The 114,477-nt window shown below is 39.3% G+C and overlaps 1 protein-coding gene and 1 pseudogene across 2 annotated transcripts; both read right to left on the reverse strand.

The window, feature by feature from the left end:
- Nucleotides 1–22,238: 22,238 nt before the first annotated feature.
- Nucleotides 22,239–70,333, reverse strand: LOC114653611 (leukocyte elastase inhibitor-like). 2 transcript variants are annotated; one of them, XM_028804015.2, is made up of 8 exons: nt 70,240–70,333; nt 51,248–51,436; nt 36,127–36,210; nt 35,546–35,686; nt 32,308–32,425; nt 29,645–29,787; nt 26,053–26,220; nt 22,239–23,008 (listed from the first exon to the last, which is right to left on the reverse strand). In XM_028804015.2, the coding sequence occupies exons 2-8, from the start codon at nt 51,413–51,415 to the stop codon at nt 22,604–22,606; spliced, it is 1,227 nt and encodes a 408-aa protein (XP_028659848.1). In that variant the 5' UTR covers nt 51,416–51,436; nt 70,240–70,333; the 3' UTR covers nt 22,239–22,603. The 2 variants fall into 2 exon arrangements, with proteins under 2 accessions (XP_028659848.1, XP_028659849.1); XM_028804016.2 differs by lacking the exon at nt 36,127–36,210.
- Nucleotides 70,334–74,533: 4,200 nt separating this feature from the next.
- On the reverse strand, nt 74,534–75,717 carry LOC114653118 (uncharacterized protein K02A2.6-like; annotated as a pseudogene).
- Nucleotides 75,718–114,477: the final 38,760 nt, after the last annotated feature.

Raw genomic sequence — 114,477 nt, forward strand, 5'->3', positions numbered from 1 at the left:
TACAGAACTTGGCTGTAAAAAATAATGAAATGTATTGTTTAAGATATACAGGTAATTTTCAGTAGAACATAAGGTAACTTTCCTTTTTTCAGAAAAGGTCTTTTACTTTCACCATTTACAGTATTTTTACCGTTAAATTTACTGACATTTTTTACAGTGTGCGATTGCTGCACATCTGTCTAGCAGGTAGGGAGGGCGATGCGAAAAGGTCTTACAAGATGTTCAAATTAGGCATAATGGGGATTGTTTTAAACATAAGCAATAAAGTGTCAACAGTTAAACACTAATGTAATTGTTGTTTCCATTAAGAAGAATCAGAATGCCCTGGAAATTTACAGTTCGAATTTGAAACTTTGAAAGCCTGCAAACAGTTGCTGTTTCTATTACACACGTTCAGGTGGAGCCTGCAAGCATCCTAATGTGAGAGGAGCACTTGTAAATGGTGTTCGTAGGAACTCATCAGGCATGTTTTGCTACTTCTTCCCATGGCAGTTTTAATTCATGCTTAATATTTTATGTGTGGGTTAATATCTCTTGCTTTTGGAAAAGTAGCCTGAAAATATTTTTCACAGTATACGAGCAAGTTGATCAGAATATCTAAACACCATATTACCAAGAGCAGATTACATTTTACCACACCAGCATATAAACGACTTCATAAGGCCACTGGGGCCGCTGACTTCTATGTTTGTCAGGTAACGCCTAGAATTATGTACAGTGCTATGCATGCTTTAACCTAATGTTTCAAATCCAGGTCAGAGTCACACAGCGTCTACTGCTTGTCCTGGTAATACAGGGCACACTCATGCATGTAACCACACTCATTGAGCCAATTTTGAAACACCAGTTATTTAAACTTAAATTGTAAGTTCTTCACATTAAATTGATTTCTTCTCAATACTGCGGGAATGCTCAGAGATCAGGTTTACAACCTGAAAGGTCTAGGACTCTTTATGCAAAGTCTCAAATTATCATTCTTTTGTTGTATATAAAAGGAGTTTTAAAGTCACTTCTTGTTAAAAAAAAAGGACCTATTTTGAAAAATGTGACATTGTGGTGCAGTGATCAGCACTACTGCCTTACAGTTCCAGAAGATTGGAATTTAATGCTAACCAGGGTTATTGACTTTGTCAAGTAATGCTGCTATCTGGGTATTCCAGATTCTTCCCACGTCTCAAAAACATGGTTCAAGTCAATTGGTGACTCTAAATTGGTCTGTTGTGAGTGAGTGTTGGTGTATGTGAACATGTGTCATGTAGTCACACTGGACATCCAGTCTTCTGTTGGTTATCACTTTATTTCTATATATGAAAGCAGAAAAAATAGATAGTATAAAAAAAAAAAGTAAAGATCGCAGTAGCGCAAACAAACAAATTCGATAAAGGGAAAATACTCACCACGGACCAGGTGTCATTGAAAAAAAAGCAGGACAAAGCAAGGTCAGAAATAAAAGACAAAAAGTAGAAAACAAAGTAAAACGTCATAAAGAGGTTACAAAACAAAAGGGCCAAACACATGCAGAGCAGGTTAGAGATAATGAAAACAGTGGAATTCAAAGGACTCAAAAAAAACGTAAGCGTGAAACACATGCAGAGCAAGATACAGAATATGAAAGCAGAAAAAAACGAAAGTGTCAAAACAAACAAAATAAACATTGCATTAGCGCAAACAAAGAGAAATTATTACTCGGAGAAATAATGTAAAGGCGAATAGAGATCGAATATATGGACATAAGTAATATGTCAGAAGTATGTAAATATTGTAAGGCTTTGAAGTTTAAGTCAGAGAATTTCAAAAATGGGGTTTACCTCACATGCATTTATTGGTTACTTTGCAAAAAAAAATATTAACTGCTGATGATGTAGATCATTTTGTCTGTGCTGAAATTCCAAACAGAGAGAGCTATCCTGAATTATGGTACAAAGTCATTAAACACATGTCTCACTGACCTCATTTAAAAGATTCAGCATGTTGGGACTCGAAAGATTCCAAATATTGTTTTTACTGAAGTTCTGAAATAAAAGTGAAACCAAACACGGGGGTTGGCGAGCGAAGCAAGCAGCGGGCGAAACCCCCTAGTTGTTGTAATAATCGACTAATTCATTAACAGAAGAAAGGTGTGGAGCAATAGAGAAGTTGCAGCGTTGTGGTTTATAGTATAGTGAAAATGTGGGTAAATCCATTGAAACAATTTTGTGATTGGAAACACCCAGATCAAGTACTTGGAGGTCATCGATGAGGACTGAGTCAGTAATGACTAAATCGAGAGTATGGCTCTTGTTGTGAGTGGGGACCTCGACAAGTTGCCTCAGATTTAGACTGTCCAGGAGCTCTAAGAGCTGGGCAGCAGAATAATTAGAGTGTGTGTCCACATGAATGTTCAGATCTCCAAGAATCAGTTCATCTGATGATGTTGTACAGAAAGATGAGAGCAGCTCATTCATTTCCGTAATGAAATCAGGGTGTTGTTTTGGTGGTCGGTAAATAAGAAGTATTGTTAAAAAAGTGGATGCTGTCTTTAATGTGTTTAAAGTTCCTATGGCTCTGAACAGAATGAATGAATAGAATCTCTTTGAATTGAATTTTAATGAGGGTGCAATAGATTATTGAACTAAATACACTGACTTCTTGTTTCTGTATTTGAATTCAATTATCATTTACTTAGAATAGACACATATTAATATTTGAAAAGTGTATATTTTTGTCTTATACTGTATGTTACTTCTGTGAGGTCTAGAGCGCTGTGTGTGTCAGGTTGTGGTGACACTAAAATATAAAGGCCTCAAGTAAAACCACAGGCTGTTACGTTAACCTGGTTCAGTATGGACAAGAACTATTTTCCAAATTAATATTGTGTTTCATAGTTACAAGCATTGAAACACAATGAGCAACAAAGCATGGGTAGTGAAATCATTTGTAATCAAATTTGTAATTTGTAAAGGTAAAGCAACAAGCATTTGGAGTTTTATGACCACCAATTGTTATGTTTCAGCCAGGGGATGACACCCCCTGACCCAGCCGATGTTCATATTCCTGTTTTATGACTTTTTTGGGCATTTTGTTTCTTTTGTTTATGTTCATAATGTTGTTTAGCTTAGTTATTTGTATTATTCTTGTTTATTTATTAGTTTTGTGCATTTAATTTCTACATGCTATGTCTCTGTTTGTTCTATTATCCATGTGTTTTGTGGGTGGTTCCCCAAAAGACAGGACCACATGTCCATCTCCATCAGTCCAAGAAAGGCTGAGGAAACAAACACTCCCTTACGGCTCAATGAATGCACTTGGTGATGTTGTTGAGTTTTCTGCGTGTTATCAAATGTCAATCCAGGTTATTTTCCTCTGTAATTCCCAGTTGGTGGAATGGGCTACTGTTGTGGTAGAAACACACTGCTCAAAGAAGGCACTCAGAGACCTCAGGATGTGTAGGCAGAATCAAGTTTTATTGTGTGACTAGCAAAATACCCACGCTTCGCAGCAGAGAAGTAGTGTGTTAAAGAGGGTATGTAAACATATATATACATATTGTAGAAGAAGAATGTTCTCCTCAGCACCATGTATTTTGTGTGTTTAGTAAATTAGAATTTTTATAATAACTATTTTGTAACTTGCCAGTGAGAGACGCTTTGGCTTATGAACTAACAAAAATATGTTATTCCAGGGTTCAGGAGAAATAGTGTCCACATGAATAAAATCTAAGCTGTTTCTTGTTTTCCCTTTCTCAGAGTGAATGTTTCAGGGACAAGGTCACAAGGCTGCAGAAAATACATGTAGTTTATGCAAAGGCGTCTCTCCTGTGCTTAGCTTCCAAAACACAGATAATGCTTAGCTCAACAGACATATTGTTTAACTTTACTGTTTTGATAAGGTTGTTCTTTCTTTTCTTATTAATCATGAGATGCTGAAGTATAAAAAACCCCTCCTGGCTTTTGATCAGGGTTCAATTGAGCTTTGCGGCAATAAGTTATACTCTTTTGAATCTCTACTTACTGTGAACTCCAAATTAATAAACAGGAGGATTTAGAAACTATTATCTGTCTGCTTTTCAGTGTGCCTTTTTCGTCCACAGTTTTTGGCACCCAACGTGGGGCAGGAGACGGGCAGACGACTCCCTGGGCGGGTTCGTCCAAGTGGACTGATTTCCGCGGATCGAGGACCAGCTCCGGTAAAAGTTAGGACTGGCCTACCTTGGGCGTTTTCCTGCGTGGGGAGTCGCTGACCTCCTCCTGACCGAAACGAAAAGCAACTGGATGGGATTTTTCCAGGCAGGCAGAAGGAGTCGCGGTGAGTAGATTCGGGGGATTCCCGTTGGTTTGACTGGTGTGCTGGAAGAAATAGACGTATACGGGGAAAAGAAAAAAAAAAAAAAAAGCATGCTGAAAGAATAGAGAATCATACCGTATCGACATAGAAGGGTTTTAGGGATTCATAGAGAGTGACGGCACAGTGTGAATGTTAGTAAGTCGCCCCTTAGGAATTCGAGTAGAAAGGACCGAGTGGCACGTTCCTATATATTAAGAGGAATAGGGGTGAAAGGGGCAGTTAGAGTACGTGTGAAATTTTGGAAGAGGGGAGGTTGTGTTTTCCACTTGTCGACTGGTTGATTTCCGGGGATGACAAGTGGGACGAGAAATTATCGGGGTTGAGTTGCTCTCTGTTGAAGGCCTGCCGCTTACTATGGGAAATAAACAGCAAGCCAGTCAAACAGGTCCCCCAGGGTCCTCAAAACCTAATGTTAGAAGGATTATTTTCAGAGAATCACCAGGCTCCTAGTACACCGTCGGGATTGAAAGACGGGTCCCCTAAACAGTTAATAGAGAAGCAGACTGGGTTGGATTTTAAAAGGCATGTAAGAAGTGGAATAAGCAGAGGCGTAACAACCTGCTGGCTGCTGAAGTCAAAACACAAAAAAGACAAGGAAGAATTATTGCTAGCTTTGCAGAAAGTGAAGATAGAGACAGCGCCCAAGCCTGAAAGTAAAAGAAAGCAGACCGAAAAGAAAGACCCCCTATACCCCGTAATCTGTCCACCCCCTCCTTACCAAAACTCCCCCGCTTCCACCTCCTGCACCCTCTCCTCCAACTGCACCCCTGTTAACAGATGAACCGTCTGGAGCAGGTTTTTACGATGAACAATATCATTATGACCCATCCTCACATATTGACCCTGAGGAAGATAATTCAGATCATTCACAAGGTGCTACTGGGTTGCAATGGCAGAAACTAAAAGAGTCATCTGTCTCCCAGTGCACGAGCAGTCGGTGGACTGCAATTTGTGGAGCTGTTACAGCAGCTGGATAACATGTATGAAACAAATGCTGCAGAGTGGACACAGGTGCTCCGTCGACAGCTGAGCACCGCATGGGCAACTGTAAATCACGGTGATCATAACGGTGTCCCTTGGCGTTGGAATGAAGGTCCTTTCCTCGCCCAGTGAGAGCCTTTGAAAGGAGCCCTGGCAGAAAAAATATAAAAAAGGGCACAAACTGGTCACTACTTTCAGCCGGCTCACCGATTGCAAGATCTGATGGCTAATCACTCTGGGCTAGACAATACAAACGATAGAACTCGTGCTGCAGTGCCTCCTTTCATCTAGAGACTGAGAAGTGACATTCAAAGCAAAGTCTGCACGTCCTGCAAAAAGGCTGGAAGACCGCAACGTTCGATGAAGACAAGCGTCATGCAGAGCATGCTGACAGACAGACTAAATTAAAAGAGTCAGACACAGACCAAACTTTTGGCTACACAAATAAATTACTATACTGGAAGAACTGACCTGGCTAGGGGGAGAGGACGTGGAAAATTCTTTGGAGGTCGAGGGCGAGGGCACGGAAGAGGACGTGGGTTCCATTTATCAAACCCTAATAATCCTTTTGCTCAGATGCCTAACCCTTCGGAGCAGACGCCAGCGTCATATGCCTGTTACGGCTGCGGTGAACTTGGACATTTCAGACGCAACTGCCCACACAAGCGCCTCCGTCACCCCCTCTCCCTGAGCCTAATGACATTCCTTGGTCCTAAGAATTATCAGGGACCCCAGCCACTTTTTCCAGATTCCTTTGCTTACTCGTCATGCTGAAACTGATCTTTTATTGACTTTAATGGCAAAGAAACTGCCTTTGAAATGGACACAGGAGCCATGCGCTGAAGGAGGTTACTGTGCAATTACAGATCAGCATTAACAGTTTCATTATTGACTTGTTGCTTTCTGTTAAATCATTTGTGCCCTGTGAAACTGCTGGGATGGGATCTTATGACTTAAATTGTCAGTCTCAATTTTCTTTAACTGAACAAGGATTTTTGCTGCTCCATTCCTAAGCTCCTGTGCCACACTTCACACCCCAAGCCCTCTTTTACAGCCTGGACCCTGAACATCTCCCCGCACACCTTCCTCTTGAAAGCCCTTCATTCTTTCCCCTCATGCCTATTTTCCTCACTTACAAGTCCCGGACACCCTGCCTTGTACTGCCCAGTATTTCCCTACTAAAGTGGACACACCTTGGTTAGAATTTTTTCTTTCCTCCAGCACATGCCCTGAAACTTTGCACATTCCATGTATTTTTGTTGTCTAGTAAAGCAGTTGCTTCAGTGCACCTCACATATTCACAAAGCGTTTTCTATTTAGGAGATTCGGTTCCCCATGTTTCCTTAGCACTGTGGTCCCAAGGGAAAATTGATTATGGAAGGATAGCACACTGTGAGCCACTGGTGATTTTCTCAAAATCTTCCTTCCGCCCGTACTGTGTCCAGGATCCTCTGTCTCCAGAGGCAGAGGCTGGCATCGCCGCCGTACATTCTGATCTCGTGAGGCGAGGAGCGATTATTCCAATTACATACTCTCCAGTCAACTCCCCCATTTTACCTGTAAAAAGGCTGACGGGTCCTGGCATTTTGTTCCAGACCTATGACAAGTTAACTCTGCGGTTTTTCCTAGAACACCTATTGTTCCTAATCCTTCCACTATTCTTTCCATGATACCCCCGTCCGCCCGGTACTTCTCTGTTATTGACCTTGCTAACGCTTTCTTTTCCACTCCTGTGCACCCTGATTCTCAATTCTGGTTTGCTTTTACCTTTCAAAACCGCCGATGGACCTGGACCGTCATGCCTCAGGGATATACTGAAGCCCCTTGTGTTTATGGTTTTGGTCGGAAAAAGATAATAAATTAATACAGTATGTAGATAAGAAAAAAGAAAAGAAAAATAAATAAACAACAAGTGCACATGACACTCAGAAAATTGCTATTCTTTTTAGGTGAAAATGGCCATAAAAAGTGTCGAAAAAAAAAAACTGCAGTTACTTCAAGCTATCGTTAAATATTTAGGTCATGACATTTCTTGCGATACAAGAGCTCTCTCTAGCGGCCGTTTAACCATCATTCAAAACCTTCCAAGACCGGTCACAAAACAACAGCTTAAGTCACCATATTTCTCTGTGGATGCATAGCTTTTGGTGGGAATGTTTTCTTGTTGTGGAGTTGTGCTGTGTGTTTCCCGAAATGGATTATCTTTGTTTGCAGTTGGCACTTGGGTCGCCACGAAAATTAGTGTTTCCTTGTTGTCGCTGACCCGGTTCCGCCTCGGACTTTTCCATGATCTGGAGGCTAGCATGTATGGCACCACGGTAAGATGAATTCCTAATTTAAAAGTAGTACCAGCTTGCAGCCTGAGAAGTTGTTTGCTTGTAAGTTTTTCAGGAGGAGCACAGCCTTTACAAAATCTAGCTAACACTGCGATCTGGCTGCATGCAGTGATATAGCAGGCTGACAAGGCTCTATGTGATTAAAAAAAAAAAAAAAAAAAATGCATTACTCTCACTGACTATATTCTCGTCCATTCACTCTGTTCGTGGACGAAAAAGGGGGGATTAATGAATGCAGTTTTAACGCAACCACATACAGACAAACAAAGTGCTCGTGAGCCCCTAACAGTAAAGGTACCTCACGCTGTTCATTCTATTTTGGTACAGGCTAAAACCTCACATCTCACAACTGCAAGAGCAATACACTATCAAAATGTACTCTATACTTTGTCCAATGTCACTGTTGAAAGATGCTCTACCTTAAATCCAGCCACTCTTCTTCCAACTGAAGAAGACGGAGAGCCACATGACTGTCATGATGAAATAGCTAAAGTTGTAAAGCCTAGACCAGACCTACACGAAACACCGTTAGATATTGGAGAATTAATTTTTGTGGACGGATGTTCTTTGCGATTGGAAAATGGAACACCCTCGACCAGCTATGCAGTAGTGAAAGGTGGCCACCTGCTGGAAGCAAACCGAATTTTATCAAATTTAAGCGCGCAGGCAGCTGAATTGATAGCTATCACCCGAGCATGTCAGTTGTCCGAAGGGAAAATTATAACAATTTATACGGATTCCAGATATGCTTTTGGAGTCTGCCATGATCATGGAGCCTTATGGAAATTAAGAGGATTTAAGACCAGCGCTGGCGAACCGATCCAACATCAAAAACTGATTGAATCCCTCTTAGAAGCTATAACTAAACCATCAAAGTTAGCGATCGTTAAATGTCAAACTCACATAGGAAAACAAGATCCTGTCAGCAAAGGAAACGAATTAGCTGATCACTTTGCTAAACAGGCTGCATATAATAACACACAAATCTCTTTACTCCAACAGAGAAATAACCAGGACCCTGATAATCAACTTGTTTCTTTACAGAGTGCAGCCACGGACAGAGAAAAAAGAAAATGGTCCAAACAAGGGTCCCTCTCTGATGGAGTCTGGACCCATAGGCAAACTAACAGACCTTTCCTCCCAAAGGCTTTTCTACATATGCAGAGCAGTTCTGCAGGCGCTGTGCATTATGTCAAAAGTCTAATGTAGGAAAAGGGCACCCAGGTAAGTCCAGGTAAGTCCCGCCGTTACACCTAATCCAATGGGTCCGTTTGAACACCTCCAAATGGATTTCATTGAACTAACTCTGTCTAAAGCTTACCGTTATTGTCTAGTAATTGTTGATGTGTTCTCCCAATAGGTAGAATTTTTTTCCTTCTAAATACGCTGATGCTAAAACTGTAGCCAAAGCTTTAATCAAAGAAATTATTCCTAGGTGGGGCATACCACAGAAATTGCAAATTGATATAATCAAAGAAATTATTCCTAGGTGGGGCATACCACAGAAATTGCAAATTGATAATGGCACCCTAAAATCTAAATTAGCAAAAATCTGTGAGCAGACAAATTTATCCTGGCCGGACGCTTTGCCTCTGGCCTTAATGAGATTAAGGGCAAGAACACACCGGCAATTAGGACTGTCGCCGTTTGAAATTCTGACCGGACACCCATGCCTGTGGGCATGGTTATGCGAAATGTTAACCTGCATACTGTGGACAATGATCTTCTCTCTTGTCTTACAGGTCTCCGAGCTTCTCTGAAAGAAGTCCACGAGCAGGTTAACCAGGCCTGGAGGACTAGTCTTCCATCTAAAGACACGCCGATTCCCTTAGGCACTTGGATCCTTGTCTGTGACACTCGGAGGAAACATTGGCATCAGCCGAGGTGGAGAGGACTGTTCCAAGTTCTTCTGTCCACACCACATGCAGTGAAAATGGAAGGATTGCCCGCCTGGATTCACTCCTCACATTGCAAGAGATGGCACCCTTGATTGCTGTGCTACTATGCTTTCTTTTCCCTTGTCTACTGCCCTGGTCACCTTGACTTTCCCGTTAGGAATCACCACATCAGTGCAGGTTGATTTCTGCTCTATTATCAACTGTGGGACTGGTCGACAAGCCCAGTGGACCTGGTCTGACAAATACGTGTGTATGACTGTTTCGAAGTATTATTAGGGAAGTAACTGCGACACCTGGCAATGGGTTTTTGCTAACACTGGAACTGAGGACTGGGGTTCTCAACCTTTTGAGGCCCAAAAATACAGTTTGAAAAATCGATTTTCTATCATAAAAGGACATGCTTCTCATGAATGTGTTGACAACCATTGTAACCCCTTGATTTTCACTTTGAAGAACGCCTCATTACATGACTCAGGAACCTATATATTAGGGGCATATGTTTCTGGAACAGACCCTTTAGGGAGATTTCAAATTAAGATTGACAATCCTGTTACTAACACCTCTCATTCTCCTGTGTCACCTATATTTTTGTTGGTTCAAAAAGGGGGGAATGTAGAAGAAGAATGTTCTCCTCAGCACCATGTATTTTGTGTGTTTAGTAAATTAGAATTTTTATAATAACTATTTTGTAACTTGCCAGTGAGAGACGCTTTGGCTTATGAACTAACAAAAATATGTTATTCCAGGGTTCAGGAGAAATAGTGTCCACATGAATAAAATCTAAGCTGTTTCTTGTTTTCCCTTTCTCAGAGTGAATGTTTCAGGGACAAGGTCACAAGGCTGCAGAAAATACATGTAGTTTATGCAAAGGCATCTCTCCTGTGCTTAGCTTCCAAAACACAGATAATGCTTAGCTCAACAGACATATTGTTTAACTTTACTGTTTTGATAAGGATGTTCTTTCTTTTCTTATTAATCATGAGATGCTGAAGTATAAAAAAACCCCTCCTGGCTTTTCATCAGGGTTCAATTGAGCTTTGCGGCAATAAGTTATGCTCTTTTGAATCTCTACTTACTGTGACTCCAAATTAATAAACAGGAGGATTTAGAAACTATTATCTGTCTGCTTTTCAGTGTGCCTTTTTCGTCCACAATATACATATATATACATATCTACATATACATATATATATATATATATATATATATATATATATATATATACACATATATATATGTATATATATATATATAAACATATCAACATATATATACACATACATATACACACATACATACACACACACATATACATATATACATATACACATACATACATAGTGCATTGTAACACAGGCTGTGATTGTTACATGGGAGGGAGACGACAAATCACAGCTTCCCGCTTTCTAATCGGGCCTGTGATAGGTGCTTTGACTGATGCCCAGATCCCACAGTATCTCCCCTTAGGAGAGGCGTTAGGCAAGTGTAATTGAATAGCGGTGCTGCAAGTTTAGCTTTACACCTGTTTTTAAGGCTTATTGACTGAAAGGGGCTTTCATGAAAAAAGTTAGGGCTTTGCTACAGGATACACCCTCCACAAGTTAAGGAAGTAAAAATAAAGGTATATTTCTGTTTTATTTAAACCTTTTAAGTTTGTATGCATGCGGCATGGTGGCGCAGTGAAAGGTGCCAGTTAGGAGACCCGGGTTCGCTTCCCTGCGTGGAGTTTGAATGTTCTCCCCGTGTCTGTCTGGGTTTCCTCCGGGTACTCCGGTTTCCTCCCACAGTCCAAAGACATGCATGTTAGGTGCATTGGCGATTCTAAATTGTCCCTGGTGTGTGGGTGTGTGTGGGTGTGTGCGCCCTGCGGTGGGCTGGCACCTTGCCCGGGGTTTGTTTCCTGCCTTGTGCCCTGTGTTGGCAGGGATTGACTCCTGTATTTAGGATATAGCAGGTTGGATAATGGATGGATGGACATTTGTATGCATAGCCCCATTTGCCCGTTTTCATTTTTTTTCTTTCTTCAGTAATATTTCAGCAAACCCGGAGCTTGTCAGTTCAAATCCTGGTACTGACACCACTGTGTGACCCTGAGGAAGTCACTTCACCTGCAAAAAACAAAAGTAATGTAACAAATTGTACCTCAGATGTTGCAAGTTGCTGGAATAAAGGCATAAGTCAAATAGATAAATATGTATTATACACATAGGAAGTATTCTTTTATTTTCAGTTAAGTCATCTGCAGCAAACCTTGATAAATGAGGGTTTCTCCTTTTTAGATAGTGCAAACTGTTTCTTCTTCATTGAGGTTTCCTCTTGGAGAGCTTTTTTCATTTCATTGAAAATTAAAGCAGCAGCTGCCAAAATATGTAGCTTTCTTATTAATTTTTCAACATTGTGTAAAATAACTTTATAAAGTAACATAAAAGGTTTAAATACTGGTTATCCTTTTACACTAAAATATTACTAAAGAGATACAAAAAAAGTAAAATGCATATGTTGTTTTTCTTTAAGGAGATTAAATATTACTGAAGAAAGAAAAAAAAAACTAAAACAGCCAAATGGGGCTATGCATACGAACTTAAAATGTTTAAATAAAACAGAAATATATACCTTTATTTTTACTTCCTTAACTTCTTAAAAACAGGTGTAAAGATATTGACAATAAGCTACGCAAACCCACCAAGACATGGAATCGTTTAAATCAAGGCGCTGCGCTACCTTCTTCCAGATCGGCCCCAAGACGTTCATATTTTTCCAAAGCAGTTCTGGTCTCCATCGGCATCTGTAGCTGAGTCGAAAAACACCATCCCATAGTATTAGTTAACGATTAACACATTTCTGTATGTATTGTAAGCATAAAATACAACTGATAATATGTTGCGCTTATTTATCTGGTGTACCGACATTTTTGTGCGTTTAACAGCTGAAATCCAACGTGGTTTGTGCCCTTCAGAATGAAAACATTTTGCATTTACCTTTTTAATAACAGGCGAGCTTTTAAGCCTGAGAAATCACCCCGTAAATGCACACATTTAATTGCACATGTGTTAATATGTATGCTTACACAGTATTAAAAGACACTCAACAATTAATGTCATTTACCTTCGTTCCCGCGTTTGAGTTGTGCTGTAAATTCTTACTGTGAAATATAATTGACAAATAATTTGGTGAATGAACTTGTGAAGAAGGTGGAGCTGGAGTATTACGTCACTTCATTAACGAAAATGCTGTGATGTGCGGAAGGGCGGGGGGAGTGTGGGGGTTGACGGAGAATGTTTTCTTCAGCGCTCTTTGGGGCTCTTCCTTGTTTTCAGTTCACGTGATTACGTAGGAGGCGTGATGACGCGATATGCGACTCCGCCTCCTCCATTACAGTATATGGACAAAAAAGAGGTTCCAGTTATGACCATTACGCGTAGAATTTCGAAATGAAACCTGCCTAACTTTTGTAAGTAAGCTGTAAGGAATGAGCCTGCCAAATTTCAGCCTTCCACCTACACGGGAAGTTGGAGAATTAGTGATGAGTGAGTGAGTGAGTGAGTGAGTGAGTGAGTGAGTGAGTGAGTGAGTGAGTGAGTGAGTGAGGGCTTTGCCTTTTATTAGTATAGATGTACACATGATCTCAATTCAAATGAAATGAGCTCCCAGCAATGGGGCCGTCTTACTTTTACTTACAGTTCTTATCAAGAGTTAACACCTATCTGACTCCCAGCTTCCCATTACCTTGGTCCTGCCTCTAATTTTCCATCAATATTTCCCAGGAATAATGAATATAGCAGTCTATCTTATCCATCATGGCCACTTGACAGGCCCTCTCCCCACTTTGAACCCATCCAGTTCCTGCCACCATTATCTCTACTCCTCAGCTCACATTCACCACCTGGAAAAAAGAGGAGGCTTACCTGTCAGCCTCTTTCTACATACCTGGCCTTGACTCATGAAATATTGTTGGTTTCCAGCTGGCAAAGAAAATTAAAAATATACAGGAACAGGCCTTTTTGTGATTTAACCCTTGCTATACTAATGTGCACTAAGATATAATGCTTATTTTCATATATGCTCATGATTCTCTTTGAATATATACAAATTGTCAACTTTAAGAATATACTTTCTATACTACCCACCTCCATCCATACTGCTGACTCCCTCAATGTACTTAAGAAACAACTGAAGACCCATCTCTTCTTTGAGTACCTGTCTAATTGATTGAAGAAAAAAAATAACATACTGTATGCTCTGCTGTTGTCATTTATATTGTTGGTTAACTTGTTGTTTAAGTGTAATTGCTTTATCAATTATAATCTATGACTGTACATTATTAGTTATTACTTCTTTTCACTTGTGCAATCAGCTTTTGTTACCTATCCTATTACACTTGCTGAACAAACAGACCCTAGCCTAATGTCACTCAATTATGCTTACCTATGTTGTAAGTCGCTTTGGATAAAAGCATTTGCCAACTAAATAAATGTAAATGTAAAATGAGTTCTTGTAATTAGTACTGTGGACTTTTGTTGATTTATTTATTTTTGTACCTTTAAGGTCTGTTTTTGACTTTGCCTTCTCGATTTGTGTTTTGGGGACATGTTCTATTTGAATTGCCCTTTTGTTGTTTAAGACAACTCCTTCTGGGCCTTTTGAACTCTTTTGGGTCTCCTTGTTTCATTGCATTTTTGATAAATAAATATTTTTATTTATATGGATTCTTTGTTTGCCCCTTTTTGCTTCAAGTCAAATATTGATGGATCCTTTCACTTATGAAGCTGTTTGCTACGGTTGTTGGGACTTGACAAAAACGAGAGGTGAACAGCACTTATTCCATAGGGAAAAATTTTACGGGTAAGATAAATTTTACAAGATTAATATGAAATGCAATCATATCTTGCCTGAAGAAGGGGCATGAGTTGCCTCAAAAGCTTACATATTGTAATCTAGTTAGCCAATAAAAGGTGTCATTTTCCTTCTTACCACATCCATAATGGCTAACACGGTAAAACACCTTAGTACTACAGACAAGATTAATACCTAATTTTCCATCTTATTAGACAATTATTTGATTTCATCGAGAATCCTTTCATTTCCAGGTAGCATATTAGTTCAGCACCCAGTGAAAACATTTAGCTATAGTGGTTCTGTAAATGTTCAAATGTCTTTAGGAGTTATGTGTCTTTAGGAATATATGCCATTTCTGTGTGTTATTTGGCTTTGAGACTTTAGGCATAGCCTTGACTAAAAAAACCAAAAAAAAAACCAAAAACAATTAAAAACAATAGCTATAACCTTTGTTCCTGTTAGAAAACGTTTTTCTGTATCAATCCTGAATCCTAGGACCATGACACCTGACACATGGCATAAACATTTTTATTTTTTGTGCCAAACTGAATACCTGCAGATCACTGGAGTACACATCACAATTCAGTTACAAATTTATGGTGTCTGCTCCATTTAAAACAATATCTATATAATTAACTACTCCTTACAGGTCCAAATGCAGGTTATTTGTACATTTCTGAAAAATGATATGTGCAAATCAAAATTGCCTTCAGAAATAATTAGCTACAAATGTTCTTTTTTACGTATTAATCATTTGCATGTTGTCATAGGAAAGTGGGTAATGACATATATGACAACCAAAGAAGGACACTACTGGGCAGTTAGAGTGTCAGAAAGTAGTAATGATGGAAAAAACAACAGGTTCTGGCAATAGAATGATAAATTCACAGGCAAGAGCCCAGAATAAGTCACCAACAGAGTTCCCTATTACTGCAAAGAATTTTAAGGACCTCAAGGGAATAATTATCACAGGGGAATAAGGATAGTGGAATGGCAGTGGGAGATAACTGGCAGGTGTAACAAGATTTTAATAACTTCAATCATTTTTTTTTGTTATCTGTACATTGGTAAAATTATGGCAACATTATTTAAAACAGTTTATCATCTGAATTGATTTTTTATTAATGACCTTTGCTTGAGCTGTATTGTTATTTTCAAATTAAGCACATATTCTTCTCAGTCTATGCTAAGTTTGGCAGAGGAGAGATACATAAAACATGTGCACTCATTTGTATTTTGTTTAAATTTGTTACAAATGTACTCCAGTTCGTCAAACAATACAACTTATCTTAGATGACTATGTTGTTAAAAACTTTGTAGATTGTTACAAGGTATACATAAGCTGATATATTGTTTTTAATGATGTTCATTGGGTCTCCCTATTGTAATTCATCTTTCTTTTCATTTCAATGTTCTACACATGCATTGTGTGAGGGATGATGACAGGGAGGTCGGATGACACTGTCAGTTTATTAAGGTGGAGAGGAGAGGTTAGGAGTACACATTGCTGCACCCACCACATGACAAACCCACTCAAGATTCCAGATTAGGACCTGAGTGCAGCCATGCTGAGGTGTCACCACCACACTATTTCAGATGGAATGGAACCAATGTGAGTTTTTTTATGGTGGATGGAGTGCCAATTTTGCCACCAACCCCCAGGTTTTTCCCTACATGCAGGGATCCAGTTTAACATCATACCCAGGACGGATCTAGGGCCCAACGAAGTACAGTCATTTTTGGCGTTTATGGGATTCGAACTGGCAACCTTCCGATTGCCAGTGCAAATCCCTAGCCTCAGAGCCACCACTCCGCCCATAATAAGGTAGGCTTTTGTTAAAATAAATTTATTATTATTACATTTGAGACAACATACAGTATTTCCACTGAAGCTCTAGGAATTTGTCCCCAGGGCCTCTAAAAAGAACATATAACCCAGTAAGAGGTTTCTGGAGTTTACCAAAGGACTGTTCACAGGCTGTGGAATAAAGTAATCTTATTCTGAATAATCTGGTAAATTTGGAGTCAAAGAAAGAGACGTTTATGTACAAGAAGAGTGATTAATAGAAAGGTGGTAAGGAGATAGCCTTGTATTTGGATTGTGGGAAATGGTACTAGGCACCACGATATGATTAGGTAGGCCTTAAAGAAATCAAAGCTTCATTATTTCCTTTTTTCATTTGTACTTTGTATTATCAATTAAACCAACACTTTACGGTCTTCTTGTTCCATACTTGAGTTTGGGGGACCACTTGAGAACAACTTTTATGGTTCAGAATATGCTGTGATGCTGTTGTAGGTCTAATTTTACAGAAAAAAAAAATCACATTTGCTCAATTGGTAAGCATATAGTTAAAATCTACAATTTGATATGAATCCCCTATAACATCTTTTTTTGTGATCGTTTTTATTAAATAAATAAAAAAATGACAGGACATAAGCACACAATAAGAAAGATTTATCCTCTCCTGCCCAGCCTGAGCCGAGGGGTAACGTAAAAAAATATTTTGAGAAAATCCATGTGACATCGAAGAGAAAATTAGAAGTAAATAATTGTGCCACAACAGTAAAAAAAAAAAAAAAAAAAAAAAATAACTGACAGGAAAACAAAGTTCAGGAGTTACAAGCCAAGATTTACACGTTTGAGCAGCAGCAGACCAGGTTTCAATTACATTACTGGAATGAATTAAGTTATAGAAGGAGAACTGCCAGCTGTTAACAGTAATGTAGTCACGTGTCTTCCAGAGGGAAGCAATAAATAATTTGGTTGCCAGGGTACCCAAACAAAATAACTTGCATTCAGGGAATTTATGTGGAAGCATAGAAAAGTCTACTGTAAAACAAGAGAGATTTGGGGTACTGCAAGAAAGAAAAGAAGACAGTAGGTGACAAAAGTGTGTCCACAAGGAAAAACCAGAGGACAGTGTCAGAATATGTGAAGAAAAGTATCAGGTAAACTTAGGGAACATCATTGACAGAGACGGTCAGCTTTGAGGCCCATCAGAAACCACTTGCAGGGAGTAGGATAAACTCGGTGTAGAATCTGAACTGGGTGATTGGTAGTTTGAGTTTCTAAAACAAAACCTTACATTTGAGAGAATAGTGTACCATGAAAGAGGTAAAGAAAAAGGAGAAAGGTCTCTGGATCAAAGAGAAATTAAGGGCAGATTTTTATAAGATAAGTAAAGAGTAGAGGGTAGAGATTTTTTTTCTTGGGAGAGAAAGAAAAAAAACAAAGAGCACAAAGAGTGATTTGGTATGGTGCAGTCAGAGAAACCCCACGTATTCTAAGCACTGATCGGAGGCGTTGGTTAAAAAAAAAAAATAGAACAAAGTGAATTAAAATGCGCTTATAAAGACTGGAACATCTTAAGTCCTGAACAAAACCCCCAGCACACTGAATCTCGTACACTGCCAAGAACAAAATACACAGGGCTGGCCACCTATTGAGAAAGCAGGGTTATGAAACATAGGAGTGAGAGACTGCCATTTTAGAGGGTGAAGTAACTTTTCCACACAGAAAATCTTGTGGAGTCTTGTGGATTTGTATTCAGCACATTATTTAAGTATTTGCTTCTCATAATGAACCTATGCATCACATGTTACCACAAATGGAGCAATGTCCGGAGGGTCAAACCACTCTACTAAGTAAACATGCTAATTGTTCTTTAATAATAAGGCTCTAATTCACCTGAACTTTCTATGATGTACCTTGACACAGCATGCACTCAACACTTTAGTCTCATTTTATTATGGTCCATGTGCTGAACACCACAAGGTACGTCAGGAGGTGCATTCACTAATCAGAATATGTGATATGGCTGTTCTGATACTCTACATAAGATCAGATCATTATATGTGTTTTAAGATTTCTGCACAAGTTCCCAAACTGCTTACAGCAATAACCTTTGAACACTTACCTGGTTAACATCAGACAGCCTGCCTCTGTACATTGACATGCTGTATTTCTCAATGAGGTAGCCTTTCCTTTACTTGTCTGCCTTTCATGGAGTAGCCTTTCTGGAGGCACATTCTGTGTAGATCACTGTGAAGTTTACATTTACAGTGAACATCCTCTCAAAAATAACAAATGTCATGTTCATGACTTCCTCCATAGCTGTTACATCTTCTCCAGATGAAATCAATGGTATGTGGATTTTAGAGAATATTTATTTTATAGTTAATGGGTATTTAAAGTACACAATTTCATTGAGGATTCATGTATACCATTTGAATGCTTGTCTTTGTCGGTACTGCGTTTGTAGTGTCTCACCTCTGACACCGCATAAAAGTATGCACCTCAATAAAAGTGAAAACTGTCATTGAAATTTCAGTTTCTAGCAATCTTTACATTTCTGTAATGTAAGCTACCATTTTCTCCTTTGTTTTTCATTTTGATTGTTCAAATGGAAACACTACACTATCTTTGATATAGTGAGCAGAAAATGCTTTGGAACATCATACTGATTTCCTGATAGGACAGGGTTTAGCTGGTATGATGAAAGATAAGTAGCTGAAAAGCTTTAACTGGCTGTAAAACTGCAAGCATCAGTTTAATGTTTGTTTCTTCAACAGTTTACATGAGAATGCTCACCTATTCTGTGAATTAGCACTATGAAAACAGGTTAGCTATACTGTATTGACCTACTTAACATGGTTGGACTAAGATTTCTAGAGCCATGTAAATATATATATATATATCTCTATTATATAAAAAATCCTGGGACGAGATGTGACTTTTTCAGAGAGATACTTTCAAGCCCCACGAGACGAGACTTTATGCCAAGAGATTTGGAAATAAAAGACAAAGAGTAGATGACAATGTAGAACATCATAAAGTGGTTCCAAAAAGTTGCCACAATACACATTTTGAGCAGGCTAGAGATAATGAAAGTAAAAAATTTGAAAGTCTCAAAAAAATTATAGTAAAGATTGCATTAGCGCAAAGAAACGGAAATTATTACTCAGTGAAATAACAGAACAGCAAAAAGAAATCGAATATATTGTTCAGATTTAAACTTTAAGTTGGAGACTTGTAGATTGTCTAATTCGTATTGCCATCAGGAAAAAGTAGTGCGTCTTCCCAGTGAAGAGGCGTATCCGCGAGAATTAAAAGATTTGTTGTTTGGTGAAAGTGAAATCCACATATGCGAGTGGCAGAGACGCAAAGTGGCTGGCGCTTAGCGCAGATCGGGGGGTTGACGAGCGAAGCGAGCAGGGGGCAAAGCCCCCTAGTGTATATACAGATATATATATATATATATATATATATATATATATATATATATATATATATATTGTATATATATATATCCACTTACACGTTGATTTCCTTAATGCGCCAAATCCAGCTCTAGTGAGCTGGAGCCTGTCTTAGCGCCATCAGGTGCAGAATATCAGACTATCAGAGGGCATGCAACACTCACTCAGAGTAGGCCAGTTTCAGAAAACCCTTAAGTTTTTTGGGATATCAGAGAAAAAATCAGCAAAAATCCAAAGAAACATGCTGAAAGATAGGGCTTGAATCCAGTTTTCTAGTGGTATTAATGAGTGCCACCATGCTAACTTATTAGTTTTTGCCTTTCTGGGCTTTGAAACCGGTTTGCTTATAACCCAAGAGTTTAATGCTTCCTTTAGCAAAACACCTACCGTATGTTCACCTAGGTTTTTGGTGTTAAACCTTGCCTTCATTACTAAGTTAAGATTGTGGAGGTTTAAAAGGGCTGAGTCTTCTGAGCAGCTTCTATGCCAGCCCTATCAGAAGAATACCATGGTCCTGTATGTCCCCTTCTGGAACTGTGCGCCCTACTGCTGCCAGGAGGTTTTAATACCTCTAGGGTCTCCTCTCACTCTCTTGTCAGTCTGAGGCCCTAGCATTCCTCCATACTGTCCTCTAGCATCCTGTGGAAGCCTTTCAGAGTTTTAAATGTTTTAGATAGATAGATAGATAGATAGATAGATAGATAGATAGATAGATAGATAGATAGATAGATAGATAGATAGATAGATAGATAGATAGATAGATAGATAGATAGATAGATACCCACACTATGGTCTGAATACACACCAGAATGAATAAAAAGCAAGAAAATTAAAAAGTAAGAAAACTTCTGACTTGGCAGTTACAGACACAGTGAGGCATCATGGAGACATATTTCTGTTGGTAAAAAGGAGCCCCAGAGGAGTCTCTTGACACACATCTGCTGAATAATTCATTGGCTGAAAGTACTCAGTGTTAGTGTATCACAGAGAGGATGTACAGCATTGTTCATAATGGTGCTCAGTTTTGTCTTCATTCTCCTCTTTGCTATTACCGCCAGGAGGTCAAGAGTATGCCACATACAGTAACTGAATCAGCCCTTTTAATTAGCTTGTTGATTTGGTGGGCCTCTCCTGAAGAGATCATACCAGCCCAGCACACCACAGTGTAGAAGACTACACTGGCACAGATTTGTAAGAAAATATGAAGGATGTCACTTACGACATTAAAGGAATGTAGTCTCCTAAGGAAAAGCCTGCTCTGCCCTTTCTGATATAGCTTCTCTGTGTTCCGAGACCAATCCAATCCGTCATTAAAGTGAACCCCCAAGTACCTGTGGGAGTGAACCACATCTACATCCACTCCCTCAATACTGACCAAACAGAGGCTCTTTGGTGTGGCCAAGGTCAATAACCAGTTTCTTGAGTTGGCTGATGTTAAGATGCCAACAATTCTCTTTGCACCAAGAAACTAAGTTCTCCACCTGACTCCTATACTCTGTCTCATCCTCTTTATCAGTACACTCCATAAGTGCAGAATCATCTGAGAATTTCTGTAAGTGATATGACTCTGAGGTGTACAGAATGAAACAGAAGGAGACAGGACTGCTCCTTGTGGTGCTCCAGGATTGCCCATTTTCCTATCAGAGACACAATCCTTGAGTCTCTCAAACTTTGGTTGCTGAACAGAGGCACCATAGGCTCATCCACCTACAAATCTCTGAGTTCACCACTTAATAGGTATGGCTGGATGGTATTGAAGGCACTGGAGAAATCAAAAAACATAATCCTCGCAGTGCTGCCGGCTTTGTCCAGATAAGAATAAGCCTTGTGGAACATAGAGATCATTGCATCCTCCTCTCCAATGTTTGCCCAATAGGCAAACTGCAGTGGATCCAGGTGGTCTAATACAAGAGAACGCATAGTCTAGGACTTTCTGCACCAAGAAACAAAGTTTCCCACCTGACTTGTATACTCCGTCTCATCCCCTTTATCAATACACACCATAACTGCAGCATCATCTGAGAGTTTATGCAAGTGACATAACCTGGTTGTACAGAGTGAAGAGATAAGGAGACAGGACTGTTCCTTGCGGTGTTCCAGTGCTGCTCACATCCATATCAGAAAAACAGTCCTTTGAGTCTCATAAAACTATAGTGATGTAAAAATGTAAGTGATTTTGTAATTCAAAATTGTCAAATGGATTTTAAATATATTACACTTTAATTTGTCTCACTTTTCCTCTTCAATTATCCAAAATCTAAATAAAGAAAGTAGATATTACAAAGATAAGGCACATAAAGGTGATGATATTTTTTTCTTACATTAGTTACAAGTGGAATGGTTACTAGCATCTTAGAAACCTTAATATTGGTATGCCTAATAAAATGCATACACTCACTTTTTAAGTTCTATTTACTGCATCTGTTAAACTGCTTGATAGATTAGCCATACAATTTGTATTTTGCAAAGTTTTACCTCAATGTTTTCATGTTTTGCTCTTACCGAATACCGACAGAAAAGAAATTTAGCACCAGTATAAAATAAACATGCATTATTTGGTTAGAGATTTGAGTGACACAATAAGTCAGTAATGCCATCCATATTTTAAGGAAATGCACAAATCTTTATTGCTTACTTATATGGATCAAGCCAGTTACAAAATGTAAAGGTTTGTATACTATATATGCACAGTAGAATATAGGTAACATATTCAGTTTTGCAAAATATAATGTCTGCTTATTATAAGTTGAGTAAACATAAGTTGACCAAATGGGTGAAAGGAAGAAAGTATTTCTTATCATGTCTCAATGAATACAGTGTTTAGGAAGTTAAAAAAAAGGCACTGAACAATATATTGATATGCAACCGTCGTGGATAAAAATCTTGAACTTCACTCTCCCAGTACTATGCCTCCTATGATTAACAAAAACTTCTTACATAAATGCATCTAGGAAGCATTACCAAGATTTAAGGAGAGCAAAATCTGCCATAAAAGAGGATGCTCCGAGTTTTGTTGTGTCTTATAAAGAACAGGAATGGATGGTCTGCATTAAATGACGCAGGAATCATAGCACATCGCATCATCACCACCATGGCTGTTGCTGCAGCAGCTTCAGTGCCTTCCTCATTTACCTCGACAAATGATTTGTGCACTGCTTTTGACAGATACAGGTCATCTTTGGGAGACATGCCTGATAAATCGGCTCTACACATATCAAAGGCATCAACTACTCCCATGTTGATGAGCACCTCTTTCAGATCATATGATTGTTCAAGTTTAAACCTGGGCAGAGATACACTAATCTCTATCTTATCCATGTTGTCTGGGTTAGTCCACTCATGCAGTTTCTCCAAAGTGAGGCTTTGTTCTAGCTGCAATAAAAACAATTACAGTTATCGTTGATGCACTTTCCAGAGTTCATTGCATAACACTTTATTAACTAGAAAGTTGCAAGCAAATTTGGCAGGGGGTCATACACATTAACAAAACATGAATAACACTAGGGCGGCACGGTGGCGCAGTGGTAGCACTGCTGCCTCGCAGTTAGGAGACCCGGGTTCGCTTCCCGGGTCCACCCTGCGTGGAGTTTGCATGTTCTCCCCGTGTCTGCGTGGGTTTCCTCCGGGCGCTCCGGTTTCCTCCCACAGTCCAAAGACATGCAGGTTAGGTGGATTGGCAATCCTAAATTGGCCCTAGTGCGTGCTTGGTGTGTGGGTGTGTTTGTGTGTGTCCTGCGGTGGGTTGGCACCCTGCCCGGGATTGGTTCCCTGCCTTGTGCCCTGTGTTGGCTGGGATTGGCTCCAGCAGACCCCCGTGACCCTGTGTTCGGATTCAGCGGGTTGGAAAATGGATGGATGGATGAATAACACTAAGCCATGAACAACTGAAAAAAATCTGTCTTATTTGTATCCATGAGCGAACACCCTATCTATAACTGTATTCCAGACTCCAAGAAACAATTTGCAAAAGTCTGCATTAATGGACAGCAGTTATGTTAAAATAAACTTTTACAGAATATGCTTAATCGTGATTACATTTTTTTTGTAATTCCTATATATCTGTACTCTTCCAAAAATACTGTCAAGATGCACACCACAAAATTGCCCCAACGCTGGAACCATGTCACAACATAAGACCACAGCGTACATTCTGGGTTCTATGCCCAGAATGCACTGTCAAGCATTATGAATTAACTGGAATCGTCAAATGCTTGCAGAAAAATAACACAGAGCCCCCAAGATCCAAAAAAGGCAAATGGTACAATTATGAGAGGCTAACCTTCGACTTTCACAATCGAAGGACTGTTTTAATTTATTGTTCTGTTCAATTTTGTTTACAGATTTTCATTTTTAACAGAATGAAAGAAAAAAGTGTATTATTTATATAACTGGCACCAATACAACATTACAAATTACTGTACATTGTTCTAGTCATATATTTTGTAAAAGAAGCACAAATACTATTTATTTCTTTAAATGAATTAGTGTGTTTTAATTGCCCATCTTTAAGGTGGATGATACCCACCTATTTTCCACAACGGACTGTTTTTTCCCGTACCACCACTAAAGATCTCAAAATAAGAACCAGCCTTTAACTGGATAAGAGACCAACACAAACCATATGCATGCCAACAAGCCCACTTGAAACAGAAGCGTATTTCTATCCACTTATCAATTGCACATGATGATGATTACTGCATTATATTTGGAAAGTGTGATTTTTCCAAAATGGGGTGAAAAGCCAAGCAAAATGACACCTTTTATTGGCTAACTAAAAAGATTACAATATGCAAGCTTTCAAGGCAACTCAGGCCCCTTCTTCAGGCAAGATGTAATACAGAGACTGGAGTTCCCTGTGTTTATATACACACTCTAGGACAAGAAACAACATTGGTAAATCTTTAAATGAGAAATTTTAAATGTAAAAAAATTAATAGATTCATTCAGGCTAGGGTTAATTTAATAAAAGAGAGAACAATGTATGGTCAAGATCTCTGGATAAGATAACTGTCCAACAAAGTCTTTTGAAGTTTGTAATGAGTTTTTTCAAAACAATGTAGATCTGTAGAGAGGTTGTCTGTCATTCTGAGAGATGTAAATAATCCTCATATCTGGCCATAAAACTCTTGTCTCTATTCAATCCATGTTGTAATGTATTAAATTTTACCATGAGTTTAACTTCCCATTCTTTTCTCTCTTGCTGTGTTTTGAAGTTGCCCATAAGCACTGTGACTTTAAAGTCCCTCTCACAGTGTCCATGGCTGTTGAAGTGGGCCGCTACAGGAACATCTGTGTTGCCACGTTTAATGTGGAACCTGTGTAAATTCATTCTTTGGCGGAGTGTTTGTCCAGTTTCTCCCACATAGAGTGCAGTGTCAGGACATTTCATGCAGAAAATTAGGTAGACTACATTAGATGATCTGCAGGAAAATGATCCCTTTATGTGATGTTCAAGTCGGCAGTGGGGTATAACTATATGGTCTGTATCATAGATGTGGGATCATTTTCCTGCAGATCATCTAATGTCGTCTACCTAAATTTCTGCATGAAATGTCCTGACACTTCACTCTATGTGGGAGAAACTGGACAAACACTCCGCCAGAGAATGAATTTACACAGGTTCCACATTAAACATGGCAACACAGATGTTCCTGTAGCGGCCCACTTCAACAGCCATGGACACTGTGAGAGGGACTTTAAAGTCACAGTGCTTATGGGCAACTTCAAAACACAGCAAGAGAGAAAAGAATGGGAAGTTAAACTCATGCTAAAATTTAATACATTACAACCTGGATTGAATAGAGACAAGAGTTTTATGGTCAGATATGAGGATTGTTTACATCTTTCAGAATGACAGACAACCTGTCTACAGATCTACAGTACATTGTTTTGAAAAAACTCATTACAAACTTCAAAAGACTTTGTTGGACAGTTATCTTATCCAGAGATCTTGACCATACATTGTTCTGCTCTCTCTTGTTAAATTAACCTTAGCCTGAATGAATCTATTAATTTTTTTACATTTAAAATTTCTCATTTAAAGATTTACCAATGTTGTTTCTTGTCCTAGATTGTGTATATAAACATAGGGAACTCCAGTCTCTGTATTACATCTTGCTTGAAGAAGGGGCCTGAGTTGCCTCGAAAGCTTGCATATTGTAATCTTTTTAGTTAGCCAATAAAAGGTGTCATTTTGCTTGGCTTTTCTCTATATTCACAATGGCTAACACGGTACAACACCCTAGTACTACCAAAATGGGGTAAAAATTCAAATGGAAAATTTTCATTGCATGGATAAACATGAATGCCTATACAACGAGTGCTAACTTGCACAATGGTACCAAGGGATTCAAGAAGAAAAAACAGAAAATGGTAGTTTTGTGAATAAAACTGCAGTTCCTACTAAAGTGTCTCACCTTCTTTAGTCCAGTGGAGTTATCTTCAATGTCTTTTGGGAGTAAAATCAGCATACTCAGTTCATTCTCAACATATGGGAGTTCAAGGATTTGACACTGCATCTCAGGAATAAAGGCAAACTTAAACTTTGACTTCTGATGCATCATCTTAACCTCTTTAGTTTCATTCTGCAAAGGTTGTAAAGAACAAAAATAATTTATGAATTACATTGGACATACATAGAGAAAAAGAATTGAAAATACAAAATATGCAGTATATTTTAAACAACAGTGCATGTAGCACTATATTAAAGTGTACAAAAACAGTTTAGTTTGGGTCAGGGTGCTAAACACCACCCTCTGGGGGGCCACAGTGATGGCAGCATTTTTTTTTAGATCCAGTTTTTTAATTTCATGTCATTTTTGGTGTAAATTCAAATATCTTTATTTAATCAGATGGCTCACTACATAACTCTGCCTTCTGCATGACCAAATATTAATGTGAATTTTGTTTCTCTTTATTGCTGCCATGAATTTTTACTGCTCAGATTCCTAATTCACTTAGTTGTCAAGAATTTTAAATTAACTGTAGGTAATTAATCACAAATTGCAAGTAATCTGTTAAATTCAATCATCCTGTATATGTATGTCCATCATGTTGAAACTGCACCTAACAAAATCCTTTGAAAAAAGGAAAGAAAAAAAAAGCATAAGTATTGAATGGTTCTAATCCATAATACAGTACTACTTACTTTTGATTTTCCTAAAAAATTGAAATCTAGGTTGGATGGAATATTTACACCACAGAATGAGAACAGATAAGAGCATAAGAATAAATAATTAAACTTGTTCCCAGGGCCGGATTTATATGAAAAGAGGCCCAAGGCTATTCCACTTATGAGGCCCTTTCACCTTCCATTTTTAAGTTTGTAAATTACATGAGAGATAATAAAATACATCATTACTGTGATTAACCAATACATTTTTATGTTTGTTTATTAGTCATATGCGTAGAATTTCTCCTTATTTTCGGTTCAGTGTTTTAGTGTTCACTGTTTTTAGAATAGTGTAATTTTAATTTTGCTAACAATTTGAATGTAGGCCCCTCTTGATCTTGAGGCCCTAGGCTGAAGCCTAGTTAGCCTATAGGAAAATCCGGCCCTGCTTGTTCCATAAACCAAAAACCTGCCCTCTAATGAAGAATTTAGCTGGAACAAAATAGAACTGGTGGTGTGCACCACGCAGGTAAATTTAAAGGTAAACTTGAGTGTAAACGCATTACACAAAATTAGAGCACAGTTAACAATTAAAGAAAAACTTCTGTTGAAATGCTTATTTTGGTGGGACAGTGGATTGTGTTGATAAATTCATATTGCAGTTTTATCCTCTTTTATAGGAATCCAAGAATGAAAAGACCAGTGGCGTAGCGTGGGTGTCAGACGCCTGGGGCGGAGGAAAATTCCGCCACCCCCTTATTTAGGTATTTCAATTTAAAAGACTAAAATATACAGTAATTCTAAAGAATTTTTCGGCAAGAACAATCATCATTATTGTGTATTGTACAGGTTACAAATAAAAAAGTCATGTATATATGTTTTACAATATAATAATCACATTTATTACAAAAATTCTTACACATATGCCACTTACATTGATATAATAGGTATAAAACACTTATGATTATACCTTGACGATTGACAAGATGAAGTTATTAGCGAATTGAATATAAAACACAAATCGACTTCCAATTAAAACTAGAACGATAATGTTACTATTTATATTTTTATTGAAAAATAATATAATTGTTAGAATTAAAAACAAAACGTCTGTCTTTAACTAAAACTTTATTTGTCTACTTTTTTTAAGAGCAAAGTCTTTTATTGCACTATCAATGTCTATAGCATCACATACCTCTTGCTCAATAGACAAGATAGCCAGATTGGTTAGCCTTAAAGTACTCATTGTTGATCTTAAATAATTTTTGATCAATTTCAATTTTGAAAAACTCCTCTCACAGCTGGCATTGCTTATGGCAATTGTGAGGAATATTCGGAGCATTATTATAATATTGGGCAGAGTATCTTCCAGCTTGGATTTCACAATAAATTTTAATAATTCAAGTGGGTCCGCATTAATTAATTTATTTTCGTTGCCTGTGGCAGTAATAAAAGTCCGCAGTCGAAGTCGTTCCAGTTTGAAGTCCTGCTCATCAATTTCATTTAAAGAAAGGGGATTCCCCAGTTTCGTCACAGAATAAGTAATGAAAAATTCCGTGCTCATTTCAATCGGTACGAATCGTAGGAGCGACAAAAATCTGAAACGAAATGGTTCAAATTTTTACAAGATATTATTATTACTAATTGTGAAATTTTGCCACCCCCTAAAAGTGCCGCCCGGGGCGGGCCGCCCCTGCCGCCCCCACTACGCTACGCCACTGGAAAAGACTCTATCTTATATAGGACCAATCTCCTAGTCCATATTTATAATATTGTACAATGCCAAGATGGGTGGGGGTCTTAGGTGGCCTAAGTCAGTAGAACTGTGACTTTTCCTTTTATTACCAACAATGCGCACCCTTGTATTTTCTTCAAGATTGTTGATGACTGGAGTTCTGATTTGTTTATATTCATCAAATTGGAACTGTTCTGTTTTAATCTCTGTTCGATCTAGATTGTGTGCTCATTTTGGTAAATGATGAATCATCTTAAATGTTCATTGTTGAACTATAACTGTAAACTTGTGCAAGTCTTTAAGCCTGTACTCGGTGAAGAATGCTAAAAATACATCCATCCATCCATCCATTATCCAACCTGCTATATCCTAACTACAGGGTCACAGGGGTCTGCTGGAGTCAATCCCACCCAACACAGGCCATAAGGCAGGAAACAAACCCCAGGCAGGACACCAGCCCACCGCAGGGCACACACACACACATCAAGCACACACTAGGGACAATTTAGAATCACCAATGCATGTCTTTGGAATGTGGGAGGAAACTGGAGCACCCGAAGGAAACCCATGCAGACACGGGAGAACATGCAAACTCCATGTAGGGAGAACCCGGGAAGCGAACCAGGTTCTCCTACTGCGAGGCAGCAGCACTACCCACTGCGCCACCATGCCGCCATGCTAAAAATACATGAATGTATTAAACATTCAAAGTTAATCTGACTTTCTAAAAAATTCTAAATAAAATAGAAACCAAAAGATCGTCTAAACTGACCAAAGATACGGCATTATACAATTGACGTATACCTTCATTCAGCGACCAAATCACAACTGAACTTGTGGGTCTGCAAGCCAATTAAAACCAAATATCTTTCTTTGGCAATAAAATGTTCCTACAGAGGCAAAGCAAGGAAGAATTCAGAAATCATTAATATATATTTGCCAACAGTTCAAGGCCGCTTTAGTTTTGGAGTGACCAGTTCGGTGAAAGGGATGCGACCATTTGTACTTTGTTCAATAATCCAGTCATATTCCATAGCATTATTTACAGCTAATTGGAAAAAATGGTACATGCTTCATGCTTGAATCATAAACAAAACATTTAAGTGAAAAACTGATAGGCTTTTTAAAAACAGTGTTGGGAATGCCATGCAGCTTTGCATACCTTATTTATTCTGAATTGTTCATTTCTCGTAGAAGATTCTTGGAATTTTTTCTCCCAATTGCCTTTGAAATAGATGGCATTCACCAGTACGAGCCTAGTGAGATCATCTATAGTTCCACTTGCCAGCAAATCCTTAATTTTATCTGTAAGACACATAATTTAAAAATGATCAATTATACTTTTTTAAAAACCACACTAGTTTTTATTCACTGCAAAACATTTCCAACTTAACAAAGTTTTGTAAGAATGTGCGTCCTAAAGATATGAATTAAACTTTTATAACATTAAAGTAATCCAAATGGCACTTTAAAAGAAGAAAACTATAAATCATTCATGACAAGTGCTAGAAAATTAGACAGGCTGCCGCTCCCTTCTATCTAGATCTTAACAATAATTTATATAAAATTTTGTAAAAAAAAAAAATAGTCATGGGCACAGCCCTTACATTTTTTTTCAGCTACTTCTCAAACTATTCCATGTTAAAGTACATGTGAGTATGCTGCTCTTTTCCCTTTCTCCCTTACTGTCACCAACTGTCATTATTGGTACAATTTTGTATTTAACATGAGTTCACTTAACATCTTTATCTATAGTGAGCCAGCATACAGGTATTGTACCTCTTCATGGCAACTCCAACACCTACATCAACTGAGCTTTTAAATCTGGATTTTGTCATGCTCCTCTACTCTGTTAGACTCGGTCATTATAGATTATGTTGTCGGCCACACTCAGTGTTTCTTGTGGATTTGGTCCTGCTCTAAAATCACCCTAGCCAATTACGTGAGCGATTATCATTTTCGTACCTCTGTTAATATTGCTTTGTCACCTCCTCCTTAGTCATTATGTCTCTTTTCCATTGCACCCACCCCACTTCCTCTGCAGTCCAAAGAACCTTCTATTTGCATCACATCTGATATTTACATCTTCCTCATTCTCCTTCACTCTAGCATATATCTCAGAAAGTGCTGTCCACCTATACATTGCCACAGTGACACAAGTAACCAACTTGGCTTCCCTTGTCAAAACCAGGCTTCCAAGGAATTAATTGTGTTTCTAGCACACTGAAAAACTACCAGAGTAGCAGTCGCATGCAGAATGTAAAAATACATTTTGGAATTACACTCCCTAAAACAATGGTAGAAAATCATTTTTTGTTCAAGGGGCATGTTTTTTCCCCCTCACTGACTGAAATTTAAATGCATGTTATAAACAGTTAGGGGGATTTTGTGAAATATACAAAATAAACAGTTAACATGATCAAAATAGTGACCATCGATTTATTTAACCTCACCAACAGCACAAAAAAAAAAAAATTAAACGGTGTATAAATTCAGTTTATTTTCTTTTTCATTGTCTTTTATCTCATTGGATGAATTAAGTGCACCTTTCAATATGGTAAGGTCTGGTATAATTATATGCAGAAATAAGTAAACTACACAGGAGAAACATTATTATTCCATCACAGTAGTACAGTGGGCATCTTAAGTATACTCCTAACGAGAGGCTCCTTTGTCATCTTCATCATCCTCAGCATCAATGTCACCAATCCTGAAGTAACACTGTAGCTAAATTAACCTATTCATAAACCATCAAAGTGATTAGCTATCACAGACCATAAGCAGGCATGTGATACTTATGAGAAGTTAGAACCATTTTATGTTTTTACTTCTTTTCATTGAATCATCGTCATGGTGCTTATGCCTCTTGCTATGGCACTATTATATGGGAAAGGTAAGCAAGCTTAGCAATACATTCAGTGTATTTTATCAGCACAAATTTTTATTCTGAACCAATATAACTTTCATTTTTCAATGGATTATAGACTGCCTCATTTGATAGATATGAGCTGTGGTGGTTTTGTTAATATATTCTCCTTGGTGTTTGCAGCAGGATGTGGAGTAACCCCCATAACAACAAAGCAGCCTATTTTAAAAATGAGTGTTTACTCAGTCAGTCCGGTGCCAGAGGTAAAAGTGGTAAACAGATTAACATTAAATGGAATTTGAAGTGTTAAAGAAGTGTTTTAGTGTGATGGTGATGGTCATACATATTCAGTTGTTACTACAAGTATGTATAACTTTGGGAGATTTTTTAATCTGTCCTTATGATTAATGAGTGGAAATATTTTGATATTAGGGCACATTTACCCATAGCCCCTAGATTATTTCTAATGCTGAAATAAAGAAATCTGGATTTTCCACTTCTGACATTACATTGTTTCTAGCTCTTATGAACTAATGCTAAAATGCCACCCTCCCTCTCCTTGTGTGATTTCTTTAAAATCTCAACTAGATTACTCTAAATCCCACTTTAAATGCTTTCATAAATAAATTTTAACAGACTACCACTGTTTATGAAGAATGAGTTATGATGTGAATTAAATCTATTAAATAAACAATTTGCTTACAATGCAAACAACTTCAAGTAAAATTTTGCAACAAACTGTAAACAACTACTTGCGAAAGTAGTTTATGTTCTTAAGTTATATCCAAGACTAGCAAAACAATGCCTAATTTGTTCGCCAATTCAAAATAGATCCTTGCCCAGTTAATGCTTATTTTCTGACTAACTATCCTTACAGGAGAATGGCTTCATACTATCATAACTGCTCACGCTCAGTCAGTTGCATCAGGCTAAATAGTTCCAATAGAGAGAAAAATTACCATTTGTCTGCTTTTCAACCCAGGCATTTATATTCTTTCTTGATTCTTCTGGAGCTTTAACAAAGTCAACAGATTCAAGGCTAGCATGATAAAACTTGTTGGTTTTTTCAATGTATTCCTGTAAAGACAGTTATGAAAATATGTATCACATTCAGTAATATTTGTATTTCTTACATTGCCCCTTAATATAATACCACTGCTTTCTGAGATGCACTTGCTGATGTTTCTGTTGACCTTAGTCACTGATCATTTAAGTAACCATTCCACCATCACAGGATAATAATAATAATAATTCTTTGCATTTATATAGCGCTTTTCTCACTACTCAAAGCGCTCGATACCTCTCAGTCACAGGCTAGAATCCTTACTTTATATTATTAGTGGACCACCACTGTTACTGTGACATGACACTGCTGCATCTTCAGTCTGTTTAATTGTAGGTAGGTCCATTTTCAGTTTCTCATTAGAATAATATCTGTCGTCATCCCTTATATATCTGCATTTTTGCTTTCTATTGATGCATTTCTATTCTACTCCTTCCAAAGGTCTAATGCAATTGTACATCCTAGAACTCTTTATAAATCATTACTTTTGCAGTTACAATGGTAATAAACACTTATTTGACAAAAGCTACCCAAATATGCTTGAAAACATGCAGTCTTTTTGCAATCTACCGAGCGAAAGTAGTTTGTCTATGTGACTCTACTCTCAAGAAAAATATGTTAATAACCTCTTCAGTTGGTAATTTGCTGGCAAATATTCATAATTTGTGTATTATCACAATACACCCAACTTCACTTGTTAATATTTTTAATAGCTAATTTGACATGTGCAAACTAGCCATGATTAAAATGCCAAATCTTGAAAAAATATTTCAGTTTAGTGTAACATGTCGATCTCACTTTGGAGGAAAAATATGCAGAGATACTTTTTGAGTATGAAACTAACAACAATCGGTAATGAGCTCATAATCTTGAAACCCAAGCAGACAGGCAAACCAGTGACGACTTAGAGAGGTATTATTTTTCCGTGAAGATTCAAAGGATTTCAGACATTAGACTAAGCCACTAATGTGTACCTTGCACACAAAGAGAGAAAGTCTTATTCAAGTTTCTTCTTGACTGTATGTTTATACCCTGTGTTTCTGTATAAAATGAAAGGACAGAAGTACTAAGAAAACACCTAGTTTTCACACAGAGAAAACTATAATCCATGGCTGCTTTCTTTGGAGAGATACAGTGGGTTGAAAGAGTATTCAAACCCCTAGACAAAGTTTAAATTTCCTGTAATATTTTTCTTTGAAAATGCATCTTTAGTTTCATACTGCTACATATAAATGAGGGCCTCTTGGACAATAAATTTCCACTAAAAAATCCTGAAAATCAAATTATGTTGCAACGATAAAGAACATATCAGTGAAATCTGCTGTTGAATAAGTATTCGACCCCTAATGGCTTGAAGACTGTATGATTGTTACCAATGTAATAAGGGTAATGAAAACAGGTGTAAACAATCAAGCAATTAATCCTCTAGCTTGTTGACTGGTCTAGAAGTGATTATTTAGGCCAGTTCTTAGGAACATACCACTGAGAAATCAGTACAAGTGGCTTATTTGGTGAAACCTCAAAAACTGACAAAAATGAAGACAAGGGAACTTACTAATGACTTGAGAACCACTGTGATTAAGAGGTTAAAAATGGCAATGGTGTCAAGCTCCTTAGCCTGTGTGTCCATTGTGAAGGCCATCATAGTGAAGTGGAAGACAACTGGAAGCACAGTGAACCGGCCAAGGTCAGGCCGCACTTTTAAAATAACAAAGAAAATGTCAAAAATAGTCAGAGAAGTAAGAACAAATCCTAAGGTGACTCTCAGTGACCTGCAAATCTCAGTATCAGCAGCTGGAGTGGATGTGCACAAGAATACAATATCGAAGGTTTCGCACAGAGAGGGGCTATATGGCAGAATTGCCAGAAAACAGCCACTACTAAAAAAATGTCATCTGGAAGCTCGATTAGAATTCGCTAACAAACATCTTGACAAGAGTCCTGCATTCTGGAGTCATGTACTTTGGACTGATGAGACCAAAATTGAACTTTGTGGCCTCAACACAAAGGTGTTTGTCTGGTGGATGGAAGGGACTGCCAATGATCCAGCAAACACCATACCTACCATCAAGCATGATAGGGGGAGCATCATGCTTTGTGGCTGCTTCTTTAGGGCAGGCACTGGGTCCCTTGTCCATACTGATGAAGAATGGATAGTAAGAAGCATATTAAGATTTTGGAAGAAAACCTTCAAATGTCAGCCATGAAATTGGGACTCGGACGACACTACCACTTTCAGCAGGACAGTGACCCCAAACACTGTGCAAAAGTAACCAAACCATGGTTTGACAAAAAGAAGATCCAGGTTTTGTATTGGCCTAGCCACAAATTTGTGGCGTGATCTCAAAATTGCAGTTTACAAACGAAAGCCTTTAAACTTTGCCCAGTTGGAGCAGTTCTGCAAGGAAGAATGGGAAAAATTGCCTCCATCCAGATGTGCTAAGCTTATAGATGGCTATCCAAAGCGATGGCAAGCAGTTATTGCTGCCAAGTATTGACTGGGTGTCATGTGAAGGGGTCAATTACTTTTTCAACAGCATTTTTCACAACATGACTGTCAATTTGCATTTGTTTAGTTCACCAAGCTCTAAATGTTTCAAAATATGTACAAAGAGAAATAAAAGTTCACTGTGATATTCTGCATTTGTTGATTTTTATAGGTTGTAATGATGTAAGATGGAAATATGGTGGCTTTCCATCTTTCCAGCTTTTTCAACCCACTGTACCTGCTGAAAGAAGCAATGCAGGCCAAAGCCTAGTCATTCTGGCCCCTTGATCATCTCCTGTCTCTAATTGGCTCTTTCTCTCACCCCTTCACCACCTAACAGCTAATGTGTAGTGAACACATTGGTTCATAAATGGCTGCTGTCACATCATCCAGGTGGATGCTATACATTAGTGGTTGCTGAAGTGGCTCCCCACTCACTATTAAAAGCACTTAGAGTAGTAAGAAAAGTGCTATATAAATGTAAAGAATTATTATTATACAGTATGTGATAAAGGTGTAAATTAAAATGTGTGTTATTCGATTTTTCAAAATGCTAAAAAGTCAAAGTGATCACTTTACATGGATACATTTTGGACAAGATTACACTTCCTAAAACTAAAAACAACCTCAAAATGATTTAGATTACCTTAACAAAGTCATAAGATCTTTCTCCATATAAACGGTTAGCCATGCTTAACTGATAGGGAGCTCCTTTTTTGTTGATGTTAGCAATCAATGTGCTAAAATGGGAGTGCACTTCATCTCCAGCCTTGTGAAAATGAAAGGTCTAAAAAAACATTTAAACAGAAATAACATTAACAAACAATGCTAGAAACAGAAACCTGCCAGAGATCTTCAATCTCTGAAGTATTAAAAATACCTTAAGAGGAAGGGTGCAAAACATCAGACATATTGCACATATATTGCTCTGGAAATAAAACTACATAATGCAGAAAATACCTTCACCATTCCTCAATCTAACTTAACAGTACAACACATGTAAGCTAACTTTAAAAGTCTAGGCAATAGATAAGACTAAAACAAAATTATAAAAAAAGAAAATCCAAGCCTTCTAACAGCACCTTAACCCAGAGATGTTTGTTAGTAGCAAACAAGTTTGAGAAGTTTCCTTTAAAGAAGAGGTTTTTTGCATTTATTCCCAGCACACCATTCTCAAAAGCTGCCGGACCCGTGATAGCCCTTGAAGCCTAACTTAGCGTATACCACCTTGGCCAGGCTCTGCTGCATTAAACCTTTTTGTTGACTTCCACTAGCAGCTTTGTCTTTCTTTGAACTGGTAAAGTGAAGAACCTATTGTTAAAAATCAGTACAAAATGGGTTAGCAAACATGTAAAAACTGTCAACGGCAAACTTTTGTATGTATACTAAACAATTATTTCAATAATAAATCTACCAATATAAAATGTAAATAAGAGTGAAAAGTTTTAGAATATTGTGGACATTACTTCCCCTATATTTTTGCCTGTAACTTGACCCTATTTCTTCCAGTTCAGTTAAGCTATTCTATATCAAGCTTCACTATAAAGATCATGAACTCTTATTCATGTGAGCATTGTATTGTATCAGTATTACACTGACTTATCTGAAAGTGTCATTCTTGTTTGACTACAAACTGTGGCAGCACACATTTATTAGACAGTAACTGTGACATATGCTGCAGTGCTCACTTTAAGACTGAGTCAGTGCTTACTTGAGCATTTAACAAGTTTACAGAAAGGTGGCACAGTGGTTAGCACGGATACTTGTATCTCTAGTTCAAATCTTGGCCTAGGCACTGCAACTGGCACACTGGTCTGCATTGGTTTTACTCCGGGCATACATGAAAGTGTGTGTGTGTGTGTGTTGGAGTGACCCCTGTGATAGGCTAAATACAGATTAAGATTGTTTCTTCCTTGTATGCAGTGCTGCTGGTGTAGGCTTTGGCCCAGGAGACCCTAAACTAGATTCAGTGAGTCTGATAACCTTATGTTACATAATAAACTGATATACCCCTACCCAACCCCTAGTCACTATCAAAACTAATTTTAAAAGACTTTAAGTGTTGGCACACAAACGATTTTAGCACTTTAAAATTTAGCAACATTTCTGTTTACATTTTGTAACTTAGCTTGTTACATTAAGAAAACATACCTGAGGGCAAGTTGTCTGAAAAATAATAAACGTATAGTGATCAAATTCACCCTGAATCAATTCAGACACATCAGTAGGTAGGGGACAGGAAAAAAAAGTGCTTGGTTGTGTGACTTAAAAATTCTAACATTTTTTTTTCCACATTTTCTGCTCTAATACCAGCATTATGTATTATTACATATCTTCCACTCACATTAACACTGCTCAAACATACAATGAATCCACAGGCAACTCCTCAAACCACATAGGTGACATTATTAGACAAGACACTATGAACATCAAGCTAAGAATGACAATCAAAAAAGTGAAAATTACTTATGCCAAACTTTAAAACAACATATCAGAACTGGAAAGAAGTGTTGCCAACAATATCAGACAGCTACGTTATCATTTGCAAGAGAGGAATAATGTTCTGTATTAACTGAAGATGCTAGAATCCTTGGCTTACTCTAGAATATTTCACTTGAAACCAAACCTCAGAGAGTACCCCCGTGCCATATGTATAGTACTTGATGGAATGCACTTCAGTTGCGGTGCGAGTTTGAATCATAGGACCTTGACAGGAACAGACGTAACTGGTATCAAACGATAGGCCACGCTATACCTGCAATACGTACTGCACAGGGAAATTAATCACTTCTAAAATCTGGACCAAAAACATTTTTAAAGAATAAGACAGGCCACCTTAATTCAACCCAACACACAAGAATATTCCAGAAAATACAGTACATTTGGTTACGCTCAAATCTATGTGCTTGCACTCAAACTGATCGGCTTCTAATTTTCTTTTTATTAAAACCAATAGCAAAAGTCAATGTTTTGTTTCTTATTCTACATCTATGAAATAAAAACAGCTAAACATGAGAACAGGAGGTCTGCTGTGTTTTGTTGTATAAAAATAATTTGGGATATAAACACAAGCATTGGTAAGTGCAATAATGAGCATATATGCCCAAAAGGGTAAACTTCTTTTGCTCATTTTTCAATATAATATATGTAGTATGACAGACAGTTAATGAAAAGCTTATCTGTGAGAGAAAATGAGAGTACTATGACTCAGAGACCTGTAAAATTCTGGACTAACTGCTAACAGTTGCATAAAATGGCCACACAAATCATGGAAAAAATGAACAAATATACTTTAACACAGCTTAAAACATGTCGCAATGATAAAGGATATCTTGCTTAATTGGAAGAATCCCAAATCAGCCCAAATAGTTCAACGGGAGTGCAATGTTTTATAATATTTAAAGCAAGAAAAATCTTATGAGCTAAGGTATAAAGCTTCTTCAGAATGTGGAAAGAATTCATTTATGGCATTTAATCTAGCCTGCCTAGTCTCTGCCTGTTTTGTTTTCTTTTATGTTTTATTATACCCTTTTTAATATACCCTCAGAACAGGTTGGGTCACAGGTACACGTAAGGCTTAAATTTATGTGAACTATCTGGAATGTTGTGCTGATTGCATATTTGATTGTAGTGTTTTACATATTGTAATGTGATTTTAAGCTTAATCATACTTAATGTAAAATATATTCCTCATAAAAACTTTTTTGTCAGAGCAAAACCAAAACTTCATCTGTGGATCCAGAATATTTTTCATTCCACATAAACAGGCCTGCCAAAGTGATACTGGAAGCAGTTGTGCTTAGTATGTGTTTGCCACATCAGACAGAGAAAAAATTGTTGCTGCTCCTCTCCTAAGTGGCTTGCAGTTTCTTTATTTTTAAAAGAAATATCACTGTTTTATTGTGGATTAGGAAGATCCATAAAAAGAAAAAATAGATTAAAGCTATTTCCACATCGAAATAAACAAAGAACTTGTGGTCCCGGGTGAGTAGTGATATATTGCTTAGCTTATGCAAGTAAGAATTTCACTGTTCTCCACACATGTGGCAATAATGACCTTAAATGTCTATAAAATAAAATGGTTTACAATTAATTGTAGTTTAATTTTTCAATGTGGAATTACATTTGATTTTGTTTACAATTTTTTGTGCTGTTGCATTTATGTTCAATCTGCTTAAACATTACTGGTGTGGAATGTGGGATATCCTGGGCATGTTTGAAATGCAAACAGAAAACCAAAAATTATATAGAATACAATATGCACCTGATGCTGCAGGCATAGGTTTTAAGATCGATTATCTGCAATGGTATTCAATAAACCAAAATTATGTCTATTTTTTTTGCTTGAGCAGGGAGTGTACTGAAGCTGTTCTACTTTATTGGAAAAGTTGCTTAAAGTACCATGAATGTACTATAGAGCCTTGTCACAAAAACCAGAAATAAGAGTCTGGTTTGGGGCAGCCACCTGTATATTGGTATCCTGGCGGCAAAGTTGCAAAATGTATAACAGCACTGATGTGCACAAAACCGAGTCCAAAACAGAACTAAGGGAATAGGGAAAAGGTGAAGACAGGAAGTGCGATCAAAGGGGTCGGACTCATAGGGGTCTTCAGCCGTAGGCTCGAGCCCGGAAGTGACATCACAGGGGCCGGAGCCGGCAAGGTCTTTTTCAATAGGCTCGGACCTGGAAGTGATGTCAAGAGGGCCAAGTGGAATCTCCCGTGAATGGTCTGCAGGAAAGGGAGAAAAATAGTTGGGGCAATCTGACACATCCCAGTCTGATTCGGAATTGCCCTTCCTCAAGCCCTTTAGCTGCCTCTCATGCGCACGTGTGTGACAGGCCCCTCACTACCTCCAGGATGGACAGGATAACTGTTTCCAGCTCCCGTTGCTGTCTGGGACTTAAATTCGCACTGAAGTTAAGGCTACTAACATGAGCAAAGAGTGAGCAGGGCTGACTGGAGGAAGGACCAGGATCCCTATCCTTCCACGGTTTCAGCAGATTTACATGATAAACTCACTCTCTCGGCCGACGATTGGGTTGACTCACCAAATAGTTCACGAGTCCTTTCCTCTCCTTAACTTCATATGGAACTTGCCAATTGGCTAGTAACTTAGAGTGGGAGGTAGGTACTAGAACCATGACCCAATCTCCTGGGCGGAACTCTCGGAGAGACGTGCCTCAGTCGTAATATCGGATCTGTACTGCTTGAGCCTCTTCCATGTGACTTTTAAGGAGGGGCCAAATATTACCAAATCTATCATGTAATTGCGCGATATACACCAATATATTTGTAGAGGGAAGGGCCTCTTCTTCCCATCCTTCCTTTAAAATGTCTAATATGCCCCAGGGCTGTAGCCCATACAATAATTTAAAAGGGGAGAACCCCGTGGAGGCTTGTAGGACTTCCCAATAGGCAAAAAGGAAGAGGGCGAGGAGCTGATCCCAATTCCTTCCATCCTCGTTGACCACCTTATGAAGCATTTGTTTGAGAGTCTGATTTAATCTCTTTACCAGACCGTCGGTTTGAGGGTGATACACCGCAGTCTTTATATGCTTTATTTTAAGTAACTTGGCAGTCTCCTTGAACGTCTCCGAGGTAAAAGGTGTTCCTTGGTCCATCAGGACTTACATAATCCTTAGGGATGTCGCCTCATGCAATTCCACCAATTCCTGTGCGATGGCTTTAGAATTAGCTGAGCGCAATAGAACAGCTTTTGAGGTAATTAGTAGCATAATCCACAAGGTCTAAAATGTACTTGTGTCCTCGGGCTCAGGGCTCTAGGGGTCCGACTAAATCGACCCCAATTCTGTGGAATGGGACATCAATTAGGGGAATAGGAACGAGAGGAGCGCAGTCCTTCCTAGGAATCTGTCGCAATTGACACACTGAGCAGGAAGCACAAAAGCGACGAACCTCCTCATTGATTCCTGGCCAATAAAATCGAAGCTTGATGCACTCCAGGGTTTTCTCTGTGCCCAAATGGCCACCTAGGAGGTGGGCGTGTGCTAACTCACAGAAACTACCGCTGGAAGGTCCGCGGGATTAGCAGTAGCCTTCTGTCCTGCCAGTCATGCTCTGCTATGTGATACAGAAGGTCATTTTCCAACACAAAGTGAGGACCCTGTGTTGTGGAGGCAGCTTGAGATGGCTCATCCCCGTCTACAACTAGGCCTAAGTTAAAACCAGGAGTAGTATGTGTCTCAGCGCTTTTTGTTTTAGACCAGTCCTGCCCCAGTATCACCGGATGTGATGGATTTGGGAGTACCGCCACGGTTAATTTCTGTACCGATCCTCCGCAACTGATGACACAGGTGGCGGACCTGTACCAGCGGATTTCTCAGTGGACACAGGTTATACTGGTATTAATTTTTAACCACTGTTGCAGCAGCACAAACCGGCGAGCAACAATGGTAATGTTTTTGCCGGAATCGAATAAGGCTGTGGTTTTGTACCTGTTTACGATCACCACTCCTGTGTGTGGGACCGCCAACGGGTTAGTCAGAGCACGCCAACTCCTCCTTCCCCACTACCTGCATTCCTCCTCATTCCCAAGCGGTTTGCATGCCCACACATCTGGGGATAGCACAAGCTCCGGGTTGTACGGGGGAGGGCTAGGTTTTGGGACGTACTCTGGCTGAATTTAACTAAGAGATGGTTCTGCTCCCTCAGATTGTGAGGCTGTCCTATGTGTCTCCAGGAGCTCTTTGAGCTCTGCCATGTTCTTAAACTGCTTACCCCAGACCAGCTGGGTGAAACCACGGGGTAGTGATTTCAGAGGCAGCTGGCAGGCCACCTACTCTATTATTTGGTAGGACTTGTTCTCATGTGGTCGTAACCACTGCCCTACCATTGCCCACAAGGACCAGGCTTGTTTGTGGAACGGCCACTCTGGGTCGAACCTCCACTTTCTCACTTTAGACACCTGCCAGTCTGGGGCACCCCTAGGTGGAAATCGGGGCTCTGTTTTCACAGGGAGACAGGCACTCTCCTCCAAGAGAGCATAAGAAGCCCCTTTTGCCCCCCCCAACTGGAGCAGCCCGATTCTGTGAGCCCCTCCTGCACACTCCCTGGCCTGCCTAGGTCGCCTGGCTAAGCATGCCTGGAGCTGAGCGAACCACAGGACACCCTTCCCGCCTGAAAACTCTGCCACGGTACGCTCCCACCTGGGTACGTTGCAGGTCCTGTCCCCTTCTCTTCAGAGACCTTTCCATCCTGCCGGCTATGCCAATGTCGCAAAAACCAGACATAAGAGTCATAAAAAGGTTTGGGGGAGCCACCTGTATATTAGTATCTTGGCTGCAAAGTTGCAAAATGTATAACAGCACTGATGTGCACAAAACCGAGTCCAAAACAGAACTGAGGGAATAGGGAAAAGGTGAAGGCTTTTAAAGGGGAGCACAGGAAGCGAGATCAAAGGGTTCAGGCTCATAGGGGTCTTCAGCCATAGGCTCGAGCCCGGATGTGACATCACAGGGGCTGGAGCAGGCAAGGTATTCTTCAATAGGCTCGGACCCGGAAGTGACGTCAAGAGGGCCAGGTGGAATCTCCCGTGAATGGTTTGCAGGAAAGGGAGAAAAAGAGTCAGTGCACTCTGCCACATCCTGGTCTGATTCGGAATTCCCCTTACTCAAGCTCTTTAGCTGCCTCCCATGCGCACATGTGTGACAGCCTCTGAAGTGAAAGCTATGAAGTGAATTGAAATGTATTACAATTTTTTTTTTTTTGTATAGCCCAAAATCACACAAGAAGTGCCGCAATGGGCTTTAACAGGCCCTGCCTCTTGACAGCCCCCAGCCTTGACTCTCTAAGAAGACAAGAAAAAACTTCCCCCCAAAAAAAACTCTTGTAGGGAAAAAAATGGAAGAAACCTTGGGAAAGGCAGACCCCTTTCCAGGTAGGTTGGGTGTGCAGTGGGTGTCAAAAAGAAGGGGGTCAATACAATACAGTACAATACACAGAACAGAACAAATCGTCAATACAGTATAAAAATAAAAATTTTAGAAGTACGGAGTAGAATTTAACATAGATGATATCACAAAATATGATTTGGATTTGTTTAGAGTCCTGGAGACCTCATTCATCAAGCTGCCTCCCCCATTTGGCCATTCCACAGCTGAAATAGCGTGAATCCGATGAAAGGACCCCTCTTTCCCACTATTTGTGCGATCCTCCATCAGGGACGAATCTACCTTAGGTAGGCAAAACAACTTGGCAGGTGGGCCATGGCACCAAGTGCCACATTTGAGTACCGAGAAGAGAAACAGAATAGGTGAGGGTTAGTATCAAATTATAACTATCATGTTACTTATGTTTTAGTGCTAATGACTAACAACAGAGATGCAGTCTGTACAGTTAATCAGCAGCTCTAGTCAGGATAGGCTAAACTAAAGTAGTGAGTCTTCAGCCGGGATTTAAAAGCTGAGAACGAAGGGGCACCTCTTATTGTAGCAGGCACACCATTCCACAGTTTGGGGGCCCTGTAACTAAAAGCTCGACCTCCCACTGTTATTTTATTAATTCTTGGAATCATAAGCAGACCGGCATCTTGAGATCTTAATGTGCGCTCAGGTTTGTAACTCATGATAAGTTCAGACAAGTAAGCCGGACCTTGGCCATTTAATGCTTTATATGTAAAAAGGAGTATTTTGAAATTTGCCCTAAACTTAACCGGGAGCCAGTGTAAGGATTTAAGAACTGGAGTTATGTGTTCGTATTTTCTTGTTCTTGTAATAATTCTTGCAGCAGCATTTTGGATTAACTGGAGGCAGTATACAGAACAGTTTGAACATCCAGTGAACACCGCATTGCAGTAGTCAATCCTACTGGAAATAAATGCATGAATTAATTTCTTAGAATTCTATTTATTTAGAAAGCGCCTTAATTTCCCAACATTTTTAAGATGGAAGAAGCATGTTTTGAGCAATTTTGTAATATGCGCTTTAAATGACATGCTAGAGTCAAAGATAACTCCTAGATTGCGGGCTGATTCAGTAAAATTAATGGTGATTCCAACCGAGTTAAATGGTGACAGAATATTGTTGTGATCAGCGTCATTCCCTCCAACAATTAACATCTGTTTTATCTGTGTTTAAAGATGAGTAGTTCTCATCCATCCACTCCTTTAATTCGGTAACACAACTAATTAAAGACAACATCGGAGAAACTTCATTTGATCTAAATGAAAGGTATAACTGGGTGTCATCTGCATATGAGTGAAAATTAACATTATGTTTCCTAATGATAGATCCCAGTGGAAGCATGTAAAGTGAAAACAGTAAAGGTCCCAGTACTGAGCCCTGTGGGACAACATATCTCACTTCTGTGTATAATGATGGAGTACTGTCAGCACATTTCTGTACATATTGTAATCGATTTGATAAATAAGAACTAAGCCCAACATCATTTTCTAGCCTGTGCAGTAAAATAGAGTGGTCAATTGTGTCAAATGCTGCACTTAAGTCTAACAACATAATTACAGTGGAGTTTCCTTCATCAGAGGACACCAAAATGTTGTTTACAACCTGCATTAGTGCTGTTTCTGTACTATGACCAATGTGGAAACCAGACTGGAATTTCTCAAATAAATTGTAATGCGTAAGGTGTGACTGAAGCTGATTGGCGACTACTTTTTCTAGTATTTTAGAGAGAAACGGTAAGTTTGAAATAGGCCTATAATTATTTAGTATGTGTGGGTCTAGGTCTGACTTTTTAAGTAATGGTTTAATGACTGACACTTTTAGTGCATCAGGTACTGTGCCATGCAATAATGAACTACTGATAATGTTTAGAATAGGCGCTGCAAGAACATCCATTGAACTTTTTACTAGTTTTGTTGGCACTAGATCTAGGGAACAAGTAGTGGGCTTCATTTTAGAAATTAAAAGTTAAGACTTCCTGCTCAGCTACAGGTTTAAAAATTACTAAAGTGCTGAATGCAATGCGAGACAGGGTCTGCTAAGCTAGTATTTCGTTTGTACTGTGATGCTGAGATCTGGGATCTTATATTTTTAATTTGTTCATTGAAAAAGTTCATAAAGTCTGTACTGCTAATATCTGTTGGTATTTTGCACTGTAGATCTGAATTTCCATTTGTTAATTTAGCCACTGTTCTAAACAGTACCTGAGGATTTTTATAATTGCTATCTATTATTGTAGAATAGTATTCTGAGCAAGCTTTAAAGAGAGCTTTTTTATATTTATTAACACTCTCTGTCCATGCAATTTGAAAGACATGTAGCTTTGTTGTTCTCCATCTGCGCTCCAGTTTTCGACACTCTAATTTAAGAGCTTGAGTGTTTTCATTAAACCAAGGAGAGTTTCTATGTGCTTTGATCACTTTTGTTTTAAGGGGAGCCACTGTGTCCAGAGAATCTCTCAAGGTCACATTATAATGTGATGTTAGCTGATCTAAATTGTTTTCCACGTTTACATTTGATGTTAACTGATCTAAATGGTTTTCCACAATTACACTCGACTTACTCAAAGTATCTATAAATTTTGAAACAGAATTACAATCTAGATGTTGCACTGTCTTTGTTTTAATCTGTGAGTGTGTTGGAAAGGGCAGGACTAAATCAAATGTAATTAAGTAGTGATCAGAAATAACTTCATTTAATGGAGTAATATTTAAATTTTGAATTTCAACTTTGTACGTTATAACTAAATCTAATGTGTGGTTATGATTATGAATTAGACCTTTGCCATTCTGACAAAATCCTACTGAATTTAACAAATAAGTAAAACATTTGCTAAAAGTGTCAGTTTCCACATCAATGTGTACATTAAAATTCCCCATTAGTACTACATGATCATAATTTATAGCCAAATCAGATAAAAGGTTGCTGAATTCAGTCATGAACAATGAATATGGCCCTGGTGGTCTGTAGACTAGAACTATAATTGTGTTGGAATCTGTTTTAATATTTAAAATGAATGCCTCAAAGGATGTGAAGTCACCTAAATTTTTAGATGTGATTTGCATTTTGTTACAATGAATTATTTCAAGGCTTCCTCCTTGACCAGAATCTCTAGACTTATGAAGGAACGAGTATCAATCTGGTGACGCCTCAGCTAGGGGAACAGTGTCACATTTACTAAGCCAGGTTTCAGTGAGAAGACACAGATCAGATTTTGTACTTAATATAATATCATTTACCAAAACAGCGTTACTGACAAGACAGCGAATGTTCAATAAGCAGCATTTAAAACTGCATGCTTCTTTCTGAGCTGGTGATATATTTTTTGTTTTAATTTGAAGTAAATTTCTATTACAGATGCCCCTGGTGGAGGGTCTGTTTTTATCCCTGGGTCTAATTATACACCTTATTTTTTGGTTATCAGATAATTTATTATTACAATGGAAGGCATCATTAACAGTAGGAACAAGAAAATCTGGAGGTTGTGGTGGGGGGGGTTCAACCGTATAAACTGAACACTGAAAGAGCCTGTAAATAAACTGCTTCCAAGTAACTGCCCTATTTGTGCAGATCAAAGAATCAGAAGGGACTCAATTCCTCATACTGCTTGCCTAAATGTCTACATGTCGGTCATAAAAAAATGTAGAATATAATTATGCTTTTTTTCTTCTTTTATTTCACACTTTAAACATGTCTTATAAACAAATTTGGGGGCTGGTGGTAGAATTATGATAAAGTTAGTTTGTCATTGAAAGAAATGAATGAATCAGTCAGTCAGTAATCCCGACCTTTCATTAAACTCAACCAAATGACTTAAATCCCTTTGGTATATACTGGAATGTCCATCACCACACAGAATTAACATATTTTGACATCCATGAATTATGAGTTTTAAACTAGAGTTGCTTTACACAAGTAACAGTGCTGAAGTGAAGTGAAAATGATACAAGATAAAGCACATGCGGTGAAAGAACTTATTGGGCATGGCTGGCTAAGGCAGCAGATGTTTGCTTTTCATGTGCAGAAGAGGAAGCAAATCTTGCATCTAGGGAGCTGGCCATGTCCTTGATACACTGCAAGTGGATACTAGTTTGATTCACATTGTGTGGAATTTGCATATTACCCTAGATTTGCATTCAGATTCTCATTATGTTTGCTACAGAAATTCCCCAACATTGTAACTTGTGATGAGCGAACCCCACAGAGTTGCTTCAGCAAATCAGGGAAATGTTTAGGAACTTTGTCAAACTCCACGAAATGTATTTAAGTCAAAGTGGAAGAAGGAACTGAGCTAGTTTTGAGTGGTGCAATGGTCCTTCAAATGCCTCTGTGGGCTAAGGGAGCATCTGCCAACTATGGTGGACACAATTACTGGGGCCAAAAATATGTACTAAGCTATGAGGTAACCGTGCTAGCCACTGTGCCACTCAGTCTAAAACGACAAAAGGTGCAGATGGAATGAACAGCACAAACAAAACATAGCAAATGGCAAATGGCCACAAACCAGCAATAAGTAAATAAAATCTAGATAATTCTGCTCACAGAGTTACAATCTTGAGGCACACATTGGACATGCCACAAAGCAATGGCATGAGACTGGCTTATTAGCAACCGTTGCAGCTCTAGGGACGGCTGGAATTTCCTTTTTGTTTCCAATGTATTTTTGCTTATGCTTTGCACTTTTTTCTTCCATCAACAAGAAAGAAACACCTTGTAAATATTAAAAAAGCATTTTTATTGTTATTATTTCATAGGGTCTCCTGTGCTTTTTTTTTTTTTTTTTATATATATATAAATAAGTTATGACGTCATGCATACATGAAGTGGATCAGCAATGTCCTTATAGTACACATGCATGAAAGTTCTCAGCATGGCTCCTACAACTCTGTGATGTCACACTTGACTCGCAAAGCATCAGGTGATGTTTGGGTTGAACGTTTGTCTACACCAGGGGTTCTCAAAGTCGGTCCTGGGGGTCCACTGTGGCTTCAGGTTTTTGCTCTCACTGATCTCAATTAATTACCTGATAGTTTTTTTTTCTGTTTTCTTATTCTATATTAAGAAAGCACATTGGCATGATTTTTACATTTATAAGACATTTAGAAATATTTCTGCTTTTGCTATAGGTTTAAATGCTTAACTCACTTTTGTTGCTTTCATTATATTTTGCCCTTTCTCTGTGCAGTTTGCTCCCTTCATTGTATCTTAATAATGACAATGTAATAAAATGAATAATATAATAATGATAAAAATGAGTAGAGCAGACACCCAGGCAAACAACACTGAATTGTGAAAGGTTTCAACTACTTTAGTGTTAGACCCACTAATTAGAAAATAATGGATTAATTAAACAATTAGAACACCCAGAAAAATAGAATGAACATCAAGATAAAAATATTGTTAAAAAGAAAAAAAAATACATTATTCCCATACAACTGCTTAGTACATTTTAATATATATAATTTTTTTTACCAAACCTAGTTTTCTAATTTCTATATTATTCCCAGAACACAGAATCTGGGAAATAACAGTTCACTTTATTAACCCATGAGTCCAATTAAAAACAGAAGCTGGTTGGAACAAAAACCTGCAGCCATAGGGGGTCCCCAGGACTGATAGTGAGAAGCCCCGGTATTCACCATCTGCACAGCAAATTCCCAGGAAAATATTTGGTGAACAAGATCATGGGTGAACACAACATATTCACTGCGAAAAATACTTTACCATATTTCATCAATCAACATAAATTTTGACATGTATAAAACAATGATTAATTTAATTCCACAAATTTAAAATAGAATTCACGCTAAATTAACTTTTCCAATCCCTGCATGCCACAATATTAGCAAACTTCCACTCAGGAGTGATCGACAATTCATTTCACCACCTAGCATTCTTCTTTTATAAATGCACAGATTACCACCTCTTAATGCTTCTACCAGTTGTATTATGGCTGTGGCTCCTCTTAATTTTATGATGCTTATGATAAGCAATTTCTGCCAGCATTCTACATTTTAAAATCTAATATTTAAATGAGCTAACATATGTCTTCTGTAAGTTAAGTTTTTTTTAACCATGAAAGTCTTCTGGAAATATTATAGGTGAGCAAAACTACATGGTGCCATCTAAGTAAACCAAGAGATGTTAAGGATACATGGAAAAAGAAAAGTAACTGTTAAATCTTAAAGAATGACCGTTTTAGGTCACCAGTCAGGACTTAAAATAAGGGTAGCTTCATTTCCAGACTCAGATGAAAAATGTATGTAGCACTCTTATAATAATGCTGGATTAAGCCCGGCCAAAAGTAATGTAATGCCTCTCCTGGAAAGGAAAAAGGAATTTCAGAACATACTATCTAGGTTTACAGATACGAAAATGTCAAACAGCAACCTGAAATCAGACTTTAAGTTATAGAAACATACTAAGACAGTGAAGAGTGCAGGAAATGTTAGAACAAACCTAACAGAACATATGCTATATTACAACATGATTTCCTAAAACACATCACAATACAGAGAAATCTTGATCATTATGAATACTGAATTTCCAAAGATTAATTAAGGAACTACATTAAGCAAATTGACACTTGCTGAGAGAGCTTTAGGGTCAAGTTGCTTAAAATACAACTGCCATGAGGGTTGCAATCTGATAATCTAGCAAAGGAAGTGAATATTTTAATTTAGCAATAGAGATACGGATAAATTGTTTAAAATCATACAAAAAAAACTATGCCTTCTGCAATCAACCTGAAGCTTACAGGAGAATTCAAGTAATAAACCAAATGAAGTAAATAAAATTTAAACTGTACAATGTAAAATGCATCTTGCATACTGCATGACAAAACATATTTTATAAAACATACTTGTTATATGTATTTTCACTTTATGAATATTTTGATTTATTCATATTTAAAAAGTTTAAGACAAGACAGTTCTTAATATATCAACAATGACTGAGTCCTGATCTGCAGGTTTACCAGTAGCTGTTTTGAATTGTTCCATTTTTGTAAATATTTTCCCCCACTTTGCCATTGCAGCTTTTTGTGCTAATCAGCGCCAAAAATCATTTTGCAAAGTAAGTGGGTGAATTACTGTATAGCAACCTTTTATCCAATAATTTGTCCACCTCATGTGTAACTTATATGAACAACATATTCAAGTGCCAAATCAATGCTGTGCCTTCTGAGTCTTTTTTGACCAAATTCTGACACACCTTTTTAGGTGCTCTGGCTGTCAGAGTTTTCACCACTAACCTATTTTATACTGATTGACCATCTCAACCTCTAGTAATGATGATCCTTGGTTTTAGAACAGATGACATTTAGGATGCTTTTATGGGATGAAAACAAACAGTACCCTAAATGTAGAGTAAAATCTACTACAGAAAGAGTAAAATCCACTAAAGTACATAGACAGATACATAGATATTACTTTATTTATTAAAAGGGAAAATTAGCTTTCAGAGAAGCTGAAGTAATATAGAAATATGGCAGGTTAAAACTGACCCAAAGAACATAGCAGTGTTCAAAATGTGTAGCAGCTGTACAAAAATGTGATTTGTAGAAATGACTGTGCTTTTTGTAAAGTTAGGGCACTTTATTAAAAGTCTTAACATCTCTGAGCTGAAAAGATGGTATTTAGGTAGTTTTTATGAGTTGTGAAAAAACTACTCTAAATGCAATGGAAAATTCATTAGAGTCAATAATGACCAAGATGACAAAGCTATGCTTAAAATATGTAGAAGCTCCACAAAAATGTGATATTAGGATATGTTGCTTTTTGTAAATTCAGGGTGCTTTACTAAAGTCCTTTACAATGCAGACCTGAAAAGATTTCATTTAAAATACGGTTATGAGTGGTGAATAAAAAACTACTCTAAATGCTGTTAATGGCAACTAAGTTGTGAGACATTTTTCAATAGTTTGCTTCACATGGAAAAGTACTAAGTGTCTTTTTGTTAAATGTATCCTTCTTCTGAATTTAGTTGAGAGAATCATCTAAGATGTTGATGAATGTAATAAAAACATTGCCAAAAGAACTCTACAGCAAATAGGTACACCTTAAAAAAATTGACAGCCCTCTGGGTATCGACCAAGTATTTATTGGGGAAAAACATAGCAAGCAGGTAGAGAATTTCTATGATCCTCCCTGTTCTGTACTCAAACATCTTCCTCTGGCGTTCATCCATACACCACTCCTTGTTTTTTTAAAAGGAGACCTTTTGATCATGCTCTGTATCATAATACAAATATAAAAGTAAAAGAACATCACACATCACTGCTCTCAATAAAAAGAGTGTTTGTTACCAATATTATTAAATCATGTGAATCATCTGACAGATATGCTTTTAACACATTAATACTGAGATCACCATAAAGTTTTGCCTTTTCTTAAAACCAGGAGGTTCTCTGGTAACATTGCTACTTACCTGCCCGATCTCTGCAGCAGTGTTACCCTTTGAACCAAGATACACCATGCCCATGGCAGATGAGATGCTCAGGGGTGAGTAGAAGATGTTGCTGGTCGGTTTCTTGTCACCAAACATCTTAAAGAGGTCCAAAGAGAACTGAGAGTTTGCACTGCACAGAGACTCCATGATTAAATGGTCAGAAGCAATCTGCAATACAATGTTTCACAACAGAAAAACACATTACTAGTGTGCAATGATCAAACACTTGTACATGCAAAAATGTAGTAGAAATAATGTAAGGAGCTATAAAGATGATTTGCGTATTCATTTAAAGAAAAATACACCTTTATTTTTTTTTCCAAACAAGAGGAAACTTGGAAGGTTTGACAATTATGACGTTTCATTGGGCCTTACTTTGGAGTTGAAAAGAAGCCATGTCTGACTCTGAGATCCTACCATTGCTGTTTAAGATCTGGACTATTGAGAACAATATCAAGCTGGAAAATAAAACACTTAAAAAGAGTCATTATTCTGAGGTTACCAAGTGATATTGATGGACACAAAGGAAAACAATCAATGTTACAAAAATTGGTAGTGGTAATGGGTTTAACACTAAACAGTACAAACTGTATTTGAACTGGAATAAATACAAACCAGAGCATGCTTTATGATCTTAAGATGCAAGTCTACTAACAATTCCAAGGATTAATAAAACAACAGTTGGATGTCAATTCTTTAGCTAAAGGACTACAAAGTTGTGGAATGATCTGCATGCTTGTGGTCTTAGCTTTTACATCTAGGCTGAAGAGTCGATACTTTAGTCAACCATACTAAGAGCAGCTGATTAGCTATTCTTGTTGTTAATCAGTTGTACAAAAGTGTGTTAGAATAATTATGCACTTATACTTTCTACTCGGATTCTCTTCTCAGTATCCTGCTGTGAAACTTGATGTTACTACTCTATTATTTCAAGGCTCCTGGAGGTACTGGAAGGCTTGAAGTCTATGAATGAATCAATGGATTAAAAGATTTTGTCTTAGTAGACTGCCCTGCCCAAAGTAATACAACACTGGCCCGTTGGCCTAGGACTTTAAAACTGTGACTATGTCTAACTTTGGCTACAGCTTTGTGTTATAACCAACCATGGACCCCACTTCAGGTTCATTTTCTCCAGGGATGCTGCTGACTAGAATTTTTGTTCTCCTTCTGTTGTCACTTGGTCAGATTTCTAAAAATAATTATAAATAAACCTATATTGTTAGGATTCCTTTATAGTATTCATTTGGGAATTGCTATGCTTTACTGAGTGTTTAAACTAATCTGCATTTTTGTATGTGCACTAGTTTTGCTATCCTTCTAAGACAGGTTCAAATGTACTAATGCAGAACTCAGCATTTACGTTTGCAGTGCACCATCTATTGGAATGTATTTTGCAATACATGTAGTAATAAAATGCACTGCATTTGTCATTCCAACAGACAGTTGTAGAAATAAAAGTTATTGAGTTTTTCATTCCAACAGATGGAGCATCACAAACATTAGAAACTGCTTTTACAAATCCCATACCAAATGGCATATAACTGAGACGTAGCAATCAGATGGTCACCCAGATATTTGTCTTTTTATTGATTGGGATTATGTAAGTGGTAAAGTCTGTATTTTCTTTTTTTAATTATAAATGTGTTATAGTGCTCTAAGCTTGTGCTAAGTGAACAGTGTAATACAAAAAAAAATTAAAACATTTAATACACTTACCATTTTCAGAATGTTTTACATTACTGGATGACAATTAGCTGGAGACGATCCTGACAACATTTGACAAGAACCAACCTTGGATTAGAAATCTGACTACAGCAGGGTATACTCAACAAAATTAAACCTGACATATAAAACTATTTGGCATGACTTGGATCATGGCAGCAAACCACTAATAAAGCCCAGGGTACAATGGAAAATGGGCCAACTTAAACAGTGGATATCTAAATTGAATCCGTGGAGAGGTTTGCCAGCAGTAACAACTACTGTTTCACTGGCCACTCATGTAAGTGCAGAAGTTTTGAAAGTTTTTTTACAATTTCTGTTTATTTCTAAGTGACTTTAAACAATGACCACTGCAGTGATTGAAGTTAAGAAATTAACTGATAAAATGGAGAAAAAAAACTGTATGTAGTTTTCTGCTAAGATTGCCAGATTTATACAATGTCTGCAAGTTATATTTACCAACACCTAACATAATTCCAAATACTTATGGTTGGACTCATAGCCCCCTAAACTCTATCCCTGCCCTTACATAATATGTTTCATTTTTAAAAGTTTACTAGGTATATGTCATGAACAACTGTTCTAATGGTTATATAGGAGCACTACAGTCATCAGATATCAGCTTACTGTTGTTTCCCTTGAGGCTACAAATTCATTCCAGAGGTTTTCAAGCTTCCACCTCCTGGTTCCAGTCAAATAATCAAAGCTTATTTTCAGATGATCTCACTGGCATTAAACAAAAAAAAAAATCTGCTTTGTTAGCCAGCTCAACAAAGAATGTTTGTGATACTGGCTTTGATCTAATTAGAATAGTCCATATATGATTTTAGCTGCAGCTGCATTTCTTCTTGCCTATTTGATCTTTTACTTTTGCTAATTTCAAAACAAACAATGTGATCTGGATGCTTTACTTTTCATGAAAGTATGACACAATAGTGCAGCGGTTAACATTACTGCTTCATTGTTCAAATGACCTAGATTTAAATCCTAGCATGGTTATGGTATGTATGCAACTTGTATACTTTTTTCATGATGTATGTGTCTTCTCCGGGTGCTTAGGTTTTCATCCCAAAGTGTTGCATGTTAGCTTAACATGATTGGCAAATCTAAAATGACCCTGCGTAAGTAAGTGTCAGCATGGGTTGGCGTGTGCTCCAAATTGTCACTGCATATCATGTGGGATTGTTTTGGACATGATGTTGCCTTTACTCCATTACAGTTCACTGGAAAGCTATGTGGGCAGCATCACACTACATGAGTTTGAGTTGGACAGCATATCATACTTAAGTGCAGTTTCTGGATCTCCTTGCTATGAGGATATCAAATTACATAGGTTTCACAAGAGTCCTCAAATTCAACTCCCTGACAACTTCTCGGTGCAGTTTCAAATTTTTTATTTCCAGAATAAGAATCATAACACTTTGTAGAGGTATACATACAAAACAGAGAACAACCTAATAGTAGCTGCCACTGCTACTGCTATCTGTGGTTTCCTTTATAAATGAGAACAAAATTTAAGAGGATACATTGTACAATCTGGAAAAGACATTTGCTTGGCCTGTGGCCAACACGGTTATGTGCATTGTACTTTTCGTTGAGTGCTTATTGGTTGAAAAACTCTAGCACATACAGAAGCCTGGCCCTACAACTTGCAACAAAATTAGACCTGTTTAAGCAAAATAATTGAGTTGCTAGGGATGTCACACTAAATGTCTGATGAACATGACACGCAACAGGACTGTCCATGACCCACTAAGATTATGTAAATGAAGGTTAGAGGGGAAATTCACTAAAAAAGTCATGGAATATGACAGGAGTTAGAGCCAGCTTAGTAAGCAAGCTTATGGACAGTCACTGCATGAAAAGCTAAAATGACAACTTCAGAGGGGATGACTAAATAAATATTGAAGCGAATGATTGCTACGGGTTGCCACTGATTCCACTTCATTGCAAAGTTTGAAAGTGAGTGTTCCATCCACCTTGATGATGTCAAATTCTTAAAGACAGCAGAGATAAAAAAAGGATTATTTAAGTGTGGAGTGGCAAAAATAAAACTTTGTATTATCATTTTAAAAAAAGGAACACCATTCCAACTTCGAATTTAGTGTAATTAAGCTAAAAAACACAAAAACAAACTTCAAGAATATCCTGATAAACTCAGCAGTTTAAAAATGTTTTAACTGGAAATACAAGATTTTAAAAAAGTTACTGTAAATCATTTTTCACCTAAGGAATATTTTATGTGTTTGCCTTGTACAAAATAAGGATTTCTACAACCTGCTACCAGAAAGAATGTCTGTGTTTTTTATATATATACAGCGCATCACTTTTTCCACCTTTTGTTATGTTACAGCCTTATTCCAAAATGGATTAAATTCATTTTTTCCCTCAGAATTCTACACACAACACCCCATAATGACAACGTGAAAAAAGTTTACTTGAAGTTTTTGCAAATTTATTAAAAATAAAAAAACTAAGAAATCACATGTACATAAGTATTCACAGCCTTTGCTCAATACTTTGTCGATGCACCTTTGGCAGCAATTACAGTCTCAAGTCTTGTTGAATATGATGCCACAAGCTTGGCACATCTATCCTTGGCCAGTTTCGCCCATTCATCGGTGCACAGCCATTTTAAGATCTCTCCAGAGATGTTCAATCGGATTCGAATCTGGGCTCTGGCTGGGTCACTCAAGGACATTCACAGAGTTGTCCTGAAGCCCCTTTGATATCATGGCTGTGTGCTTAGGGTCATTGTCCTGCTGAAAGATGAACCGTCGCCTCAGTCTGAGGTCAAGAGCGCTCTGGAGCAGGTTTTCATCCAGGATGTCTCTGTACATTGCTGCAGTCATTTTTCCCTTTATCCTGACTAGTCTCCCAGTTCCTGCCGCTGAAAAACATCCCCACAGCATGCTGCTGCCACCACCATGCTTCACTGTAGGGATGGTGCCAGGTTTCCTCCAAACGTGACGCCTGGCATTCACACCAAAGAGTTCAATCTTTGTCTCATCAGACCAGAGAATTTTCTTTCTCATGGTCTGAGAGTCCTTCAGGTGCCTTTTGGCAAACTCCAGGTGGGCGGCCATGTGCCTTTTACTAAGGAGTGGCTTCCGTCTGGCCACTCTACCATACAGGCTAGATTGGTGGACTGCTGCAGAGATTGTTGTCCTTCAGGAAGGTTCTCCTCTCTCCACAGAGGACCTCTGGAGCTCTGACAGAGTGACCATCGGGTTCTTGGTCACCTCCCTGACTAAGGCCCTTCTCCCCCGGTCGCTTAGTTTAGATGGCCGGCCAGCTCTAGGAAGAGTCCTTGTGGTTTCGAACTTCTTCCAGTTATGGATAATGGAGGCCACTGTGCTCATTGGGACCTTCAAAGCAGCAGAAATTTTTCTGTAACTTTCCCCAGATATGTGCCTCGAGACAATCCTGTCTCGGAGGTCTACAGACAATTCCTTTGACTTCATGCTTGGTTTGTGCTCTGACATGAACTGTCAGCTGTGGGACCTTATATAGACAGATGTGTGCCTTTCCAAATCATGTCCAGTCAACTGAATTTACCACAGGTGGACTCCAATTAAGCTGCAGAAACATCTCAAGGATGATCAGGGGAAACAGGATGAACCTGATCTCAATTTCAAGCTTCACAGCAAAGACTGTGAATACTTATGTACATTTGCTTTCTCAATTTTTTTATTTTTGATAAATTTGCAAAAACCTCAAGTAAACATTTTTCATGTTGTCATTATGGGGTGTTGTGTGTAGAATTCTGAGGAAAAAAATGAATTTAATCCCTTTTGGAATAAGGCTGTAACATAACAAAATGTGGAAAAAGTGATGCGCTGTGAATACTTTCTGGATGCACTGCATATTATATAATATAATATATATATATAATCCATCCATCCATTATCCAACCTGCTATATCCTAACTACAGGGTCACGGAGGTCTGCTGGAACCAATCCCAGCCAACACAGGGCGCAAGGCAGGAAACAAACCCCGGGCAGGGTGCGCACACACACACCCACACACCAAGCACACACAAAGGGCCAATTTAGAATCGCCATTGCACCTAACCTGCATGTCTTTGGACTGTGGGAGGAAACCGGAGTACCCGGAGGAAACCCACACAGACACGAGGAGAACATGCAAACTCCACGCAGGGAGGACCTGGGAACCGAACCTAACTGCAAGGCAGCAGCGCTACCCACTGCGCCACACAATATAATCCATTTATTTGATTTATTACCACATCTTAAAAACAAGTTTCATTCTACTCACTCAGCTACATTTTGAAGTGTTTGGATTGAAGTTCACTACAATCCTAAACTGGATTAAAAGGCTTGGTTAAGGCACAGATAAATACATTTAAACAGACAGACAGAAACAGACTGCATACATTTATAAGACTACTAGACATTTTGTGCACACAAGGGAGGAATGTAAGAACTGCCCATAATGAAACTTGCATAACATGCACAACTGTTTGAGATGTTCTTTGTTTAAAAGTGACATTTTTCTGACACTCCCAAACAAGACTTTTCATGTAAGGAGGACAGAATGTATTTAGCTTTACTCGATTTAGATGCAGGTAAAACTAATGTAAAATTAGTTAAAAAAAAAATAATTTACTCTTTACCACCCTACTTTGTAAAGAGTAGAGTGTATCCCGATGTCCTGGCTAAATTACCCACCATTGCCAAGTCATTCTGGCCCCTAATCATCCCCCATCTCTAACTAACTATCTCGATCCCCTTCACCACCTAACAGATAATGTGTAGTGAGCATATTGCCACAAAATGGCTGCCCTCGTATCATCCAGGTGGATGCCGCACATTAGTGGTGGTTGAAGTTGTTCCCAACTCACTATGCAAAGTGCTTTGAGTAGTGAGAAAAATGTTATTTGAATATAAAGAATAATTAATTATTATTCTTATTAAAATGTGAATGCTAAAACTTAAGCAGCAGTATTATCACCTTATAATTAAAAATCTGCCTTTTTATGATGTTGCTGAAGTGAAACTTACATTCCCAATTGTTGGAGCATAAAACATTTGTAACCAAGTCCTTAATTACTTTGCATAAGCTTAGAAGAAATAGAAACAAGCATGTCTTTTCCAGGGTTTCAACAAAAAAAAGAGTTGCAGCACTCTGGCTAAATATAAAAGTTTTATTTTTATAGATTTAGTAGGAGTGAACTAAGACAGCAAAAACATTTTAAAAATATGCCTCTAATTAAAAAGAAAGGAAACATTATTAATAATTTGCAGATTTACCTTACACAGAAGTCTGTATTTTAGAGCTGGAAACACTCAACAGCAAGCCCTTGAATTTTGTTGGTTATTGTACAAAATCGCCCACTTTTCTTGTTTGCATTACGCTTAAATAGTCTCTGTAGTCATGATCTTTATCTGCCTGTTTAAGATAACAGCCATACCTACTTTTACTCAGTATTGGTTTCTTAAAGTCATGAAGTTGAAAGTTTTGTATCCCTTGCATTTTGTCTACAGAAAGGGCCCATTTAAACTTGATTTCACTGCTAATCAATAGTAACCAAATTTCCCCCTTGGGACAAAATAAAGTAATTCTATCTATCTATCTGTTTATAAATTCTGAATGAAACAAGTAATCAAAACAGAATAACAGTAAACTATGCTCTAACAATAGCATAAATAATCAAATTCAGCTGTGGAAAACACATTACTGGTCAGGGAGCAAAATACTCTCCCACTCCATAATAGTGACAATATTCCCAAAAAAGATCCAAAGTTTCCTATTTTTGTTTGTTTGTTTTTTTAATGATAGTATTCTCCACAGAATGCCTCACAAATGCAAAAAATTCACACACAAAATTAACTAACAAACATAACAGCATATGTCTAGGACCTGATGACAATGAAAAAGAAAAAAAAAGATTAAAAAGATTGTATGAAATAAAAAGTATTGGGGCTCTCAGATCTTAAAGTAAATGTTCAAAAGACTGAATGGTCACCTAACTGTTCCCGGGGATTTTTTTATACAAAGACAAACCTCTCCAGAGAGATTTCAAGTGAAATGACAATAGATGGGATCAAACTCTAGTGACACGATTCTCCCATCTATTGTTATGCCATTGTTCAAATTAACTAAACATTTTAATCAAGTGAATAAACTTTAGTATAATGAACACTGATTTTTTTCTCATCCTAATGATTTTTTTTTTCATGACTGCAATAATACAGAGACAAATCAAAACTAAAGCAAGGACAATACACAACCAATTCACACAGAAATACACAATGGCTGGATTGTAATGTGACAATCTCTAATAAATTTTCAGCTATGCATCATTAAGAATTAATTTGCACCACTTTGGGAATTTTGCATGCGTTTTTCTCATTGTAATTAATTTAATCATTGTGGCAATGACAAAATTTTGCCGCCATCTTGAAGGATTTTCAGCTACATCACTGCACTTTTGTGGTATTTTCAGAGGACTGCGACCATGTTGTCTATAGCAATGGTGTTAATTTCTATTCAAGCATTTGGATGTTGTAGCAACATGTGGCACCATCACTTGGAGCCTATATAAGATGGTGTCAAAGTTAAATCACAAAGGCAGTTTTAGACCAGGAAGAAAATCTTCTGACACACATGTTGAGTCACCACAGTGACATGAAAGAAATGACTGAATTACAACTGTTGATTGTACTTCTTACATATACAGTTAATAACACAAGTGTGTGATTAAATTTTATTTTTCATATTCTTGTATGTGACTGATAAAGGAAGACTGGAGTCGGAATTCTGCTACACTAGATTATACTGGTTCTCCTATCAATATTTAACCTAGCACAGCAGTAGCAGTGGGACAGGGGTCAAAGATTAACAGGCTTTAATTAAAATCCCTTCTATGAGTGCTAAAGACAAAAGCTAATAGTTAACAACACAGCTGCAAGGACATAAGGTATTGTATATAATCAATACTTAATCAAATAGTGAAAATTATAATTATCAGTAGAAATGAACACTTTCAAAGGCTGAATGGTATTACAGTATTTATTATCCTAGTGTCTGATTCTCTCAAAAACTGACAGACTTGTCTTAACATTTCTTTGGGAGGTTCAGCCCAAATGAGTTTTTCTGTCTGTTGATCAGCTTAGTTTCTTTACTATGATTTTGTCTTTCTTTCTTTCTTTCTTGTTCTGGTCATTTGAGTTGCTGTGTTTCTGCTTCACAAACCTTAATATCTGTCTCCAACTACATACTAGCCCATCTCCCATTTTCTTCTAAGCTCAATACAAATTCTCTGTGAACACCAACTTCTTTTAGGTGTTCATAACAATATGCAGTTCATATTACAAACAGTACTAAAGGACAAATTAAAAAATCATATACTAGTAACAAGACATTAATAATTATTCTTAGAATTGGATCAATGGAAACATTTGCCAACATACAGTACTTCTTGGATGTTTCAGAAGCAGGTTTCTCGCTAGTAACATTTATAACTTTCCTACATGGGCTATAGAAATGTGATTGCTGATCAATTAACATCAGTCCATGTTTCTGTACATCATAGACCATTGAAATATGCTTACTTATACTGACATTGCATATTATTTTATGGTTATTTAAGATAATATGACTGTATTATGGAAGTAATGCAGTATCTTCTTTCTATCCTCCAATGCTGTCAGCAGTTTTTATTTTTTTTACTTGAGCTGGGCAAATTTATCTTACTTTCAGGAAGGAAACTTTCAGGAACTGCTCCAAAGAGATATTAAAGAGAGAATTAAAAATAACATAAAATTATGCCAATTTAGTCACAAGTGGTAAAAGAGACTGAGCTACAGAAACCACAGATCACTATGGTGTTTGAGCTAAACAACAAACTTTCAAACATTCATTCAGTGCACTTTTTCATCACCTTTTAAGAGTCATGTGTCAGGCTTCTCTAGCAATTGCATAAGTAGGTTATAAGAATACTAGAAATCTTAGTGTTCATACTGGCACGAGGGTAACAGACCTGTAATCATCAGCTCCTCTCTCTCATATCCTCATCAGTACATAACATTCTGTAAGCTATTATAAAAATACAGAGTGTCATATTTTGTGCCAAAATACCATCCTGTATATCATTAGTAGTTGCAGTGATTTGTTTTCAGTAAGAGTCAGACAACTGGAAATGTTGCTGTTAAGTGTGTTCATTGTTATTCTTAAGAAACATCTGAAATTACCAAGAACATATTTTTAACAAATTCAGTCTCTCTTCATCCATGTAACTGTACTGCTTGGATGGAAAAAGCAGATCAGAAAAGACGTTAAAGGGATTAGCAGATGGACTAATCAATAATTGTTTATCAAAGAACAGGTCGAAAAAAAAAATCAAATGCTCAGAAAGCAAAACACCAAAACATGATCTGAAAACAAAGTTGAAAGGAAAATGGTGAGTAATAAAGTTAAGAGGTACTAAATCATTAGCAGTGTTACTTGGCAAAAATTTGCAAAATGTATTTTAATAGAGAATATGTTGTGTTTGCCAGTGACCTTGTTCAGTGAATATTTTCCTGAAAATTTGCCCTGTAGCTGGCTTAAATAAAATTTTTCTCTCTGTGACCCATGATGCTGTGTGAGGCCAGCATGACATCACAGAGTTGTAGCAGCCAATTTTGAATGGGACAACACTCCAAGGTGTGTATAATGTTGACCCTAGTAGTGAACTACAAACTAGGGGTAAACTTGCAAATACATTTAAACACAAAATGTACATGCTGGAGGAAACTGAATATGTGTCGATGTATTTGTGACTTAAATGTATAATGTCATTTCTTATGATATTGTATGTGACATGCTGAGCCTATCACTTTAACAGTATTACCTAGAGTGCTGTACAGTTAATGAAAATAGAAAGGAGTAAAGAATCCACATATTTTTTAGTGTTGCACTTATGTGGTAGCAGCAGCAGTGAAAAAGCAAAAGTGTCAGGGGAAATAAAAAACAAACTATACTTTTTGATTTGAGAGTAGCGAGTACCTGCTATTGAATGTGGGGATTGCAAGCCTTTGTGAATTTATGCTTTCTGTCTGAAAGAAATTTTACTGTTCTAATATTTCATTCTATTAATTTTATCTCAGGGAGTCACAGTGGCACAGTGTTGCCACACAGCTTGGATCACATTTTTGCCACAAGAATCTGTCCAGCATAGTAGGACACTTAAAAGACAATTGCACCATTGGAATTCATTGAAAACTAATTCAGTTTATGCTTCCCCATTGTCATCAGTGAAGTTCCCAAACATTTCCAAAATAATTTCACCAAACTCAAGTAGCAGCGAATTCAGCCGGGTTTGCTCATCACTAATCACTACCAAGCACCATGAAAATTCTTTGTTGCCGTACCAGAAACTTGGATAATGAAGATGTACAATGTTGACCTTTATATCATCTCATGAAGATCATCACTTGTTGCGACCTCCCATTTGCAGGTGGTAGCAATGATCATAGCAACTACGAATGAATACAACCCAAAATGACAGCATCCATAAGGAAAATAAAATGATGGCGAACCAAGGATTATTTTTATCGAACTGAAACAGACAGTAAAATTACCAAACCAATTACAGAATTGGATTATATGTATTCCGAAACTCATATAAAGAAGAAAACACAGAAATATGTGGAATAACGTCCAAGAAAAAGTTTAATAATAACAACATTTACGTATGTTCGTGATGGTAATAATGTCAAAAAGATTTTTTCTGCCAGAGATATATACAAATAAGGCCTATTTTGTATTTCTGTGGATAGGAATGCTTGAACTGCCTGCTTGCTGAATTTGAGGAAATATTAAACAAGGAGACCACACTACCTTGAGGGTTGGCCCTCATTCTCCACTATGGCAAACACTTAAAAGTCAGGCTTCTTGCTGATTAAGCAACTAGCTTGCAAATTTAAATAAAAACTGGCTGAGTTTCTTTTGATTGAGAGATATTACCAATGTATCAAGATGCTAAATATGATAATGTTATGACAGTCATCCTTTATGTTGCAGCCTGCACTTGAAAATTGAGCAAAGATACTAATGAGAACAAAACACACAACAGCCTTTGCAAAGAAAACATCAAAATAAATACTAACAACTTTAAGGGAACAAATAATAAACACACACTTAAAAAGAAGGTCTTATAAATCTCAATTTAATTTGAATATTATGTTGGTAATATTGAACTCCCTCACCGACGTTTTACATTCATGTGTCTTAATCTACGTATGTGCCAAAGCTAGTCAACAATCACTTTTAAATACTAACAGTCATTATTAAAGTTAAACTCAAGAAATAAACATTTACTAAATTCAGATATTTTTCCTTTGTATATGAGAGTTGATATTTACTGCTATGTAGGTCATAAAAATCTCTCCAATCAACAGAGAAGTAAAGCACATTCAATGCTATAAATACAGAGTAGAATAATTTGAGTTAATGGAGCATTAAAAACTTATATTTCAAAACTAAATGCCATCAAATAGTATGCTAGATAAAAAAACTGCATTTTACAATTTTTTCATCTTTTCATATGATGGATTCTTACTGTATATTATACTGTAAAGCATGGGTGCCTGAGGATTACCTTCTAGACTCATATAAGATATGTAATGTAAGCCGACTATACTTCCTTAGAAGGCTGGCATCCTTCAATATCTGCAATAAGATGCTGCAGATGTTCTATCAGACGGTTGTGGCGAGCACCCTCTTCTACGCGGTTGTCTGCTGGGGAGGCAGCATAAAGAAAAGGGATGCCTCACGCCTGGACAAACTGTTGAGGAAGGCAGGCTCTATTGTAGGCACGGAGCTGGACAGTTTGACATCTGTGGCCAAGCAACGGGCACTGAGCAGGCTCCTGTCAATAATGGAGAATCCACTGCATCCACTAAACAGTGTCATCTCCAGACAGAGGAGAAGCTTCAGCGACAGACTGCTGTCACTTTCCTGCTCCACTGACAGACTGAGGAGATCATTCCTCCCCCACACTATGCGACTCTTCAATTCCACCCAGGGGGGTAGACATTAGCATTATTTAAAGTTATTGTCTGTCTGTATACCTGCATTGTTATCACTCTTTAATTTAATATTTTCTTTATCAGTATGCTGCTGCTGGAGTATGTGAATTTCCCCTTGAGATTAATAAAGTATCTATCTATCTATCTATCTATCTATCTATCTATCTATCTATCTATCTATCTATCTATCTATCTAATAACCTGCTGGGACAAGAGGGGGAGACAATGCCAGGAGGGCACATCAACCACGTCACCACACAACTAAACCACACCTCTTCAGGTTGGGACAATATAAATTCAAGGGTTCCCAGAAAATGGCGTCTCAGTCAGAGCAACTATGTCCTGCTTGGCACAGCTCCCAGACCCAGACCTGCCCAAGAGAGCTGATTTATTTGAGAAGCCACAGGGGCCACAAAGGCATTTGTTATGTCTAATGTCTGTTGTGCCATGTGCACAAGAGGTAGGAATTATACTGACTTATTGCTGCTCATTTTTGTTCTTTGTTTTGGACACTGGCAGTAAATAGGGTGACCCGGTAGCACTCCAACTTTTCTTTGATTCTTCTCTCCCTTATTTGCCTTCCTCAATACATAATACAAAAGTTTAAACCAGTTTACAGATGAGCTCTAGTGGCTAAAGCACTGGATTTTAATTAGCAGGGCTGACAGCTCAGCCTCTACCTGTCATCTCACTATCTCACAGTGAGAGTAAAATCTTTTTAAAACCTGAAAAATGTCAATAGTTTAGACCCCCTAAGTAGTAATAACAATGTAAAGGCCAGGGACTAGTGCACTTCCCACAATCCGAAGAAGTCCCACTGGCAAGTAAGCAATTTTATGTAATTTATGCCCTCTGATGTCCAGGCATCCCATTTAATGTGTGACTGCCACCTTGCTTTTTGTGTCTGGTCACTGTTGCTTATGGGATCACATCCTGGATAGGGGATCAACAGATATACTCTGTCAGGGCCTGAATTTGATTTGTCACAGAGGGAGGATTACCCCCTAGTGTTACAACAAATGGGATAGGATTTACAGAGAATTATATGGACTATGTGATTTATATTACCATGTGCTACATACCAGATTTATTCACCAAGTCTTTCTGTTCCATTTAGTAACAAAAAAAGAAAATAATCTGCTTAAAATCAACACTAAAAATAAAACTGTAAAAAGTATCATATCAGTGTTATATGAGAGTTCGTGAATACCAAGACTATTCAGGACTTTTTTTTTTTATTATTATTTATACAAACTCTTTACAACTTTTATAACAATACACTGTTCAAATTACGTCTGTTAACCAAGTCACTTCATTAGGTTTGTGACATTTGCCATTTTGAGATTATGTGTGCACGAGTACATGGACAAAACTTTAATAATACTAACTAATGTGTAATATTTAATGGATGGGTCAAATGCAAATACAAATGTCAAAAAACTAATCAAAAAAATTTTCTAATTATTCTGTTTTGCTGTTAGCAATGAAGTATATTGTTTTAGCCATTCTGCCAATGGCACATCCCTTCAATTATGCACTTCCATTAGTACATGACATTTTTACCACTGCAGAGATTAGCCTTGTGCTTCTTGTCCTCAGCCACACAAGTGTATGTCCAATTGGGACATTTTTAAACAGTAAAATATGTTTTTTTTTTTTTTGAATGAAAATACAGTATAAAGCAGCTCATTTCACATTTAATGTCTGGCCACAGATACAGAGAAAGCTGGGATTAAAACTTGTCTTGATCTTTACTTGCTACCACTGTAAGTGGCACTGCCAGTGTGGAGGCTTCCTCTGAATACACTGCTTTTATCCCATATCCCAAAGAAATGCAGATTTAAATTTTCTGATGACTCCATAGTAGTTCTGTGGATGTGTACAAGAAAGTGCTTCATCCAAGGTTACTTTCAGCCTCACATCCAGTGCAACCAAGATAGAAACCTGCTCGCCACGAGCTTGATGAGCTGTAATTGCTAGACTTCGTTCATTGTTGGACAGGCAACTGCATTACATTCAGAAGGTGCCTCAAATTAAGTCACTGCAACTCACAGTTAATTGGTTGTATCGTTGTGCTCTCAAAGTAGTCACAAGTCATATTTTTTATTTCTAAACTATGTCCTTAATGGAATAAAATGGTAATATGAGAAGCTTTTTTTGTCCTGAAAGTGCAGCAGGATTTTCTCTACCCACAGGACTTTTTAAATAATAAGCATGATACCTAGAGTCCAGTGCTGAAATGCAAGCCATGCTGCATTTTACTTTTAATCCTTGTAATTTAATTTGTATAGATATAGCTAAAGCATTGTTGGTTTATTTCCATTTCAAACATTAGGGTATTGCAGCATTGTCTCTTGATCCTGGTAATATCAGTTAATGAGCATTCTATATAAAGTTTTTAATTATAGCATTTTCCCCAGTTTGGAAGTCTGAGTGGTCATGACTTCTTATCTTTGTGCAGCAGATGTTCTTCTGCAATTCACTTCCTCTAAATGCTTTCGTGCCATCTAAGCCAACTGGAATTCCAAATGTAGTGAATAAGGGTTTGACAAATCCTTGGCAACACACAAACAATTTCTCAGCTTTCAATTTTTTTGCATTATATTAATTAAGCTCATTCTTATTTTATAAAAAAAAATGCACAAAGATGAACACCGCATTTTTACTGCAATGGCAGATACAGTTTACGATTATTATACAAGGAACTGTAAGCAATGAAAACATACTCTGCAGGTGTTTGCCACATGTTTCTGTCCAGCATATTTCCACTTTCTCTTAATTCTTGCAAGATTCTGATTACAGAAACTTGCAGACATCCACTGTACCCTTTGCTTTCAATTTCTGTCTGAACAGCATTTCCCAATTTTGGATTGGTTTCTGAAATTGTCCTCATTTCTTTTTGTCATTATTGTAAGATAAACATGAAATCCACAAAGCAGTTTTTACTTTTTAGGTATCACATTTGCCATTTTGAGTAATTCAGTCACCCCCGAGCCCCCGACCCTCTCCCCCATTTTCATTATTCCACTTGGTTCTCTTAAACTACTAAATGCAGTGGATTCAGAAAGTATCCAGATCCCTTCACTTTCTGCACGCTTTATTGTATTGAAGATTTAATTTTAAATTAGGTAAATTTGCCATTTTTCCTATTAATGTCTCAATAATCCATAATGACAAAGAGTAAATCTCTTTTTTTTTTTTTAAATGATCGACTTATATACACTGTAATATAAACAATGATATAAAATGTAAATAAAGAGAACATAATGTAATAATAAAGAACAATACCATATACACTGCTGTAGGTATTCACAAATATTAAATACAAAAATACAAATATTAAAAATTACTGTTTTTTTTTTTTTTGCTTTCCAGTATTCATATTGTATTGGATGTAAAAACAAGTCATTCAGTTTTACATTATTCGTTATTTAGCTTAATGAATCTAGCATTGCCCCATTATTAAAAACAGATTTAAAAAATGTTCTCTAAGAAAAATAAAATCTTAGTAAATCAAACAAAACATCACTATTCACAAAACTAATATCAACATTAAAAAATCTTTACTTAAAATAAGTTGCTCTTAAAAAATATATACAGTATATATATATATAAAATTAATTTAAAAACTGTATAAAGGGAGAATCAAGAATCTTCACCACTTTCACACTATTTTATTCATTATTAAGTTACATTGCTAATGAATTAAAAAAAAAAAAAAGTCAAAATAAATCACATTTAAGATGCTGTTGATTAAAAAGTTACCAATCTGTCAGAGACAATGGCAAATTCATGAGAAATAACAGAGATAGTTTAAATACTTTAATAATTGTCTTAATATTTTTGTGATCGAATTATTGTGAGAGGCAAAGAAATAAAAACAGGTTTACCCATCTCTCTAAATCCCCATATAACAGTTCAAAAGGTAACTCAATTAGATCAAATTTTCCAGGGTGGACAGAGGAGGAAGATTTACCCACTGCCACCTGCCTTAATCATGAAGACAGAGAGAAAATGGAAAGGAGAGAGCAGATCAGTTCTGGGGACCACTGGTCAGTCTGTAACTAACTAAATTCAACTTTTGCTGTTAGTTCTGTTTTACAGTTATTTCATCCATCCCCTTCTATTTGCTGAATCCTTGTAGTCTAATTTTAAAATTGCAGGGCCTCTCATTTTATATAATAATAATAAGAAGAAGAAGTTACATTTATTGAGCACCTTTCACAAACCCATTTAATGTATGATCTAGTTTTACCCACTTTGAAAGTCATTTAGTTAATACCGTGGCACAGCGGTAGTGTTGCTGTCTCACAGAAAGGGGACCTAGGTTCGTGTCCTGGGTTCCCCCTGCATAGAGTTTGCATGTTCTCCCTGGTTTCCCCCCGCAGTCCAAAGAAATGCATGTTAGGTGAATTAGCAATGCTAAACTGGCTGTTGTGTGTGTGTGTGTGTTTGCTCAGTCCAAGATTTAGGGTCAAGCACCCCCATTACCCTGGGCAAGATTAAGCGGCTCAGACAATAATGTAACATTTAGTTGATATGAAGCATCACAATGTTCCATTTTTTTAATGTCCAAGCTGGAAGTCCTACTAGTTCTGGAGGCTACACGCTCCAAAAGTAAATAAATAAATGATTTCCAGTATGATCAGTAGTACTAGGGTGTTGTACCGTGTTAGCCATTATGAATGTAGAGAAAAGCCAAGCCAAAAAGGTGTCATTTTGCTTGGCTTTTCTCTACAGTATGATCAGAGAAGATCAGTCAAAAAAACAACAGAAGGCAATAGTGATGTTTTCAGCCAGAGATCACACATCACATAATATTTGCTGTATATATTTAAGGGAAATGTGTTTATATTGAACAAAAGAAAGACTCTAGGAAGTTAAGAGAATGTTTACAAACAAAACAGAGTTCAAAGACTTGGATAATCAAAAAGTAAAATGAAACCAGATGACAGCCCTAAAACATGTGCATGAAAGTACCAAGAGCAAACACCAGGCACAAAAATAGTAAATTATATTTCAGACACAAAGAATTAATTTGATCTTTGATAGCATTTTATGCCAAATATAGCATTATTTGTATGTATGTGGTGAAAAAATTCATTTATCAATTAAGTTCCAAGAAAACAGTACTTACACATTACAATCTAATACTTTTATTAATTTTTTACAATGGATGTAAGATGAAAATATTTTCGAAAAGACCTGTTTCATCATTGCATTCCTTTTTTTTTAACCATATTTTGTGTGCTACAACATTCGTGCCGACTTCCTTAATGTGTACTGTATATTGTATCTTCAGATTGTGCAATACCGACCACGTTATGGAGGGGTGGAACCAGGTAGTATAGATGGTGACCGTTGCCCAGGTTCACAACAACGGGAAATTGAAGTGACCATTTTCTTCCGTAGTTAATTCTATATTATATATATATATATATATATATATATATATATAGATATATATATATCCATCCATTTTCCAACCCGCTGAATCCGAACACAGGGTCACGGGGGCCTGCTGGAGCCAATCCCAGCCAACACAGGGCACAAGGCAGGAACCAATCCCGGGCAGGGTGCCAACCCACCGCAGTATATATTAGACTAGATTCTCAGGAAGATAAGTTAAACTGATCTACAACCTTCAAACAATCGATCTTGTATAAAGCGACCACCACCTCTGTTCCAAGTCGCCATTCTTCCAGCTAACGGATTACTACAATATTGTTTTCCAATATAACGATCTTTATTTTGCCAGATAAAATCAAAACGTCTGTCAAAATTCCTTCCAATGAAACCAGGAACATCTAGAACAACGGAAGCATACACAAAACGAGAAATGTCCTGTGATTTTGGTAAGCTATGCACTTGACAGCTGTGCAGCGAGGACATCACGCGATGCGCAGCCGCATTACGGCCTTTTTTCACTACACACCTACATGCCCATCAGACCTCATCCCGCTCGTCAAACCCGCATCTAGCACAAGTAAAGAAACTGGGTATCTTGAATTCAAAAATAAGTCGATGTCATTAATTAGGTTCATCTCAATTTGTGTTTAATGTAAAGTAGTTTACAACATTAAAAGAAAGTCGCGCGAGACCACTACTCGGTAAGAGTACAGGAAGTTACATGCTACGATTTTACTTTTGTACAGTTTGAGCTGCTCGCATAAATCGGAAGTAAGAAGAGGAAAGTCGATGGTATAACTTACTGGAGTGTGGTTACTTCTACAAATCGTATGTTAACAGCCGCAGACCTGTACAGTGATGGGTGCGTCTGTTTGAAAATTTATACGCAAGGCCACGCCCAGTGAGAGAGGCGCTTTCCTTGCTTTGCACTTAAAGGTACAGATCTCAATAAGCTAAAGCCGATTAGGAATTTTATTTTACTGTATATATGAAAATGTGTATATATATATACTGTATATATATTTTACAAAAGTCAGTTTACATTATTCGTGTTTAAACAAACAAGCCGATATATGCCCTCCCTGTAATACACTACCATTTTTTAATGTGATGTCCTCTATGTTCCTTTTTGATATGGGGATATTTTCCTAGCGCTTTGAAATTTTTTTTTCGTCTCCTGCCTCACCAGTACGACAAAACCCACACATAATGAAGTACCAATCGATTTGTCTTGATGTCTAGCATTTTGGGTTTACCCCCTCTATACCCCAAACACTTTGTTTTAGGCAATATTTGGTCAATATTTTGTAGGAAATTCCACCCTTGTGATAAACAGTAAATCAATTTGCATGCCACATCAACGGACATCAGGGGTTCACTCCCTAATTGGATACGAAGGGGAAAAAATAATTCCTGTTCACAAAACTTCGGAAAAAATTGGGATCAGTAATACTGAGTGTCTTTTTATGCTATTTCGAGGTTGCTGAGCACGAATACTGCGGTGGGCTGACGCCCTGCCCGGTAGTGATGTGTCGTTCGCGAACGAGCCGGCTCTAAGAGCCGATGCTTTGAAGCGAACGAGAGGAGCCGATGCCCGTCGAGCAGAGCCGAAGCTTCAGCGGCTCCTGCTCAGCTCTGCTGAAAATCCATTCGGCAGGGGCGGGACTTTATTTATATGGGCACACAGAACATTGGCTCATAATGCCGGCTATCCACTTGCAGAGCCACAGCACCATACGTCACCGCAGTTTCAGACCCGCAGTTGTAGACCCGCAGTTGTAGACCCGGAAGTGACGTTTCAGGACTGACTTCGTAACATTACTTTCGGAAGGTTTCGGCTGGTCTCGGCAAGTAAGTCTTCTCCAAGTCAGAACTGACGTCACCGCAGTTTGAGGACGGAGAATCGGAAGATAACTTTTGGAAGGTTTCGGCATGTTTAGGCAAAGCCCGGAAAGTAATGTCGGGTCAAGGACCCGTTCAGAAATTAAAAGATAAAACAGAGAAGGAAAAACAGTACAACAAACTAAATAATACACATCCTTGTGATAAAACTGCGGGTCTACAACTGCGGGTCTGAAACTGCGGTGACGTATGGTGCTGTGGCTCTGCAAGTGGATGCTTCTCGGCTCGTTCACGAACGACACATCGGACTAGGATCATACCATTATGTGAAAGAAGGAAGGGGGGCAGACGCTCCGAAGACAGCGAGTGTTGGTACAGGCCAGGTACGCTCTGTGTACCTGTCGCTGCGACAGACGACGAGCCGGATTTAAATGCAAGCGCATCGTGAAGAAAAAAAGAAGAGTGAAGAATTGAGTGAAAGCCGAAAAAGAAGCAGCATCTGGCTGCATTTCAGTGATATTGCAGACTGCAAAGCTAAGTGCAGAATTTGTAATATGAAAATATCTGTTAGAGCAGGGTCAACAATAAACCTGCACAGACATATAAGAACCACCCACCCATCCGTGCAACTGGAGGAGAGTGTGCCCTCTCTCCTGCCATCCACTGACCCAGGAAAAGAGCCAAGTACTTCTGCTGCAGCATCCACTGTCTTACCGAAAACTGCAGGTATAACACGGTCTTCAGTTCAAACCAAAATAAGCACATTTATTCCAAAACAAATGACGCCAAACAAACAAATAAGTGTCGACGAGGAGCTGGCTAAAATGATAGCTAGCGGATTTACAACTTTTGTACAGGCCTTAAACCCCATGTATGTTCTCCCTAGCAGAAAAACTTTGTCCCAAACAATTATTCCATAACTATATATCTAAGGATGGAGTACAACACTGTGCTTTCAGAAACCACTGCTCTGGAAAAAAAGTAGCATTTAATAACAAAAGAGCTGTGGATGAGGCATTTCAAAGAATAAGTGCAGCAGCAGCAAGATGCAACCCCAGCAGCCTGTCTGCTCCTCCATCAGAGGGCCAAGAGGAAGAAATTGGAGCAGGGGCGTGTTCACAGGAACCACAAGCTTCTGCTGTGTGGAGGCTCTTTGATGAAAGAGCAACAGGAGATGCTGAGGTCCTATCTTGAGGAGCACCTCATCCAAAGATCTGAAGACCCAGTGAGCTGGTGGGAGGCCAAGGCTGCAGTCTACCCACGCCTGGTTAAGGTAATGGTAGGAAGACTTTGCATTGTCGCTACATCTGTCCCCTCAGAAAGAGTCTTCTCAAAAACAGGACAAATAATCACAGAGAGGAGAAATCGCATCAGCCCATCTAAGCTGAGGCATCTGGCATTTCTGAATGCCAACCTGGCCGAAAAACTTTTATTCAAAGAGTCATAGTGTTGTGTTGTTGTTGTTGAGTTTGGCCTTTATTTAATTTGTTTGATGTGGTTTTGTGTTAAGCTGTTCATTTAAAGCTTTTATTAAAATGTTAAAACAATAGTAACTGCGTATTTATTGTAATGAAAAAATGCATAAAATACGTAATTTCTGAAAACAATGAATAAGAAATTGCTTAGGCTATACACAAACCATTCATAATTGCTTAATTAGGCTAAAATGTAAGCATCCAAGTGATACTAAACGAAGAGCCATTCGGGAGCCGTAAGAGCCGGCTCTTTAAAGGGAGCCGATCCAAAAGAGCCGAAGCTTTGAAAAGAGCCGGAGTTCCCATCACTACTGCCCGGGGTTTGTACCTACCTTGCGGCCTGTGTTGGCTGGGATTGGCTCCAGCAGACCCCCGTGACCCTGTGTTTAGGATTTAGTGGGTTGGACAATGGCTGACTGACCGACTGATCACGAATATGATCGTTTTGATATGTGATTCTTTGGTCCTAGCCCTCTAAGGACCACTCCCATAAGGTTAAAACTGACCATTTTTAAACATAAGAACGTGAGGTATCATTTTAGACTATTACAAGGTCAGTAATTACAAATGTAATGTTATAATTTTTCCTGTACTAGTGATCTAACCCTTTATGGACTCAATCAGAGGGGGGAAATTGCAAATCCATCCTTCCATTATCCAAACCGCTATATCCTAACTACAGGGTCACGGGTGTCTGCCGGAGCCAATAATTGCAAATTTATGTTACAATTGAAAAAAATGAGACATTAAGCATTTAAACTGGTGGACACATTTTAATATTTCAAATATATAATACAAGCATTCTTCAGGATTTCTCTCTATTATAAAAAAAAATCCTGGAAAGCAAAAGCAAGGTGTGATCTTCTCGGAAGTTCTCGGAAGACATTTAAAAGACCCGCGAGACAAAGAGACTTGCCATGGAGCTCTCGCGGAGACCGTAAATTCATGTATTTGTAATGCAATACACTATTGTAGCCTTTTTTTCCTTTGATAAGAACGGACAAGCAGACAACGCGTGCCTTTTGCCTTTTTCTTTCTTGTCTTTATTGAACAACTAACAAAATGTGCAAGGCATTACCAATCATATCACTAGGTGTCAACCCACAATCAGACATCAATAGCTGAACTGAAATGCACACTTATACTGATATATAACAATTCCTCCCTTCTAAAAATCAGAATTAATTAAATTATTCTTATACCTTTTTTCTGAAGAAATCAAAACATTAACTTCTAACTATACATTTAATTTTCAATTAGTCTCTGTGGAGGCTTCCGTATGCGAATTGGGTAACGTCTCTCTTCACTGGGTAATTTTTCTTGATTTGTTACAGCAGTGTTAGCCTCTGCAGAAGGTGATGGAGATAATGCACATGGGCTCTGTACTTGTGCTGCTTGAGGAGATGGTAAGTGCTCTGGACAGTTGATAGAAGCAACAGCAGGGGAGTCAACAGGCAGTGTGGGTATCTCTTCAGCTCTAACCAACGCTGATTTTCTCAACTGGTCGACATGACGTCGTCATATGACACCTTGAGTAACCTCTACCTTATAGAACAAGGGACCAGTTTGCTCTTTGACTAGTGCAGGAACCCATTTCTGATCTTCTCTGTAGCTCCTGGCAAGAACTGATTGTCCAATGGCAAAGCTACGTGTAACCTTGTCAGTTGCTTTATGGCCTTGTTTGATTTGTCTGTCTTGCACAGTCTGCTTGAGATTTGGTTGCAGCAGGTCTAATCTAGAGCAAAGAGGACGCACCAAAAACAACATAGCTAGAGTCTGGTTAGTTGTAGCATGGACGGAATTCAAATAAGAAATTGGCCAATTTTTGCTGAAGGGTCAGCTTCTCATTTGTCATTGCTCGAAGGGCTCGTTTCAAACTTTGCACAAACCTCCCTGCCAGGCCATTTGTGGCAGGATGCCAAGGGGCAGATGTGATGTGCTGTATGCCATTTCTGCGGAGGAATACCTGGAAATCTGTTGCTGTGAAATGGGGTCCGTTGTCACTCACTAGTTGTTGTGGAACTCCAGTTCTAGCAAATAAATCCCTCAGTACTTCAGTGGTGTGAGAAGAAGTGGTGGAGCTCATAGTGAAAACCTCTGGTCATTTAGAGCATGTCTCTACTACCACCAGGAAGGTTGACCCCATGAATGGTGGATATGCAGCCGGTGCCAAGGTAATGTAGGCCATTCCCATGGGTGAAGTGATGCACGTTCTGGCTCATTCTGAACCATCTGGCAGCCACTACACTGCTGCGCTATTTTCTCGATGTCTTCATCAATGCCTGGCCACCACACAAAACTTCTGGCAAGTGCCTTCATTTTCACCACACCTAGATGGCCCTTGTGAAGCTCTTCTAATACTCTGTGTCTTAGTTTAGTGGGTACAATGGTTCTTAACCCCCACATCACACATCCAGCATTTAAGGCAATTTCATCACGTCTCAAGTAATATGCAGCCAGCAGGGATTTGTGCTGGGCTGTCCAACCATTCAGTGTGGCAGCATACACCTGAGACAGGATCTTGTCATGTTTTGTTTCCATTTTTACCATGTCTGCTGTGACGGGCAGACTTTCAATCTGGCTGATGGAGATCATATCTATTGTTTCCTCATCTTCAAACTCATCTTTTTCAGCCTCCAGTGGCAGTCGTGACAACCCATCTGCATTTGCATGGCAGACTGTACGTTTGTACTCAATCTTGTACCTGTGTCCACCTAAAAACAAAGCCCAGCACTGCATTCGGGCAGCAGCTGTGGCAGGAACTCCTTTCTGTGGGTTGAAAATTGAGGTTAGCAGTTGGTGGTCTGTGACAAGGGTGAATTCCCTACCAAAAAGATACTGGTTGAACCTTTTGACACCCCACACTAGACTCAATGCCTCCCTATCAATTTGGGCATATTTCTTCTCAGCTGCAGACAATGAGCGTGATGCAAAAGCTATAGGCCTCTCACTGCCATCTTCCATAACATGACACATCACTTCTCCGATGCCGTATTGTATTATCGTAGTATTTCCCTCTACTTACCCTTTACCTGTTTCTCAAGGGTAAATGTTCTCGTCAAGTTCGTTATCGGGTTGGTCTACTGTTGCACTTTAAAATAAACACACACACACAGACTCTAACCACAACAGTGCCCCATGAATGACACACACACGCTGATTAACCCTTAGCACTTTAAACCACACATCAGCCTGTCACTCAGCACTTCAAGAGACTTACTTATTATCGGCACGAACAACATACAATGTTTTAGTGATATCTCAGACCTAAATATTACTTTTGGTCTACAAGAATACATTTAACATTTAATACAATTTTTTGAACATCCGGCGCCGCCGCGAGTGGCAGCCTTTTCAGCAGCTCCGTGTATGACTGTATATGTATGTGTACTTTTCTACTTTCATTTTTCTATTTTTATTTATTGATCACTCCTATTACTTTATTTTATGTGGATTCGTTCCCTGGACACACTTACTCGAGGCTCGCATATTCAAGTACTCAACTTCGAGCGCTGAGAACAAATGCCAGTGCCGGTGTGGTTCCATATTTACCTGACGAGGTAAGAAGGCGGTATCGTAGCAGCAGAGCCGGCACTAAGCTAAAAATGAAGCGGCTTGCGATATTATTTTCTTGTGAATTTCCCATTGGGATTAATAAAGTATCTATCTATCTATCTATCTATCTATCTATCTATCTATCTATCTATCTATCTATCTATCTATCTATCTATCTATCTATCTATCTATCTATCTATCTATCTATCTATCTATCTATCTATCTATCTATCTATCTATCTATCTATCTATCTATCTATCTATCTATTTAAACATACAAAGACTCAGCACTCTTGACTATAGGCCATTTATCAGCCAAGAATACCTTCTTTTTATCGTACTGTCCCTTCTATTGAGTGGCGCCCTCACTCTCAGCCTTATAAACCTCGCAGCACAGATATACTGGCAAAAAATCTGGCTGTCACCAGGTGTTCAAAGAAATCTAACTTATTAATTCAATCACTCTAGACATTAAGACAAAGCATAGAAAGTTAAAAGTAGCATGGTATTTATTACAAGAATAATAATAATACCACTGGAACAAAGAATAATAGAAAATTGGTACTGATAGAAAAGTCTGAATATATATAGTCTTTGGGAAAAACTTACAGATGACAAGGATGAATGTCCCAGGGAGGCGTTTGATTTAGCAATCGATGTTCATGATGCCTTTCTGACGACCAGTGCCGTCTTCGTCTGTTCCTCTTCTTCTCCTTCTTCTCTTTCTTCTTCTCCTCCTTCTTGCTCTTCCAAACCAAGGCATATTTATTATGAAATGTCATGCCTTGGTTTCACAACACATGCACCCGATTGGCTGGCTGTCAATGTGATTGATGAATTTTGCTCAAACTCTTTCCCAGATAATAAAGTTATTTGATATTGCCTCAGTCTCCCTTTCCCAGGCCATAAACCCAATTATTGTCCCAGATGTCCATCCATAAAGTAATCAATAGCCCGAGGTATCAGCTCAGGCTTCCTTTCCCAGGTTATAAAGTAATTGTAGCCACCAGAATGTCTTCCTTTCAATGTTGGAAACAGCTGTTTTAAAAGTGAGGTGTAAGAAAACCTGCTTTGATTTGTCTTTAAATGTAGTTCATCTGTTGTTTTATCTTGACCAAAATATAATGGAAAATTAAACCAAAATGTACAGGTTTTATACACCATAACAGGTATGGAGAAGCATCACAAGCCAGCTTGATTGGAAGGGATGAATTAAAGTGGGTTAGGACTGTGTCAGATGTCACCAGTTTCTTTGCATCTTGAAATGAATGTTCACATTCTTTGGACCATTTCCACTGTTTGCCAGCTTGTAATAGCTTATTGAGTGGATGTAGCACAGTTGCCAGGTTTGGAAGAAACTTATAATAATTCACAAACCCCAGGAAGGATCTTAGCTGTGAAACATTTTGTGGTTGCGCTGCCATCAATACAGCCTGAATCTTGTCCTGACATTTGTGCAAACCTTGGGCATCTATAGTGTGCCCGCAATACCTGACACTGGGCTTCAGGAACTCACATTTGCCTCGCCTGGCTCTTAGTCCATACTGTTCTAACCTTTCAGGACCTTTTTGAGGTTTTCTAAATGCTCTTCATCTGTCGCTCCAGGGACAATAATGTCATCTAGATAGCACTGGACGCCTGGCACTGACTGAAGGATATGATCCATTGCTCTTTGCCAAATAGCTGGGGCAGAGGCTACCCCAAAAACCAGCCTGTTGTAACGATAAAGACCCTTTATTGTATTAATGGTCAGGAACACTTTAGAGTCTTCCTCTACTTCCATCTGGAGGTATGCATCTACTAAATCTAACTTTGAAAAACGTTGCCCACCCGACAAACTGGCAAAAATGTCTTCAATTCTCGGCAGAGGATACTGTTCAGCCTGCATCACAGGATTAATGGAGGCCTTAAAGTCCCTGCAGAGCCTGACTGTACCATTTCACTTTACTATTGGGACAATTGGTGTTGCCCAAGGACTCCAGTCTACTTTACAAAGTATGCTGTCTGCCTCCAACCTATCCAATTCCTTTTCAACCAGGGGTCGGATGGCATAGGGTACTGGACGTGCCTTGTGGAACTGTGGGGTCACACCACTCTTAAGTACAATTTTAGCTCTAATGTGCTGAAGAGTCCCAATGCCACTCTTAAATACAGGGGTGGCATTTCATAGTATCAGCTCTAGGTTCTTTTCTGTAGTCTGTTGCACAACAGGCAAAGCACAAAGGCTTTTAATCTCTCTCCAGTCAACTCCCAGCTTTCTTAACCACTCACGGCCCCATAATGGTGCACCTCCATTTTGTATTATGTGTAAATCAAGTACGTCTTTCCTTCCATTATACTCTACTGCCACATGCAGCACTCCAATAGGCATAACCTTTTCACCTGTGTATGTTCTGAGAAGAACAGAAGAGGGGTTCAGCTTTTCCTTCTTGAAAAACACCTTGTAATCTTTCAGTGACATAACTGAAACAGCTGAGCCTGTGTCCAATTCCATTTTTACCACCTGGCCATATATCTTGGGGGTAGGCCAGATTGCCTGCTTGTCTTTTCCACTAAGGCTAAATAATTCCAGACTGGCTAATGCATCTTCACTATCAATGTCAGAGACTTCGGCAACATTTTGCACATTTTTCTTTTTGCTGTGATGCATTTTGTGTTCCACACTACACTTTGCCTTTTCACTATGACAAACTCTTTGAATATGGCCCATTTTGTGGCACTGTCTGCACTCTTCATTTTTATATTGTCACTGTGAGGGAAGATGGTACTCACGTCCACAGCGATAGCAGGGTCTTTTATGTATTTTGTTTATCTTGGCTGCTGCCATTTTATTCATGCTGCTCATATTCACTCCTCTTTGTAGTTCAAGTGCATCTTTAGCTGCAGTTTCCATTGAAATAGCAATTTCTACTGCCTTTTTAAATGTCAAATCTACCTCAGTTAACAGCCTCTTCTGGATTCCCTCTTGAGGGATTCCACAAACCAAACGATCACGCAATGCATCGTTTAGCCCGTCACCAAACTGACAATATTCTGATAACTTTTTCAGTTCTGCCACATAAGCCGCAATTGTCTCTCCCTCTTTCTGATTACGCTTATGGACTCTGAAACGTTCCGCGATCAGTAATGGCTTTGGTGAGAAATGATCCCACATTACACGGACTAAGTCGTTATAACTTTTCTCAGCAGGTTTGTCTGGGGCAGTTAAAACTAAGGAGGAGGCCATAAGCTTTCCCTCCCATGGCACTCAGTAGCACAGGAATGTGTTTTTCAGCTGGAATATCATTTGCAGCGAAATACTGTTGCAGTCTTTCAACATACATGTTCCAATCTTCTGTGGAACTATCAAAAACATCTATCTTCCCGATGTACGACATATTTGCAACTTGCAAGAGATTGTCCCAGGGCCGTCTCCCGGGGATGTGGAACATGAGATTCTTGCAAGACACGTCCTACTTACAAAAGATATCATATAAGAGCTCACCCATCAAAAAACACTCAGTCGGGCAGTACACACAGATCATGTGCTCTCAGCACATATAAAGCGTATAAGGACAATACAGAGAATAGAGACCCAAAAGCGTTGGAGAGAAAAAAACGCAGATAAGAGATTATGAAAGCAGTGGAATTCGAAAGGCTCAAACAAACGATGGCACCATACACATGCAGAGAAAGGTACAGAATATGAAAGCAGTAAAATTCGAAAGTATTGTAGCATCCCAGCCAGGTTTGAGGGCTTTTGGATTTTAAGTGACTGTTAGGTTCGATTGAGGGAGGGTGGAGTACAGCATAGAAGACTGATAGCAGGGTAATAATAATAATAATACATTTTATTTATATAGCAGCTTTCCCATGCTCAAGGCACTTACAGAATATAAGAAAGAACGGCAGAGTATACAGTATATAGCGTTGTATATAGGTCATTCCAGAGTCTGGGCGCTATACAGCTGAAGGCCCTGTCACCCATGGAGTGTAGATTAGTGTGGGTAATGATTAATTCGGTAAGAGGAGGTGTTGGAGAGGGTGCTAGAAAGTTGTGTTTGGGGTTAGGAAGTTGGCGATTGTTCAAGTAAAACTTTTGTGACACTTTATCATGTCAGTCGCTACAGTATCAAAGAAATGATAGAAAAGATTTGCATTACCACAAACAAAAGGTGATTAATCATCAGAACCAGGTTTAATTGAAAAAATAGCAGGACAAATCGAGGTCAGAAATAAAAGGCAAAGAGTAAACAACAAAGTCTTTTCGCATTCGCATCATTCAATGCACAAAACGTGGATTTACACAATAATGGACCATACGCAATGAGAATTTGTGGTCCCGGAACAGTTTAAGCAACGACAAGTTAAATTTCAAAGAATACACAGTTCGGCCAGGTGTATATTGATGATCACAGAGAAGCGATGCAAATTTTAACAGGCAAAAAGAAAGGTATGTATTCTGCAAATAACGTTACACACCAAAGGAGATCGTGATATGCCGTTCGTATTAAAATGTTTACAGTTTACCGTGAGAATAGTGTTTGCTATGACAGTCAATAAATCACAGGGACAAACATTAGAAAAAGTCGGATTATTTATTAGAGAAACAGAAACAATATTCACTCATGGGCAGTTATACGTTGCGTTGTCACAATGTGTCTCCAGAAAATATTGTTTTTAATGAAGCTTTAAAGTAAAAGTGCAAATAATGAAATTGAAACAATTCCAAAGAAAAAAAGATTTTAAATTGTATATCCGATTAACCAAACACAGGGGTTGGCGAGCGAAGTGAGCAGGGGGCAAAGCCCCCTAGTACTTCCTGAAGTAAATCATTACATTTTTATGAACATCTCAAAATTGGGTGGTTTGCGTTAATTCATGCTTTTTATTTTTGTAATTAATACAAGGTGTTTAACTTCATTGTGCTTTCGAATTTTGAATAATATGTTTATTGAAAGTAAAAGCAGGATGCATATTCCCACAAAATAAGGATACAGCAGTACATTTTTTATAAGCACAATTATCAGTAACATTTTTCCATTGCTGTGATACATTGTATGGTGCCAGTTGTAGAGCTGTGAAAACAAGTGAAACAGGACTGTTCAAATCTGAGACTCAGATGTTTTTTTTTTCTCTACATTTAGTTGGATAATCCATTCATCCATCTTCTAAACCTGCTTTATCCTGAGTAGGGTCACAGAGGGACTGGAACCTATCCCAGCAAGCATGGGACACAATCTTTGTCCCAAAAATCTTTGGAGAGGGTGCTACTACATCACAGAGTAAACACACACACACATGCACGCACGCACGCACACACACACACACACACACACACACACACACACACACACACACGGGTCAGTTTAGCATCACCAATCCACCTAACATGCATGTCTTTGAGCTGTAAGAGGAAACTCACACAGACAGTAGGAGAAGATGCAAGCTCCATGCAGGGAGGACCCAGGATGTAAATTCAGGTATCCTTACTGTGAAGCAGAAGTGCTAGCAGTACACCACTGTGCCTTCTTTTCATCATTTTTAGAATTAAAAACCTAATTATCATGTTTTTTTTCTTTTAATCTGTGAATATACAGTATGTAAATTCATTTCTTTTTTAAACCTGCTTAATCTAATTCAGCATTCTGAGGAGCAAAATCAAAAGAAAGCCTGCACAATCCAGCCCTGGACTTGGTGCCAGTCCATTACTCAAATGCTCACACCCTAACCCACAAAACACTAATTTAGAGTGAGCAATCAACACACCTTTTATTGAAATGTGGGTAGAAAAAAGGAATACTCGGGGTTGGGAAGGAGGAGAGGAGACATGCAGTTAGGGGGACAATGTGCGAAATCCACATAGAGAGTGATTGGATTGGGCATCTTATTCTGGACTCTGAAGTATTGTGGCAGTGCATTAACAACTCTGCCAATGTGCTGCCCTTCCAAGTATATGTACTATGTGTATTTAGGGTTTTTACTGTATATGTTTTAAGAATAATGCAAACAAGGCTTGACAGGGATTACTAACATTTATAGCAATAACCTTAACATACATTGTTGAAAGTTACATTTTTCTTTTGCAAATCATCTACATCTTGTCAATTTCAAGATTGAGCTCAGTGATTTTATTCTGTGACAGGTAAAGCCTTCAACAAAGCAAAGAATATTTCCAGCTTCTACTATAAATATATTCTAGTAACTGTTGATGCTGACAGATCACAATTAAGCTAGATCACCCAGATGGCATAAGTTATAAAATCTTCCAAGCATGTGAAGACCATTTAGCAGACGCTTTTGAAAAGCTGTGTCACTGTGTCAGTACATAATGGAGTATTCCGTGAAACTTTGGAAAAGATTAGCAATTGTCCCAATTGTGCTGAAACATGCTTAACTGAATCAGACATTTTCTTTGACCTTGGCTGAAATTAAAAACATATTTTCTTTTTCCAAAACACACATTACATTGTAATTCAAGTTATAACTTGTAAATTAGTTGTCAGTTGGAAGAAAGCAGTGTACTAATGGATCAGTACTTGCTTCTGGTGTATAGCATGACCCTAAGAAAATAATTATATTGCTTGTGCTTGTAATTTTAAAATTATTCATGTAAATGTACTAAACTTTTATGCTTTATAAGAGGCGTGTATTATATTCCCTGAGGAATTAATTCCCTAAGGAAGTTCACTCTTGTTGGTTTGTTGGTATTTTAAGTGTACAAAGAGCTGCCAACCTTTAGAATTTATTATGATTTTACATGGAGTGAAAATAAATATTAGGCATTTTCAAAAACTGCACAACACATGCAGCTGATGATCTCTGTTTTTTGGGGGGGTGACTTTGATTCTCCCCACCTCGAATCGCCACCTTATCGTGGTGGAGGGGTTTGCGTGTCCCAATGATCCTAGGAGCTCTGTTGTCCGGGGCTTTATGCCCCTGGTAGGGCCACCCAAGGCAAACTGGTCCTAGGTGAGGAATGAGACAAAGTGCGGTTCAACATAACCTCCTATGACGAATAAAAAATTTGGACAGCGTTTTCCCTCGCCCTGACGTGGGTCACCGGGGCCCCACTCTGGAGCCAGGCCTGGAGGTGGGGCTCGATGGCGAGCGCCTGGTTGCCGGGCTTGCACCCATGGGGCTCGGCCGGGCACAGCCCAAAGAGGCAACGTGGGTCCCCCTTCCCATGGGCTCACCACCTATGGGAGGGGCCAAGGAGGTCAGGTGCAGTGTGAGTTGGGTGGTGGCCGAAGGCGGGGACCTTGGCGGTCCAATCCTCGGCTACAGAAGCTGGCTCTTGGGACGTGGAATGTCACCTCTCTGAAGGGGAAGGAGCCTGAGCTAGTGCGCGAGGTTGAGAGGTTCCGGCTAGATATAGTCGGGCTCTCCTCGACGCATAGCTTGGACTCTGGAACCAATCTCCTTGAGAGGAGCTGGACTCTGTACCACTCTGGAGTTGCCCTCGGTGAGAGGCGCCGAGCGGGTGTGGGTATACTTATTGCCCCCCGACTTGTAGCCTGTACATTGGGGTTTACCCCGGTGGACGAGAGGGTAGCCTCCCTCCACCTTCGGGTGGGGGGACGGGTCCTAACTGTTGTTTGTGCGTATGCACCGAACAGCAGTTCGGAGTACCCACCCTTTTTGGAGTCCCTGGAGGGGTTGCTAGAGGGCATACCTTCTGGGGACTCCCTCGTACTGCTGGGAGATTTCAATGCTCACGTGGGCAATGACAGTGAGACCTGGAAGGGCGTGATTGGGAGGAATGGCCCCCCCCGATCTGAACCAGAGTGGTGCTTTGTTATTGGACTTCTGTGCTCGTCACGGATTGTCCATAACGAACACCATGTTCAAGCATAGGGGTGTTCATATGTGCACTTGGCACCAGGACACCTTAGGCCTCAGTTCGATGATCGACTTTGTGGTCGTGTCGTCGGACTTGCGGCCACATGTCTTGGACACTCGGGTGAAGAGAGGGGCGGAGCTGTCAACTGATCACCGCCTGGTGGTGAGTTGGCTCCGATGGTGGGGGAGGATGCCGGTCAGGCCTGGTAGGCCCAAACATGTTGTGAGGGTCTGCTGGGAACGTCTGGCAGAGCCCCCTGTCAGAAGTAGCTTCAACTCCCACCTCCGGCAAAACTTCGACCACGTCCCGAGGGAGGTGGGGGACATTGAGTCCGAATGGACCATGTTCCGTGCCTCTATTGTTGAGGCGGCTGACCGGAGCTGTGGCTGTAAGGTGGTCGGTGCCTGTCGTGGCGGCAATCCCCGAACCCTTTGGTGGACACCGGCGGTGAGGGATGCTGTCAAGCTGAAGAAGGAGTCCTACCGGTCCCTTTTGACCTGTGGGACTCTGGAGGCAGCTAATAGGTACCGGCAGGCCAAGCGGAATACAGCTTTGGTGGTTGCTGAGGCAAAAACTCGGGCATGGGAGGAGTTTGGGGAGGCCTTGGAGAATGACTTTCGGACGGCTTCGAGGAGATTCTGGTCCACCGTCCGGCATCTCAGGAGGGGGAAGCAGTGCAGTGTCAACACTGTATATGGTGGGGATGGTGCGCTGCTGACCTCGACTCGGGACGTTGTGGGTCGGTGGGGGGAGTACTTCGAAGACCTCCTCAATCCCACTAACATGCCTTCCAATGAGGAAGCAGAGCCTGGGGACTCGGAGGTGGGCTCCCCCATCTCTGGGACTGAGGTCACCGAGGTGGTCAAAAAACTCCTTTGTGGCAGGGCCCCGGGGCTGGATGAGATACGCCCGGAGTTCCTCAAGGCTCTCGATGTTGTAGGGCTGTCTTGGTTGACACGTCTCTGCAACATCGCATGGACATCAGGGACAGTGCCTCTGGATTGGCAGACCGGGGTGGTGGTCCCCCTCTTTAAGAAGGGGGATCGGAGGGTGTGTTCCAACTACAGAGGGATCACACTCCTCAGCCTCCCTGGAAAAGTCTATTCGGGGCTTCTGGAGAGGAGGGTCTGTCGGATAGTCGAACCTCGGATTCAGGAGGAACAGTGTGGTTTTCGTCCTGGTCGCGGAACAGTGGACCAACTCTATACCCTTAGCAGAGTCCTGGAGGGTGCATGGGAGTTCGCCCAACCAGTCTACATGTGTTTTGTGGACTTGGAAAAGCCGTTCGACCGTGTCCCTCGGGGAATCCTGTGGGGGGTGCTCCGGGAGTATGGGGTACCGGACCCCCTGATAAGTGCTGTTCGGTCCCTGTACAACCGGTGTCAGAGCTTGGTCCGCATTGCCGGCAGTAAGTCGAACCCATTTCCAGTGAGAGTTGGACTCCGCCAGACCTGCCCTTTGTCACCAATTCTGTTCTGGACAGAATTTCTAGGCGCAGCCAGGGTGTTGAGGGGGTCCGGTTTGGTGGACTCAGGATTGGGTCACTGCTTTTTGCAGATGATGTTGTCCTGTTTGCTTCATCAGGCTGTGATCTTCAGCTCTCTCTGGATCGGTTCGCAGGTGAGTGTGAAGCGGCTGGGATGGGAATCAGCACCTCCAAATCCGAGACCATGGTCCTCAGCCGGAAAAGGGTGGAGTGCCCTCTCAGGGTTGGGAGCGAGATCCTGCCTCAAGTGGAGGAGTTCAAGTATCTCTGGGTCTTGTTCACGAGTGAGGGAAGAATGGAGCGTGAGATCGACAGGCAGATCGGTGCGGCGTCCGCAGTGATGCAGGCTCTGCATCGGTCTGTCGTGGTGAAAAAGGAGCTGAGCCATAAGGCAAAGCTCTCAATTTACCAGTCGATCTATGTTCCTACCCTCACCTATCGTCATGAGCTATGGGTAGTGACCGAAAGAACAAGATCGCGAATACAAGCGGCTGAAATGAGTTTCCTCCGCAGGGTGTCTGGGATCTCCCTTAAAGATAGGGTGAGAAGTTCAGTCATCCGGGAGGGGCTCAGAGTAGAGCCGCTGCTCCTCCGCATTGAGAGGAGTCAGATGAGGTGGCTCGGGCATCTGATCAGGATGCCTCCTGGATGCCTTCCTGGTGAGGTGTTCCGGGCACGTCCAACCGGGAGGAGGCCCCGGGGAAGACCCAGGACATGCTGGAGGGACTATGTCTCCCGGCTGGCCTGGGAACGCCTCGGAATTCTCCCGGAAGAGCTAGAAGAAGTGGCCGGGGAGAGGGAAGTCTGGGTATCTCTGCTCAAGCTGCTGCCCCCGTGACCCGACTTCGGATAAGCGGAAGAGAATGGATGGATGGATGGATGGATGGATGGATGGATGGATGGATGGATGGATGGATGGATGGATGGATGGATGGATGGATGGACTTTGATTCTTAAATCAAAAACTTCAAGAGGCCCTTCATTAAGTTATGCTTATTTTACACTTAGCAGCTCATGCAAAACTTGGCAAGGCAGATGACAGATAATGGTAATTTTCAAGACTGCATCCATCACAAAAACATAAACCAACCTTCCCTGTAACCTTCCTCAATGGTTTGTAGTAGCATCCTGCACTACACAATTACTCCCTGAACCCATAACCACTGCACCCACATGTGCACTGACATCTATTCACCTCAAGGTTTGTGGAATGATGTTACATCTTTTGCCGAAAGCAGTTGACAAGTGCCAGTGACGCAGCAGAACTTACCGTAACATTGTATCTTTTGCTTCTGAAGCCTGGAAATTATTCCTCCCAACAGTAGCCAACAAGCAGAAACTTAATAAAATTATTTTCTGATGTGCTTATTCTTATTAAGGACTAGCCATCTCCCATGGCTCCACCTACCTAGTAGTGAACAACAGGACAAACTTTAAAAATCAACAAACATACAGGTATCGCTAGCTAAGCAAAGGCAAGGTACACTCCAAAACGCAGAGGTAGAGCAACTTGAACGGAGACTGGCACATGAGTGAGGAGGGCCCTGCCCAGCTCCCTACTCCTGGCGTCACACTTCCTCCTCCCTTTGGCCCACAGCCTCTGTCTCGGATTAGAGTGAATACATCTCTCCTGTATGCGAACTATGATTCTTAGTGCAATGAGAGAAGTCGCAAAATCAACTGGGATGTTCAAGCAAATTTTAGAAAAAAAAACAGATCTAAATCCGTTAAGTAGTTCTCTCATGAAAAGCAGACAGACAGACAGACAGATGTTGGATTTTATATATATAGAGATGTGGAGAGTTGGACCCGCTCCGAGCGCCAGCTATTTAGGGGCGTCCAAACTACGGTAGTTTCCTTTTTTTTTTTGTTCCTTGAGGAGGCGCAAAAAAAAAATTTCATTCAGTTTTAGGGCGTCAAATTTTTCACCGCCCGGGCAACATGATCTCCAGCTACGCCACTGATATATAGATATTAATTTAATACACAAATTTTACAATAAATTTTCGTTTTTTATTATAAGTATACATTTATTATAAGTATACATACATAAAAACTATACTATATTTACTTTTATGCAATCTTAATAATTATTATAACATAATGACTGATTAATGTGATACCTGCGCTTGTTTCAATGAACACAAAAGTTTTATATTCAGCTCAATATTTGACAGCGCAACCCGAAGTTCTTGGTCAAGATATTTTAAGCATGACCGCTTATCATTTTTAATTAACACAAGAGTTGTTTGTCAATTTTGGCGTAACTGGCATGGTTTGAATTTAGATGGCGATTTAGTTTACTGGGTGCCATTGCCTCGTTTGATAGTTGATCGCCGCAAATGATGCATTGTGGCTTTGGAGCCGTTTCGTCACCACACCACGAGAATCCATATCAAATGTAGTCTTCGTTGTACTTCCTTTTCACAATCTTCTTTGTTTTTTTTTTTTGCAACACTTGTGCTGGGTTCTTCATCATCTGTATGTGAAGACGAATCTTTTCCACGTAAAAATTTATCCATATTTAAAGGGGTATAAAACTAAATATGAATCACACGAAGAACATTAACCATACACAATTCAGCAACACAACTAATAGTAATGAATGATAACTACTGTCGCAAGACGAGTGAATGCGACGTAGCACGACTAATACGTCGGCTTGAATTGAATCTAGATGAGGGCACGGAGCGCTCTGCCTATCAAAGCATACTACGCAGTTGTCTGGCGACTACGTTGGGCCTACGTCGTAGGCGACAGGCGCCAGGCAATGGGATTTATTATTTCAGAGAAATTACACACAAAATTATGAAACCTTTAAAAGGCTATTTACGCGAATATTTCATTGCACGTATTCTCGTCATTGTGTTTCTAAGGAGGACTGTTGAAATATTATTTAGTTAGAAAATTGTCTTATTTGACCGCGTCACACCTGTATCGGCTCAAGGCACACCAGTGTGCCATGGCACACCGGTTGCGGAGCACTGAGCTATAGCATTGAATAAAAGTTTTTTCAAAACCAAAAAAAATAAACAGATTCACCATACTTCCAACCAGTAGCTTTTGATTCAGACGAGAAGCAATTATAAATTCTCCCACTATATTTTCCATCTTCAGTGATAAAGTGTAAAGAGTGCTCATTTTGAATAACAGTTTAAGGAGTACAAAATTTACCAATAAAGATAATAGCATTATTCTCTTTTTGTTTAATAAAGAATAAAAGTGGGCGAACAGCTGTAAAGTATGTTGGTATTACAAAACAGTCAACTTTGCACAGAACCCCTGTAGCTGCAGCAGCCTCTGTGCCTTCTTCATTCACCTTTACAAATGATTTATGAATCACATCTGACACAAGGAGCCCTTTACTGGAAGATATTCCAGAGAGATCACATTTTTTGCAGTCAAAGGCATCCACCATACCCAATGTTAGGAAGAAACTCTTGGAGATTGTAGATCTCCTCTAGTGTAAATTTTGGCATAGAAAAATCCATCATGGCGTAATGCATGATATTTTGACTGGTCTGTCTCTGAAGATGTTCTTAATTAATTTGTATCTCAGCTATAATGTCACCACACTGCACATATAAATGATAGTGGCACACATTGCCTGGCATCTGAACTTAGTAAAGAAAAGGCACTCACAAAAATAATCAACTAGCTTAAAATAATATCTAGAAACATGAAGTTGGCTTTGTTTTGACTCTGATTTCTAGTGATTCTTCTGTCTTTGGTGTCTTGGCACCTCTGATATTCATTTCTGACTTTCACAAGTCTCACTACTCAAAGAAAAATCCCTTTAAACATGTTTTCATCTCTGTCCCTCCAGATAAAAGCCAAAGCAAACGTTTAGACCATAAATATGAACATGTCTGAGATACAATGTTTGGTCTCCCAAGCAAAAAAAGAAAATATTTGAGGAGCAACTGACCTGCAGTCATTTAGAGCAGAAAATAAACTGTTCTTCCCACACCCAGAGTACAGGACTTTCTAAATGAGTGCTTAATAATATCTGAAATACAGCTTGCATGCTTTGCTTCTAATAAACATAAATAGCTTATATTCACTGCCAATACATATGGGTGTCAGCCTTATACTCTAAGCCAGTGTTTCTCCAGTTCTGTGGAGTCGCGGCTCAGGTTTTCCCATGCAAGTCCTAGCGGTTTGTCTTCCCAGTGATTTGAGCATGATCTTCAGAACAGGATGTGCCACTTGGTAAATCTGCAGCAGAGTAAAGCTGACTCCAGGATGCTGAGCATAATACACTTTTCCAGTCATCTTCTGTCCAATGTCTGTGTTCTTTTGCCCATTTTAACCTTTTCTTTTTACTTGCCAGTTTCACATATAGCTTTTTCTTTGAAACTTTGCCTCTAAGGCCCGTATCCCAGAACTCAAGTGAGGACCTCTAAGGTGTTTGCTTCTAACACTACATACTCTGATGTGATGTCCTTATTCTCTTATGCAGTTGCCCATCTGAACCTTCCCCTTCTTTTTCTTTCCTGATTAGGTCCAGTATGCCTTCTTGATACCTTTGTGTGAAAACTTCAATTTCTTGGCAATATATCACATGGAATAGCCATCATTCTGCAAAAAATAATAGACTGACATGTTCAGAGCCGGCCTTAGGGTGAAGTGAACGAAGCGACTGCTTCGGGCCCACAGCGCCCAAGGTTTTTTTTTTTCCTGTGATGCGACACTGCTGCGGAGGGCCCAATGGAGCAACAGACTCCTTCACTCCAACCTCTATTACTAATTTTTTTATATATATAATTCACGGGCAACATATTCCATCACCTAATTATTCCACGTGGACATCTCCACTCGGCACTCCAATCTTCATTACGCTTCACTCAGGCCCGCACGCCTGTTGCCGCCTCCACGGCTCATCTGTGCCTCTGTCCTCAGTAGGCGACCACTTACGCTTCAGTCAGAGCCGCTCTGCCGCACTGCATTCTCGACAGAGCATAAAAGGGGCCCTTCTCTTCGTAAAGCCATCCCTTTCCTTCATATCAATATATTTCCATTTTGTAAGAAAGAACGTCTTGTAGATAGTAGTTAGGCCTTGCCGAATTTCCACAGTTTGAAATTATTGTATTCCAAATGTCTTTAGTTCCACCGCCAAAGAAATATAAATCAGGTGCTCAAAAACGTAAAGAAAAAGCAGCGAAAGATGAATTCTTTGCTACCCAAAAAGGCACTTTGCAACGCTTCCTAACGAAAACGGTTAGCTCTAGCAGCAGCAGCAGCACTAGCGCCAGGACTGAACTTCCATTAGTCGAAGATACCGCAATGCCATCCAAGCCCCACAAACCTGTATCCGACTCTGAGGAGTCAACAACAACAACAACATTTATTTATATAGCACATTTTCATACAAAAAGTAGCTCAAAGTGCTTTACATAATGAAGAGAAGAAAAATAAAAGACAAAATAAGAAATTAAAATAAGACAACATCAATTAACATAGAAAGGAGTAAGGTCCGATGGCCAGGGTGGACAGAAAAAACAAAAAAAAACTCCAGAAGGCTGGAGAAAAAAATAAAATCTGTAGGGGTTCCAGGCCACGAGACCGCCCAGTCCCCTTTGGGCATTCTACCTAACATAAATAAAAAAGTCCTCTTTGTAGTTCGGGTTTTTCACGGAGTCACTTGATGCTGATGGTCATACAGACTTCTGACTTTTAATGCATCCATCATTGTTGGAACATCATGGTGCTTTGGGTAGATGGTGGTGGCGCACGCCACCACCAACAGGACACCGGAAAAGGAAACAGAAGAGAGAGTAGGGGTTAGTACAGATTTTGAATGAATAGTTATTATAATGAATTAGATATACAGAGTATCAGGATTAAATTACAGTGAAGTTATGAGAAGGCCATGTTAAAATAATGTGTTTTCAGTAGTTTTTTAAAGTGCTCCACTGTATTAGGCTGGCGAATTCCTACTGGCAGGCTGTTCCAGATTTTAGGTGCATAACAGCAGAAGGCCGCCTCACCACTTCTTTTAAGTTTTGCTCTTGGAATTCTAAGGAGACACTCAGTTGAGGATCTGAGGTTACGATTTGGAATATAAGGTGTCAGATATTCCGATATATAAGCCGGGGCGAGATTATTTAAAGCTTTATAAACCATAAGCAGAATTTTAAAGTCAATTCTGAATGACACAGGTAACCAGTGTAGTGACATCAAAACTGGAGAAATGTGTTCGATTTTCTTTTCCTGGTAAGGATTCTAGCAGCTGCATTCTGCACTAGTTGCAAACGATTGATGTCTTTTTTGGGTAGTCCTGAGAGGAGTGCGTTACAGTAATCTAGCCGACTGAAAACAAACGCATGAACTAATTTCTCTGCATCTTTCGATGATATAAGAGGTCTAACTTTTGCTATGTTTCTTAGGTGAAAAAATGCTGTCCTAGTGATCTGATTAATATGCGATTTAAAATTCATATTACAATCAACGGTTACCCCTAAGCTTTTTACCTCCGATTTGACTTTTAATCCTAATGCATCCAGTTTATTTCTAATAGCCTCATTGTATCCATTATTGCCAATCACTAAGATTTCGTTTTTTTCTTTATTTAATTTGAGAAAGTTACTATTCATCCATTCTGAGATACAAGTTAGACATTGTGTTAGCGAATCAAGAGATTTGGGGTCATCAGGTGCTATTGATAAATACAGCAGTGTGTCATCAGCATAGCTGTGGTAGCTCACGTTGTGCCCTGAGATAATCTGACCTAATGGAAGCATGTAGATTGAGAAGAGCAGTGGACCCAGGATAGAGCCTTGTGGAACACCATATAGAATATCATGTGTCTTTGAGTTATAATTACCACAACTAACAAAGAATTTTCTCCCTGCCAGGTAGGATTCAAACCAATTTAAGACACTGCCAGAGAGGCCCACCCATTGACTAAGGCGATTCTTAAGAATATTATGATCAATGGTGTCAAATGCGGCACTCAGATCTAAGAGGATGAGAACAGATAAATGGCCTCTGTCTGCATTTACCCGCAAGTCATTTACTACTTTAACGAGTGCAGTTTCTGTGCTGTGATTTGTTCTAAAACCTGACTGAAATTTATCAAGAATAGCATGTTTATTGAGGTGCTCATTTAACTGTATAATGACTGCCTTCTCTAGAATTTTACTTAAGAAAGGCAGGTTAGAGATAGGTCTATAATTTTCAAGAGCAGAGGGATCGAGATTATTTTTCTTAAGTAGGGGTTTAACTACCGCAGTCTTAAGACAGTCTGGGAAGACCCCCGTATCTAATGACGAATTTACTATGTCAAGAACATTATCACTAAGCACGCCCGATACTTCTTTGAAAAAATTTGTTGGTATTGGGTCAAGGGCACAGGTGGAGGGTTTCATTTGAGAAATTATTTTATGTAAATCAGGTAAATCTATCCTAGTGAAAGACTTTAATTTGTTTATTATGGGGTACTGGGGTTTAGGAGGATCCTTAGTGTTGGGAAGATATACTATGTTATTTCTAATATCATTAATTTTTTGATTGTAAAATACAGCGATAGCCTCACAGGTTTTACTGGAAGTACTTAGGAGGCATTCCTTTGAGTTACCTGGGTTTAACAGATGATCAATTGTCGAAAATAAGACTCTGGGATTACTAGCATTGTTATTTATAATCGTAGAGAAATAGCAGCGCCTCTCAAGACGGACTGTGTTATTGTATTCTGTTATTTTAACTTTTAATATTTCATAGTCAATAGTTAGTTTAGTTTTCCTCCATTTACGCTCAGCTCTACGGCATGTTCTCTTTAAATCAAACACTCTTTGGGTCTTCCATGGTATAACAATGCTAGAAGATTTTTTAACTGTCTTTTCAGGTGCAACTAAGTCAACAGCAGCCCTCACTTTAGTATTAAATCTTTCCACCTTACTATTTACATTCTCCTCGCTATTATAGTTGGCACTATAAACGGACTGATTGGTTAGAATGTTTGAAAGTTTTAAAGCTGCTGATGAGTCAAAGAACCGTTTTTTAACAATATGCTTCTCATGAGTGTTTTCTATCATTATTTCTATATTAAAGAGTAGAAGAAAATGGTCTGATAGACCAATATCAATGACCTGCTTTATATCAACTTTTAGTCCTTTAGTAATTACTAAGTCTAACGTATGACCTGCTTTATGTGTAGGCTGATTAACGAGCTGTCTCAAATCAAAAGAGTCCAGGAGGTTCATAAATTCTTTTACTTTCTGGTCACATTGATTATCTATATGAAAATTAAAGTCGCCGACTATTAAGAGTGTGTCATAGTTCGTAATTAAGATTGACATCAAGTCAGAGAATTCCTCAAAGAAAGATGCGTTGAATTTTGGAGGTCTATACACGGATAATACTAGAACGTGAGAATCTCCCTGAATAATAATGGCGAGATACTCAAAAGACTTGATTTTACCAAAACTGATATTTTTACATTTTAACCTGCTTGAGTAAATGTTTGCTAGCCCTCCACCTCTCTTTCCTTGGCGATCAGCCAAGATGACAGAAGCCGATGACTTTAAGAATGACATGGACATGGGTTTTTCGTCAGGTTTCGTCTGGTTTCTAACCAGAAAGATGAAGATCACGACGAGGCTGATAATGATTTCAATTCCTTCAGTTGGGGAGATCCAGGTTTGTGGGGGTGCAGCAATCACCGACAAGGAACGTGTCTTCCTAGTCCAAAAGGGGCCCTTTCGTGAAACCGGGATTCAACATCCGACGAATGATGATGGGCGCCATTTTTTTGATTCCTTTTATTACCGAAAATTACCAAATGGGGAATTTGTTGACAGGCCTTGGCTTGTTTACTCAAAGAACAAAAATGCAGTTTTTTGTTTCTGCTGCAAGTTATTCTCGGATATCCAGATCAAATTGACTACTGATGGTTGCGGTGATTGGAGAAATTTGTCCCGAGACGTGTGCAGTCACGAAATATCTGCCAACCATATATGTGCCTTTAAGGATTGGTTGGAACTTCAAAATCGCTTGAAGGCAGGATGTACCATTGATAAGCGTGCACAAGAACTTCTGCTAAGAGAAATTGAGCATTGGCACAATGTATTAACAAGAATTATTGCTATTATTCAGTTTCTGGGTGAAAAACCTGGCGTTTCGAGGTTCTAGCGATCGTATATTTGCCCCGCATAATGGCAATTTTCTTGGGTTAGTGGAATTGTTAGCCAAATTTGATCCGTACATGCAAGAGCATGTTCGAAGGATTACAGACAATGAAATCCACGATCATTATCTGGGCAAAAATGTGCAAAATGAAATAATTCAGTTGATGGGTAATGCTTCGTTAGAGAAAATAATTCATAAGGCTAAGTATTCCTCAATCATTCTTGACTGCACTCCTGATATAAGCCATGAAGAGCAGATGACGATGATAATAAGGATCGTTCATATTGATGGCTCCTCAGTGGAAGTTCGAGAATATTTTATAGGGTACATAGCCGTTGATGATAGCACTCATACCCTTCCCTCAGGGCCTTGTACGACAGTCTGCGCTGACAGCCTGCGAATTTGGCTCCTGTCAGTGTGTTACGGTTATGGTTGTCAGTGTCAAACGGAAATCGTCAAAAAGTGATGGTTGTAGATGCCGGGAAAACGCATTTCTGCAGCTCAGAATGCAGGAAATCGCTTGGCAGCCGGGGCTCTGCCCCGGACCCCCTAGCTGCAGGGATCAGTTTGTTTCGGGTGCGAAATTGTCTAGGGCCAGCTTTGACATGTTTCTTGAGAAAGTTTTAATTTTGGATATTTTGAACCCAGAACTGAACTTTAGAAATGAAAATACCTGGCAAAATAAGTGAACAAAATATAAGGTTTTAGTGGTGCTAATGCAATCAAAAAGGTTTCTTTAATAACCAATTAGCATGCAAACGTGACTAATTAATGATAAGCTAAGAGAGTTAATGTTAGGCCACTGAAGAAACTATTGCTGAAAATGGGGCTTTGCAGCCATATGGGAATAATAAATTAAAAATCGGTCATTTCAAGCAGTGATAGCCATTCATGCACACTATTCATTCCCTGGCTATACACATAAATCAGTTTAATTGCCATCCATCCATCCATTATCCAACCCGCTGAATCCGAACACAGGGTCACGGGGGTCTGCTGGAGCCAATCCCAGCCAACACAGGGCCAGTTTAATTGTATCTTTATAAAAAAAAATGTATCAATTTCTATCAAAAACATAAAAATGTATGGGTGACCCCAAGTCTTTGACCAGTATTCTATACAGGTACATCAATGCCATGTGTTTGATGTTTCCGTTCTAGATATTGCTATCAGCTAGGGCTGTCATAGCAAATAATTACTTGTCAAAAATAATTCTAATGTATTTGAAAAGGCTGGAATTCTATCAAAAAACAAAAGTTGCTTATTTTAATTCACACTAATTTCAGCTTTGTGTTACTCAAGACACACTATACAGTACTGTTTTATTATTCAGATCTGTTTTTTCATGTGACTTCCACAATCAGCCTTTAGTAATTTACATGGATTAATTCAGACACATTTCTCTTGATATTACATATTTAGTATAAGACCTGTGAATCCTTCATATTAAAAAGTAATTTTACGATCATGTCGATATGCCACACTGCACAGAGATGAATAACTTATCTACTGATGCTTTATATTGCAAGTGTTGTGAAGATCAAAAGAAGTCCTTGTTAACATTTTGTTACATAAGAGTAAATGTGTAACAGATGCATTTTAGCAGTACCTAAACTAAACTATTATAGGATTGGTTTTTCAATGTATAAATACATATGTGTAAAACCTTCCCTCTGACTCCCTCTTGTGGCATTTAAGCCTTCTTCAGCTCTCTAAAATATTGATTGTCTCATTCACCCCTGTGCAACAGTGAAAAGAAAACTTCAAGATGCTGGCCTTAGAGGCAGAGAGAAATAGTTTATTTTTAGTATGAATATTCTAACCTTAATTTGATAGTACCAGCATCTAACTTCTAAGTTATTTATGCATTTTAATTTTCACAGCCACCTGAAGATGATGCATGCACTGTAGGTTTAGGTTTAGGTTTAGGTTTATTTGTCATATATAGGTTAACACAGGGTCAACATACAATGAAATGTGTATGACGAGAGAAACAAGTCACTCAGCCTAGATCCAATAAAGCGAAAAAATAATTTAAAAAGAAAAAAATTACAAGTTAAAAATAGACAAGCCATATGTCAAAACATTATATTTAAATAACACTCCAAATACCATTGCCATCTGCAATGATAATACGACTCTGGGATGCTGGCCTTAATGATCTTTTCCAGTCATTTATCATCCAATAACTATTTGGATTTACCCATTTTACCATTTTCTTTTTATTTGCCAGCTTCAGATCCAACTATTTCTCTGTGCTTCGAAGGTCAGTATCCTGAAGTCTTCTTTTCACTGTTGCACAGGGGTGCAGGAGACAATCAATATTTTAGACAGCTGTGGAAGGCTTAAATGCCATCTGGAGGGAGACTGAGGGAAGGTTTTACAATCAAGGCATGAAACCAGTTGCACCTATGCTTATGATATTATTGTGCAATATTTTTTAGTGGCCTACAATTAAAAATTACGGAATCAGGGCATAACATTTAACAGTACTAAGTTGGCAACTTGTTGTCCTGTGGAGTTCTTGCAGCCTACTCAATTGCTAAAACTGAACATGCTTTTTTGGGCATGATTTATTTTTTAATGAGAAATTGATGTTTTTCTCATGTTGTTTTGCTGATAACATCACAACACCATTTCATCTTCCCATTTTTCTATGAGCACTCTCATCGTATTTGCTGATCACCCCATTTCTAATCACATTGTTTGCAACTTATGATGTCATGAAACTGTCCCAGTAAAAGATGCCTGTGTGTATTACCTGACATCCAAACTTTAATAAATGAAAGACTCTCATGAAAAGAATCAGCTACCTTAAAAAATAATTTAGCAAGTTTGAACTATGCTTTTGTTTTGACTGCAATTTCTAGTTGTTCTTTTTGCTTTGGCATTTTGGTATCTCTGACACTCCTTCTTGATCAGCAATGGGCGCAAGGTAGACAAAGGCCTTAAACAGGGCAGTACCCACTCAGGCCACTCATGTGGGAGGAAAACTGGACTTTGAGAGGAAACTGACACAGGTATGAGGAGATCATGTAGACTACACAGACAAACACTAGGTGTGGGACTCAAACCCAGAACACTGGATCTGTAAGGCAGCAGCACTATGCGCAGCACTACTATGTCTCCCAAGAAAAAAAATGACTACTGTCCTATTACCAGGACACTAGTCTTCTAGGAACTAAAATAAACAATATACAATAGAATTGTGATTAAGATGTCATAGATAGAGAAATATTACTAAATAGAAACACACTATATGGAGAATTTGATGTGATGAAATGTTCTTATAATTGAAGTGTTTATTCCTGTAAAAGAATGCTTTTCCCTCAGCTGTCTACTTTGAGGTTTAGTTTATAACGTCTAAAGATGTTACTTTTGTTCCATAATATTAAATTTATTTCTCATGAAAGTGAGGCAACACTAGTGAACAATTGTCAACCCTTTCCAAGGGCTAGCATATTTACAATTTTGCAAACAGCAGTTTTCATTAGCAAATGCTTTTTAAGACATGTTAAAGGTTTTTCTAAAGGTTTTACATGATTTTAGGAAATACAAGGAAATGGTCTCAATGATTACATAATTTCAGGTTAAACCAATAGAGCTGAATAGAAGACTAGAAAACAAAAATATTAACATTGTCTTGTATAGTACTAAGATTATGAACTATAATTCAAAACATTGTAGCTATGACACTTTTCTCAACACTGTGTGAAAATCAGAAATCAGGAGTTCATCATTCACCACAGTCAAAACCGTCCATGTAGTTATTTCCTATAAAAAAACTGACATTATTAGCCACATCTCACTATTTAAGTTGTACAGGTATGTCAATCTTGTTCTCTACATGCATTTTATTTATTTATTTTCAATCAAAACTGAAGCAATGGATTAATTAACAAAATATAATCCCAGTAGGAAAAAAAATCCAAAATCCTCCCTACTCCTTTACATCCAGCGCCGCCGAGAGTGGCAGCCTTTTCAGCAGCTCCGTGTATGACTGTATGTGTATGTGTACTTTTCTACTTTTATTTTTCTATTTTTATTTATTGATCACTCAATGTGAATTTCCCATTGGGATTAATAAAGTATCTATCTATCTATCTACTCATTATTTTAATGAAAACAGCACATAAATGTATTTTTTTTAACAAATTTTGAACATTTTAAAATATTTGGTTGGTTGGAAGACATATCACCTTCATTGATGGCCAGCAAAGAAAAGAACATGCTCCCTCTTTCTTCTTTTCAAAGCTCTTAGGATTTTGATGTCCCTGGAAAATCAGTTCAGCTGTATCTTAAAGCTGATAATCTATACTTAAGATTGGATAGAAGACTGAGAATGTAAAACTGTTAACATAGGGATGACCCAAACAAAAGTTGACTGATAATGATGCAGGTATTTGGTCATTTTCAGTTGAAAACTCAAAGACACATTCTACAAATGTGTCCTTTACATGATTTGAATTACATGGATGTTTTAGGTTAATTTCCTCACACTTCTGTACTCTCCCAATTTAGATTAGGGTTTTCTATGACTACATTTTAATTAGGACAATGATAAAGGTGGAAGTGGCAATTTGGACATTTTAGATCTGATAAGTACTTCTATGTACTGTATGTTATATAGTACAAATACATGATTTTCATTTGAACTTCCCCCACATGACCCTGAATTTCCCCTTGTGGATTAATAAAGTATATCTCATCTGATCTGATATGTTGTTGGCACAGTGGTACAGTTGTCAATACTCTTGTCTCTTGATTACAAGAACTTAAGTTAGAATCCTAGCTCTGTCACTGTTCATGTGGTCTTTGCAAGAGTTTTTTTTTTGAGTCTCTAAATTTTCTAATTTATAGTGTGTTTGTGTGTATTAACAGGAATGTTGTGCTAAAGCAGCAAGAATAAGTTCTGGAACTGTGAGCCTGAACTGAATTAAGCACAGTGGATGAACAGATGACTAACAGACATTTGTAATTAATTTGTTTTGATGCAGATAAAGAGTTGTTTGATTTTTTTCTTGTTTTTACATTTTCTTGACAATATTATTTTATCTGAAATTCTTCTACTTTCTCTTGGATAAGGATTCGATTGCTGTTTCTTGGATTATGTCTAAACTTTTAGGCTTCATATTCTAATTCAAGAAGTTACTCACATAAGACATAAGACACACACACACAGAGACTCACACACACACATATATATATTGTGATAAAAACACAGACCAGACATCATAAAAAGGTTTGGGGCAGCCACCCATATAATATCCCTGGCTGCAAAAGGTTTTGAGATTGACAGAGATGTTCACAATACTGAGTCCAAAACAGAACTGATTCCTTGGTGTTAAGATGGCGGCTTTAAAGGCCCATATAGGAAGTGATATCGTCTGGACCGCAAGTGACGTCATCGAAGGCCGTGACCTGGAAGTGATGTCGTCAAAGGGCCGGACCCAGAAGTGGTGTCGTCTGGACTGGAAGTGACGTCATCGAAGGAGCAGGACCCAGAAGTGACTTCTTCTGAGGTGCCGGAACCTGGCAGAATTTCTTGGGAAAGGTCTGCAGGGAACTGGGAAAGACAGTTAGTGCACCCTGCCGCCCCCTGCCTATATATTCAGCTCAAAAAAATTAAAGGAACACTTTTTAATCAGAGTATGGCATCAAGTCAATGAAACCTCTGTGATATTGATCTGGTCAGTTAAGTAGCAGAGGGGGTTGTTAATCAGTTTCAGCTGCTTTGGTGTTAATGAAATTAACAACAGGTGAACTAGAGGGGCAGCAATGAGATGACCCCCAAAACAGGAATGGCTTAACAGGTGGAGGCCACTGACATTTTTCCCTCCTCATCTTTTCTGACTGTTTTTTCACTAGTTTTGCATTTGGTTACGGTCAGTGTCACTACTGGTAGCATGAGGTGATACCTGGACCCTGCAGAGGTTGCACAGGTAGTCCAACTTCTCCAGGATGGCACATCAATACGTGCCATTGACATAAGGTTTACTGTGTCTCCCAGCACAGTCTCAAGGGCATGGATGAGATTCCTGGAGACAGGTAGTTACTCTAGGAGAGCTGGACAGAGCCATAGAAGGTCCTTAACCCATCAGTAGGACCAGTATCTGTTCCTTTGAGCAAGGAGGAACAGCATGAGCACTTCCAGAGCCCTACAAAATGACCTCCAGCAAACCACTGGTATGAATGTCTCTGACCAAACAATCAGAAACAGACTTCATGAGTGTGGCCTGAGGGCCCGACATCCTCTAGTGGGCCCTGTGCTCACTACCCGGCACCGTAGAGCACAATTGGCATTTGCCATAGAATACCAGAATTGGCAGGTCCACCACTGACTCCCTAAGCTTTTCACAGATGAGAGCAGGTTCACCCTGAGCACATGTGACAGACATGAAAGCGTCTAGAGAAGCCGAGGAGAACATTATGCTGCCTCTAACATCGTTCAGCATGACCGGTTTGGTGGTGGGTCAGTGATGGTCTGGGGAGGCATATCCGTGGAGGGTCGCACAGACCTCTACAGGCTAGACAACGGCACCTTGACTGCCATTAGGTATCGGGATGAAATGCTTGGACCCATTGTCAGACCTTATGCTGGTGCGGTGGGTCCTGGGTTCCTCCTGGTGCACGACAATGCCTGACCTCATGTGGTAAGAGTATGCAGGCAGTTCCTGGAGGATGAAGGAATTGATACCAATGACTGACCATTGAATGCTCTCCTGACCCAAATCCAATAGAACAGTGGTCCCCAACCTTTTTGACAGCAAGGACCACTTTATTAGATGCAAATTTTTCCACGGACCGGTCGGTGTGTTGGGGGGGTTGGATGGGGGGGGCAGTTTTATACACAATTTACATAACATTTCTATTATTATTAAGCAGTTCGCATACGTTTGCAACCCAAGATTTTTTTTCTTTTTTTGCATATAACAAAGACATATGCTTTGCATTTGCCATTCCAACAGACTGCACATCACAAACATTAACACTGTTATCGTTTTTTTCGTGTCTGCCGTTTCCATAGGAGGGTGACAATGAGTTAAATTCCAATGGATGTTTTTCAGATGTTGACAAGCAATAAGCAAAAGGTATCACTGAAAACCACAGAAAACAAAAACAGCAACAAAAAACAGTACAAGGAAAGTTCAAAGAAAGAATTTTCTTTTACAATGTTTCTGTTTGGGGATCGTTGTGTAGCCTAAATGTGTACAACTGAGCTGCGGCCACAGAACTAACTGCTCTGTGGATGATTCATTCAAGCATTTCAAGGTCACCTCGTTGTAATGAAAGCATCTGCTGAATGTACTTCGTAGTAACGAGATTTCTATAGTCTCGTGTCATATGGGGAAACTGTCGGGACCGTAAAAATACTTTGTTGTAATAGTCTCTCACCTCGGTCTCTCTCCTCTCTCTGGGCCGCTGCAAAGCCCCGCCCACCAAGCATTCTGAAAAGTCTGAGTGAGTCTCCGTTGCCGGCAGTTCTCTCGCGGCCCGGCTGTCAGACGGCTGCGGCCCGGTAGTGGGTCGCGGACCGGTGGTTGGGGACCCCTGCAATAGAAGACCTCTGGGACACTATGTTTTGGTCCACCTGATGCCGCCAGGTTGCACCTCAGACTGCCCAGGAGGTCAGTGATGCCCTGGTCCAGATCTGGGAGGAGCATGCATACAGCATGTGGGGTCCATACAAACTACTGAGTACGATTTTGAGTTGCTGCAATGAAATTTCAGCAAAATGGACTATCCTGCCACATCATTTTTCACGTAGATTTTCGGAGTGTCTTTGAATTCAGCCCTCTGTAGGTTGATAATTTTCATTTCCATCAAATGATGTGGCATCCTTTCATTCCTAACACATTATCCAGTCCATATCAGTATAGATATCCAGCAAGGTTTTTTTTCCCATTGAGATCTGATGTGTTTTCAAAGTGTTCCTTTAAGTTTTTTTGAGCAGTTTACATATTTTAGTTGTAGTATTTTGAGAAATAAATGAATCCAAGATGTCTGCTGCTATGCTCTGTACACCTAGAATTTCTACCTATATCCACCTAACAAAGAGAGTGAATGTGGTAGTCTATACAAGCAATAGCTAGGTTGATATTCAATCACAGGTCCTTGAACCTAAATGCTAACCACTGCATCATGTGGACTTACCTCAGAATTAAATCAGTTGATATGTTTTCTTCCACCAACTGAGTTAACAGTCAAATAAAATCATATATTTGAAAAGAGAAAAGTGCATGTGATTAGTACTGGTCATGCTAGTAAGAGCTAAAGTGTACTTGGGTAACACAATCATTTGTTTGTACAGTATAGTTAAAATTTATACTTGGGGGGGAAAAAAAAATCTTGTTTTCTGCAAAGTGTCTGTGGTGACAAAGTGATCCACCATTAATGAGAAAAGAGAGAGAGAAAAAAGAAAATCACTCTTATTTAACCTTTAATGTAATAAATATCTAAGAGAATATTTTATATGGTAAATAAAATTTCACCTTATTGATTCTAAAAGGCATTTCCTTTGCTCAGATCTTCTTAAACGTCTTCAAGCGCTCTTCTTTGAAATAGATGGTGTTTATTAGAAGCTTTGTTGTGTTCTCTATAACTGCTTCAGGAATTAAGTTTTTATTTTTTTTCTGCCAAGACACCAAAAGCATTGTTTTGAACACTTAATATCATAAAATCATCACCTACTATTTTGCCAAGCAACTGATGTCAGGATTACAATGGAAGGTTCATATTTTTTCTGCAACATTTGAAAATAAATTGAGATAGAAAATATATGTATTGAACATTATTTATAAATCAATATTGTCAAAAACCGAAGATAAAACTTACATTAATATAACACAAGGTTTGGACACAAGATAGTGTGAAACATATCAATACAGGATAAGAAAGGTTTAATTTCAGAGATATTTGTGCATAATTACCTAAACAGTCTTTTTTCCCCAAAAGCAAATTGTTTTCCTCCAAAATAGATTCAAATTAATTTGCCAAAAGCATCAAAATAAAATCGGGGCAATTGGCTGAAATCATGAAGGGGCCATCAGTTTTATAAAGTAGGACAAATATATCTAAAACACAATTGAGGCATACTCTATAGCTGAAAAGGACCATATAACTCAAAAAGTATGAATATTCTTACTCCTTACAGGCTTTGAACCTTTTTTGCAGACATATTCAAATATAACAGCCTGAAGCTAAAGTTACTTTTCAATGTAACTTAAAACAGGGATGGTATAAATAAAAGAATCCATAATGCCATCCATGTACTGAGTTTCCTTGCTTTATACATGTTTGCTGTGCTATTTAATGGAATTAAAAAAATAAAGGACACTATATTGTGACACTAGAGGGTGCTGTCGCTCCTCAAACCCCACAGACAAATTTCCAGAACACCAAGTAAAAGTACTAGAAATATTCCTTCTTTCTTTGATATTGTGTCACAGTAGACTCCACAATCACCCCACTAAACAATAAATCAATAATCACAATAAAGATCCTCCTGTCCTCCCAGCAGCTCCGTCACACTACCTCCCAGCTCGGCTTGCTGGGTCTCCCACAGTCCTTTATATAGTCCTTGACCAAAAGTGCTCCTGTCCTTCTGTCCATGTGATTTAATAGCACTTCCGGGTTAGATGAAGACTTGCATTTTTCTTCAGCCCGGAAGTACTTCTGTTTTTCCGTCCCTGTGACTTGGGAGTACTTTCAGGCTATTGGGAAAATAAAAATCCCCACGTCTCCCTGCAGTGTCACACGATGGCACCCACGGCACCCAGCAAGGCTGTGAAGCCGAACTCCATCTCCCATGGTGCCCTGCAGGAATCCAGGGCACACAAAAGACGCACTCAGGGGAGAGTAAAACACATTACTGTTCTTTTTTGCCTCGCTGAGTTTTTTTAAAGAGATCCAGGCTGAAGTGCCAGTTTGTAATACAAAGTGATTCCATACTGTAAACCTTTAAAAGAGAGCAAAAGAGAATGCAGATAAAAGTAAAAAATAAACATGTAGTAATGTCTGTGTTATACTAAAGCTTATGCAGTGTGGGGAACAGCCCGGACACAGACAGGTAGACATGATGGTTTCACCACACATACGTTTATTTACAATATTTACAAAGTCTTTCAGTGCACAACCCAGTGCCTCAGCACCTATCACCCCTTCAGTCCCGGCCACACAACACAATGCCTTCACTGTCTCTGGTCCACCTCCTCTCCACCGAGCTTCGTCCACTTCCACCCGACTCTTGCCATTGAATGGAGGGAGGCGGCCCTTTTTATACACCCCCGGATGGGCTCCAGGTGCTTCCTGACACTCTTCCGTCGACACCCATTGTGTGGAGGAAGTGCCGGCTGTGCAACCGGAAGGACTCCGGGTGTCCCTGCTCCTCTTCCCCCCAGCACTTCCGGGTGTGGCGGAAGTGCTGAGGTCCAGGGCTCCCCAAGCATTGGGGCGCCCCCTGGCGGTGGCCATGGGCCCCTACAGGGTTGAGCTTCCCAGCTCTGTACCAGTGGCCCCCAAAGCAACCAGGGCGGTCGCCCCCTCGTGTTCTGGAGGAGGCACAAGCCGCCCTCCGGTCCTCCTGGGCATCCCGGCCGGGCAATTTACCCCAGCCGGGTGCCACAGCAGACTACTTCAAACTAAAGGCAGGAATCAGTTGTATATAATACAATTCCACAAAGCCAACAGCAGGACTGAATACAACTGCAATTGCATGAGGAAGAGAAGAGTTGGTGACCTTCAGATAATTTGTAACTAATCTAGTAAAGACTGCCAAGAAAAAATTCAGTTTTAAAGCTACATATAATTTTTAAATAAAGAGACAATGAGACAATGAAGCCTATGTGTAATGCTATTAAAAATATGTTATAAAAAATCTGCAAAGTTTAGTTTTTTTGTAATTTTTTTAATGATAAACTGCTATTTTCCTCTTTGAGATATTTTAACATCTTCCTTGTCCTTCAATGGGCACTGCCATTTTGTGACTATGGTGTGCTGCTATGTACTGGTATAGATTATGGTGTCACCCTGGCACAACTACACATAAAAACTTAAAACAAAATAGCACTCCCAGCTTAATTTATGAACATTTATGCCTGTCTTGTGGAAGGATTAACCAACAATAATTATTTTTTTTATTCTACGATTGTACTGGTGCTGGTTTTGAATCTTATATTGTTTCTGACTTGAATTTTGGTTAGTGTTTTGCTTTGCCCTTCTTGGTAACTGACAATTCCCTGCCAAATCTTCTTACAGAAGCTAGATCATTTCTCTTGTTCTCAAAAATGTTACTGTCAATCATAATAAATGCAATATCTAGAAGTTTAAAATCTGATATGATCACAGTAACACCACTGTCCTCAGGTACCCACAAAACTCATCATCCATTCTTTTGTTAAAAAGCCTAGCAATGACAAAGTAAATAAAGTTCACAGTAATGCAATGCTGGAAAAAAAATATGTGCAGTGTTGTTTTACTGTCAATTACTTTATAGTATATATAAACTAACTACGCTTACCTGTCAAAGACATAGGTAACATAATAAATTGAAAAATAACATTCTCCCTGCACCTATGCTTGGCATCTTTGTGTGCCACATGTTCTCTTGCCCAATTTGTACATACTGTGTTCCTCCTATGCTTTTCCTCTTTATCCTTGTGTGTCTCAACCTCTTTTGATCACATTCCAGTATAACCTGCTTCTTGGACTCAGTCATCTTAAGGCACCTTGCTAGCCTCTTGTGTGCTTTTTGACTAACAGCAATTATAGACATTTATATTCTTTTGACTACAGGCGGAGTGGTGGCTCTGAGGCTAGGGATCTGTGCTGGCAATCGTAAGGTTGCCAGTTTGAATCTTGTATATGCCAGAATTGACTCTACTCCATTGAGCCCTTGAGAAAGGCCCTTAACCTGCAATTGCCTCATCCTGGGTATGATGTTAATCTGCATCCAGCCCTACAAACAGGTACTCCAACTTAACAGGAAAAACCTGGGGATTGGTGGCAGGATTGGCACTCCAGCCACCATAAAAAAACCTCACACTGTTCTAGCATGGTGCTGAGGAGTCACCTGCTGCACTTGGGTCCCAATCCAGATGTTTTTGTGTGGTGGGTGTGGCAACATGCTATCATCGTGTGCTTCTAACCTGAATCCTCTATCTTTGAAGGCAACTCAGGTTATGCCTCGTTGGTATTTAGCAACCCAGCGCCACTTTATATTTTATTAGCTTTGTTATTGTTGAAATGCTCCATTTTACAATCAGAAATTGAACTTCATACCTTAGTACAGTGTCATCATTCCTACCACTGGGCAACCAGAGCCAAATTTGGCAATCAGATTATTTATTTTATCTTAGATTACTTATTATCAGATAACGTGCGCTTTTATTCCACAATAAATAATTTACAGCAGTCTTCTAGTAGAATCAAAGTCACAAACGCCCTGTAAAAAATAAATCACATCACTAGCAGGTCATTCCACTCTCGCAGTATTCCCTATCATCGTCCAGCATCTCGTATCGTGTCCCTTTTCTACGGTGACCATGCTTTTCTTGGTTGCCCAGTTAGCATCTGCAAGGCTGTATTTATAATGCCATGGGAGTCTCGACCTGCCTCCTCGAGCCTTCTTGGACTTTAAAGGTATAACGAGACAGTTCCCGGAATGCATAGCTCAGCACACCTGTGGCTACCCTGCTGTCAATCATCTGCCCAGAAGTCGCATACCTCTAGAGTGACAATGCTGGCCATTACAATACTTTGCACTTTCATAGTATCACAACAAGCATTGATGCTTAACATAATTGTTTCTTTACTCTGTCTAATAAAAATGAACAAATATATACAAATACCACTTATTACATATCCCATTTAAACTTAATCCGAAACTTAAACTTGAATAAAACTACACACTCGTGTTCCAACACATTTGTTTAAACGTTAATATTAATACACTAGGGCAGGGGTAGGCAACGTCAGTCCTGGTGAGCCGCAGTGGCTACAGGTTTTCATTCCAACCCAATTGCTTAATTAGAAACCAATCATTGCCAATCTCAGACCTTATTTAATTTTATGGCTTGTTAGTCTGTGCAATGTAAGGCTCTTATATCGTAGATTTTTTTCCTTTCCAAGGATATCATCCAAATGATATGAAGCCTAAAACAGATCATTTTCAGTCTGTCACATTTGTGTTTTATTAAATTAAACAGTGCATGATGAACACACACCGATGTAATTGGAAAAAAAGCTAGCTGGAGAACTGCTGGCTGCTTTGTCTTTTACATCTTATTGCCAATAAGGAGCAATTAAAACACTGAATGCAGCAGTTTAAGATTGAAATAAGCAATTAAGGTTGGAGAACCTTAACAAGCGAGACCACTAAAATGAAGCATCAAAATGTCACTTAAGCAATATGTGCTTCATCAGCAATAATTGAGTTCTCGTTAAAGAACCGGGTGGGAACAAAAACCTGCACATACTGCGGCTCACCAGGACCGACGTTGCCTACCCCTGCACTAGGGGGCTCTGCCTTCTGCTCACTTCACTCGCCGACCCCTTTCCCTCCTGCCAGTGGCCACCTCTCCGAATCTCCTCTTAAATGGTGATACAATGGGAAACAAATACATGTTTTTAACTCCTCTGTGCTCAGCAGCTGCCCTCATGCGTGATCTGCAATTCACTCGCCTACCTTCCCCCACCCGTGCCAGTAGTAGGTGCCGTTGTGAAGAGGGTGGATAGGCACACCCCAAGGAGACATGACCGCTCCTCCAAAACCCCTCTTAAACGGTGATACATTGGGAAACAAGTAATAGGTGTTTTTTTCACTTCCTCTTTGCTCGAGAAGCTGGTGGCTTGCTGCTACTGCGTGCCACGTGATCTGCATTTCGTGCGGAGCTTCGAACGTTTAAAAGCCTGTACAGCACCTGAATTATTCGATCACATTTCGCAGTTCTGTTATTTCCCCGAGTATTATTCTCAGATTGTTTGCGCTAATGCGATCTTTACTCTCATTTTTGGAGACTTTCAAATTTTCCTACTTATCTCTGACCAGCTCTGCATATGTATCACGGCATTTGTGTCTTAAGGTTGTAAGTATGATGTGACTTGTCTGTCTCGCGGGAAGTTAAAGTGTCTCTGACTCTCTGTCTCTCTTCAAAAGATCACGTCTCATCCCCAGCAAAAAGTCTCGTCTCGTCGCAAGTTTGCACCCTGTGTTGGCTGGGATTGGCTCCAGCAGACCCCCGTGACCCTGTAGTTAGCATATAGCGGGTTGGATAATGGATGGATGGGAGTCTCCAATTCAAAACTTTGATTAAGCTTGAATGTGCAAAATCCAAACAACAAAGTCTTGTTCTCAAGAAATGTAAAATTTGTACATTCTACTGAATTTCATTAAACAAGATCTCATTTGCCACTCTGATATTTTATTTGTTGTTAGTTAGGAAGTTATTGCAATCAAAATTATTTTTCTACTCAAATTTGCATACTTTTTTCATTGTTTTTATATGAATAAAATAGTTCTTTAGAAAATTACTTTTTATTGAAAAAAAAATATATTACCTGTCTAAGACAAGCAATAGAATACAAATATCTGATATTCTTTGCCATACGTATAAGACATTTCAGTGCTCTTCCCTGGTATCGTCATGTGTCTAAACCTCTCTTGACCACTGCTCCCACTGTTGAGCACAGTCCCATAAAGCCTGATTCACAGACCGTGTCATTATTTTCTAGGCATCTTGATTGCTTGTTGTTAACTTTTATACTTTGAGGATGACTGCCAGCAATGCCTCCTATTCATTTATTCCTTCATGTGTTTGCACTTCCTCTTTTGATTGTGTCACCAAAGTCAAACCAACCAATCACACAAAAGCCAAACTGAGGCTTGCTCTGAGGGACTGGACACAGACACAGACCTTAGCGTTTTGTTATACAGGGTGAGCCAAAAAGAAGTACCACATTTCAAACATTTGTTCCACAAAAATCCTACAAGATTAAATTAATTTCATTATGACACAAGAAAGGGTATAAAAATCGTTTTTTTTTTCACTGTGTTTTAAAAACGATGCCTTCAATTTGATGGCCATCATTAACGATGCACTCTTCCATTTCTGAGCACTTGCATGACTCTTTTGGCCATTTCAAAAGAAATAGCGTCAATTTCGTGGCGAATAGTGTCCTTGAGGGCTTCAAGGTTTTGAGGTCAGTGTATGTATTAAAAACTAAATCCAAATATAATTTTGGTGGCTGAAATTACTTACCTAAGCACCATATTTCCAACTGTTGTTGATGGTTTTGAAGAGTCTGTTTCTAGTTGTAGTGCACATTTCTTGAGCATACAATTTTTAAAAGACATACCAAATATGGAGTTTTATTAAAGTCAGTCATGTGCACACGCGCAGCTGACATGACCAGGACGTTCCAGCAACGTTTGAGGTACTGCTGGCAACTTGTAATGGGAATTTGTGTTGACATCCATAGTGGCTTTTGGACATATAACAGAGTAAAGTATAAAAGTTGAAGTAATCCCTCTCAAGGTGAATTTGAAAGAGTAAATTATCCAACAAATTACCTTACACAGAATGCGTCTCACCTTGAATTTAGACCAATTTTAAAAATTGGTCAATGTTTTTTTTACATGGGAATTATTTGATATTTCAAAAAATATTTACAGTGCCCTTAATTCAAGATACATAAATGAAAACTGAATGTTCTCTAAGAATTTCCTCAAACAGTAAGTGTACAAAGAAAAAGTCCACTCATAGCCAAGTTGTTTCCTGCAGACACTATTTGAATAAAATGTAGGTGTCAAACAGAAGTCACACTTAAGCCTAACAGTTGATAATCAGCAAAAGAGAGAAAATAAATAGTACTAGGGCCAAGGAGGTCGGGTGCAGTGTAAGCTGGGTAGTGGAATGTCACCTCTCTGAAGGGGAAGGAGCCTGAGCTAGTGCGCAAGGTCGAGAGGTTCCGGCTAGATATAGTCGGGCTCACCTCGACGCACAGCTTGGACTGTGGAACCAATCTCCTTGAGAGGGGCTGGACTTTCTACCACTCTGGAGTTGCCCCCGGTGAGAGGCGCTGAGCGGGTGTGGGCATAATTATCCCCCCCCCCCCCGACTTGTGGCCTGTACATTGGGGTTTACCCCAGTGGACGAGAGGGTAGCCTCCCTCCGCCTTCGGGTGGGGGGACGGGTCCTAACTGTTTGTGCGTATGCACCGAACAGCAGTTTGGAGTACCCACCCTTTTTGGAGTCCCTGGAGGGGGTGCTGGAGGGCACACCTTCTGGGGACTCCCTCGTACTGCTGGGAGACTTCAATGCTCACATGGGCAATGACAGTGAGACCTGGAAGGGTGTGATTGGGAGGAATGGCCCCCCCCGATCTGAACCCGAGTGGTGTTTTGTTATTGGACTTCTGTGCTTGTCACGGATTGTCCATAACGAACACCATGTTCAAGCATAGGGGTGTTCATATGTGCACTTGGCACCAGGACACCCTAGGCCTCAGTTCGATGATCGACTTTGTGGTCGTGTCCTCGGACTTGCGGCCACATGTCTTGGACACTCGGATGAAGAGAGGGGCGGAGCTGTCAACTGATCACCACCTGGTGGTGAGTTGGCTCCGATGGTGGGGGGAGGATGCTGGTCAGGCCTGGTAGGCCCAAACGTGTTGTGAGGGTCTGCTGGAACGTCTGGCAGAGCCCCCTGTCAGAAGTAGCTTCAACTCCCACCTCCGGCAGAACTTCGACCATGTCCTGAGGGAGGTGGGGGACATTGAGTCTGAATGGGCCATGTTCCGTGCCTCTATTGTTGAGGTGGCTGACCGGAGCTGTGGCCGTAAGGTAGTCGGTGACTGTCGTGGCGGCAATCCCCGAACCCGTTGGTGGACACCGGCGGTGAAGGATGCCATCAAGCTGAAGAAGGAGTCCTACCGGTCCCTTTTGTCCTGTGGGACTCTGGAGGCAGCTGATAGGTACCGGCAGGCCAAGCGGAATGCGGCTTCGGTGGTTGCTGAGGCAAAAACTCAGGCATGGGAGGAGTTTGGGGAGGCCATGGAGAATGACTTTCGGACGGCTTCGAGGAGATTCTGGTCCACCGTCCGGCGTCTCAGTTGGGGGAAGCAGTGCAGTGTCAACACTGTGTATGGTGGGGATGGTGCGCTGCTGACCTCGACTCGGGACGTTGTGGGTCAGTGGGGGGAGTACTTCGAAGACCTCCTCAATCCCACTAACATGCCTTCCAATGAGGAAGCAGAGCCTGGGGACTCGGAGGTGGGCTCCCCCATCTCTGGGACTGAGGTCACCGAGGTGGTTAAAAAACTCCTTGGTGGCAGGGCCCCGGGGGTAGATGAGATACGCCCGGAGTTCCTCAAGGCTCTGGATGTTGTAGGGCTGTCTTGGTTGACACTTCTCTGCAACATCGCATGGACATCAGGGACAGTGCCTCTGGATTGGCAGACTGGGGTGGTGGTCCCCCTCTTTAAGAAGGGGGGACCGGAGGGTGTGTTCCAACTACAGAGGGATCACACTCCTCAGCCTGCCTGGAAAATTCTATTTGGGGGTTCTGGAGAGGAGGGTCCGTCGGATAGTCGAACCTCGGATTCAGGAGGAACGGTGTGGTTTTCGTCCTGGTCGCGGAACAGTGGACCAGCTCTACACCCTTAGCAGGGTCCTGGAGGGTGCATGGGAGTTCGCCCAACCAGTCTACATGTGTTTTGTGGACTTGGAAAAGGTGTTCGACCGTGTCCCTCGGGGAATCCTCTGTGGGGTGCTCCGAGAGTATGGGGTACCGGACCCCCTGATAAGAGCTGTTCAGAGCTTGGTCCGCATTGCCGGCAGTAAGTCGAACCCGTTTCCAGTGAGAGTTGGACTCCGCCAGGGCTGCCCTTTGTCACCGATTCTGTTCATAACTTTTATGGACAGAATTTCTAGGAAGCAGCCAGGGTGTTGAGGGGGTCCGGCTTGGTGGACTCAGGATTGGGTCATTGCTTTTTGCAGATGATGTTGTCCTGTTTGCTTCATCAGGCCGTGATCTTCAGCTCTCTCTGGATCGGTTCGCAGCTGAGTGTGAAGCGGCTGAGATGGGAATCAGCACCTCCAAATCCGAGACCATGGTCCTCAGCCGGAAAAGGGTGGAGTGCCCTCTCAGGGTTGGGAGCGAGATCCTGCCCCAAGTGGAGGAGTTCAAGTATCTCGGGGTCTTGTTCACGAGTGAGGGAAGAATGGAGCGTGAGATTGACAGGCGGATCGGTGCGGCGTCCGCAGTGATGCGAGCTCTGCATCGGCCTGTCGTGGTGAAAAAGGAGCTTCGGGATTCGAACCGGCAACCTTCCAATTGCCAGTGCAGATCCCTAGCCTCAGAACCACCACTCTGCCTGTTGCATCAGCAATAGCTCTACATCTCATGGAATGGTAAAATTTCCCTGTCCGATGTCTTGAATAGGTTTGCTATTTGCCTAAGTGGGGCTTAATTTTTGGAGAAAGAGAAAGTGAATGGAGATCTGTGTGACAGAAGATGGTAGTCTGGGCTCCATACAGAATGACCATTCGAGGGCATAGGAAACAGGCATTGAACGGACCAAGTACAGTATATTCATTCATTTACTTCCAGATATGGGCTAATTTAGTTATACAGTACTTTACACACATCTTGTCTTATTTGCAAAAATTGACCTTAGTTGGGAGAGATGTTTTCAAATGCCTGTTCCCCATGACATACATTTTTAGTGAAAGTCTTGGCTCAATATAGAATGACAGTTAGAGGGTACAGGAAACAGGCATTGGATGGACCAAGTATATTTCTTAATTTTTTTTCCAGATATGGGCTAATTTAGTTGTATTTTACACATCTGTTTTTGTCTTATTGGCAAAAATTTATCTTAGTTGGAAGAGATGTCTTCAAATGCCTGCTTACCCATGACACATGTTTTAGTTATGTCCTTGACCAATATCCTTCCAGTCTTCTGTTTCGGCCTGTTGATTAATCAACACTGCTGTAAAAAAGTTTCTTATTTTTTGAAAGTTATTTCTGGATTAATACATAATGGGGGAGCATTGCTTTGTATCCATTCTAACATGATCACCTTTACCGCACTACCACCACAAGATGTATAGTATTACTTAAAATTAAGCATACATTAAATTCATGTGGCATAGAAGATATTTTATACATTCTCAATCAGCACTCCTTGCACTTTTTAGAAACCATAGATAAGTATTTGTGAACGTTTACATTTTATGAAATTGCCTACTCACTCTTTTATTCTGTAAAACTTTATTTTTTGGAATGGAAAGGGCAATCTGATTAGAGCTCTTATGTTCTGTGAAAAAATAACTTGTGCAGTACTCAAAAATAACTTAAAATTTATGTTTATTATGAAATGTAATAAATGACAAAATATTGCAAATGCATGCTACAGTTATAGAACAATATCCTGTCAAAGAAACAGTCTTTTCTTGTAAGAAACGATTAGTGTAAGAGCTTGAATATTGTTAAATGGGCATTAATTGCATGATTTTGTATACAACAGGTCTGTAACAAATTGGCAATAGAGTTAAACACTGAGAACCTCATATGAATTGGCCAGCTTTCTTTCACTTATTTTTGGTGTATTATCAAATAATCAATAAAAAACAAAAGAACTAATAGCATGTTTTATATGACTATATTGGTTCATTCCATTGTATCTTCCAGCTATTTCTTGAATGAAGGAGCAGGATATCTGCTCCAGAATA

Source organism: Erpetoichthys calabaricus, chromosome 6 (genome assembly GCF_900747795.2).
Source record: "Erpetoichthys calabaricus chromosome 6, fErpCal1.3, whole genome shotgun sequence".
In the NCBI taxonomy this organism is placed as follows: domain Eukaryota; kingdom Metazoa; phylum Chordata; class Cladistia; order Polypteriformes; family Polypteridae; genus Erpetoichthys; species Erpetoichthys calabaricus.

What these genes read in the sequence shown, in the direction of transcription:
- LOC114653611 (XM_028804015.2), bottom strand. Translation starts at nt 51,415, where the DNA reads ATGGAGTCTCTGTGCAGTGCAAACTCTCAGTTCTCTTTGGACCTCTTT. An exon ending in GGTTGAAAAGCAGACAAATG is followed by an intron (nt 29,788 to 32,307) that starts GTAATTTTTCTC and finishes TGTGTCTTACAG; the next exon opens with ATAAAATTAAGGATTTGCTG. An exon ending in AACAATTCAGAATAAATAAG is followed by an intron (nt 26,221 to 29,644) that starts GTATGCAAAGCT and finishes CAACCTTTGCAG; the next exon opens with AATGAAACTAAAGAGGTTAA.